The sequence below is a fragment of the Nycticebus coucang genome, chromosome 7, assembly GCF_027406575.1.
Source record: "Nycticebus coucang isolate mNycCou1 chromosome 7, mNycCou1.pri, whole genome shotgun sequence".
Classification (NCBI taxonomy): Eukaryota; Metazoa; Chordata; class Mammalia; order Primates; family Lorisidae; genus Nycticebus; species Nycticebus coucang.
The window spans coordinates 61785455-61929633 of NC_069786.1; the positions used below are offsets into that span (position 1 = coordinate 61785455).

At 37.5% G+C, this 144179-nt stretch overlaps 1 protein-coding gene across 2 annotated transcripts; it reads left to right on the forward strand.

Moving 5' to 3' along the window:
- The first annotated feature begins 10346 nt into the window (after nt 1-10346).
- CSRNP3 (cysteine and serine rich nuclear protein 3) lies at nt 10347-117210 on the forward strand. Of its 2 annotated transcripts, XR_008381235.1 has the most exons (6): nt 10352-10600; nt 29522-29692; nt 96994-97253; nt 109790-110086; nt 112916-114402; nt 117030-117210. XR_008381235.1 is itself a non-coding variant. In XM_053597391.1 (5 exons), the coding sequence occupies exons 2-5, from the start codon at nt 29545-29547 to the stop codon at nt 113969-113971; spliced, it is 1761 nt and encodes a 586-aa protein (XP_053453366.1). In that variant the 5' UTR covers nt 10347-10600; nt 29522-29544; the 3' UTR covers nt 113972-114922. The 2 variants fall into 2 exon arrangements, 1 of the variants encoding a protein (XP_053453366.1); XM_053597391.1 differs by lacking the exon at nt 117030-117210 and having other exon boundaries at nt 10347-10600; nt 112916-114922.
- The last annotated feature ends 26969 nt before the right edge of the window (nt 117211-144179 follow it).

The window sequence follows — 144179 nt, forward strand, 5'->3', positions numbered from 1 at the left end:
GATTCATATTATTAATCAGTGTCGCAATAAGTTCAGAGAAATTAATTTTGAGCAAATATACATAAAAGGTCTCTATCTATAATATCAATTAACACATGAGCATTTTAGGGTAACTTAAGTAGTTTTATTTAACACATGCCATGAATTGACAGAAAGCTTCTGTTGACAGAAATAGCATTCTTTTTTTTTTTTAAAGCCATTCCTCCTTTATTTTATTTTAATTTGTATTTATTTATTTATTTTTTGGCTGGGGCTGGGTTTGAACTCGCCACCTCCGGCATATGGGGCCAGTGCCCTACCCCTTTGAGCCACAGAAGCCGCTCAGAAATAGTATTCTTAAAGTGGCTTACATAGTGGCACACGGCTTTATCCAAAATGTGAAAATGTTTGTGAAAGTCTGAACACCCCTTGATGTGCAAGCACCTTTACTCTAAAAGAAATCTACTGCTGACTCCAAAGAGACTACATCAGGTAACTAAATGTGTGCAAAATCACAGGACGGCTTTTGAACATGGGAGCGGGTTGAAGCATATCTTCTCTGCATATGAAAGAAAAGGAGGGAAAGGAGAGAAGTTGTTGAAATTGAAAATGGTAAGGACGATTGGGGCTTGAGGAAAAGACCCAAGAAGTTTTATCGGTAGGAGAAATTTTTAACAAGGCTGAAAATGTGTTACCAGCTGTGGAACAGCTGCAACTGGGGAAAAACTGCAAGATATTTTGTCTGATCCAATTCTCATAACCCTGTTATTGGGGAAGGGAAGGATTAATAGATGCAGTGTCTCCCGCTTGTCCTCTGTTTTATTTAGGCAACCTCGAAAAACACAAACTGGGAGCCAATGTTAAACAATGATTCTGCCCTCGGAGCAACCCGAACATGACCAGCAGCGTCAAACATTCTAAAAGCGGCTGTACCAAAGCCTCTGAACACTCGGTTCCATATTCTAAAAACACTTTCACAAAAACATGTTAGTAGGGATGCGGTAGAGCATCTCTCGTGAGTAAGGCTTGTGGTGGACTCCAAGAATATGCTACAAATAAGGCCTGGCTTTTGCCCTTGATGATCCCAGTTTATTTGTAAATAAAATACAAATAAAATAGAGAATAGTGTTATAAAGCTTGCAGCAGAGTAATAGCGAAAGAGCCGTGGAAGAGAGAGAAAGGCACAAATTTTTCACCGCATGTAAAATGATGTGACAATAGGCTTAAAAGAGAGAGCACTTGTCTTGAAGAGAGCGGAAAAGTTAACCCCATGAAGGAGAGGAGAGATTGGGAGAAATCAGAACACTGTCTTCCGGTTACCACCGTGCTATCGACTGAAAATGGGCTTGTAGATCAGCCTCCCTATTTATAGCCAAAGATTTATTGGGCAATACAGATTAAAAGCTGCTGCTCAAACTGTTGCCTAGGAAACACACTCCAACAGTGTAGTGATTGGGCCTTTTTTAGTATACATTTAAAAACCAGAACACAACTCCCTGAGAGTCAGCTTAGGTTGAGGAACCTTCTGCACCAGGCCTCTCTGGGACAGCAAGAAAGCAAGAGTTCAACTACTAGACTTCTGCCTATCAGGTGCCCGCCAAGCATATAGGAGACTTAGTATGAGAACACTTATATTTTCCAACTGGATGCTTCAGAACCACAGCCCTTCTCTGATTTTTCTGCAGAAAAATGTCATCTGGAACTACATAACGCTCAGTTGTAAATTTTTCTAAATTCTCAAGCTCTTCCTCCAATTTAAACAAGTAGTAGATCCTGCTAGTGCCCTTGCCATTTTTAGTGATATCTCTATCCCCCCCTCCCCAGGCAAGTAAACTAATTTATTATCATGTAGGGTTCGGCAGCTGGGTCAGGAGTGTCACTCACTGACACCTTAGTGTGCCACCTTCAATCTTCCTTTTGGTCCATGGCCACCTAGGGAAGGAGTGGGAGCAGATATAGGAACTTCTTTGCAGTACGTGGGAAGCAAATTTAGAAAAGCAGCACAGGGTGTGTTTTCTTGAAGAAAATGTTAAAGAGGAATCCGTTCAAAAGCAGGCAGGTCTTTAGGGTTTGGAACTGAGCCTCAGATCCAGCCTGAGAGAGAAGTGTGGGAGCAAAGATAAATTTGCTTGGTATCTAAAAGCTTAAACTTGCAGCAGTTAAAATTATTTAAACAGTACTTTCATTTTTAAATGCTGTTCTGTTTATTAAATTAATATTAGTATAGCTAATTCCAATATAATAATTATAATATTAAATTTTTCATTGTGTTAGTAATAGAAAACAGAAAATAAAGAAAAGGCCAAACTAGAAAAATCAAAATTATCTCTTAATTCCAAAGGATAACTTTTTATAATTTTCATTATATTTTTCTCAATTATTTTATGATAACCTACATTTTAAACACTGAGATAACGGTATGTCTATTGTTTTATGCTCACACATAACCCTCTAATTCTGCATATTCCTGCTCAGTTTTCTATATTAGTTTTAACCATATTTGTTTGAGCTCTAGTAAATTTTCATTCATTATTTTGTAATTTATTATTTTTATCTAATTGTAATGATTCTAATTTTAAGGGCCAACAGCCCACTACACTAATAAATATGTATTAAGTATATGTAGGGGATTTAAAACTTTAATTATTATATATGTGGTTTTTAAAAATATCTTTATATTTAAAAGCTGCATTCTTGTTGCTGTCTATTTCACTATGGCTGTTGAATATAGCAAATTGGAGTGATGTAGCTACAGGCTTCCTGGAGCAAAGCAATACTGTATAAACATAATGTAATATATATAACGTAAATATCTATATATAAAGCAGCTCACTATGGGTGGCTGGGAAATAGTAGCTGTATAATGCCCACCTTTGTCTCAGCCATCATAATTGCGCATCCAAAGATAATCATCGGTAATTAAAAAAGCAAGGATCCAAATCATGCTGTGGCCTACAAAGAGGAGCAGTTGCTATAGTGTCTATGGTTGTCAGCTCAAGTTATCAGGGGTCATGATACTCCAATAAAATGTGTTTGCACTTCTCTCGGTTCTTAATCCCACACTGTTGGCTATTCACGTAAGAAATTTTTAGCATATCTAATTAGAGTGTATTGAGACTGTGATCAAAATAACTTGTTTTTACCAGTTTGTTTACAAGGTTACTCTCTTTTCTTCCGTGACATGTTGATGTTCTAAACTAATGTGGCTGTGACAAGAATGTCCGTCCTTTAGCAAGACCACTAGAATTAAATACTGCCACTCTATATGAAAGAACACACACGCAGTCTGACAACACGCGTGTGCACGTAACAGTCACGCAGCAGTGTCATAAGGCAGTATAATTTTCTTCCTTCTATAAATAAAAACCAGGGCCAAATATGTTTGAATCGTAGTCCATGTAATGGTGCTCTTTGATAAAAATAGACATGAATAATGAATACTAAATAGGAAGCTGACTATATGAACAAGAAAGAAAATGCATGCCTCGTATCCAAGAAGCCAGCCACGAGCATTAATAGCAGGCCATGAAATTAAGCTCATTAAAACATTTGCCTAAAGGAGAAATCTAATTTATTTCTTGTATTTATTAGTGTTGTGTGATCAATAGAAAGCACGGAGGTGGACTGTCTGATCAGGAGCTCGATTTTGATGTGCGTTGAACACTCTGATATGGCTTTCTTACATGAGCATTATAATTAAGTTCACCTGAAAGCATTCAAGATTTGAAGTTTTGTTGTAAAAAAGGCAAACAAACACTCTCTGTTCTTTCTTAACCTTTAATCAGGCCTCTAAGAGAAATTCTACACTCTTAAAAGTTAGCTGTCATGGGCAGACTTGTCTATCTGGTTTCATAAATGAAAAACTATGACTCTGCCTTCTTCTAAGCCCTCTTCCCAACTCATTCTTTAAGAATCTCCTGTTAATTGTAATCAAGCCACTTCAATATACTGTATGGGTCTAAGATGAGTGTCAAACATTCCAGCATTACAAATGCACAATTGTATTAAGATCAAACAATCTTAGCATTTTCAGAGCGAATTTTTAGTTTCCTTCACACTTATATTAGTCATGCCTCAGAATCTGTATATATTCTAGGCCTTCTGCCTAGAATAGCCTTCTCCTTTTCCACAAAAGAACTTTTACTCATTGCCTAACAGTTATTTCCCACATCACCTCTTCTGCAAAGCTCACCAGGACAACCCGAGATAAATGTTTCACAGTAGAGTCACAGTAGGTGAAAGGCACACTGCCTGGGTGCTGCCTGGTGCTTCAGTTGTCCCCTCTGTCCTCTCCTTTTACACCTCTCTGTAAAATGGAGGTGATAAAGGTAGTTATTTCGTGGGCTTGTTGTAGGGATTACATGAGTTAATCAATACATGCAAAGCACGTTGGACTTAGTAAGTGCTTGAAAACTTAGCTATTTTTAAGATAGCATTGTTCACTCCTGTCTTTATGTTCTTACATTCTTTAATTATAGAACACGTTTCCTTGTGCTGTAACTATCTTTCACCCTCTGTCTCTCCCTCTTTCTTCTTCGTTATTTAAGACAGAGTCTCACGCCATTTGTCAAGCTAGGGTGCCATGGTATTAGCCTAGCTCACAACAATCTCAAACTCCCGGGTTGAATCAATCTTCCTGCCACAGCCTCCTCAGTGGGTAGGACTAGAGGTGGCTGATACCACGCCCCTAACGTTTTTCTATTTTTGATAGAGATGAGGTCTCACTTTTCATCAGGCTGGTCTCGAACTTCCCGGCTCGAGGAATCTGTCTGCCTTGGCTTCCCAGAGTGCTAAGATTACAGGTGTGAGCCACTGCACCCGGCCTCTGTAACTCCTTTGTGTCTGTCTCTCTCTCTAAATGGAGGCCCATTTAGCTTGCACACTGTGACTTATTCATCTTGCTAACATGTCAGAACACTGAGCACAATTTCAAGCACACGATACTCAGTGAATGTAAAATGAATTAAGTATGTGAACGAATAAATGACCCCAGATGAATAATATTCCCTAAGCTGTTCCTGTTTCTGCAATACAAATTAAACCATACTCATTTGTAAGCGAAGTATTTGTCGACTTTTGTTTATGAAATAAAATATCAAAAACTTCTTTTATGTCATGATCTCAAAAGCAGTGTCATATCCCTTTTAGTTATAATGGAAACTTCCCACTGATGTACAAAAGCATTCAGTCCCATAAATTATTCTTCTTATTTTAACCTACTCAATTCAAGTTTGATTTTAGCATATTTTATTTTGTCACAGGTTAGACATCTAATTCAGCATAAGAAGAAGTCATTATAACCAACTCTTTTGGTCATTAAGAAATAAATGTATTCTTGGGTTTTCAGAGAGGAGGTTTGCTTCATTTATTCTTATCTCTTAATAAATAATGCTTTCTAATGTCTTTGTAGTGCTAGAGACTGGAGGGCAGAAAAAACGTCTGGATACTTTCTTCTCTGGGTCACTTTGCACAAAGACTTCTTTGCAGCCATGTTCCAATGATTTATGTTCATACTGTAGATGCAGTAGCAGCAATTACAGAGCTATTCCTACCACTTCACCTGCATTGTTCTGAGCGGCCATTTGTTGGCTGTGTAAGTTAACATCTGCTGCTTTGATACTCTAATATCCAAATAGAATGAAAAGGATAAAATTCCAGTAGGCTTGGACAGGAGAGAGAGAGAGAAACTGTCTACCTCAGCTGGCATTGTCCAAAGTTATCTATTTTTTTATCTTTCCATAACTAGGACATTTTTGTCTTTTCTCTACATTTTTCTCCTTATCTTAGGAATCAAATACTAAAATAAAATAGGAACACTTTCCTCTGTGAACCTTATTTAAAGAAGGTTCTCTTGTTTGACACTTAGTCTCGCAACCATCACATTAACAATATTTGAGTCAATAACTTTTCATACTATTGCAAAGTTGACAAACTAAAGCCAACACAAATCTAAAGACCTGTGAACTTGCTGCTTTTTAAACTAATAAAACTAGTTTAATCAATCTTTAATCAGTGCTCTCTACTTCTACATCTAATTGGTAGCTGAACCAATGACCTATTCACTTATTTATTATTTATTTATTTTGGTATCCCCAGGTAGACAGTAGAATCATTGACTACCAAGGCTATCACTGAGACCAGAGACAATTTTATTCAACTTTAAATATTCCATTTTCTTTGTGGATTTCTTTCTCCTCCTTCCTCAGTTACTACCCTTCGTTCGTGTCTTCATCATTTCTTCCCATCCCCTCTTCATCAGACCTCCACTGAAGCCCTCTACTGGGCGAATCCCTTCTTCAACAGCCAACATGATTTTCTTTATTTATTACGCTACCCAGGCTCTTAGCTCATCCCTCAGTGACTTCACAATGTCTTTTATGTTGCAAAAATCTCCTCCCCTCAAGCTTCAGGGTGCTCCAAGAGGGAGTACCAGACTTCCTTATTCTCCCTCAACATCCATACACATGCCTAAATCTCTTGTCATCCATTTCTCCTCGAAGTTCCTCTCCTTCTAGTTAGTAAAATTCTTTTACTTTCCTCAATTAGGCATTCGCTTTTCTTCGCAAGTGCCTGCATGTGGCTTCTCCAGCATGTCAGCCTCGGGGTAGCCAGTCCTCTTACCTGGCAGCTCCGAGTTCCTGGGGACTGTTTCAGGAGGCTCAAGTGGAAGCCACAAGTGTTCTTAGAACCTCACCTGGAAATTTTCAGAACATCTCTTCTATAGTTTCTGTTGGTTAAGCAAATCATTAAGACCAGCTACAGACAACAGCAAAGGAAATTGGACACTACCTCTTTCAGGAAAGCGAACAAAGATTCTGCAGCCGTTCTATATACATGTGTGTGGTATATGTATCTATGTGTGTGTATATACAAATAGTATATACACACACATACATATGTATATAAATAAAATATATCCTCATGAGAAAAGTCTTCTGTCTTCTAGATTGTGACATCCAAAAGAAACTTCTGATATGTGAGTAAATGATTTTTATTTACAATGATTTTTCGGATTTTAGGAGACAATATTGAAAATGAAGAAGTCATATTAACTGTACATAAAATGCACATTCAGTCAATAAAATATGCTTAGTACTTTATTTTTTCCCAAGCCACAGAGACTATAACCTTCTTGGGAAAAGTATATATTTCATTTTTATATCCCTAGTAACTGTCTCAAGGCTTAGTATGTGGTAACTTCTCAATAAATGTTTGTTGAATTGAATGAATTAGTCCTGGATTTTGAGGCTAATATAACTGACTTATTGACGTCTCTAAATGTTCTGTGAAGGAGGATGAAATGTAGTAAGAAAACCCAGCCTGACCAAGGGGGAACTCACCCAGAGCACATGGTATTAATACCAGTTAATGTGGAAACACAGATGGTGTAAGTCTTCCTTCACACAGTGGAATGCTCCAGGGGTCTTCCACTCAGCCTAAGTCTATGCCTAAATTCCTCCAAGAGGAGGAACATAGCAAACATTTCAGATAGCTTCTGATAAGTCTTGGTTATTTTGTAGAGAAGAGGAGTAAATAAAAATGATTCTATGAGGCCTCTTTGTCTTTAGAGAAAAACCAAGCTATCAACAGCATGAGTTGACCTTTTATTTTTTTCAACTTATAGATTTTAATATGGTAAAGTAAATTAAAACACTTTCTTACTCTTGGATGGAATTTACTTCTCAAAGCTGTGGTCATATTTTTCTCTGTTAATTTCAAATGTAAGAAATCATGGCTAATGAAGCTGTGGTATAGGCAGAGACACTGTTGTTAATTGTGTAATTCGAGGATCTCTGGGGCTATTTTCTTGCTATGTCACTGACAGAAATTCCAGAATTTTGATTGGAAGGAAGGATATATTTGTAATTTGTTTTAATCTTGAGGAAATTTTATGAGATTTAACATTATAGTACTTTCTAAATTTATTTCTATTTTTTTCTACATGTATTAGGAAAAAAAATCACCTCATATTGCTAAAAAGTCTTATCTACTTATATTTGTTTATCTGTGCTATTAGGAGAATTCATTTAAAATGTTTTTAAACAATCTTTAGAATTTTTATGTCACCTTTTTAAAATCAATATTAGTTGACAGTTCTTGGTTAAAACCAATTTAAGGAATTGTAGCATAAAATATTACTATGTATTTCCACAATATGCTTTCTGAAGGTTTTTTTCTATTTCTGGTTTGCAAACTTAAAAACTTAGGCATAAGATGCTGGAATAACTCGCCACGGTCAAAATGATAGTAGACCTGAAGAGATCATTACTATTTCATGGTTCATTCTGTCTCTTTTTAGATCTTTCTAGTTCTAGTGTCTACCTTTAAACACCTTTTTCTTCTATAATGGCTTTAACACTTTCTTATATTTAGTACATTGGTTTATAGATCATAGGCTTCCCATTGGAAACTCAGCGTTTTACTGGTGATTTGTTGTAATTGCTAGCTGTTTTTATATTCCTTGTATTTATTTAGTTTTTGTTATTGTTGAATTGTTCCTTTGCATACATAGGTACAAACTTCACATATATGCATATTTTTCCCAACTTCATACCCCTTCTCCCAACTCATACCTCCTAAAAACTTGGAAGTAACTTAGTTTTCTACTGATTCTTTCCTTCCATTCAGCAACCATTTTATTTCACTGTTTTTGAAGTGATGCAGTAATGGCTGCCTTTTGTTTATTTCCTTGTACATTAGCATGAGGGCATCAAAGATATTCACTGGAATGCACACATCTTCAAGAACCCAGAGGTATTCTACATGCCAGAAACACTTTGTTTTCCTTTTTCTTTTAATGCTCCAAGGTTTAGTTACTTTAGCGTAGCTCTTGAGTGCAGAAGGAAAAATGAACATGAGCAGTTTGGAACAAACGCATTAAGATGACGACATTGAAAACATATTTGAATATTTCTTTCAATGTTAAGAACAAACCACCCAAAGACATTTATTTAAGTTACGAAACACTTTAATAATAATCTACAAATAATCTTATAGAGAAAGATATTAGATCATTGTATTGTAAAGACAGTTACTTAACCACACTTGCCTATTCAGGCTTAAATTTTTTTTAAAATTTTAATTAACATAAATATTTGTGCTATAATATTTTTAAAAAATTTCTTACTAATAGAAGGCTTAAGCACATATATACATACATGTATATATGTTTCGATTTATAGATTTTTTCATTCATATATGGATAGCACATATAGTCACATTTTAAGATTAATTACTGAATTATTTTATTAAATATGCTATATGTCTAAGCATTCAGAAAATTTATTATAGAATCTATATTTATGGTGCTTCTTACTTTTCCTTCTGTGCACTTTGTTGTACTTGGCATGTATTTGTCATACAATTTTGACTGGGATTTACAAGCCTCAAATTTTCAAAACCAATTCAATTTAGATAGTTATTAAAGGTCTATTAAATCAATATTGTTTATTGATTTTCAATAACTAAATACTTTTTAAATTTAGAAATCCATAAACCATTTTCAAATTTTTAGGCATCATTTTAGGGCTTATTTTTATATTTTAGAAATATAATCTGACTATACACACATATTATATATATAAATGCTATATCTATGCAACAGAACATTCCTATAAATGTTGAGCTGTCATCTCTGAAACTACTTGTTAACACTGAAATAAGACAAGGGAAATGGTATGTTTTATTGAGGTAAGCTGTCTAAAGTAAATTACTATAATTTTAAAAATTAATGTGAGCCATATGTTCTTTGGATCTTTAAACTGAAATCTGCATTGTCCCTTGAAGTCAGCTGTTCTAGGACTGTGTCATCTTTTGAGAATAAAAATGATTCACTTTATCACCTAGTTTATCAAAAGTAATTAGGATATATACATATGTTTATTCATATATAGTGTTTTTCAGTGACTGAGATTTTAATTAAGATTTTGAGAGAAACAGCAATTATCCTTCTGAAAACAAAAAACCAAAAAGAAACACTGGCAATCTAAAGGTTAACACATATTGTCAAATCATTCAGTAGCACAAGGCTCTTTAATAACATTTGTACAAAAATACTTTCAGAAAGCATAAGGTAGGAAACGGCTTTTTGCACGTTGTCTTTTCTTAAATTATTATTCAGCCTCTTATTAAAATGAAATCTAGTTAACTTCTTTTCAATGCTTGCTCAAATGTTTTCTATAATAATAAAAAAAAATCTTGCGAAGGGATTTCCATAAGTTGTGCTGCATTAATGACTTAGAGCAGCTTCCTAATCTGTTATTCCTTCCTGCTAGTAGACCTCAGCTGATAAAAATATCCATAGACACAGTGAAGTCAGTGGCACGCCTGGCTTTCTCAGACAAAACTCCATGTGATCACATATAGGCAGCCTCAGTGAGGCTGATGCCGTGCAGCAAGCAGTAGGTAATGAGTCTTTGTGCAAGTGAAGCTCTTGTCGCTGAACAATAAAGCATATGGTACCAGCAATAAAACACGGGGCTGGGAAATTTCAGAAGATTCCACTGAACCAGGAAGAACTGTGTCTTCGGTGATGCTGACACACATTATAAAATGATTATCAACTTATTTTGGATTCTAATGAATAAAGAGTGCAAGGACTAAACTACAGCTGTTTGAACAGGTTGGTGATTTTATAAATTACTCCAAGACTTCCTTGTGTTTGACTGAATTTGAATAAGAATGGGCTGGTATGTGTTTTGCCTTAAACAAAAACTTTGCAGGATTTTCATAGTGGGTAATGGGAAGGATGTACTTGAATTGACCCAAGGTGATTAAATTGTTGATGTAGTCAGCTGGGAGGAAGAAATATTAATATCATTGCATTAAACTGAAAAGTTATTTATTCTATTTAGAAATGTGAGGGTAAGAAAAAAATTCACCCAATAATCTCTCATCTTCTATACCAGAAATAGTATAGAAGAAAGGAGAATACTACTAAAAATAGCTCAAATAAAAAGCTTCAAAATTATTTTACAGCATTAAAAATTTTGTACTGTAATAGTTTACATGGCTTATAAATTGGATGATATGTCATTCAGAATTTGTTGATATGTTTCAGTATACTGCGAAAGGAAGATTTGGATTATTTAATTATTTAAATAAAAAAATTTATGACCGAGGGAATTTTAAAACATTAATAATGTTATTGAGACAATGTATTTTATACTTTAGTAACATACATCTATATGCCTCTGTCGTGGGTTTTTTTATTTTTTAATGCTCCATTTCTTCTGGCAAATGGAAAAGATTATTGCATAAAACATTTTACTTTATAGATGTTATTTATTCAAGTACGGTTAAAAAAATTAGCTTAATTTTTGAAAGAGGAATGGATTAATCATTGGATAAATGCATGTTTCCATTGGTTTACCCTTTAGAAAAGAATATGTGCCTTTATGAATATTTATGAAAATATGAGCACACATGACCTTCTTTATCTAGAAAATAACCACTTCTTGTATTAGCAATAGCCAAGTTTATGTTGCAAACAGAGAGATTGCGGCATGTAGGAAGACAAGGAAAGAAATAACTCTGGCAAATAATAGCACAGCACTGAACATCTTTGCCAAAGACAGGCAAGCATGACTGCTATATGAAACCTTGAGATTTAAATACACAGTTTAAACTTTTCCTCTACATTTTTACTGGTGCATTGTTTCAAAGGCATCTTGGGACCTAAATTCCTTACAATTAATTTTTGGACCCCATTTAGGCTGATAGTCTCCAAGGCACTTAGGCATATTTAACATTTTACAGAATTATTATAGTGACCTCATGTATTTGTACAGTGGCTAATACAAATTTATGCCTGTGAGATGCTGTTTCAACCTCAGCTACAGAAAGAAATGGCCCATGTGCCAGATTATACGTGCAATATGTGTTTGAATTTTTCTAAAATGCTGTTTCAAAAACAAGAGAAGTTAATGAAAATTTAAAATTGGCCTGCCACACGTATTTAAATGAAGTATTTGACTATTTGGGTTTCCTTGGTTACCACAGTTGCTGCTGACAGCTTCTATTGGTGGGGAGGGGGTAAGCGGTGGCAACAGGACGCTAAAACAAAGCGTTAAAATTATGTATCCACTAACAGACGTGGGAATGCGATGCTCACAGCCCAGTAAAACCCGTGCCCACTTGCCATCGCCTATTCCTGCTCTCCCGAGATTCAGGTACCGTGGCCGAACTGCAGTTCCACAATTCCTTACCCAGCATTCCATTTCAGCTGCTGGAGAACTGCCTGAGCCTTATGCAAATGAGAGCAGCTCAGAGGCTTTGACTGCAGAAGCCAGAGGAGGGGGGCAGAAGGGAGTTCAAAGGTCACAGGGCTGGTGGAAAGCTGGATCAGTTGCCTGAAAAAAAAAATGCACTGGGCTCCTCTGCAGCAGTGTTTTGCAGCAGTCAAATGAAGTGTGCTTTATTTTTGAGAGTGAAGATTTCACAGCGTGTGTGTCGTATTCGTTTAAAGTGCACGCAGGTATGGTGACATTTCATGATGCGCCTGATTTTGTTTCCATTAAAGACTCTGATGAGGATTGGGTATTTTAATTCATTGTGGCAGTTGGCAGGGTGTTCCTGGTTTTCAGGCTTCCCCTAACTAGTTTATTATTCAATTTCCTTTTTTGCGATTTCTCTGTTTGAAATAGGGATGTTTTGTTCCAGTGGAATAATTTCACGTGAGAAAAAACTGGGTTTGGGCTTCTAAATGATTCCATTTGGGGGTGTAAGTTTTGATATGCAGAGATGTCTGAGTTGGAACATCTAGATAAATATCAAGTCTTACAACTTTCATGGAATGTTCGCGTTTTTAAGGAGATGTAATTTAAATTAGATCTGAGTTCCTATGCTAAGATTCTTGTGAGGTATCTGGAATTAAATAATGGAGTTCTTTTGTTCATATCCCATACATCACAAGGACAGTTTCAGTAAGTTATGTTTTCACTTCAAGAGGGGGTTTTGGTTTTGAGAGTTTTGTTCCTGTATTTTATTGCTACACATCTGGTCAGAGAAATCATTTCTTATTGTGTGTCTAGATGCTTTAAATCCCTGTTTGGTTTTTCTAATTGTTATTCATTGTCTTTAGGACTTTTTAGGTAATGCTATTTGAACTCTGTGTGTTCAACTTCCTCTGACTTTTCCTTTCAGTTAAATCTGGATTGTAAAGTGATCCTCGTAAATGTCACAGGCAGGACAAAAGTCTCCTTTTCTCCCTGTGCTAAATATCACACTTCTGTAAAATGTGTGATTACATCATAGTAAAGTCTGTCCTGCACCAAACAAATGTGTACTCACTTTTATTGTTCATATTGTGTTTTTATTTCCAAAACATATTTTCAAATAAACTTAATTAAAACAGGATGATCAAACTGTTTATACATAGCATAAAAAATTTCAATAATTCAGTAGTTACAATGATGATGAAAAATGTTATTTTCATTTACATCAAGTGTACATCTGTCTGTATTACAGGTTATACGTGTATGAAAATATGTTGCAAAGGAGGAAGAGGCAAAAATAGCATTTAGCCATGAAATTCGTGCTTTATGATTTTATATTTGCGTAAGATACATAAAAATAAATTTTATGAAGCTTATGTGTGAAATGTTAGTACATATTTAGATAAACTTAATTACGTTTTTGCATAAAACTCCCTGAAAAAGGGGAGTTAATTTTATCATAATAATGTCGTAGTTTGGCAACAATATCTTTTATTTTATAATGGAGGGGGGCTGGAGAGGTGCCCCAAACAGCAGGTGGGCATTTAAAACGGTGCAGGACAATTATTTCAAATATTTGTGAAATTCACTTTGTAGTGGTTATTCAGGTCCAGATTCTCACCCTTTATCATTCTGTGGGGACATTGTGACATTTATCCAGGATCCTGAGGTTAATTCAGAGAAAGGAATTCATGTTTTGTATGAGCTTTTTAAAAAATGCAAAATCTGACATTTCTAATCTTCTAAACTCTCTTTTGAAACTTTCCATAAGGACTTTGGCTAAAGAGCACATATTTTAAATAAATAGTTTCCTTTTTTATCTTGATCAAAATATACTATTCTGTTCCCTGGCCCAAATAATATCTGTAGACTTTTTCCTATATGTGTACACACATACACACACATATACAGACACACATGTATATTTAGCAATATAAGTATATTATATTTTGTATATTAACATATATTATTATTTACATATATATTATTTATATTTTAAGCAGCCATATAAAATATTTCTTACTGGTAAATCCTATTTAGTCCAACAATTTTTAATAAAAAAGCTTTTATTTTGCCTTTAACTTAGATAGTGGCTACAGTTTGTGTTCAGTAACCTCTGTGTATGTTCTAAGCAGAGAGTGAGAAAAGAACCAAGTTTATCATTCATTTAGGCAGTCCAGTACTTTTAACTTTGTCACCGCAACTCCACTAGTAAGCACATTTTGAATATGGAAATAAAAACATAGAGCAGGCAAAGAAGGCGAGCCCATGAAGATTCTGGGAGAAAACATGATAATAGACAAATGTGAAATAAAAAGAATTGTTGTGCTTCTGTGAGCCACAAGAGAGCTATATATGTCTTGTAGCTAATTTATGGCTTTGAAATATCCTGGATAATTTATGTCTCTATGCAGATTCACTCAAAACTATGAAGTCTTTTTGCATTAGCTTGGGCCATAGATTTCATATTACACAAATCTCAGCAGCATGTACATAGTCAGTTTATAATCTGGATATCTAAATGGACATAGAAAAATGTATCTGTATAAATACCATTCTAATCAAATATGAGAAGTCAAAAAGATAATCCAAAACAAATGGGTGGGCACTTTGTACACTCAAAGAGATAGCATTGTATCAGACTTGAAGGAATGCTTAAGGATTTTTCAGAAATGAATTTCCAGCTCGCTGATTACCAGTCTGTCTTTGTCATCACTTGAAACTAGAGACCATATTGTAGGCTTGGAAAAGATTTTAGGGCAAACATGTTGCATTCAGTCTAGCAGCATGGAACATCGTCTAAAATCCACAAATAACTGTTGTCATTTTGAAATCACGTGTGTAGGTTTCAAGTTGTGTTATCGTTATATTTGTCCTTCTCCTGAACTTCTGGAGCCTATGAAATAGAAAGAATTATATTACTTGTGAAATATTGAAGGAAAATACTCAAAATAATTGAGTATTCAAAACAATCACATTTCTTTATTTTAACATGACATTTTAAAAGAAATAGTCAAGGATTGCCTTTTTTTTAAATTCCGTATTCTAGAATTTAAATACAATTGAATCAAATTCATTGAAAACTATAAGTATATTAAAATTGTAAAATGATACTAAAGATCTTATTAGAGCTATAGTAATGCTATAGTAATACTTTATCTGGAAGAGTAGAAAATAATTTGTATAATATAAAATGATTTTTCAAATATTTAAAGTTTATAACTACAAGGACCAGTTTTTTTAAATGCTTATTATTTCATGAAAACAAAATATAGTGCACATCATTCTGCCTTGTTGAGCAAAGTGGAAACAGTGCAGGCTTTTCTTCATGGCTTAAGAATGGTAATTTCCACCATTATATTCACATTTTGCAAAAGACAAAAGTATTCCCAACTGTTCTCTAGCACCAAAGAGTCTCTTATTATTACATGCTTTTGACTATCTTATTTTTTATCTAAAAGTGTATTATTTTTAACACAATTAAAAATTGTTTCTTGTCTGGGAACAACCTAAAAATCAATTTGTGAATCTGGCTTACATTACATTGTAACTCATTTAGATTTTGCTGGGCAAAAGGAGAGAAACATTCTTCCCTATATCTCTCCTATGTACTGGACTTCTGACACATAGGAAATAAAGACAATTCATGGTAAGCTTTGCATGAATTTTAGGATATTGAAAATTATATGAATTCTAAATAAATGAAAAATCATTCTGTTCTTGTTGCTACAATTGAGACTTGGTCATATTAAAGTATCAATAGCAATCTGAAATTACTTAATGTCTATAAGGACATGAGGAACCTCATACACAAAAGAACATACAGAGAACAATTTTTTTTTTTTTTTTGTGGCATTGGACTAATCACTAGTACTATATACCTCTTCTTGCCAATTTCAGCAGTTGTGGTACATCTCATTTTCAAGCCTGGCATCAAATTCACCACCTTCCACTACCATACTAGAGAGGAACCATTGTTGCTTGGGTGATCCTTTATCTCCATGCAAACTTAGGAATTCATATATCCATTTGGAAGTGCATTTAGCTGTGCGTGCCCACGGGCATGCTCATGCTAAAAGAAATCTGAGCTCCCCCACTTCTGCGAAACTTGCTAGTACAATGTATATGGTGAGGTACACAGTGTGAAAGATCCACAGGCAGCTCATAGTATGTCAGTGAGCGCTCTTCCACACTGAATGATTTTGATGTTCTGAAAAAGTATTATTTCCATGACGGTAGCGTTGAGCCTGTAAGAATGAGAACTTGTCCGAAATGTTTGGGGAATACCTTCATTTTCTGATCTTAGCATTGTAAAAAGCCTGAGTGCTCCTTCTTTAACAAATCGGAGTAACATTGTGTAGTACAATAACCCTTATAGCTTTATGTCAAGCCAAAAAACAAGAATAACCCTGTATTTTGTTTTCTTGAAGGGTAAATGATTTTATTATTTAGTGTGTTGTGTGTGACTTCCAGGTTGGAATGTTCGACCTTTTTGCTTCTTGGCCATACTTTAGAAGAGTAAGTGTTGTCTTGGGCCACACATTAAATACACAAACACTAATGAGAACTAATGAACAAGAGGAAGGTCTATGCATATTTTCCTAATATTGCACACCAAGGATGAGATGATCCTCATGCAGCATGGACTGTAGGTTGGACATGCCTGAGCCTGGGTCACATCCATGATATGCTCTGCCCCTTATAAGCCATCTGCCCTTGACATTGTCTATGAAATCTTGAAGCCTCATACCAGTCTCTGTTATCAATGGTCTTTTATGAAAATGCAACGTCATGGCATAAGAGCATTCTAAATGATAGAGAATATTAGTTTTTTGACCCATAGTAGTCGATTCCCTGGTAGTGATAAGGCAAATTCAGCTTAAGCTTGCAGTTACAAAAAATCCTGATGGAACAGCTTAGGTTTCAATGGATGAGGAAGAAATTCGTTTTCCAAAACTAGGAAGCTACCAGGATTTTATTGGAGGTTATACCTGCGTAATACTGAGTAGCTCATGCCTTGACTTTGGATGGGGCAAGTAGAGAAAGCAATCAGCATGTTCACCAAGGTTCAAACTGTATGCGGCTTTACAGATATGTATCTTAAATCTTTCCAACCAGAAGTGCAATCTTGTCAAAGTCCTCTGATATGATGTGGCAATATGTACTTTTCTGAAGTGTCTTATTTTATATCCTTTATTGATTTTCAAATTTCCATCTTTGAGTCTTTGATGTACTATATTCCCATTTTGACTTTGTACAGTAAAGGCAGCCGTTCATCTCTGATAAATGTCTATCCAGAATTTCCATCTAATCCACAGACGATGCGTTTTTCAATTACAGGGGGAAGTTGACACATATTAGATGTTCAAGAAATGTTTGCTGAGCCAATGTTGTCATAGGGCATGAAGAGTTTAATATTATCTTATGATGTAGAAGTGATAATTTGTTTCAATCATGAAATGATCTGTATGTCACAGATTAATTGCTATTTTAAATGCTCTATACATCATAATGATGTTGAAAAATATTGCATCAACTGCTTTAGTCACAAGGGTTTCAATACTTTTTTTACTTAAATTATTTTAACAGCAAGACTTAATAGAAGTAGTTTTTGGTAAATACATATGTATTGGTAACACATTTTGGTTCAACTGGAGGAACATGATTCTTTAACATTGTAAAACTTGTTTGAAAGGTGAATCTTCTTTAAACAGTATATTTCTAACTTTTAAAAGTTTGTATGATTTTGTTGTGACTTATTTCTATTGTGAATAGGTCTTAATTTGTAACTGTAGGACATTCACAAAGACCCGAAAGTCCCCATAGTTAATTTTACATGATGTGTTATTTTTACTAATTGCTTCTTACTGCAATGTCAGCTGCAGGTTGAATACTTATCGTTCTCTGTTTTAAATGGTAAAAATTTATATTGTGCTTAAGGTGGCAATTGATTTTAAAGACCGTCCAGAGCAGTTTTTTCTACTTGTTCTAATTGTTTAAATCTCCTTTGTTTTCTGTGTAATATCTTTGGCAGGATCCCAGTGATTGGATGGGCATGGTTCTGAAGCTTGGCCATATTTTATTTTGATGTCTACTTTAGATTACTTTCCGAGGAAAATGTTTTTAAAAGTTCCTTTTCCTTCACACTATTCAGATAACTCCTCTGGAGGAAAAAAAAGGATATCACATTCCTTAAATATCCTTTGATTTGTACTGGATAGTCTATTTTATTATTCAACAGAAACTTTTTAAAAGACTGAAGGAAAACTTCATAAGTGCCAAATGGAAGAAAACTTATCTTCCAGTACTGCAAAAATGGTGATTCTAAAATTTTCACATCTATGTGGTAATTTTTTCCTTAATGTACTAAGTCTTGCCAGTCATCCAAGGAATTGGGCTAGCCACTGGTTTCAGTCTTTTTTTTTTTTTTTTTGAGGCATTGTTTCATTGTTGGTAGAGTACTGTGAGATCATAGCACATAGCAACCTCTAACTCTTGGGCTCAAGGGATCTTCTTGCCTCAGCTTTTCATTTTTAGTAGAGATGAGATCTCACTCTTGCTCAGGCTGGTCTCAAACTCCTAAACTCAAGCAATCCACCTGCCCCTGCCTCTCAGAGTGCTAGGATTACAGGCATGAGCCACCAGCCCAGCCTTGTTTTAGTCTTAATAGCAAGCATGTAAAATAAATTTTTCATTGACTTTACATGGTACTTTGTTTTGTTAGAGTGGCAAAAATAGCATTACAACAGACACTTGATAAATTTTCAATATAGTTTTAAAAGGCTTACATGTTCTTTATGTCTTTCTCTGTTCTTGTTAATTGAAAGAGTGTCTTAAAAGTTAACTTCTGGGTGGACTTTTGACTCCCAGACTAGTATGTACTCCATTATACCATTTTGCCAAATACCAAATGATGATCAGTGTTTAAGGCCAAGAGGCAATTACCACCCAAGTTCTGGCTTTCAACTAGGAATGCTAATCCCAATGCCACACTAGTGTAGGCAACATGGAAAGCTTCCTGGGTTGCCTCAGCCAGACAGTCATAGAGAACCTCTTCACTGTTAATAAGTGGAGTCACTATACACCCCTTTGTCAGCAGCACATAGGTTAGCTGGTATGGTTTGCATGCCGTGAGGGAAGAGGATGTGAACAGTTAGAGACACCAGCGTTTGCATAGAGGTCATGGCTTGTGTCATTGACTCATAAGTAGCGGGGACTACTTTCCTTCACGCCTATTTTTACTAGTTGTGCCCTGCCCCCATTGTTTTTTTTTTTTTCGTAGAAGTGAAAACTGAGACCAGGGAAGTAATCTTCTTACTTAAAATTATGCTACTTGTTAGTAGCTGATCCAGGATTAGAACTCCAAATTGATGACCATTCATTTATTGAGCTGGTTCTGGGATACATATTCAATCCACAAAGAAGTTTTTAGTCAAGTGTGAGAAAACAGTGGATAAACTGGGAATTACAATACGGTGTAATAAGTACTGATAAACCATGGACCATGCCACATTGTGAATGCAAAGATCACTGAACCCTGATCAGTGCTTATGGTGCTGATCAGGGAATATATTTCTCAGGGAAGGTCTGAGGTAGCCATAAACACTTAGAAAATGATCTAGACATCTGAAATCTCGGTTTCCTTTGTTAAAAACTACTTTGCAGGACTTAGGGGAAGATTACAAAGAATAAATACAAAGTATCTGGTCCATAACAGGTGCTCACTAAATTCTAACTTCAATTATTATAGGTAGAATGAGTCCATCTAACCACTTTTTAGGAAAGACAGATACTGTCTAGGAAAGTGTACCTCACCTTAGAACATGTTTGTCATACATTTCCTAAGCCATAAAGTTACAGATGAGGCCAATTTTAGGTAGTAAGAGTAGCACGTGGCAGCCAAGATAACAGTAAAGAAATCCATAGGGATGTCCCTGGAAGATGTGATAGCTCATTTGGCACACACGCCAGGAGAAAATGAAGGGGATGGAAGAGCCTATTTCTAGGAAGTGGATAACCCTACTGGTAATGAGAATAGAAGGAATAGATTCTTAATTTTTTTCATACTTTGAAAAAAATGTGTTCACAATGAATCACTTCTCCAAGTTCTGGATATCCATCAGTGCTCAGATTTAATCACCAGAACAGAGGCTCATACCCTAGGAATCCACACATAGATTGGGCTTTTCTGATATGTGCACATTTTTTTTTTTTTTTTTTGGTCTGGGGAAAGCATTCATTTCTTTCATCAAATTGTCAAACTGCAACTCATCTCATTGCAAAAATATTATGGTCTGCTGCACATAAAGTAATGCAGACCTTAAGTCAATGACACACGTACCTCTGGCCTAAGGTATTCACATATAATTGGGAAACCCCATAATCCTTATTTCTCCAACAAAGACATTTATTAGCCAGGAGTGCTCTCAGGGTTCTTGGCTTAAACAGACACCTGGACAAGAGAAGTGCATTTGGCTGACTTGCCCTTCTCCCACTGGCAAGCCACCAGCAGCATTTTTCACATTGGTGGTGCCCCATGGAAACACCTTGGGGGGTTTCACCTTGTAAAATCATTGCCAAACCTCTCTCTTCTTGGTGGCAGACATTCCACTTTCCTGCCAAATGGGTTTAGGCAGAAATGGCCCTAGTATTGTGGAAGAAGAAGAAAATATATCCTTTTTTTTTTTTTTTCATTTAACAAATGCATAGGCATTCTCAAAATATATGCAGTAATCAGTGTCCAAAGCATTCAGTGGGAATTGTTTCATCTAAGAGTGATGGTTTACCTTCTAATAATAATCACATTAAATATTGCTTTCAAAGGAGGATTGCCCCCAAATACATGTGTACTTTTTGAATAAAAATATTTTAAATATTATGCATTGTAGTTAACATCTGTGATTTGCTGGAAAAGATTCCAGTAGGAGGGAGCATAGTCTAGACAGACAGAATTCTAATCTTGGCTTTCTAAGAAACTGACAAAACTTCACAGCAAACCTTTAATCTCTGAAATTTAGTTTCTTTAACTGCAAGATGAGGGTAACATTGTTGAGATGGTTGTAAAGGTTTGCTAAAATAAGGATTGTAAATAACTGGCAAAGAGTAGATCTCAGACATTTAAGTCCTCTTCATCTTTCCGTATTCCTTAACGTAATATAGTAATGGATAGCCTTGTACTTCTTCTGGTCTATAGGTTTTATACTAGTAAAAGAAACACACATAAAATATTATGAATTACATTGAATGGAGTATGAGCATTAGAAAGAAAACATCTCTGCTGTGTTTCAATGAGCATTTATTCCACATTTTAGAAGCATCCTTAAGGGAAAGGAGCTGAGGCCAGGGAAACCGTCAAAGAGCTAGGTAGTAGCAAAGAGAGGGCCTTCTACATGATACATGGAATTTATATCCAGCATAGGTGATGTCAGAGAACTCTGCTGCCATAGAATACTCAACGTTAAAGACACGGCCTTCACCTTGCCCAAGCCTCAGCTTTCTAGGCTACTATGCAAAGGATATGAGAGTGCAATGAATAAGAAGCCAAAAGAAAAGATGGAAATAAATTTGTTTAAAGATTAAACAACAACAACAAAAGGCTAATAAGATGGAGTCAGAAGCTTGGAGAAAAATTAAGAATTTTTAATTCATATTAAGATTATTTAAAGAAGTCATTTCTTTTTAAAGAAAAACTACCTAAAATAATGATGATTTTATTTAGCAGAGATTTTCAACTATAGCCAGTATTGACTAACGTAATAGTGTAAGGGCAGAACATCAGAGATTACTCAAAATCCGGGTTTGAAGAAATTGGGGAGGGAAAGGATTTAATGTAAACTAACTCGGTGAAAAATGTATCCAGACACTTTTTAATATTTGGTTAACTAGAAATATTTTTCCAAAGAGATATAATTGGCATTTATTTTAAACTTGAGTTCTCTTTTCTTGAAAATTGAACTAAGATCTATGAAACATCAATTGAACCACTGTCCTCTTCACCCTCTCTCTAGCCAAGGGGACAATCTGCTCAATGATTTCACAATGTGAATAACCGCATGTGCTTTTACCAGTTAAGCTTTGCCCAAGTGCTATCACAGATCAACCAGTCACCAGTATTTTCGTGAACATTTTTTAAGATAGCTCTCACTTCATCATTGGAATTAAGTGAAGCAACCAGAAAAAACAGCAAAAATTACTTATCTTTCTGAGTAAAGCTAAAGGAGAAAAACTTATTTTGCTGTGCAACTCAGTCCAGACGTTGGTTTTTCCTGGACCCTGAGCCCATTTTTGATTGAAGCAAGCACCCCTACCTTACCAAGTTCATTGGAAATAATCTTTATCATAGTATTTTAGCAGTTTGCACTTACCAGAAGAATTTGTTGATAACACAAAATAGTTATTTTCCTTGACAAACTGTTCCTTGACAAATCATGAAAAATCACCTCCTTCCATGCCACATTGTAATATAGAGTTGTTTTACATACTTCTAGATTTATGCCAAATCACAATGGTCAAAGAATCTCTGTTAATGACCATTGCAATTAAAGGTTGTTCTCACTTTGCCTAACTACAAAATTAGCAGTGCAAAAGATAAACCCAAGTTTCTCTAGTATAAGTAAATGAAAGGGCTCTCAGTGCTTCTCATTGTTCCTAATATAATATCCCCTAAAGCGTAAAGCTCGTGCTCTAACCAACACCAAGGAATAAGGACCTACCAGTTCCGATTAATTTAGAACTCACAGCTCACCTCCCTCTATCCCCCAGGTCTAGGAAGGGACATCTCACTGAAGGGACCACACCATTACTGTATGAGGAAATCCTGCCATGCCAGAGTGACTTCCTTTTAATTTCATTTCTTTTTTCATCAGTGATAAGGGAGCTCGTACTTAACCTATTACTCACTACCTAACCCTTCATGATTTCCAGTTGTTTGGCAAATTCATCATTCAGCCTAATGATCTCACATGTTTTATTTTTTGGGTTTCAGGAACAGGAATCTTCCAGTTTGGTAGTTTTTCTCACATAGATATTTTTGTTGATTGCACAGTCATTTTATTTTCTCACCAAGAGCACTAATTAGTGTTATTAGATAAAATGCAGAATGGTCAGTTAAGTTTGAATCTCAGATACACAAACAAAAAATATGGTATAAATATACTTCAAATGCCATTCCTTTATAAATCTGAAACTCAAATTTAACTGAATGCCCTTTATTTTTATTTGGTAAATCTGCCAACCCCAAAGTGGTTCTTCTACAAATCAGATAACCTGTTCTTCAGAATTGGGGGCATATTTTCTGCATTCATTTGCTTATAGTAGATAAAAAAATTAAGAAATAGTGACAGAATGTAAAAATTAAAAAAGATTAAACGTTAGATAAATATTAGTGGGGTAGTAAGAACTCAATGAGTTCCCTATGAAGGCTGTGAAATGTTTAGATCATTAAAAGAGAGTGAAATGAACAAGAGTCCATCCAACATATGCCCAGAGCTTAGCTTCAGCCATTCTTCCAAAGGCATTAAAATTTGTTTTTATCCACCTTACTGTTATGGCATTTTAAGCCAAACTCTTCTTGCCATCACCATATATCTTTCAGATACTTTCCCTTTGAGCTCGCCATTCTCTTTGCCTCCCCAACAGGCCAGAAACATATTAAATGAAACAATTGTACTTATAACCATAAAAGATCTAGTGTGGTATCATCATCAATAGGTTTGGGGGATAGAGATGGAAACACTTATGCTTTTCAATAGATTGTTCACAGATGTATTCATAAACTTCTGAGCGATGATTATATCTAATATAAACATGAAATAAATGGTATACGTTAATCAATGATACCATATTTTCCAGATCACAACATGGTTATTAATGTCATAAAATAAAGTAATTCTTAATTAAATTTTGCAATAGGAAAAGGGGTGTTGGTGCAGGGAAAGGGGAATCCCAAGCTGAGAACCTGGCCAGGAGGTAAATTCCTAGACTGTACTGGTAAATGAGGAAAATGCCGTAAATCAGCGTTATCCAGGGAGAAGATACTGTGTGTGAAAGCCTCTGAGAGAATCTCTGGAGTGGCCTGGAATCGAGGGGCTCTCTGATCTTGCTACTTCCCTTTCTGCCTAAGGGCCATATAGGTGAATGGGGGGGCTGATGCCTGATCCAGAATAGTTCAAAACGTTGTTCAGCCCTTGGAACATCCTCACCCTGAACTGTTAAACAGAGAGAGAGGTCGCTGCAGCTGAAAACTGGCCAAAAACAGAGCTCTAGAGAAAAGATGAAGGAATTTCTACAGCTGCAATCCCAGAAGCTGTCCTTCATCCTGTGTTTCCTGAGTTTCGTTTCAGTTTTCAGCCCTGTCTCAGAATACATGCACTAGTCCAAAATTTTTCTAATGAAAGTCTTATGGTCAAGTTAGTACCGAATTGATTTTTGTGTTGCTTATGAGCAAAAAAATTATGTGACATTTTAAGGTCATTTCATCTCTCATTTTGATCCTCTTTTAATCAACATATTTTGCTAAATCAAGGGAGATAGAGCAGTAAATGAGAACATGATTTCTGCCTTCACAGAGCTTTCCATCTAGCAAAAAAGACAGCCATGATACAGTAATTAAACTATGGAAATGAAAGGATTTTATTCACTCATTGAACAAATATTCATTGAACACAAGTTTATATGTAAAGCAGTTCTCTAGGCCCTTGAAACATCAGTAAAATAAACAAAGATGACTACCTTGGTGCCTTTTATCAGCGCATGAACATAATACGTAATAAGTACAGAAATAAACAATAATATAAAGATATAAGGTGGTAAATGCTATGGAAAAAATTGAAAAGTGGATCAGAAAGAATGATATATCAAATGGCCCAGAGGCCAGAGAGAAATGGCAGAAACTGAAACTGAAAAAGATTATTAGATCTGAAATATCAACGAGAAGGGCAGTAGCTGGAAGTGAAGATGGAAAGTGTAGCCCAGGGAGTTTGCTAAGGACTTTATAAGCCATTTTGAGGATTCTGAACTTTATCTTAAGGCAATCTGGAGCCTCTTAAGAGTTTTAAGATATGGCCTGACATGATCTAATTTGAATTTTAAATTTATCATTCTGGCTGGGCTAGGTGGCTCATGCCTTTAATCCCAGCACGATGGGAGGCCAAGGCTAGGGGTGGGCAGTAGATCGCTTGAGTTTAGGAGGTTGAGATCAGCATGGGTAACATAGTGAGAAGCTGTTCCTACAAAAAACTAGAAAAATTAGCTGAGTATGGCAGTATGTGCCTGTAGTTCCAGCTATTCAGGAGGCTGAGGCAGGAGGATCACTTAAGCTTAGGAGTTTGAGGTTGCAGTGAGCTCTGATGCATTCTAGCCCAGACAACAGAGTGAGACCCTATCTTAAAAAGAAAGGAAAATTATCATTTTGATTGCAACCTGGCAAACACACTGAAAGCTAGCAGCAGTGAATGGAAGAGAATACTTTGAGGCTCTGGTTCTGGTCTAAGTGGTACCCTTGACTAGCATGTGTTTCATGCATTGGACAGTGGTAACTATGATAAAATACCTGTTATCTAGGCTTAGATATTCAGCTCCTCCTATTTAGAACAAATTAATGCCTGTCCAACTTTATCCTCTGTTCTTTGGGCTTTGGTGCTATATAAAGGCAATGTGAAATGTTTGCCACTTTTTCACCTGCATCATACTACTGAGTTTAGTTGTGCCTCATCTCTAGAAACAAAAACGTAGTATGTGGGCATTTATGAAGCTACGGCAGCTGTAGGATAGGCGTTCATTCTCCTTGTGTCTGTGTTTAGCTAACCACATATTGCCATCTTCAAATGCTAAAGCAACCAACACAAGGTTCAAGCAAACCAGGTATATACCACTTTATTAACAGGTCCTTCTCCCTAAATCCTTATTTTCTTTTCTTTCCTAGTAAGATGATGTACATGGTATAGGAAAAACCCACATCTTTTTAATGTTCCATTTTTTTTTTTTGAGTTTTTTTTTTTTTTTTATTGTTGGGGATTCATTGAGGGTACAATAAGAAGCCAGGTTACACTGATTGCAATTGTTAGGTAAAGTCCTTCTTGCAATCATGTCTTGCCCCCATAAAGTGTGACCCACACCAAGGCCACACCCCCCTCCCTCCGTCCCTCTTTCTGCTTTAATGTTCCATTATTAAGTCAAGATTGAAAGTTACAAGTTGGTAAGCACTGGGCCATTTGGCCCTCCTGTTTTGTTAGGCTGACATAGCATTTTTTAAATGCAGTGAAACCAGACAGCTGTTGTGCTCTGTTGCTGCAAGTTAGATTTAGCACTTAACCAGTTTCATGGGTATAGATATAACTTAAGGTATGACTCCTTGTAATTAGTTTAATTTCTACCTAAGATAACTGACCTCCTCCCCCACCCCAAGCAAACACTTTCTTAACTTCCTTGGACCTGGTCCTAGCTCAGACTCTTTTAGTTGCAAAGATCTAGGTAGAAATTATGCTCAACATTCAACTGTTATTCTAGATCTTGAGTCTCAAATGTATTATAATAATAACAGGTTGAAAAAAAGTTTTTTAATTCTGTTATCATTGCTCCAAATTTTTCTTATCTCATTCCTGAAGAAGTGAAAAAAAAAAAAAGAGAAAAATACCAAGTACCACCTTCTGTAATATTGGGACAGGTTTCCTCTCCCTGTAGCCCAATTTGGTGTCCTTGATTCTTGAGGAATTTGCCTTTCCTAATAAATATGGGGGTTGGGGGGAAGTAAGTGGAGCTCAAGAACATGATTTTTTGCTTTCACATTGTAATATCTTATCATAAAAATGTGCTTTTAAAACACAGGTTTCCATCTTGTATTACTTGGTGTCTTGGAGTCTCTCTCTTGTGAATTACTTTGCATCTTGTTTGAAGTGAACCATTTTAAAATTTATATCCTGTCCTACTTTTATTTCAAGACTTTACTTAAAATATCTTTTTTTCTCTTCACCCTACTCAGATATGCATGAACATTTTATGCATTTCACACTCTTAAAGATGGAGAAAATAATATGCTAATCTGAATAATGGTGAAAACTGAGTCAGAATAGAGATTATATTTTCAAAAGAGTGGACAATGCTACATTTCCCTGCTGCTATCAGTTATCTCCATTGTTGATCCTCATGTGTAATCATCATGCAGAAAACATGGATTAATCAAACAAGGGAGGCAGAACTTGAATTTGGGAGTCTTCTTGATTTGGGGGAGCCCGGCATAGTAAGTGCATGCTCCTTTAGGACAGGTGACTTATTTTCACTTCCTTTTGTATTCCAACTCTCCTCAAGGAGTCAAGCACAGGCATGATTCTCAATGCATCCTTAATGAATGGAATAAATTGAAATTATTGCATAATAAATATTTATGAGACATCTAACACTATACTTAATTTTACTAGAAACTGTGGCAGGGATAGCTAAAGAAAGAGATTTTGATTAGGAATGGAGAGTGGGGGTTACATGACCAAGTGTCTAGGGCTCATCTGTGGACACCCAAGGAAGACTGAAGTCCAGTCTTGAAGGCCAGCTGACAAAATAGACAAGTAGTTTTTCAATTTGTATACATGCTAAAATAGACAAGTAGTTTTTACATTTGTATCCATCAGAATCACCTGCTGTGGGGCTTCCTGAAAGACAGACTGCTGGGCCCTGCTTCCTGGGAATTTCTGACTCGGCAGATCTGAGGTGGAAATTGAGAATTTGCATTTCTAACCATCTCACTCCCAGGTGATACCGTGACTGTTGATCTAGGGAGCGCACTTTGAAAACTCCTGAATTAGACTTTGGAGAGTTGTGGCCTTCCTCAGGGGATCTGAGCAGGCTGCTTGCTCTGTGGTCTGTACAAAGGGTGATTTCAGAGATTCCTCAGAGTGGTACTCAGATAATGTAACTAAGTTGACCTCTGAAAAATTTTAAGGGTCTTGCTTTTTCTTGATCTACAGAAAGGTCTATACAATGGCAGGGGAAAAGAAAAGAGAGAGTAGCTTCAAGAACTCAGATGAGAGTTAAAATCAATAGACATAAGTGAAGAGGAAGATAGACTGTAGGGAACGGACTTAGTGATAAAGGTTGAACATTCTTAATCTGAAAATCCAAGTCCAAAATGCTCAAAACTCACAATTTTTGAATGCCTACATGATGCTACAAACAGAAAACTTCATACTTGACCTAAGGTGATGGGTACAGTCAAAACACACTCAAAACTTTGTTTCATGCACAAAATTATTAAAAACTATTACCTAAAATTGCCATCAGGCCATATGTATATGGTATATATAAAATATAAATTATTTTTGTGTTTAGATTTGGATTTTATCCCCTAAATATCTCATTAAATAGATGCCACTATTTCAAAATCCAAGTTCAATATTCAAATCACTTTTGGTCCCAGGCATTTTGAATAATGGATATTCAAACTATACTTTCAGTGAAGTTGACCTAATTTAAGTTAACCTAACAAGCTATATATAAATTGGCTTAGTTATATGCACAACATAAGATCGTGTACATATATCTAAGCTAATATATATATAGCTTAGTCCCTAAAATCTCCTTATTCTGCAAAGAAAGTTTATGAACCTTAGATAACTATGCCCAAGTCAAGGTAAAATGGGAAAGGTGGAGAAAGGGAAGCCCAGGGAGACATGGGCTTGCCCTTCACCCAAGACAAATGATTTACAAGAAATCACTCCTGGTTCCCAGCCCTCCCTAGTCAGTTAGTGCGATATCCCTGGTAAATAGCCTTAGGAAGTTTCTGGAAAAGTGGCAATGGCTTCAGGAATCAGTGTGGGGCACATATCACCTTACTGTAACACTGAAATGGAAACTCCCTAAAATTCAGAACTAGTTTCATTTGCTTCATTGTGCTCTGCTATTTAGGGCTCTTGAACCATAAAACTTAAGTACAAAGTTTTGACATACTTTTCAGTGTTCTTTTCAGATGAATTTTATATATTGCAATCATCATTTCGGTTTTCAGGAGACAATGGAAGTTATTTTATTTACAAAATGTTATGGAATCAAGCAGATTTTCTCAATTTGCCAAGAAAATGAATAACGGTATTACATTGAAATGAACTATTCCTAAAAATGTCAAAACATTTTGCTAATAAAACGGTCAAATATTCATATTTAATTCGATCTGATTTTTGTTCATTTAAAAACAGAAAAAAAATCTGCGTGGTGATCTTTTCAAGGGAAAGCTATAGCTCAGCTCATGTGTAAAAAGCCACATAAAAATGACTCTGGAGACCTTGACTGCACGTTCAGCGGTCAAATCTTTCAGTGCTCTGCTGCTCTTGTTCCTGTTACAGGTACATGTGACAGCGCTGCAGCTATGAGTGGAATTTTAAAGAGGAAGTTTGAAGAAGTTGACGGCTCCTCGCCCTGCTCCTCTGTGCGGGAATCAGATGATGAAGTGTCCAGCAGTGAAAGTGCTGACAGCGGGGACAGTGTCAATCCGTCCACTTCTAATCATTTCACCCGTGAGTACTGACATCAGACTGGAAGCTGATTGTCTGCTTCTACAGCAGAAACCATCGTGTCCTCTTGTCTTTGTTTACACCGTCCTTGGTAGTTTTATAAAAAAAGTTTCCAATTGATCAGATGTAGAGAACAATTACCCTCAAACGAAATATTTGTGAGGGAACTCGGTGGCTTCCTTTATTTAGATCACTTTGGGCAGTGGATTATTTGATCATTGTTAACTAACTGATTGGATGAAAAATGATGTTTCATTACTAGTATTTTTCCAAGGAGATGCCCAGTCTTCTGGGAAAAGATAAGGAATGACAAAGCATAAACCCAGGTGTAATACATGTATTCTCTCATAACTGAAAGGATGTTCTGAGGAGGAGAAAAAGAGACTGTATTTAGGAGCGGAAGGTCTAGATGATGATGAGAAAGCACTTAGGCAGCCATGCATTAAGAAAAGATGTGAGGGCAGCAGAATTCTCCTAAATGTGCGAGTGTGTGTACTCTAAATGCCTCTTCTCTGTTCATTCCTTTATTCTCTCTTCCCCCAAAATAATATTCAAAATGCACCAAGAAAAAAATAAATGTATTTTTTTTAAAAAATTCCTTTTTCTTCCTCCCTATACCATCAGCCCTTCCTGTCAGGCAAGATATTGTGAAGTTTGAAGGATTGATGTGAAAATGTCTTAAGATAATACAATCTATAAGCTAAAGAAAAATGATAACTAATAAATTATCTTTGAATGTCTGTTTCTTAAGATATTTATGTAATCTTAAGATTTTTTTTTTTTTTTGCAGTTTTTGGCCAGGGCTGGGTTTGATACCAGCACCTCTGGCATATGGGGCTGGCACCCTACTCCTTTGAGCCACAGGTGCCACCCTAATCTTAAGATTTTAATACATCGGAGTATCAGGGTAGATAACTGGGGTTGGATTTAATTTTTTTAATTACTAATTTATTAAAATATGTTTGTGTAGCATAGAATTTATTTTGGAAATGTGGCAACTCAAAAAACCAAGCATATTTTTAGGAAGTAAAAAGGAACTCAATCACTTTTGAACATGAGATAAATATGCTAAAATTAACAGCATTCCTTTAAGCAAACAATTAATGAGAAAATATGGTGAAAGGGAAATGTAATTACTATAGTAAATATAATGTAAATGTAATTATTATAGTAAATATTTAGGAAAAAGTCATTATGTGATGTAGGTGATGTAATATATTTACACATATTATACTATAAAATGAACTTGGGCTTTTGACTCGAAAGAAGATATGTATTTACTTTTGTGGTCTTAATACTAGTAATCATAACAACATCATTATCTCATAAGGTTTTGCAAAAATCAAACAGACTAAGAACAACAAAAAATTTTAAGTACTACGCATAAGCTGTATTAAAAACTATGGTTACAACTAACATTTGTTGGATACAGGCTATGTCCCAATAGCTTTATGTATATAATTCTTACTTCTTATGGCAGTTCTGGAAGTAAATAGTACTAACTCCAGTTTACAGAGGAAACAACTGAGGCTCAGATAGGATAAAAATCTTACCCAAGATCACACAGGCTTTGAGCCTTACCACCTATAAATACACGTCCCATTTTCTGGTCTTTACCGTTTCCATTATCTTAATCTGCCCCTTAATTATAGAATATTGGGCTTATTTTTAGAATGCTGTTTCTTGTGGGTTGTAAAAGAAGACTTCAATTAGTGAATAGACAGGTTATATTTCTGGATGTAAAGATAAAGTTAAATAAATGTTTTCCACATTAATTTATGAGTATATCTCAATAAAATTATTAAGTGAAATTTCTTTGAAAGTGATAGAAGGATGATCTGTTTGGAGAAATGAGCCAATAAGAATGAAGGAATATTTTTAAGAAGAAACCATAAATGTTGAAAAGCCATCTCAGATATCAAATTATGGTAGAAAACAATGTAATTGAAGTTTTTTTATAACGTGCTATATCTGGGAAAACGTGGAAAAGTCCAGCATGTTATGTCTAAATTCTATATCTAAAAGAAAAGCATTATAGAGCATTATAGAACAATGGGAAAGGGAAGAAAGATTATTCAATGAATGATGCGGTATTAACAAATTTGAGAAAGAAGTAATTTACATTCACAATAAATGCCAAAAATACCAGGTGGATTAAATAGATAAAATATTAAAAATATAATATCATGGGGATAGTTGTTTATTTTCCAGAATTTCAGAATTATTACATCAGCTTTGATGTAATAAGAAAAAATTACGTTAGAAACTACTTAATACAACTTAATGATGTAAAAATATTAAACTTATCTTCTAAAAAACCACTAAGAAAAAGAAAAATAATTTATATCAGAAAAAACATTTACAGCTAATATGGTATAGATGGGACTCTTCTTTAGATATGGTATTAAAAAAACACATGGACATTTTTGACAAAAACACTAAGACATACATGCCCAAAGATAATCCACATACTAGGGAATATGACTAGCAAATAATATGAATAGCAAATATTGCTATTTAATAATAGCAATAAAATGCACATCAAAATAGTACTAATGAGATTTTATTGGTATGAAATCACAGATTTTCTATCCCTGTAAAATTAGTGCTCCTTTCTCCAATAAAAATACAAATACCTAAGTGCTGGTGAGGGTTACACAAGAATAATATAAATTTAGAATCACTTTGGCAATCTAAGAGTCATAAAGATATTCATAAGTCTATACTTGACAGAATTTAGCAGAATGGAGAAACATCAAAATCAAGGGGAAAAACTGTATAAATGAAAATGTTGGTGGTTAATGGTGGTTCAAAAAACACCAGTGGTGGGAGGAGATGGGGGAGGAGGTAATGTGTAAGAGTGGAGAAAGGAGCCGTGAAGTTGTGGTAACTCATTCAGCTAATTTATTGTCATGATAGCTATAAAAGCTGTATGGTAGTATGTATACATACCAATTATAAATAACGTTTAAAGAAATTAGAACACAAAATTTTATCTGTACTGTCAGGCAAAGTCTATTCATGCGAAAATCAAAGAACAGTAGGATGTCCTAAAACTTGGAAATGATTTGATCTGTTGCAGAATTAAAATGATGGATGAATTTTTATTTCTGTTCATTTACATGTGTCCTTACAACAAACATGTCAGACGTAAACATCGTAGTTTCTGTTGTGTTTATGTGTACAAAGCAGGAGATTGAAATGGCGCGATGAGCTAAGTTGTACTTAAGCCAACTAGTACAGACTTTTTAATGACTTAGTTCCAGTAGAGATTATTTTTCTCCTCGAAGAAAATAGATTGACTTCATGAAGTCCTAGAAGTTACAGAAGTGTCCCAGTGCACTGTTTACTGTCAGTGGCAGGGGCCCTGGGTAGCTTACTAAAAGGCTATTAAATGGGATCGGGCAGAGATTTTTCATGATTTTTAAAGACGAGCAAATGATCTAATAAAAATTTCCCTTTTCATGTAATAGTCTTCTTGGTTCACTATATTCACATCCAGGAGAGAGAGATAAAGTGAGAGGAATACCAAAGAATTAAGACAAAGTTTCTACGTAGAGTATTTGCTGGAGAAAAGATCACATTTTAACCAGTGTGACAGGAGTCGTTAAAAGGGTTTCTTATTTCTAGAAATGTATTTCAGATTATTCGCTCGTTTAAAAATTGATATGCAAATTTTTAGAAAATGTTTGATTTATTATTTCATCTAGATGATTGAAATAGTATTTCGTCTCGAGTAAGACTCATCTGCTGTGGTCTTATCAGATGTGAATCTATGGTTACGAACTTTTAGAAATGCTATTATCAATAAATTCTGTGTCTTTAATATATCTTTCTACTTTCAAAACTGAATATAATTACCTGTTTTAGAGGATTTTTGAAGGATATAAGATCCGTGTAGCATGAAACGATTTAGTTTCACATTGAGATTCTTTAGAATACGGTTGCCCTTACTTAAATCTCACCATTATGAGCTTGTCTTTCATATTTTAAAATCCCATGCTCCCACATACTCAGTGTTTTATAAGCACTAACATATTGTGTAATATAACATTTTGTTGTCATTATAAATATAGAAATTGATAAGATTGTTGGTATGTGTCAGCAGCTGTGGTAGTAAAAAAAAAATGTCATGCTATTCTAAGCTTTCTGTTGAAATACTCAATTTGCAGCACACCACATAATGATAACAAAAGCTTCAGAATATAAAACGATAAGGGCATTATGGCTCTTTCCTCGGACTTCTGAATTTTGCTAGGCAACTAGCATACTTCCCAGTCATCAGCCAAGGTCATATCTTGCACTTCCCTCGAGATAGAAGCGGCAGCATCTGTATGCTGTGGAATGCTTTGTTTCATCAAATCCCATCGCTCTGCAGCCTAACAGCCTGCACGTGAGCTCCGTCAAAAGGAGCGCTACAGAGAAACTAGAAAAGAATGATTTTTTTTTTTAACCCTCTGAAGGTTCTTGGCACTTCACCCAAATAATGAGAAGCTGTGTGATGAAACACAATCCCACAAGGAACACATTATTTTCCCTGAAACAGAGTGTTTCTACAAAGAAATGTACAGTATTTAGGAAGTGAAAATACCAAGAGGTAAAAGGATAGACCTTCTAAATTGTACCTGAAACCCAGTAGTGGATGTCTTAGAGATAAGATTTTCTAATTTACAAAACCCTTTCACATTCTGGAATTCTTTTATGATCCAAAAATAGTTGTGTATTAGTGGCCAATTATCGTACCCAATTTATAGCAGTAGAGATTAACATTCAGAGATATGTTAATAATTTACCCAAGAGCTTAGATTGGAATCCATGCTCCTGTCTTCCCTCCTTTTCTTCCATCCTGTTGTGTTTTCTTCTCTCCCTCCCTCTTCTCTGTGAATACGCAAGGCATAAATATGCCACCACGCCCACCCAAGTCCATCTTTCTACAATGTTATTTCCCTCCAATTGACTCCACATTTCATAGATAAAGAATCAATAGAAAACAGATTTTGACATTAAATTGTACTAGAAATATTACTGGAACATGTCTTTTCTCTTACCAAGCAATTAAACTGAATTGAAAGTTTAGTCTGAATGTCATCAAGTCTAATGTCTTAGGTTACAGCTCTGTGCTAGGACCCTTCAGATGTGTCAGAGTGATAGCAAAGTGACAGTAAATACAACTCGGAGATACAGTGACAAGTCATGTCTACCCAGCATTGTGCTATTATAATATTTTGAGAACTTACTACAGCAATCTACCCCCAACCCAGTGATTTTTTTGAACAATGAAGGAATGTTTAGGTCAAGCAGAACACAAGCATTTTAGATGTCTTTGACTGAGCAGGAGCTGCATCACAAGGTCTTTCACAAGGTCTTCACAAGGTCTTTCACAGTCTGTAATCATTTGGTTCTAACAAAAAGGATCCCAAATAGCATCCTAAGTTAGAGCCAAGACAAGCAGGAAAGGATACACAGCATAGACTAAGACACATATGAAAAGCTACTATTCGATTAAAAGACCTTCAGACTCTTCACACTCACTTATATTGGAAAAGAGCGATTTACCTTGGGCTTGTGGGACCTGGAACCAGGTGCAGATTGTACCTATGATCACATAGATCATGACTAGGTCATGCCCATAGTTCAACATCATAGACCCCTTGAATCATTAGGTGTTTAATATATGGAGATAGGAGAGTAGGTTTGGGTCAATTATGAGTAGAGGAAGATAGATATGAGCTAATGGTCCCTTTCAAAAATATATTCACTTGAATATGCTGTAAGACTTATACAATGGAATCATTAATCTGAGAGTTCATGGACTCCAGTAATGATAAATCAGAAATAGTTAACCACTGCTACTTTCTCTGATCTTACCTAGACCATGCTTCGGGCTGAAATGTCTTTTCTTTTCTTCCTAATCTCTTACTATGAAAATTCTAATCCTGCTGCAAGGTTCACACCAAGTCTGTCTTTTCCCCTGAAGACTTCACCAGGTCTCTCATTGTATCTGTTCTCACCGTCTCCTCAGAATCTCCTAGTATTTCACCAACATGCTTAAACTTTGCAAATAGTTTTCCTCCTTTTTTTCCATCCCAGTATTTTCCACCCAACTTAGTGATGTCAGCAGCTGTGTGCTGATTCATGGAGCCCACCAGCCTAATGTTTTCCTGAACACCTGTGTCCTGGATTCTTTACTTCTGTTCTATTCCTGTCCTTTACCACCACACCAGTTAGTGGCTTCCACACCCCCACCCATGAGAGTTTTACACATGAGAACAGCTCTACCTCTGAAAAGTCTACTCAGTATTTCAAACTGAGACCACAGCCCCTTTTCCTTCCACTTCCCTTCTCCCCCACCTACTTTTCACTTCCTCCTCTTGTTTTTCCTCAATATCCACCTGCCATTTGTCTTTACATATATTTTCACTCTTTACCATTTGCTCCAAAATTTCAGTGTTTTGTTTTATACTATTTAAAGACTAGGACTCTTAATCACACCCCCAAACCAATATCCTTCACTCGGATGCATTTTTCACACAAAACACCTGAAAGTTTTTAAGTTTTAGAGAACATGACAGAACTCTATGTTTTCAAATTTAGCTGCTCCACTAATGTCACACAACTATCACCTGCTAGAGGGCCAGAGTCGATTTTCTCTGCCTTCTCGAGGCACTAAGTGTTCAGCAGTCTTTTAAGGTCGCTTTCTCCTCCTCCACCTCCAACTTCAGACACTGAAGATCTTGCCTTCTTGTCCCCTCACCCTGCATTCGCGTTTGAGGTAACCTGTGTGTCCTTACTAAAATAAACAGGGCACTCAAAATGTTTGAAGGAATGGGTGTGAGCTCATTAAAGGCAAGAACAAGATTTTTATATGCTATCGTCTGATCTTCTAAGAAGGACTTCATAAATATTTGCATAAATGGATGAATGAATGGACGCTTATTAGGCATTTACTGTTTGCCATTTACTGTGCTACAACTAGGAGCTGGCAGTATACAAGGAAATGAGACAGAATCCCATTTCTGTAGAAACGCCCAGGCTAACAGCACTTTAGCACTTCTTAAATACTCACTGTATTCTGTTTCATTTTGTAGTTATTTGTGGACATACTTTATCTTTGCTGGAGATTTATTGAATTTAATAGCATTTTAATTTAATTACCTGGTGGCAAGTTAATTACTGTCAAATACTTGGTAACATTTAGCTTTGTAAAGACTTGTCTTCTTTTTTGTACTACTAAAGTTTATAAGGTTAAAAAAAGATGCATTTATTATAGGACTTCATGATGACACAAATATTAGTGGAAACAAACATAAATTTACTAGGTCACTATGATTTATGATTTTGATGAGTATCATTGTGATGTGCGAGGGACCTGATTTATTAGATATCATATCTGATACTTGTACGGTGACATGTATTTTAACTAGGGTCCCACTGTAATTATGCATTCCTAACATGTACCTTTCTGGTTTTGTTTGCCTATATATAGCTTTCTCAGGCAGAAACATCACCATTTAATTGGATGCTGTGCAGCTATTTATGCAGTAGCAATATAACACACTTGAGGGAATCCAAGCTGCTTTCACCTTCACCATCCTTCGAATCAGCTAGGAACAAAAAGGCAACACTTAGTCCGATCACTGACACGATGTAAATATAGTTTATTTAGTTTTCATTTGATTTGTTTAAAATTTAAGATCAGGACCTCACATTTAGCCTTAATAAAGGGTAACATTAAATGTAGCTCTTTATGTCAGACTGTTGATATTTTTTTCCAACTGTTTTTGTCTTCTTATATATTTGCTCCCCACCCCCCACCCCCCGCCCATGGTCATGTCATATATAATCATATTTCAAATCCTTCTATTTCCATTTGTGCTGTATCCCCCCCCCCCAAGTCCATAATTGCTGTCATCTCTCTCCTGGACTCTGTTGCCCAAGCCTCAGCCTCTTTAGGCAGCAATCTTTCAACCACTTTCAATCCTGCAGTCACCTTCAACTCTGAATTCATTACCGTGTCCTCCAAAGTCCGGTACAACCCTCATATGGTTGGAACCTTCACTCCTTCTCTTTATCTCCAAACTCCAGCCACACTAATGTTTACATAGTTCTTTGAACATAACAAACTTTCATGCCCTAAAATCCTGCCTGAAACAGTCTTCCAACTACCAACTCCTTAGAGTTAAGATTTCAGCTCTGTAGTACAGCCATCTCTGGTCACCCTACCTAAAGTATGCAAGTCCAAAGTCCTCATCTGATAGATATATGTGCAAAAGATTTGACAGGAAAATAGTATACTAGATATCTTGAATTGTTCTCAAATAACCCAGTAAAATAGAGAGGGAGAGATGAAACAAGACTGAAAAAATATTGAAGCTGGGGCTGACTACACTACTATCTACATTCTTATATTGATAAAATTTTCCATAATACATTTTTAAAATATCAGTCTAATTTATCCTAAAATTCTCAGGAAAGAGTCAGGACTAAAAGTAAGGCCAAGTTCAATTTTGAAAAACAATAAGGAAGAGATGATGAGAATGGGATTGAGTACTCTAAGTGACTCTCCATACTTAAAATACTGAAATAATTAAAAACCATGGTAATACCTTGAGTCTGCACATGAAACAAATAGAGAGGTTAGAAACAAATTCATATTGAAATGGTAACTTGGTATGTGACAGAGAAAACATTACAAATGAATTGAGTAAAGAGAGTCTGTTCTAATAAATAGATTTTTAACAATAAAATAAAATAAAATGAGAACCCTACCTCATACCGTGTACGAGAATACATTCCCAAAGAGCTGAATATATAAATGTAAAAGATATTAAAACTGTGAAACTTGTAGGAAATAGAGGGAAATATAGTCATGTCAGGATAACATGCAAAAAAGCATGAACTGAAAAATGAGAGTATGTATTTGACTACATTAAAATGAAACTGAAAATAGGGCAAATACCCCATGTAGAAAGTGAAAATATGGGTTACAGACAAATTAAGTGGCAAATAATTGGTATTTGAATATAAGAACTCCTTCAGAAATAAGGAAGTGCTAATGCAATAAAAATGTAGGCGTAAAATATGAGCAGATAATACATAAGAAAAAAATTGGCTACAACTTGGAACAGGTATTTAACCTTAATAGGAATTAGGGAAATTAAAATTGAAAGGAGACATCATTTCACATATACCACACGATCAGATTAGTGAAACGTTAAAGTTTGACAATACCATGTATTAACAAGTATGTGCTGAAGCAGGATTCCTCCTAACACTGGCATGAGTATCAAATGGTTCAGTCAGGAGTAGGAAATTCGGGAGTAAAAGGTAAAATACAGACTCATTGCCCATTGGTATAAAATTCCATAAGCTGTTATTTGTTCCTATAATGATAAATTAGATAATAGGTGAACTGAATAGCCAGGTTTACATGTAGATACTATTAAATGAATTGCACAAAAGCTGCAAAATTCTAGTGTGATAGCACCTATGTAGTTAAAGCATGTGCACACAGAACTCTGTATCTGAAGGCAGTAAAAGTAAACATGGGGGGAATGATCCACAACAACGTGGTGGTTGGAAGCTCTAGTAACGAGAAGGAGAAAAATGGGTGGGGTGCTTTAGCTGTGCTCTCTTTATTTTAAAAGGAGTAATCTGAGATAAATATAGCAAAAATATTAGCATCTATTAAATATGGGGATTAAGTACATGTCATTTTCTAGATGCTTGAAATATTTTACGATTTTAAAATGCAAGTTTTAAATACCTATTACAAACGTTTTACATACTTTTCTTTTGAGATAAAAGGCCATAGGTTATCCCAACACTCCGGTCCCTATGATTTTGTCTTTCAGTGACTCCCCCCTTTTGTTCTTTCATAGCACGTACTCAATTTGTAACTTTTTAATATTTTATTGGTTTTGTGTGTGTGTGTGTGTGTATCTGACTTGTCTATAGTTGTATTCCTCTTCGGAAGGGCAGAAGAGCCAGGTAGTACGTTGGAAATTTCCAGACCATACTTGGTCATTAATTAGAGCTAAGTTTAATGAATTCATTCAAAGATTTTATCAATCCACAGTCAGTTTTCCATCGTCAGATATTTTCTTGACATATTTTCACACACATTTATTGCCTAAATCTTGAAAGGTGGGGAGTGATATCTTCTCCAGGTGTTAGAATATAGACCCCATTGTGCCACTGAGAAAAATCATCTGTGGAATTTGCTTCCGTGCTTATAAAGAACACTATGTACTGTTACAGTGTATATACAGTGAGTTCCACATAACCTAACTCCTTCATTCTCATGCCCCACCTCGAACTGATTTGAGTTTTTCTCTTACGACAGTATGTATTAGATCATCTACTGCTATGTCTTTTGTACTAAGTTGGATTGAGTTGGAACACATTCTTCTTAGTACAGAATATTGTTTTTTTACTTGATCGTCAGTGAGGTAGTTGTATTGTGTTTGGAAACATGATGAAAAAAAAATGCTTAGGTTTACTATGACCCCTCCTTCCCTGGTTCATCAGTTGAACTTGTGAGAATAGACTTCACTGCAAATTCATTCCATTTGTTATAATTGAAAAAGTCACAACCAGGGAGTCAGAAAGATTCTCACACTAGTTTTAGTTCTGATACAATTAAGTCTGACTTTGGTTAAATCATTTAATCTGTTTCTCCATTTGTAAAATGTGAGAATAGATTGATTGTCAAGGTAATATAATTTAGATAAGATTCAGGATATCCCTCTTCCCTCCGTATACGGTACGTTGCCAGTTTCCCCTTTTGTTTGAGTTATTTATTGTACCATATTTGACTTGAGATTTGTGGTTTCAATGTTTATACTTGTGTTCTATACTAGTGTACCTATATGTAAGTATAATAGAATATTTTATCTTGTACTTTTAGTATTTAGATCCCACAAAAATAAAACATTATGCGAATTATTTTCATGGATTTCATTTTGAGTTATCTTAATTAAACAGATAAAGTACTCAAAATATAGTACATTCAAACTTTGAAAAGGAAAATGGAATAATATGGGGCTTATAAAAGTAAGGAGCGATGGTTGGAATAAGGAACTGTGTGTACGTATTAGGCCACTGGCAATGAAAGATTTGAAAAACAAGTAAAATATTTAAGCACTTAATGTATTTTTAAACCATCTTCAAAGCTATCTTTATAAGAAATATATAAATGCTCACTTTGGAAAATATCATGACCACAAGGGAATCTTCTAACTGACAATCCTAAAGAAAATCACAAAAGAAAAGGAGGAACTAGAAGGAATGAATTATTTTGAAATATTTCTTTAAAAATGTACTCGTCTGCTACTGTGATATGTTATTTATCCAAACTAAATAGCTACATTTTTTCATTTATGTGATAATTGTGTTTTAATTAATTGTGTAGCTTGACCTTCTTATAAACAGAATATTCAGGCCTTTATGCAGTATATTTTAAGACACTTTGTCTATCTTAAACTATCTTCTACCACATGACTGAGATTCCCACCATTAACGTGATTCCTTGAATTGCTATTAAAATCCTCATGTACATAGCAGTCTATCTAGAAGTTAAAAATATAGTATTTGGAGTCAGATTACTTAAATTCTCATAATATCGTGTATGTAGAGGCAAGTAATGTAATATCCCAACCTGTGGCTTTCTCATCTATACTTACTGATAAAAATAGTACAATGCCTATGTAACAAGCAAAATGAGTGAATACAAGGAAAGTGACATACATTGTACTTGACTTCTACTAAGGATCCAAAATGTGATATTTCCAAGGAGGGACAACACAGATTCTATTAAGTTATTCTGAGAAACAAACTAGACAGAGAGTAAATCTCCAGACCAAAGAGATATGTGACAGTTTTTCTTTTGTAGAGAAGGCAAGAAGCCTGGAGAAGGTCTGATTTAGGGATGCAAATTCAAATATCTTTAGATGCAGGCAGATCATGTAACAAAGCAGCCAGGTGTATGACAAGAGGGGATGAATCATAACAGCTACAAAAGTAAGAATTTCCAGGGTTTGCTTTCTTCATTCTTATTGGTGTTAATTCTAAAAAATCATGAGTTCAGAATAATAATTACAGCAGTATTAACCGGCACTTGTCGAACTTTCATTAAACATTAAATGGGAGGGACTGCAATGTCATTTTACATGCATTTTCTTACTTAATTGACACAACCTATGAGGCATCTGATGCTTGGAAAGATTTTAAGTACCTGGCAGGAATCACAAAGCTTGTAAACAGCAGCCAGCTTTTGAGGTTACATCCGTCTTTGAGGATCCTGTACTTTAATACCATTCTATTGTTTCCCACAATGACTGTGGCAAATGGCATTATCAATCTTTCTCATTCTACCTTCTCTTATAATGTTTTGATCCAATTCGTAAAATATAGTTAAGTGTGCTGCTAAATAATAAAACTGCACAGAGATTCCAATTACAATGAGAAAAATTCAACAAATATTATATGGATTGTGTTCAACCTGAATATGCTGTATTTGCTTACTAATTCTCTCATGCATAAAACACTTCATATTGTTGTCATAAACCTTTGTATTCTAGTGCTGTGTCTGATAGAGCTTTTGCATCTTGAACTTTTCTAAAGCTGAGCACCCAGACCTTTATTTTTTTTTCTTTCTTTTCTTTTCTTTCTTTTTTTTGAGTGATAATTCCTTTTCATTTTCTCCAAGTAACAAGAGAACATCAGAAGAGTTGCTGACAGTGTAAAGACGGGGGATCAGACTAGGCATAGTGGCACCTCTCCGCCCATCCTGCTTCCTTGGAGGAAGTGCTGCAGAGTGATGGAGATGGGGGTGACTTGACAGCTGCCGCCCTCTTGATTGACCGCATCAGGCTTTAAAAATATCCCTGGGTTCATTAGTGCCGGCCATTTACAGAGCTCTCTCAAAGACCGGCTTAATGGAAACATGTGAGAGCTTTTATGAGTGCACTCCAAGATATGATTTATGGGAAATAGTCACAGCAAGTGTTTGCTTGATGCCTTTTGGACTCATTCTCCTGAACTGTAGGCACTATCAGCACATCAATAAAATATAAGTTTTGTGTAAGTACCAAGACAGAGAAATAAGTGTTGGCACAGGTATTTCTGGGTATTTTTTATAACATTAATCAAGGACAATTTGCAAGAAGAAACAGATAGTAATTTGACGCTAAAAAGTCAAAGAGAGAAGAAAGGAAGGAAAAGAAAAGGGGAGGAGGAAGAAGGTCAAGTAGTCGGTTAGCCTGAGAATGTATGTTTATGCCACGTGTACTCGGAACATGGGTGAAGCAAAGGAGAAGGGTAAGAAGAAGGTGAAGCAGTGCAGATAACTTTGTATGTATTGATCATGCACAACACAATGTTTTGAAGTATAGAACATTGTAGAATGGTTAAATCCAGCTAATTAACCATTATTTTGCCTCACACAATTATCATTTTTGTTATTATTATTTAGCGCCCATTTCCGAGCTGTGTGCATAGTAGGTCTGAACCACACACAGGTCTCCATTCAACTGGAGGGGCTTGTACTGTCTTAAAAGAGCCAACTGTTATCAAGAATAGTTTGAGTGTGGGCGGCGCCTGTGGCTCAAGGAGTAGGGCGCCGGTCCCATATGCCAGAGGTGGCGGGTTCAAACCCAGCCCGGACCAAAAAAATCACAAAAAAAAAAAAAAAAAAAGAATAGTTTGAGTGTGAATTCACACTTAATGAGTAGAATGCACACTATCTGGGGGATGGACACAATTTTAACCTTGACTCAAACTATACAAAAGTAATACATGTAATTGTAGAAAGTTTGTACCCCCATAATATTCTGAAATTTAAATAAAAGAACATGGTGCACGAATTGTTAAATATGACCATCTTAAAAGTTAAATTAATAAAATTAAATCAATTTATAAACAAAAGTAATAAACACACAAAACTTACAGTTTCCTAGTTACTTGGTGGTATTTTGCTATTACATATACTTCATATTTTTTGCGCCAATTACATCTAAATGGTGGAAATACTAAATAGTTGTATACTATGGTGTATCTTGTCCCAAGTCCACCTTCAGTGATCTAAAGTCACTAGTTTGAAATCTATCACACTGGAAGTATTCATACCAAGGAAATTGGCAACTGCTACAAATTATGATTTGATTTTTTGCTTTTTAGATTGTGTAACCTTAAGAAAACAACGGAGAAATATTAATAGCACAAATTAAGCTTGAAATTTTGACATTTCTATAGTTTTACATTTTGAATATCATGAAAAGCTGAATAAATATTCTTCTAGTATTCAAAAATTACTATTCTATTCAGCAAATAAGACATTCACATCACTGATAAATGAAGTTTTGACATATTTTTGTTGCCTCCTTTTCCATTTACTCACTTCCTTAGATGAAAATGTCAACCAATATTCACATCCAAACTATTCTCATCTGTCATTAACAACTAAAGACTGGCTATGGGTTAGGAAGATTAGGCAAACTTCAATTAATTGACTCTGAGATTCAATTGATCACATAGTATTACAAAAAGAAGTATTTCTATTTTATTATGCATTCTTTATATATATATAAAACTTGTAATACATGTATCCATTTTGGTGAAGGAGCCTATTGTTAAACATTGATCAGAATACCATTGGGTTAGCTTTCTGTTGTTTATTTTAATTCACCAGTTTTTTGTTTATGCTTTAAAATTTTTTCTTCACTTTTACTTTTTGAATACACTGGGTTACATAATTTTTTTTTAATTTTTATTAATTTACATTAATTTTGTTAATTTTTATAAATATTAACTCATTGCAAATTATTTTATAACAATGTGGGTGATGACTTATATTTTCCATTTTTAAACAATAATACAGCATTTTCTTATATTTCTTAACTACTTCCAATCCTCTTTTGCTGTAAACGTTTGTCTGACTTATGATCAGTGAGCTCAGTGAGTTAGAATTTGAATTTCAAGTTATAATTGTAGTACCAAGTTTAAGCACAATTTCAAACTGACAGCTGGATCAGCTTCCTTCTCTTCCATGGTCAGAGCCACTCCTGATTCTCAGATAGCTACAATGTCTTTTCTTCAATGCTGTGCAAACTGAGTTGAGGATAGATAAGTAAGTGCAAATGTATCACAGGGATACAGGGACTGAAAAACTCAGTTCCAAGTATGTCCTGCTCCATTACCTTTTTACACAGATCAAAGTCACGTACACTATACCAACAATATTCCATCTGTCACTTTTCAATACCTGGAGGCAGATATTTTTGCTGTGCTGTTCAAAAGGTAGCTTGAAAAACTACAAGTGTAATTTTCCCCCTCTTAGAAATTGAAGCGTATTAACTGGTTTTTAATTTTAATTTAAAATCTTTTATTAGAGGAAAATATGGATAACACAATGTACCATTTTAACCATTGTTTTATTTTACTTTCAGTTGATATGTAATAATTGTATATATTTATTGGATACAAAGTGATATTTTGATACAAGTGTAACACTATGTAATGATCAAATTAGAGTGATTAGTCTATACATCTTCTTTAACATTTATCACGCCTTTGTGTTGCAAACATTCAAAATCCTGTCTTCTAACTTTTGAAAAGATGCACTGAATTATTGTTAGCCATACTCACCCTACAGTACTACAGAACAATGGACCTCATTCTTCCTCTCTAGTTGTGGCTTTGGGTTATCCAATTACCGTTCTGTCCCTAAATTCCTCTCCCCACTTCCTGTCTGAGCCTTTAAAAACCACAGTTCTGCTCTCTACTTCTGTGAGCTCAATTTCTTTTTAGCTCCCACATGAGTGAGAACATGCAATATTTATTTTTCTGTGCCCAACTTATTTCACTAACACTGTCCTCCAGGCCCATCTATGTTGTTGTGAACGACAGGATTTCTTTATTGTATGGCTGAGTATTATTCCATTTTATTTATAATATATTTTCCTTATCCATTTACTGTTGATGGACTATTAAGTTGATCCCATACTTGGCTATTGTGAATAAACTTGCAGCAAACATACAGTGCAGGTATCTTTTTAATAAACTGATTTCCTCCTTTGGATAAATACTGTGGGCTTGTTGGCTTATGTGGCAATATTATTTTTAGTTTTGTTTTTGTTTTGAGAAACCATGGCACTGTTTTTCATAATGGCTATACAAACTTACATTCACACCAATAAGGTATAACAGTTCTCTTGTCTCTGCATTCTGATTTCTGTATGTTTTTTTTGTTTGTTTGTTTTGTTTTTTATGGTTTTTTTTTTTTTGGCCGGGGCTGGGTTTGAACCCGGCACCTCCGGCATATGGGACCGGTGCCCTACTCCTTGAGCCACAGGCACCGCCCCTGATTTCTGTATGTTATTTTCTGTTTTTTTGATGTTAGCCATTCTGATAAAAGCTAATATCTCATTGTGATTTTGATTTGAATTTCCCAGATGATTAGTGATGTCAACCTTTTTTTTTTTTTTCTGTCATGTTCTTATTGGCCTTTTGAATGTCTTCTTTTAAAAAATGCCTATCCAGATACTTTGCTCATTTTTAAATTTGAAAATTATTTATTTTCTGTTGAGTTGTTTGAGTTCCCTGTGTGTTCTGGATATTAGTACCTTGTCAGATAAATAGTTTGCAAATATATTCTCCCATTCTGTAAATTGTCTCTTCACTATGCAGATTGTTTCCTTGGCTGTGCAGGAGTTTTTAGCTTGATATAGTCCCATTTGTCCATTTTTGCTTTTGCTGCCTATACTTTTGAAGTTCTGCCTATGAAATTTATCCCTAGACCAATGTCCTGAAGCATTTACCATTTTTTTACTAGGAGTTTTCTAAGTTTGGGTTTTAATTCATTTTGAGTTGATTTTTTGCACATGGAGATATATAGGTGTCTAGTTTTCTTTTTCTATATATGGATATAGACCTATTTATTGATGATGATGTCCTTTCTCCAAAATGTATTCTTGGTATCTCTATTGAAATCAGACAGCTTTAAATATGTGGATTTATTTCTGGGTTTCCTATTCTCATTAATCGGCGTGCTATTCTTTTTTTTTTTTTTATTGTTGGGGATTCATTGAGGGTACAATAAGCCAGGATACAGGGATTGCAATTGTTAGGCAAAGTCCCTCTTGCAATCATGTCTTGCCCCCATAAAGTAATTGATGTGCTATTTTTATGTCAATACAATCCTGGTTTGTTTACTATAGCTTTGTAATATATTTTGACATCAGGTAGTATATTGCCTCCAGTTTTGCTTTTTTTTTCAGTATTGTTTTACTATTTAGGTTATTTTATAGTTACACATAAATTTTAGGGCTTGTTTTTTTGATTTCTGTGAAGAGCATCATTGGATTGGTGGTGATTGCGTTGAATCTGTAGATTGCTTTGGACAGGATGGCCATTTGGACAATATTAATCTTCCACTCCACGAGCATGGGTGTCTTTCCACCGTGTGTGTGTGTGTGTGTGTGTGTGTGTATCCTCTTTAATTTGTTTCATCAATTTTTTGCAATTTTTATTGTAGAGGTCTTTTCCTTCCTTGATTAATTTTATTCCTAAGCATTTTTTTTTTATTTTCATGGCTATTGTAAAAGGGATTGCTTTGTTGATGTCTTTTTCAGATAGTCATTATTGACGTATAGACATACTATTGATATTTGTATGTTGATTTTTGTATTCTGTATTTTTACTGGTTTAATTTATAGATTCTAACAGTTATTTTGTGGACTCTTCAGGATTTTCTAGATATAACGTCATGACATTGTGTAAGAAGGACAATTTGACTTCCTCTTTTCCAATTTGGGATGCCCTTTCTTTCTTCCTGTTGCCCAATGCTCTGGCTGGGACTTCTAGTGCTATATTAGGCAGGAGTGGTAAAAGCAGTCATTCCTATCTTGTTCCAGTTCTTAGAGGGGAGGTATTCAGCTTTTTTCTGTTCATTATAATGTTCATGTTGAGTTTTTCACATACGGCCTTTATTGTGTTGAGGTATGTTCCTTCTATACTTAACTTGTTCAGAGTTTTTATCATGAAGCACTGTCAAATTTTGTCAAATGCCTTTCTAAATCTATTGAGATGAATATATATTATCGTCTTTCATTTTGTTCACTTATTATATCACATTTATGAATTTATCTATGTTGAATCATCTTTGCAGCCCTGGACTAAATCTCATTTGATCATTGTGTATTATTGCTTTGATGTGGTGTTGAATTTGGTTGCTAGTATTTTGCTGGGGATTTTTTGCATCTATGTTTATCGGGGATGTTGTCCTGTAGTTTTCTCTTCTTTATTTGTGTCCTCACCTGTCTTTGTTATCAGGGCAATTCTGGTCTCATAAAATGAGGTAGGAAGAATTCCCTCCTCTTTAAATTTTTTTGATACTTTGAGAAGGATTGGTGTTAGTTCTCTAAAAAACAAAAATTATCTTTATTTATTTATTTATTTGACAGAATCTCACTTCATCCCCCTCAGTAGAGTGCTGTGGCATCATAGCTCAAGGCAATCTCCAATTCTTGGGCTCAAGTGATTCTCTTGCCTCAGCCTCCTGAGTAGCTGGGACTACAAGCGTCAGCCACAGTGCCTGGCTATTTTTAGAGACAGGGTCTCGCTCTTGCATAGGCTGGTCTTTAACCAGTGAGCTCAGGCAATCCACCTGCCTTGCCCTCCCAGAATGCTAAGATCACAGGCATGAGCCACCGTGCCCAGCCCCTTTCTCTGAAAATTTGGTATAATTCAGCAGCAAAGCCATCTTAAAATTGTTGTTTCTAGAGTTCTTATTACTGATTCAATCTCATTACTTATTATTGTTCTTTTTGAGTGTTCCATTTCTTCCTACTCCAATATTGCTGGATTATATATCCAGAAATTTATCCATTTTCTCTGGATTTTTAATTTATTGGGGTGGAGTATAGTTCTTCATAATGATTTCTTATTACCTTTAGGGTTTGGGGGTATCAATTTTAATGTCTCCATTTTTGTTTATGACTATTTATTTGGACTTTTAATTTTCTTAGTTTAGCTAATACTTTAGCTATTTTGTTTAACTTTTTAAAAAACCATTTTATTCTATTCATTTTTGTATTTTTTCATTTTTATTTCATTTAATTCTGCTCTGATCTTTGTTATTACTTTCCTTATACTAATTATATTTCCTCTTTAATGCCACTTTTTTGATATTCCATAGGTTTTGTGTGTTGTATTTCCATTTTCATTTAGCTCAATAATTTTTTTCTTTTCTTCTGTATTTCTTCCTTGACCCAATTGTCATTAAAACATGTTATTTAATTTTTCTGTATTTATACAGATTCCAGAGTTCCCCTTGCTAGTGACTTTTAGTCTTATTCCACTGTTGACTGAGAAGATACTTGATATGATTTTGATTACTTTATATTTGTTTATATTTGTTTTGTGGACTAACATATGGTCTAGCCTGGAGAACGTTCCATGTGTTAATGAAAAGAATGTGTATTCTGCAGCTTTTGGATAAAATGTGTTCTTTAAACATCTGTTAGGTCCATTCAGTCTACAGTACAATTTATATTCAATGTTTCTTTGTTAATTTTCCATCTAAATAATCTTTTTGGTGCTATATGTGGGTGTTAAGGATCACAACATTTATTGCATTGTTGTCTCCCTCTTCAGCACTAATATTATTTGCTTTATATATCTGGGTGCTCAGATGATAGGTGCATGTATATTTATAAATATTATATCTTCTTGTTAAATTAATACCTTTATCATTATATTGTGACTGACTTTGGCTCTTTTTATATTTTTTTAACTGAAAGTTTATTTTGTCTAATATAAATATATATACTGACTACTTTTTTGTTCTAGTTGTGTGGAATATCTTTTTTCTTTCCTTCTCTTTCCGTCTATGTATTTCTTTATACAAAAGTGAATTTCTTACACACAGCATGTAGTTGGTTCTTCCTTTTTTTTTTTTTTGAGTTTGTTTTTTATTCAGGCAGTAAGTCTGTATCATTTAATTGGGAGATTTAAACTGTTTATATTTAAGGTTTATATTGATAAATGAGGACTTACTCTTGTCATTTTGTTGATTTCTAATTTTTTTGTATATCTTTTCTGCCTTTATTCTTCTGTTATTATTTACCCTTGGAATTTGGCGGTTTTCTATATTAATTACATTTGATTCCTTTCTATGTCTATATCTGCTCTACCAGCGAGTTTTATCTTTTTGTGTGTTTTTATAATGGTAGATATATTCTTTCACTTCCAGATATATGACTCTCTTAACCACTTACTGTAATGCTAGGGTAGTGGTGATTAATTCCTTTAGTGTTTGTCTGTCTGGGAAAGACTTTATTTCTCCTTTATTTCTAAATGATGTATTTGCTGGGTTTATTATTCTTAGTTTGCAATATTTTTCTTTCAGCAATTTGAAATGAATGATCCCATTCTCTCTTGGCCTATAGATTTCTGCTGAAAGGTCCTCTGTTAACACGATGGGGATTTCTTTATATGTGATATATACGATTTGATGCTTTTCTCTTGCTGTTTATAGATTTCTCCCTTTGTTTTTAACATTAGATAGTTTGACTATCCTTGAAAGGGATTTTGAGGGGAGGGAGTGAGCTCTTGGGAGATATTTGAGTTTTTTGTATATGGGTATCTACATCTCTTCCAAGACTTAGGAAGTTTTCAATGATTTTTCATCAAATTGGATTTCCCATCTCTTCTTCTCCGAAAACTCCAAAAATATTAATAGGTACATATTTGTTCACTTGAAAGTGTCCTGTATATCACACAGATTTCTTAATTCTCTTTTTTCTTTTTTCTTTTTGTCTGCCTGGGTCATTTCAAAAGACCTATCATCATGTTCATAAATCTTTATTCTGCTTCATACAGTCTATTGTTGAAGCAGAATAAAGCAGTCAATTGAATTTTTTATTTCATTCATTGAGTTCTTCAGTTTCAGGAGTGTCTCTATGATATCTATCTCTTTGTTAAATTTCTCATTTATATTATGAATTATTTTCTTGATTTCCTTCTATTGTCTATCCATGTTCTCTTGTTTCTCAGTTCCCCCAGGATTGTTATTTTGAATTCCTTTTTAGGTTGGATTTATTACTGGAGATCTATTGTATTCCTTTAGAAGTGTCATTTTGCTTTTTCGTGTTTGCTTGTGTCCTAAAGTTGATACCTGTGTCCAGTGTAACATTCACATCTTGTAATTTTACGCAGTAGCTTTGTAGGTAAGGATTTTTCCTACAGATACTGAGTAGGACACTTTGATTCTAGGCAAGTGTAGTTATTCTCTATATTACATCTTTGAATATGATCTACATCAGCAGTGTCTATAAGTTCCTTAATGGTTTCACATGCAGTTTTTTTTGTGGAGATTGTGGTGAGTTTTTGCTGAAGCCTGGAATCCCAAGCAAGCTAATCCTCAGGTCTCTAGGTGGCATGCATAGGCACTGGCCATGGTGGCAATGGGCCCTGGGAGGATTGATTCTCGGGATCTGAGTGATGTAAGGTGGGTGCTGATAGGGGGATGGTGATGGACTAGGCCTGAGAGCCACCCATCTGTTACCACTGCTAACACTCCTCCCCCCTCTAGTGGTGGCCTACCCATGTCAATGACAGGACTAGACCACCACAGACCTACATGACCACCTGAGGACCCCAAATCTGGCCAACCTGGTCCACTACAACTACTGTCGGCTCCCACTTATGATACAAAGAGGCCCAATAGCTAACTTGCTCAACCCACCACTATCACTACAGCGATCTATAAAATATCACTTTACAATCCCTTTTCTAACCAAAATGTCAGTGTTGCCTATGGATTAAATGGACTCAAGCTTTGTTTTCTATTGATGAATTATATTTTTATCCTTATATTTTATACTATGGTAATTATATATTTTTCTTTGTATATGAATAATTATTTACTGACATCGCTCTAATGTACCTTTCTTCAAAATTACTCCTTACAACAGAAATGGCTTATAGGTAACCTGGCTTTTCTTACCTTGTTTTAATGTCTTTCTCCATTATAAAAAATAAATAAATAAATAAGGAAATGGTCACATTATGATATATCTTAAGCTGAAAGTCAGAATTCAGACTGAACAAATAACAGCTCTTTGGTAAGCAGTCCTGGATTATTGTTATGTTGAGTCTTGATGGACCACAGCTGTCCATGGCAGCATTTATTGCAGGCATCCTACCAAAATATTATTATCTGTGTTCTGCTTGCCTCCTTCAGTCCTTTTCTTGAAACACCATTGATGCCAAATCTGGCTTTCTTTTTTGGCTGTTCATCTCCACTTTCCTCCCAGCAGGCAAAATTTTCCTCAAGTGTTCTTCCATTTGATATGCTAAGGATGCAAGACACAAAACCCAGAAAGAAAAGGTGGCCTGGTCCTCAGGGAATCCCTGATGGGATTACTGATGGGAAAAACAGACACAAAAAACTTCCAGTGGAGCAAAGAATGAGTCAGTAGAAACATGGAAACATAACATGTACATCAACACAGGTAGACTATTACTATAGAAAGGGAGCATAGACCAGGAAAATCTGACACAGGAGGGAATGTTTGAGCTGTTTTGTTTTTATTTAATTGTGAAAAAAAATAAAACCTACTTTCTTACGGAGAATTACGTACCAGTTGTCATTATTGTCCCTCTCTATTTTATGTTGTCCTTGATAGGTTTATAACACTGAGGGGGAAAAGAGTCTATTTTGAGCCATCTCACCAGGTCTTGGTCTTCACGCCTGCGTGCACATGTGTAGACACACACCACATTCACTCCCAGGCTTTATCTTCCTTCCTCTCCTGCTTCAGTCTTACTTACTCCTTATCTCTTGTTTTGATTTTCCACTTGATACTTCTATTTGTGCTACTAAATGTCTCTATAGAGGAGAATGTTTCTTTGATCTTTAGAGTTTTCAGCTTTACCACTTAGAGAATTTTCTTCGGATCATTTAATATCATTTCCCACTCTCACAAATCTTGAAATGCAGGCAGAGTTTTCCTCTTTGTGCAAGTCTTTCTGTTCTATTTTGAAACATATCCTTTCTAAAAAAAAATCTGCCTGCATTTCTGCCATATTTTCCATATTAAAAAATAATTTCTAAAGTTACTATGGCAATCAGAGAAGAGTATCTCACAATTTGCATTTTAAAAGTTTTTCCTTGCAGATAAATATTTTTAATTTTAGTAGACCATTTTCCCTCTTTCATAAGTATATTTCCCATCATGTTACTATGAAGTTAAATCTGTTTTCATTTGGCTTTATAGATCTTTGTATAAGTTACTTCTTTGTCTATACATTTTTATAGAAGTCAAAATGTCCATGTCTTTAAAAATTATATACTGAAGAGAAATATAAGCCAGGCTGAAGGCTCACGCCTGTAATCCTAGCATTCTGGAAGGGTGAGTTGGGTGGATTGCTTAAGCTCAGGAGTTTGTGACCAACCTGAGTAAGAGTGAGACTCTGTTTTTACTTCAAAAAAAAATAGAAAAACTAGCCAGGTGTTGTGGCAGGTGCCTAGGTACCTGTAGTCCCAGCCACTTGGGAGCCTGAAACAAGAGGATTGCTTGAGCCAAAGTGTTTGAGGTTGCTGTGAGCAATGATTCCATCACATTCTACCCAGGGCAACAGAGACTCTGTCTCAAAAACAAAACAAAACAAAACAAAACAAAAGAAAATAAAGCATATATTTAAATATCTTTTTGGTATCTATGTACTTGTTCAGTCGTTATAACAAAATAATAAGAGCATTAGCTACATTATAGAATATGACTTCTGTTTAAACATATCATGTAGCTTTAAAAAAGTAGATATTTATTTCTCTCAATATAAAGGTCTAATCATAAATAGTCTACTGCTGATATGAAGGCTCAGTGGCTTTGGGAACCTATTTTACTTCTACCTTGTTGATCTACCATTTTTAAACATATAATTTCTGTCCGTGTTTGAGGTTGGCTAATTGAGCTCCTGACACTATGTTCAAATTCATTCAGTGGATAAGCTTAGAAATGAAATAGGAGGGAAAAGGCTCAGCACCTATAGCACAGTGTTTAAGGCACCAGCCACTAGCACCAAGGCTGGCAGGTTCGAACCTGGCCCAGGCCAACTAAACAACAATGACAACTGCAACAAGAAAATAGCCAGACATTGTGGCGGGTGCCTGTAGTCCCAGCTACTTGTGAGGCTGAGGCAAGAGAGTTGCTTAAGTCCAAGAGTTTGAGGTTGCTGTGAGCTGTGATGCCATGGCACTGTACCAAGGGCGGCATAGTGAGACTCTGTCCCAAAAAGAAAAAAGAAGAAAAGAAAGAAAAGAAAAAGAAAAAGAAAAGAAATAGGGAAAAAAGATAGTTCTTTTAAAAACAAAACCCAAAGTGTCCATATACTATTTTTACTCATATCCATTAGTCAGAAGCAAGTCACAAGATCTCACTGAACTGTAAGGAAGGCTGGGTGACTAGCTTAAAACTGCATGACTAGAGAAGTGAAGATATTGGACAAAGAGCCACAAGTCTCTATTATAATCTACATTTGTTCATACTCCTGTCTTTCCCTTCAATCTAGACATCATGTTTTTAGGAATGTATACTGTACCATTTTGAAAAGTTTCTATAGCAAGGTCTTTTGATATGCAGTCAGTTTCCTGTTTTTTTAGCAGGTTCCACATTCACAGATTTTTGAGGCCAAATATATTAATAATATTAAAGATAACAATATAACAATATAATACAATATAACAAAAATGATTTACATACTATTTACATTGTATTAGGCATTATAAGTAATCTAGAAAGTATTTAAAATGTAGGATGTAAATTAGCAAATTATATGCAAGTACTGTGCTATTTTATATCAAGGACTTGAGCATCTGTGGATTTAGATATCAACGGGGATGCGAGAACCAGCTCCCCATAGATACTGAGGGACAGCTCTAACCAGGCTTTTGTACTACATTTACATACTGATATTTTATACTCTAATGCAACAAAGTCTTCTATAAGCTATTTTGATAGTGTACAATCCCTGACTGTCTCTTCCTTTTCTTTCTGAATTTCTATTCCTGAAACTTGGATTCTATTGATAGGTAGCCGTTGTCTAGGGTTTTTGTCTCCAATCGTTATTTTTTTCTCTTTTCTCCTTCTGTGTAAAGCAGCCACAAGTGAGCGTGCCTGCTTCCTTCTGTCCACACAGGCTGATGTCTCCTCATTCACTTTTTCTTGTCATAGCAGTGCACAAGGTCTGTCAGCCTCGTTTCCCGTCCTGCTCTGGAGCTTTTGCTTATTCCTCCCCACCCCAACAACCAGTCACAAAAGAGTCCCAGCCACTTTGAGCACTTAACTGGAGCTTAATTTACCTTGTTTATTCTATCATCCCCATTCCTAAGGAAGGTTTAGGAGAAGCATTGTCGAATTTAGAGAAGAAGAAAGGAAAATGGTCTCTATTTTATGTAATATGGGCTTTTTAGTAAGGGAACATTATTTAATATTTTTATTTAAGCTTTTTTATATGTGCTCTGAAGCTACAGGTAAAATAATGTTCATCGAAACAAGGCTCAGATGTTAGATTCTGAACATATGCACCCCACCCTGGTTACATGAGACCCCTTGAAGGGAATGGACAAAGGCTTCCTGCCTGCTCTACAGACTCACCAAAGAGGGCTTCCACCAGGCCAGTATTTTCTCTCTTTGAAACTTTTCTTAAGTCAGTCTTTTCTTTGATGTAAACTCACAATTTCCTCACTTTCAGGAATTAAATTAATACAAATGTTCTGTGGGTTTACCCGTTTTGAGATCTCCTGGTACCTAGCAGTCCCTTGCCGGCCAGCTGCTCTCACCCCTTGTTAACCCGGCACCTCATAAATTTCCCCCAGATCCTCCTTCTACACAAAGCTGCCTGGGTTGTTTTCTTTTAACTTAAGAAGGCTTCGTTTTATCCTACAGCCCGTGAGGAATCAAAAAGCACACTGAGGTTCTCAGCCTCCCTCCCTGTGCTCTCTATAGCCTTCCTTCCCTCCTTTTTCCTGTCCCCTCATTTCTTTATTTATTCTTCCACTCAAGTAGCTTCAACTGCTGTTCAGGAGGGTTCGAGAGGTACGAGATGTCACATTTGTTCATCTCTATAACCCCGTGAGCTAAATATTCTCGTTTCACAAACAGGAAACAAGCATTGAGACATTACAGAGCCTGATGAGGGTGGGCAATGGAATAGCAGCGGAGCCAGGGTGGAGATCTCAGTCTGCCTCGGAAGCCGATGCTGTGTCACGCTGCCCTACAGACAGATCTGCCACAGTACGCTTTTAGAGATGTCATGAAGAACAATTGGAACAGCATGACAGTGCAAGGGATCCAGTTTTAAATCCTGCCTCCATTGTTTTTATTGTGTCCTAGGCAAGTCATTTCATTTCCAGGTTCATTGCTTTGTCTGTAAAATGGGGCTCATGATCCATTTTTTCATCCAGTAAATATTTACTAAGCACTTCCCATCTGCCAGGCATGGTTCTAGACACTGGGTATAGGGCTGGTACCAAATCAGACATTATCTTGTTCTCAAGGAACCAGCATTGAATGGGGAGACAGGTAACAAATAAGCATGTTTGCTGTTAAGTGAGTCTAAAAAGAAATGAAACTGTGAAGAGGAGAGAGTAAAAGAAAGGAAGGTGGAAAAGGCTTTCCAAGAAGATGAAACTTAAGTAGAGACCGGAATGAAGTAAGGGAGAGAGCCGCATGGATATCTGTAATAAGAATGTTCCAGATAAAAAAAGAAGCAACCGGTTCCAAAGGCTGGATTTACCTAACTCAAAAGCTTGTGATAGTTAACCCTTACATTGCGTAGGGAATGGTAGTGCAGACACATAAAGTCTTCCCCTCTTCAAAGTGTTGCTAACATTCAGTGTTTCCTCATCCTAAGCACAGAACAAGTATTTGACAGCGGGGCCCGTCGGAAAGCTCATTGTTCAGCCCGATCGCCACCCTCCTCACGGGTCAGCCGGGATGCCTGTCCGGCACCTGTGTTCCGCCGCCTTTCGCTGCTGGTGCTGTCTCCTCTGGGCATCCAGTGGCCAAGTGCTGCCACCCCAGTATGTTCCAGCCTTTCTCAGAACTGAGAGCTCTAGATTCTTCCATGCTTTTTAATGTAAGGATAAAGTTACTTATTTTCTTCCTTCACCAGGGAGAATCCACGTACCTGCCTCTAGTTTTCCGTGCCTCAATTACATCCTTTTTCCCCAAGAACACAACAAACGATTCTTTTTTTCTTTCTCTAGTTGCACCTGTCCACCATCACGCAACGTCCTTCTTTCTCCTGGGATACATGTTGTTTATTTTGGCCTTATGCTTTTATTTTCTTTGAAGAAGATTAGTTCTTTGCAGCTTCCTTTGAAAGTTTTCACTTCCCAATTGACTATTTTCTTTTGTGTTAAAAAGAATCTTAAATTTTTCCATTAATGAATCCTCTTCTTCTCATTCAATATTTGGCTATACAGAGACTTGGGGGGCCATATCACCTGAATTTTGTCCTCCCTTTAATATTCTCCTCTTTTGGCCTAAGACGCCCTTTGCTTGTGAAGCTCGCCCACCCCAGCTCCTCTCTGTGGCATGTATAATAATTTCCTTGCTATTTTCTTTATTTCTCCATTGTCTATGCTGGGTAGTTTTTCTTCTCCTTGTTTTTCTTTCTATTACCTTCAATACTTTGCCAGTTTACCTGGACGGTCTTTTGTACTGGCCAATCTGTCTATTACTTCTATAGGTAGCTTTCCTGAGTTCTTTCCTCTTTGATTCTGGGCCACAGCTTACCTTTACTGAGAAATGGTTTGTGGTAATCCTCTAGAAATAGCTCTTTCTGTCTCTTTTAACAGAATGCACTGATTCTCCCTTCTCTTTGAAACCCCTCTTCTCCCTTCCCATTGCACTGATTTCTGGAATCACCCGCAAGCCATGTTTTGGGTGCCCTCTTCTTTTAGATATAACCCCCTTTTTTACCTAAAACTCTGTCCAACAAATCACAACTCTTCCTCTTGCCATAAGACCTTATTTTTCTCAAGTTATGTCCCAAGGCATGTGGTTGAGCGAATGTCCTTATTTGCTCCTTGCAGCCCACAGATGGGGTCAGAGGATACTAAGCTCAGAGAACTTCTGCCCACAGTCCACACTCTAGAACTGGATAGGTGCTGCTCCAACCCATTCTTCAACAGACTTGCTCTCTCTCCACCTCTCTGCTCTACCTATCTCTGTACTGAATCTGCTGATGCTTCAAAGTGTTTTCTAAAGCAAAGAAAAATTTCTTTTGGAGACACTGAAGTATTCCTAAAGAAAATGAGCAATTTTGATCCATCAATCTGCTCAGCGGAATTGCCACAAATTTATTCCAGCAATCCTACTCTGGTATCATTTTATATAAGATCAAATCCAAGCCTTTTACTTGACTATTTATTACTGTTTAGTATATTCTGGCTACAAAGCCTCCTCCGCCCCCCGAGGGATAGGCCACAGAGATCTCACACCCTACTACAAACACATTGTTCTTTCAGATCTACCACATTCTGCCTCCCCCTTCCCTTTTCCATTTCTCGTGCCCTCTTGTGCAGAACATTGTGTCATAGCTTTTCAGTTTATTTCTGTGCTTATTGCCTCCAAAGCTGCTCTTCAAAGACAGGTGGTTCTCAAAGTGTAATCCCTAAAACAGAAGCATCATCATCAGATGGGAATCAATCAAATCACACTAGGGACTTTACCAGACAAATGCAAACAGTGTAACCTAATTCTCTGTACCCTCAATTAACCTGAAACAATAATAATAATAAAAAAGACACTGTTCAGAAAAAAAAATCACACTCAGCATGGGGCCCCCAAATCTAAGCTTTTAAAAAGCCCTTTGGGAGATAAATATTGGAAGCAGCTGACACAGGCTCTTTGTCTCTTCCTCAAATTTGTGTTTAGTGATTTTAGGTTGGTAGCTTGAAATTGATCAGGGTGGGAATATTTATGCTACAGAAACTGGCAAACACTACAGATCAGGGTAAAAGCCATGTGTTAACATTTCCTAGTGCGTGATTGCTGCTAGGTGATTTTCATATAGAGACTGAGAACTTTGTGATCTGTGATTTTCATAGAGCATCCCTGACACCCTGCTCAGGAGCGTTTTGACTTTCCTCCCTCCTCCCTGCTTCAGGTCCTGGGGGCAGAGAGAGGATGACAGTGCAGCTTACCCTTCACCTCTTCCTGCTTCATTAGGCAATATGCGGTAACAGCAGATGCCACAGCCCTGGAAGGCTCCCTCCCTCCCTTCCCTTGCAGTAGCTATGCTTTCCCACGCCCTCAGGCAGGCATCTTATTCACATAGGTGAAACTCCCATGATTCCCCCCCAAATTTATAAATTCAAGAGTGCACTTATGATGCTTCCTTTTCTGTGGAACAGCTGAAGCACTGCAAGTGTGTGACTTGTCCCAGGTTATCTGGTTACTTGTCAGATCTGGAGAGAGGTCAAAATCAGAGGCAGAATGGGATCCTCTCCCTTTGGGAACACTCATGAAATATTCCAACAACTGAGAAATGAAGATATCTCATGGTGATTGATTCAGAAATCCAATTAGTAAACTCCAGAACCTTCAAATGACTGTTTGTGACAGTCTCAAGCCGTGGCCTCGCATTAATCCTATTCAATCCTTCTCTCTTTTTTCCCTTTCAAAGTTTTCGTTTTTATTTATCTTCATTTTGCCCTCTACCTTTCATGGATCCCTCTTTTATTTCCGGCTGCCCTGCCTGCTGTATTCAGCAAGCCATTTCTTCTTTCAGATCTAGAGAACCCCAAGCTGATTTCCTGTGGTTCCGTTCTAACCGCTTAAAAGAAAGGTTGCAGTGTTTTCTTTTGTACTCAGGTGAATTTGATTGCTTAAAACAAGCTTCCTTTCAAAGACTCTCAACAGACTATACAAAAGCTTAATCATACTATCTGTATGTAGACTAAAATAAGACCTAGGGTGCATCATCCAAGGCTGCCTGTTCTTTGATTTTTGCTGAAATAAAAAAGCTCCTTTTTTTGTCTCCTTTCTTGTCTGAAAAACTAAATTCTGGTGTTCATAGTGAACAATGCATTAATCCTAAAAGCACGTATATGTATTCTGAATTGGTCTTTTTGTTTTCTACCAAGACAGAATTTAGAATTGCTATTTTTATTTCCTCTACATCCAAGTCTGACTCCCTTCCCTTCAATTTTTAATTTATTTCTCCTGCTTGATTGCCTTTCCCTCTTCTCTTGTGCTGTTATCCATCTGTAATGCCTTCTCTCTGATCGCTCTGAAATCCACCATATTTTTTCCTGTTTGTTATCCTCCAGCCTCCCATGGCATTAGCTGCAGTGAGTTGTGGATACGTCCTGGGTACCCATGAGAGGCTGCCTGGATCATTATCCCTTCAGCCTGACTCTCCAGGATCCTTTCCAAAACTGCTCTGACACATTCAAATTCTATATCTCAGTCTTTCCCAGGTTTCAGATAAAAAACAAAGGAGTCGTTTTACACTTACTCTGTAAATGAATTTCAACACCATTTTAGGAAACACTGACCTTGTACAGCCACGCTCTAGTGGGAATTTCATCAGAATTTCTTTTTATTTCTCGTATTGCAAAATTGATGAATTCAACATGCTCAAAGTCAGCTTTTGATTCTTCAGAGCTGGTGGAGCAAAGGCTACCTACCGACTTCATTCATGCAACAAACGTTTATTAAATGCCTACCAAAAGACATGCAGGCACACATGAATACTCTAGGGACACTAATTACTTGTTTAGCATTTTCTTATAGGTGCAGGATTTTCAATTATTTGTCTATCTTTTTCATTATGTTCAAAGCAAGAGATTTATTACCTGCACTAAGTGTTATATAACATTATGACTTAATCACAATTGCCTTGCTATTGCAATTTTCTAAGCCAGATAAATTCTGAGGAGGAATATTAGAGGGTTTTAAATTTAAATGATAAAACAAATCACTTGTTCCTGGTAAACAGCAAATATGCAGTGTGTTACACACTTTCAGAATTTCAGCTTCCAGTGACTCTCCTTCAGGCAACTAACTACCCCGTTTCCCCGAAAATAAGACATCGTCCGAAAATAAGACCTACTTACAGGAAAGATAAGACGTCCCCTGAAAATAAGACCTAGTGCATCTTTGGGAGCATGCCTTAAAATAAGACACTGTCTTATTTTCCGGGAAACAGGGTAGGGGCTGGGGCCAGTGTGTGTGTGTGCAGGAAATTGGCTCTGCTTGTAAATTATAAGGGGCAGCTTGATGTGCCTGCCAGGAGTATCCTTAACAGAGATGAGTGGTGCCACTGGAGCCTTTTAATATTCTCACTCAAGGGAACTATTTGCAAGACAAACTTACAAACTTTCCATCTTCTATGGAAATCCAACTTTACTAACACATATGTTTTATTTATTCCAATGCAATGTAACCCCTTGTGGATGCCCTTATAGTGGCCCTTGGCAACTGCCCAACTATCCTGCATTAGGGATATAAATAAAAAGGAGGATACATTCTATGCCCCCAAGGCCTCAGTCTAGTGGAAGAGACAGAAGTGGAAACAGATAAGTTACACAAATTAGTAATTAAACCATCAGAATATATCACAATGTTTAAATTATATTTTTATAGCCATAATCTATTCTATAAATCAGGGTTAGTGAGCTATAAACATTACAGGCCAAACCCATCCTTGTCACTAGTTATTATTAATAAAGTTTTATGAGAACACAACCACTCCTATTTATTTACCTATCATCACTGGCTGCTTTTGCACTATAAAGACAGAATTGAAGGGTTACAAGGTACTCAGTGGCTCAGAAAGCCAAAATGTTAGTGTCTGGCCCTTTAAAGTAAAGGTTTGTAGGGATGCAAGGCTGGTTTAACATACGCAAGTCTATAAACGTTATCCACCATATTAACAGAGGCAAAAATAAAGATCACATGATCCTCTCAATAGATGCAGAAAAAGCATTTGATAAAATCCAGCATCCTTTTCTAATTAGAATACTGAAGAGTATAGGCATAGGTGGCACATTTCTAAAACTGATTGAAGCTATCTATGACAAACCCACAGCCAATATTTTACTGAATGGAGTAAAACTGAAAGCTTTTCCTCTTAGAACTGGAACCAGACAAGGTTGTCCTCTGTCACCTTTAGTATTCAACGTAGTGCTGGAAGTTCTAGCCAATACAATTAGGCAAGACAAGGAAATAAAGGGAATCCAAATGGGAGCAGAGGAGGTCAAACTCTCCCTCTTTGCTGACGACATGATCTTATACTTAGAGAACCCCAAAGACTCCACCACAAGACTCCTAGAAGTCATCGAAAAATACAGTAATGTTTCAGGATATAAAATCAATGTCCACAAGTCAGTAGCCTTTGTGTACACCAATAACAGTCAAGATGAGAAGCTAATTAAGGACACAACTCCCTTCACCATAGTGTCAAAGAAAATGAAATACCTAGGAATATACCTAACGAAGGAGGTGAAGGACCTCTATAAAGAAAACTATGAAATCCTCAGAAAGGAAATAGCAGAGGATATTAACAAATGGAAGAACATACCATGCTCATGGATGGGAAGAATCAACATTGTTAAAATGTCTATACTTCCCAAAGCAATCTACCTATTCAATGCCATTCCTATCAAAATACCAACATCGTACTTTCAAGATTTGGAAAAAATGATTCTGCGTTTTGTATGGAACCGGAAAAAACCCCGTATAACTAAGGCAGTTCTCTGTAACAAAAATAAAGCTGGGGGCATCAGCATACCAGATTTTAGTCTGTACTACAAAGCCATAGTGCTCAAGACAGCATGGTACTGGCACAAAAACAGAGACATAGACACTTGGAATCGAATTGAAAACCAAGAAATGAAACTAACATTTTACAACCACCTAAACTTTGATGAACCAAACAAGAACATACCTTGCGGGAAAGAATCCCTATTCAATAAATGGTGTTGGGAGAACTGGATGTCTACATGTAAAAGACTGAAACTGGACTCACACCTTTCCCCACTCACAAAAATTGATTCAAGATGGATAAAGGACTTAAACTTAAGGCATGAAACAATAAAAATCCTCCAGGAAAGCATAGGAAAAACACTGGAAGATATTGGCCTGGGAAAAGACTTCATGAAGAAGACTGCCATGGCAATTGCAACAACAACAAAAATAAACAAATGGGACTTCATTAAACTGAAAAGCTTCTGTACAGCTAAGGAGACAATAACCAAAGCAAAGAGACAACCTACACAATGGGAAAGGATATTTGCATATTTTGAATCAGACAAAAGCTTGATAACTAGGATCTATAGAGAACTCAAATTAATCCACATGAAAAAAGCCAACAATCCCTTATATCAATGGGCAAGAGACATGAATAGAACTTTCTCTAAAGACGACAGACGAATGGCTAACAAACACATGAAAAAATGTTCATCATCTGTATATATTAGAGAAATGCAAATCAAAACAACCCTGAGATATCATCTAACCCCAGTGAGAATGGCCCACATCACAAAAATCTCAAAACTGCAGATGCTGGCGTGGACGTGGAGAGAAGGGAACACTTTTACGCTGCTGGTGGGACTGCAAACTAGTACAACCTTTCTGGAAGGAAGTATGGAGAAACCTCAAAGCACTCAAGCTAGACCTCCCATTTGATCCTGCAATCCCATTACTGGGCATCTACCCAGAAGGAAAGAAATCCTTTTATCATAAGGACACTTGTACTAGACTGTTCATTGCAGCTCAATTTACAATCGCCAAAATGTGGAAACAGCCTAAACGCCCACCAACCCAGGAATGGATTAACAAGCTGTGGTATATGTATACCATGGAATACTATTCAGCCATTAAAAAAAATGGAGACTTTACATCCTTCGTATTAACCTGGATGGACGTGGAAGACATTATTGTTAGTAAAACATCACAAGAATGGAGAAGCATGAATCCTATGTACTCAATTTTGATATGAGGACAATTAATGACAATTAAGGTTATGGGGGGGAACAGAAAGAGGTAAGGAGGGAGGTGGGTGGGGCCTTGGTGTGTGTCACACTTTATGGGGGCAAGACATGATTGCAAGAGGGACTTTACCTAACAATTGCAATCAGTGTAACCTGGCTTATTGTACCCTCAATGAATCCCCAACAATAAAAAAAAAAAAAAATCAAAAGCATAATAAAAAATAAATAAATAAATAAAGTAAAGGTTTGTTGGCACTTGAAATAAAATATGTGTGAAACTGTTTCAAAAGGATAGGTTCCAATAATGTTGGTATTTAAAGCATCAACTGATTCAAGACTTGCTTGTAGTAGGTCCATAATTTCTGTGCTGCATGGCCAGGCCTAGAAATGATAATGAAATATGACCGTCATTAACCACTAAAGATAATGGAACACCATTAAGTGTTTTATGAGGGTTTAGAATACAGCCTAAGTATTAATTCTGAATTTATTGAAATAATGTTCTTTTTATTTTCACATCAATGTCACAAGTCTGTCATTCTGTTAAGAAAAATAAAGTGAAATAAGAGAAACTAAATGTTGTTCTTTCTTCCCATTAACAGTCTATCCCTGCAATGAGACTTTACGGCCTTACAGTTACATTTAAAAAATCTAAATCTAGAATAAACAAATCTAACCATTTATGTTTAAACAGATTCTCCATAAGAATATTTTATTTTGATTCATGCAAAATAACTCAAATAAATGTATCGTCATAATTTTCAATAATTATGGCATGCCCCATAATTCAACCCATGTCTTTTGTCAGAACCTTGTGCTATCAAGTTTAATTGAAAACAAGATGGGCTAAGTGACTTATCAGCTATCAATTTTCATTTCTTATCTCCAAAATAGAAACCTTTATATCATTTGTAGGACTGTGTCAACATTTTAAAATCTAAAAAACTTTTAACACTGTGCTAGACACGTGAAAAATATTATCTCCACCCTTTTGGCACATTCTGTATTATTTGAACATTTTTTCATGTGGTGCTTAATGGAAATATAGTGTTCCTGTTACTTTAAACTTAGCAAAAGAACCACCTAGGTTAACCAGGCACTGATTGTGCAGTTCAGCTTATTTGATATCTCTTAAAACATTCATCCAAGTTGTTACTTGGTAATACCAATTCAGGTGATGTAAATCTCATGATGCTCTATTCCTCAAGGGGCTTGATAACGCAATAATACTGTTAAAAGAAGGCAACCAAGACCATCTTATATTGTGTGTATCACTTAATCACCTACAATTATGTTGAAATACGGATCACTGACCTCCTGGAGTTAGCAGATTTTTTAGTCTCTATCCCTAAGAAGGAGAGTAATGGCCAACCACGAAGCCTCAAGTTCTGGCACTGATAATTTTGATGTTTTTCATAGTTTAAACCTGTATGGAGAATATGTAGATACTTTTTAATTACAAAAAGAAAGCAATCTTTTCTCAAAATTGCAGCTTCTTTAGTCTTGCTTTTTTTGACCTTCTAATGCCTTTGTTTTCCACATAATAACTTCAATCCCCAAGGTCATAAGCCTTTCAAGACTCCCACTGAGTATAAAATAAAATCCAGTCTCCTGATCCAAAAATTTAAATTGAAACCAAACTAGCCTATTCATGGTTTACATATTGAATACTAGGACTGTGTCTTACTTCTTTGTTCATTTTTTCAATGCTGAGAATAGTTCCCAGCACATAGTAGGTGCTCACATTTAAGTATCTCTTAAAAATAACTAGTAACCGAAGTATAAATAGCACCTCCCCTACAAACACCCACTATTTGTGGCTCCCTGAATGTGTTCTGCTTATAACCTGTGGGTAATTTCCAGATCTGTTGAAATCCTATCCACACCCCCGAGGCCCTGCCCAATAGCACTTCTTGTTCTGCAGTAGCCAAGATAAATTTCTTCACTGGGTTTTCACAGTACTCCCTACATGCTGTTATATATTATTAAACAAATTCATTCATTCTACAACTATGTATTCATAGAATATTGTTAGAAACTATTGTTTGAAAAGCATATTGAGGGCGGTGCCTGTGGCTCAAGGAGTAGGGCGCTGGTTCCATATGCTGGAGGTGGCAGGTTCAAACCCAGCCCCGGCCAAAAAAAAAAAAAGAAAAGCATATTGAGTACGTATTCTGCTTACCAGTCAATGTTCTAGGCACTAAGGGAAAAATGGTGCACAAGACTGACAAAGGCCCTGCTCTTACAAAACAGGTGCTCTAACGCTCAAATGGATCATAGACAGACACATGACATCTAGTAGTGACACAGATTTTGAAGAAAAATAAAGAGGAGTAAGGAAATAGAGAGTGATGGATGACTATTCTAGACAGAGGAGTTAGAGGAAAAGACATGATGGAGAGTTGGAGACCTAAGGGGCAGCCCAGGCCTGGCCAGGTGACAGAACATAAAGACCAGTGAGACTCATCCTTGCTCACAACTAGGGGAAGAAACCTATCTGTGGGTGACGCGGACTAAGCTCTAGTATATGGGAAGCACTCTGTTGTTACATCCTGTGGAGGAAAGCCAATACGATGGCCTTGTTATCCGATGTGTGTCTGTTTAATACTTCCCTGGTAATCTCATTCAGGAAGGAACATGTGTTATCCACATCAGGACCCAGAGTGCTAAACAGTGCCTGATGCATCCTAGGTGCAGCAGGCTATTGACTCCAGCCAGTATAGATCTGAGGACAGTCCTCCCAGACACAGCGGAGCTGGAGGACGGGCCAGCCTGCGCTCCTGTCTTGGTGTTCTCAGCCACGGGAGGGATTGCTCCCCAACCCCCAATCCCCTGTGAATAGCTGTACACACTGAGAAGCCCACAGCAGCAGATCTGACGAGTGAGTGGGAGAGCTGCCAAAGCCTGCGACCAGCTGAGCGGGACCCTGGGGCTCCTGCCAGGGCATCCGTTTTCTGTTTGAAAAGCTGACTATGATCATAATAGACATGAATGGGAAAATTCCGGACAAAATTCTTTTCTTTCTGTATCTATCAAAAATATGCCTCCAACACTACATAGGACCATTTTATTCATCTTGCTTACAAAAGCACGTCTCTATTTTTTTTTCTCCAGGAAAAGAAGGAGTTTTAAGTGAAAACTTTAAATTCCAAAGTTGTTCGGAACCTTTACCCTCATTCTCGGAGGCACATCTGAGACTATATTCTCTGGTTTAATCAGGTGCTTTAACAAAGAGAGTGAGGAAGAAGCAGGACAATTTGTGTTCAAGTAAGAATGTGGCATTACAGAATGTGTGTGTATGCAAGTCAAATATCAATTTGGATTCCTCAATTTCATTTGTTAGAGGATGCCAAAACGTATACACAATTTACGAAAGTAAAAACTGTATTAAAATCTGCAATTCTCAACTTATACTGATAACAAAAGATGAATACAAGTTACATCTGAGCACCTCTTGCAACTGCAGAAGTCAAAACATGACTTGAATCTTACAATTTTAATACAGTGGTGTTTTCCTTTCTTAAAATTTGTATACATTTTTGGCTCCTCTGTATTGTTTACATGTGATACAATATTGCCTTTTCTACAGACAGTGCCTTACTTGATGGTAAAACTAGTCTAGACTAATCTGGTCTTTCTGTTAAAGAGACAGCAGGTATGAGCTAGTTTAATCATGATCCAGTGCGGGTCACTGGGCCCACAGGCCGGAATTACATGATTCTGTAGAATTGAACACCTGTGTTACAGTAATGTATAGTTACTGCCTGAAGAAACATGCAATCTTCCTCCGTCTCCTGGGCTCTACTCTTCCTCACACCATACTCATTCTTTCCCTACTAAATTGTTACTCTGTCTCCCTATAGTTGTAAAGTCAGCACATGCTATGTGCCCTTCAGGGCCCTTCAGTTCCCTCCAGCTGCTGCCTCCAAACTCACATATCTAAACACAGCATGGCAAGTAGTAGACCCAAGAGTAAAGAAACATGTTTATTGTTGCAATCCAGTTTCCTAAACTTACTTGAACACATGAGACTGTTCTAATGGTATTTCCATTAACACCAAGAGAAACAATGTCTTCCATTGACTCAAATAAACTTCCTTATTATCTGTGGCCTGTGACAAACTCATCTGTAAGCAGACTGACAATTTAAACACAAGCTTCTTAGAAATTGCCAGTGTTCTAGGTCATAAGATAAATTTTATTGATTGAATGAATAATGCATAATTGGATATACGAAGGAATGGATAAATTAAAAGTGCATAACATAGGAAGATGATCTCTGTGTTTCCAGAGATCTGTATTTGGAGATAACTGTTTTTTTTTTTTTTTTTTTTTGAGACAGAGTGTCACTATGTCTCCCTGGGTAGAGTGCCATGGCATCACAGCTCATAGCAACCTCAAACTCTTGGGCTTAAGCAATTCTCTTTCCTCAGCCCCGCAAGTAGCTGGGACTACAGGTGCTCACCACAATGCCCAGCTATTTTTTTTTTTTTGCACTTGTCATTGTTGTTTAGCTGAACCAGGCTGGGTTCGAACCCACCAGCCTCAGTGTATGTGGCTGGCGCTCTAACCACTGTGCTATGGGTGCTGAGCCTGAAAATAACTGTTCTAATTCCATAGACAAAAAAATGCATCTTAAGATGTTTTCCAGTAATATCAATATATTTGTGTTATTCTAATCCATTCTCTCTTATTTGATTTTCCTAACCACGAGCATCACTATGCAAGACAGGACTGGTCATACTATTACTATGTATGACCTTGGCTTCATTAGAACCAAATTAGCAAATCAACTCATATACTTACCATAAGCAAGTATATAATTTTGAAAACATACGTATGTGATATTTGTATATATAAGTTATATTTTAATCTAGGAAAACTTAATTTTAGCAGAAAATATGGATTTCTTTTTACCCACTACAAAATTCCATCATACTAAAGCTGCTATACTTTTATAATTTTTTAAATAGAGTATTAAGTATTAATGTGTTCATTAGCTACAAGTTATTCCAATTTTTACTAATGCTGTAGATTTGATTTGTGACTGATGGCTTAAGACCAGGGGCAGTCACTGGAGAGTAGGGTTGATCACTATGGAAGACAACCAGCAGACCTACTCACACTACCATAAGTATCCTGCCATGATCAGTTCTAGTCCAGGATAGGTTTTGCTTGTTTTGTTTGATTTTTAAATAAAATTTCTGCTAATAGCAGAACGTATGGCGAAAATATTGCCAGACCACAGTAACAGGCAAGTCACAGAACTTTAATTCTAGATTGATTCAACAAGGCTTAGCAGGAAGTAATGTAAGATCTTTAAATTTAGGCCAGGTATGGGGGCTCACACCTGTAATCCTAGCACTCTGGTAAGCCAGAATGGAAGGATTCCTTGAGCTCAGTAATGATGACCGACCTGAGCAGGAAGGAGACCCTGGTCTCTACTAAAAATAGAAAAATTAGCTGGGTGTCATAGTAGTAGCTACCTGGGAGGCTGAGGCAGGAGACTCGCTTAAGCCCAGGAGTTTGAGGTTGCTGTGAGCTAGGCTGAGGCCATGGCACTCTAGCCTAGGCAACAGAGTGAGACTGTCTCAAAAATAAATTAATAAGCCAATAAATATATTAAAATTGAAAAAAAAAAAAAAAGCCTAAGTCTTGAATAGTCGGAAAGTCAGGGCTGCCACTAGGAAAACTTGAGTTCTAACAAGGAAATGGAATGGATTTAGAATGAATCTAGAAACAAGAATGAGACTACATCAAACTGGATCTTTTCTTTTCTTATCTTTCTTTCTTTTTTGTTTTTTTTTTCTGGACAGTCTCACTCTGTGCCCTGGGACATCATAGCTCACAACAAACAACCTCAAACTCTTGGGCTCACCTGATCCTCCTACCTCAGGCTCCCAGTAGCTGGGACTACAGGTGACCATCTTGATGCCAAAATGGGTCTTTATAGAGAGAGATTTGGTAGATACACTCCTACCCAGTGGGTGTGAGTATGCCCTGAGGTGGAGAAACAGAAGAATTGTCTACCTGGCATCACTAATGGAAATGGAACTACTAATGTATTTCAGGCTCATTGTCATTGGCTCAGAATTAGGTGGGATTAGTACTCACAGCTGGCTATGAACATACAGGAAGGAAATGATACACTCATAACTATTATTGAGTAGTTTCTGCTCTGAACATCTTTATGGATTTCTGTGAGTAAGGACGAGTGCTTATGCTTAATGGAATTTTGAAAATGGAAAACACATGGTCATAAGTGCTAAGGTATAAGATGACTCATTTATAGTAATGCCATTTTATGAAAGCATTAAACAATTTTATTGTCTTAAAATCAGAAAGCTATAGTACAAGTGTTTCTTAGAGTACACAATGGAGAATTTGTAGTCTCTGTAAATCTGCTTTTGGTGATGTTCATTTTATAAAAGTTGGAGAGTTCAAAACAAATTTATCACCCCAAGACAACCAACCTCACATTGGGGTGTCTTGTCCTAGTATTTAAAAAATGTATTAATATATGTTTGCTATATATTCTTACATATTATTACTAGTATGCTTTTTCTTCCACTGAACACTGTTATCAGGCATTTTCTAATATTGTTAAAACATCTGTAAAATCTTATTTTTGTTGGCTATAAAAATTTCCTCTCCTATGCCATGTATATAATACAAAGAGAGTCATTTTACTCAACTATTTCTATAATTTTAAGCATGTAGGTGGATTTTCAATTTTTCATAAGTACATACAACTTAGTGATGAACTTGTTTTGACATACATTGCTTTGTAAATTTCTAATTATATCCTTATTACGGATTCCAAGATTTAGAATTATTCAAAAAGGATTTTCTAAGGTTCTTGGTATACATTAAGAAATTGCTTTCTGAAAATGTCATAATAATTAATATACCAACCAATAAGGGAGAAAACTAGCTATTTCTTTGTACTCTTGCCACAATTGATGAATATTATAATTTTGCATTGCTTATTAGATGGGAAAAATTGTACTTTGCTATGATTTTTATTTTTATTTCTTTGATTACTGAACTCTTTCTTATATATTTTAAACATTTGAACATCATTTTTGTCAGATTTCTAGTCATGAACTTTGTTCATCCATTATTGGAAAAATGTTCCAAGACAGAGGAAAAAGTACAATCAATTCTCATTATTCATGGTAATTATGTTCTATATGGTCGCAGGAAACACTGATTTAGTGGCTGCTGAGCCATTGCTCCTAGGGGAAATAGACAGGGATCTGTGAGCCTCTGTTCTCCACATTTTCAGCTACAGTCAGTGCATAATCTCACTTGCCTCTGCATAAAGACACCTTATCTAACATGTATTGTCGATTGATTGATTAACATGAAAGTTGTGACCAACAGCTTTGGAACTTATACCTGATAAAAAGCATATCAACTTAACGCTATTTTCTCTGTAAGGCATATTACAGCCTTCTTAAGACCACCAGACAGCACTTCTGGCCTTAAGGGTCTTTGTAAACAGTGAATTCACCAACAAGAAGCACAAAAAATGCAGCAGCACATGTACCCATAAAAGACACTTGTTTATAGGCAGTGCCTGTGGCTCAAAGGAGTAGGGCGCCGGCCCCGTATGCCGGAGGTGGCGGGTTCAAGCCCAGCCCCGGCCAAAAACTGCAAAAAAAAAAAGATATTTGTTTATAGGAGGAGAACTAAAACAAAAAGGCAAAGTCACCTTGGTTAGTCTCAGCTGGGAACGTGCACATGAGGCACCATAAGTATTTTTACCAGTCTACGGCATCTATGAATGAGTATTGATTTGGGCTTACAAATAAATTTAAAGTCTATAAATAATGAACATGGATTGTGTCTTCATATCTTAGCGATCTGGCCACAAGGTGAATGGTGATATACCCAGGTGAATAAAGACAAGAATGAAGGGATGGATAAATAGAAATGTGTTTATTTTCAAGGAAGCACGTCAAAAAAAAAAGTGTCCTGTAAACCCTGTAATTTTGAAATACAGGAGGGAGTTGCCACACCCAACAGCGAGGAAAGAACAAAACTGTGAATGACAAAGTCAATATCCTGACACCTGAGAAGAAACAGCAGAGACAGGGAAATGGGAAGGGCGCCACCGTGAAGCCGGGCGAGATTGAATGGGAGTCGCATTTCCCGGGTCTGTGCCTTTGCCCCAGAAGCATTCTGAGCCTCAGTATCCTCCTCTAGAAAATCAAGAGTAGAAATACCCTTCTAAGACGCAAAATACCAAAATACCCTTCTAAGACGCAGTGTACAGCTGGTCTCCCCTCCGTAACGATAGCACAGCGCGATTCCTGCCCATTGCTTGTCAGATGCATATGTCAGATACTCCATGTGCACCTCTTTTATGTACCAAAAACAAACATGAGAACCCACCCAAAAGTATTTAAACTCAGAATACTATACATTTACAGAATAAGGCATGCTAATTGTAAAACCCCTATCATACGGGGCCAGTCAGTACCAATACATAGTTAACACATACTGATTGCTCTGTGTCGGGCACTCTCCTGCCTTATATAAACCATTTATGTGAATTCAAATAATATAAACGATTTACTGATTTTTTTAAATTTTTATTTAACAATCACTTAAATAGTAATTACCACATGCCAAACATTTTTAATGCTTAATAAGTGTTCGTTTATTTAATCCTCAGACTAGCACTATGCAGTGTTCTTATTAAAACCATTTTCTGTATGAGTGAACTGAGGCATACGAAGAGTAGGTACTTGGTTCAAGGTCACACAGTATGTAAATGACAGACCCAGGCTGTACACTGAATGCTTTGGCTCTGGAGTTCATGTTTATGACCACTACTTCACACTGACCCTGGCAGATTCCAGATAAGGAATGGATTAAGTAGCTGACCTCAGGTAGTAATGATCCCGCTGGTGTATCTGTGAGTTTGGGTCCTGGGAGCAGATGTTCATGGGATACAACAAAGAAGAAGAATGAGTCTTTAACCATTCCAGAACTAAGAAGGGGAGACAGTAGAGTGTCGAGATTAACAGCTTCAGCTCTGGACTGACACCACTGTCTGTGGTCAAATCAGCAGGCTCTACTACCAGCTGTAACATTTAGGTAAATTACTTCACCTCTCTGGACCTCAGTTTTGTTTATAAAATTGGTATAGTTCTATTTAAACCATGATCTTGCAGGTATGAAGAATCAAATGATTAATATCTGGAAATACCTCTCATAGCACTTAGAAAGGGTCTTGGCATATGGTAAACATAAAAATAAAGTTTTACCCATAGGAGCCATTTTTTATTATCTAAGCGTATTTTTTACACAGTTTCACCCCTTGTGTACCAGTAGGTTTCCAAACTTATGTGGTCACAACTGCTATCATTGAAAGTTTTGAGCACGTATGCTAATATCTTTATTTTAGTGTCAATAATGGAAATACATTCCTATAGTAATAGACTGCGTGCACTGGACCATAACAGTGGCTCACCACATCTTCATTTACCTTTCCCCAATATCCCTAGATTGTCCTGGGAGAGCCCTGAATTGTCAGCGCTCACGCATCCTCTACCTGAAGAATATTTTCCTCAGAACTGTCTACCACCTCTTCCAGTCTTTCTTAATTCAAAAGACTTACTGAAGATGAAGGGGTAACTTCTGTTGAAGGAAAGCAATTAAATGTCATTGCTATCTGGGCATAATAGTCCCTTAACTCTCCTAAGATTAGTCATAGACTCAAAATATATCTTGTGTTATCTTTACTGAATCCTTAATCAAAGGCCAGGTATCCGGAAACCAGGGCAAGGTCTGCCGTAAATTAATTCTGTTTCTCACTTCTTCCCTTTTTCCAATTCTATAATCCAAAAAATCCTTTAGTGAGTGAATTGGCCCCTGTCAGGTGTCAGAGATGAAAATTTTGCTTGTGTAAGTCACTTGAACATTGAATTTATGGTCATTTAAGACTGTTTGTATGAGAGGGAGTTCAGAGAGACCAGTTAGTAGAGACTAGTGAGAACCAAGCTTTGAAATTTTAGTTTCTTCCTAACATGGAAATTTTTTTGAGAAGTAATGCTCTTTAAAGATAGAAAAGGTTGAACCCCCCTTTTATAAAATACAGTATAGTCATTATCCTGCTCATCCCCTCCCCCCCCCCGCCGTTCTCTATAAAGGAACATAAGTTCCTAAAACGTAAAAGGGAAAGAAATCTCTTTATACCCTTTCCTCTCCTTTTTACAGTCCAAGCCTGAGGTTACACTTGGCTTTGGAAAAAAATATTTCTTGTAACAAATAGCCCATAGGTCATCAGACTAGCATAGGTAAAAGGCAGTCACAGACCCTTTGAGACTGTTTCTATGCATTTTATAGTAGCTAAGAATATGCAGGCAGGTATGGGGTGGTTAGAGAGAGATTATGAATCTATATATACAGATATGCCTCGCAGATATTTTAGCAGCTACAGCTAATACCACTGTTTGGTGCTGCCAATATCATTCTGAAATGTTTGTACTGGTTCTCTCTTTAGGCAAATTGGTGCAAAGGGAAATATCTCTAAGTTATAAGGAGATCTAGAGGAAAAAACTGTGCTTCACAGGAAGAAAAATACTTCATTAGGCATTCTTTAGGAAATCCTTTAGATTTCAGATTCTTCACAGGGAAAGATCTTTTTCTTTAGGTGTTTTAAATATTACTTTCACATACAATGTGATAGTTATATGTGCCTGTGAAATCATCATTTTGTGAGAATCGTGGTGTTTAATAAGAGAAGTGGCTTTGATAAAAACTTCAGCCAAAATTTATACTGGGGTCATACATATAGTATTTAAAAGAGATATGGGCTTTAAAAATTCAAACACATATTTGGATTTGGAAATAAAAACACTTAAAGAAAAAATCTAGTTTTCTGGGAAACCTAAAACTAATTGCACATATTCTTTATAATATTGATAATATATTAAGGGATCTTATTCTTCAAATTTGCTCTGTGCTGTATTCTATCATTTAGAAACCCTGATAATCGTTGTTATAACAGTTACAGTTACATGTGGAAAGAAGAGAGGGAGAGAAAGAGAAAAGATTATAGAGAGTAATTCTGCCCTTCCTTAAGTATTTTTAGATATTCTTTAATAACATAAAATGTCCGGATGATGCAGTATGAATTAAGTTAGAAGATGTTAACCTGTAAACCCCATTAATTCATTCAACAAATGGGTATTGAATATCTACTGTATGCCCAATTCTGTTCTAGATATTTGGAATCTATGAATCATCAATAAAAGGAATAAAAATCCTGTTGGGAAACGCTCCTCCATGAGTTCCTTGCCCTCCTATGGGTCTTTCTGTGGATACTACGACTTCCGTGGTCTCTCTTAACTTGAGCCGTTTCTCAGTGTTGTGATTGTAGCAAGCCACCTTGAGGATGAGTTGGTATCTTCCTCTGGAACACAAAACAGACTTGCTTAGTGCTTGCTATAAACTAGTAGGTTACCAAGCTCAGTATGCCTTTGGTGCACTGCAGACCTACCGTGTGTGCAACTGTTTGGCCACTCCATGTTGTCCCTGTAGGATTTGGAGGGCAGACCAATAAAAACATGATGTTCATGCTATTTCCCGAGATGTGAGTAATAAGGTACTTTGGTTTTGACCCAGGAGTCTCATGTTGTTTGTTTGCCACCATCTGTGAAACATTAACAGGATAACTTTTTACCTTTAGGGCAAAATCAGGGCCAGGCATGCTGTGTCCCTGCCATCATTCAACTTATACTCCAGACCATATAGTTTCTATTCTATCATGTTCACTTATTTCAATAAAAATTTGAAATTCTCTTTGCTTGTTTCTGTTTTTGTCTCAGAATCTCATCAATTAGGCCTTTTATTTATATCACATCACCATTGCTAATAAAAAAAAAAAAGAAAAAGAATCTGTCTTAGAACATGCCTGTTTACTACAAAATTTCACAGGAAATTAATAAATCTTAAGCCATGTGATTTTTTTATAGGACAGTCAATGCCCTAAGACACAGATGACAATTTAAATACTAAGAGGCAAAATCATTTTGTACGTCCATCACTAATGGACTGCTAACGGCAGGAACTTCAGTCATGCTTTTGCTAGAGGTCAATACCAACTAGTGATACATTATCAGCAGGATTTCTCTTTCAAAATTGTTTATAATATTCAGGTGACTCTTCTCCCTGCCAGCTACTTGCTTTTTAGAGATGGGTTTACAAGCTCATTACTGATGGATTGTTTAGAGATTTGTTGTGTTAGATCTTCTATCTGTAAAATATAGCATATTTCAGATGATTTCTAATGCAAAAGTTATGTGTGCCCTCAAACCATGAAAGTGATGTGTCCTACTTCAACCTATATATGTTTTCTTTGTATACCAGGAAAACAGGCAAAGTGACTAGATATTTGTGAGGAAGAAAGAGATGATGACTAAGAGACTTCAGGGAAAATGGTTGAATGCCACCTTATCATTTTAAATTCGATGATTTTAATGATAAAAATGTGTTAAGATGTAGTTCTCATTCTCTAAGTCCTGACTGAGTAGTGGAGGAGAGACAGACACACGCACATATTTTTATCATCAGAACCAAGGCAAGAATGTCTCAGAAATGTATAGAAAGAGCACTTACCTCATACCAGGAGTTCTGTGGATGTATTCCTGGAGGTGACATTTGAACTGAGTCCCAACTTTATTTTCCTAGTAGATATTGAGAGATCGATTATTCTATGGCAGACATTGCATTCAAAGAATTCCTTTGTTCATAGTTTTGAAAATTTTTAGACACTGACTTTGTCCATTGAGACTGCTATAACAAAATGGCTTGTAATCAAAAGAAATTTATTTATTAGAGTTCTGGAGGCTGGAAAGACCAAGATCAAGGCACTGATAGATCAGTGTCTGGTTAGGGTCCACATTGATACAACCTCCTCTCTGTGTCCTCACATCCTTGAAGGTGTGAGGGTCTTTCTAAGGTTTCTTTTATAAGGTCACCAATCTCATTTATGAGAGTATGACCCCCATAACCTAATAATCTTCCAAAGATCCCACCTCCTAACAATGTTATCTTGGGTTATAGTATTTCAACATATGAATTTTGAAAGAACACAGACATTCAAACATGGCAGATAGTGAGGGGATTCTGATGAGAACTTGAGGCATAGTCTCAACCAAAAATACAGTACATGCATATAAAAACCATAGTTTAAAGTTTTTCTTTTGTTTAATGTTTGAAATACTCCAACATCACTCATTAACAACAAGGAAGCAAAAAGGTACCCTGAAAACCTGAGTACCCCCTCTTTCAGCTGCACTTATAGCCCTGCCTTAATCCCTGTTCTATAGCCCTGGATTCTTTTCTTCAAATTTTGGACTTTTGACATACAGAGCCAGTGAAATGTCATTGATTATATTTTTCCTTGTATTTATTTTTTTAATTTTTTGTATTAAATTATAAACACATGGATCATGTATACATTAATACATTTATGGGGTACAATGTGTTGATTTCATATAGAATTAGGAACGCTTATATCATACTGTTTAATATATACCTCTTGTTTACTTGTGTTAAGATATTTATACTCTATACTAATAGCTCCAACATGTACCCTTGCATTATGCACCATAGGTGTGATTCCACCATTCACCCTCCCTCCCTCTGACCTCCCCACTCCTCTCTCATTCATCTTGGGCCATAGTTGTGATCTATTCTTCATATGAAAGTGTGAGTGATGGTAAATTGGTTTCATAATAGCACTGAGTACATTGGATATTTTTCTTCCATTTTTGAGGTACTTTCCAAATAGGATATGTTCCAGCTCCATCCATGTGAACATAAAAGATGTAAAGTCTCCATCTTTTTTAAGGCTACATAATATTCCAAGGTATACATATACCACAATTTATTAATCCATTCATGGGTTGATGGGGATTTGGGCTTCTTCCATGACTTGGCTATTATGAATTGAACTGCAATAAACAATTTGGTGGTCCCACAATTCTCTCAGGGAATGATCCGTTTTTGCTCTCCACTTCTCTTCCTCTTTGAGCATTTGGGATTGTTCAAAGGCTTTGTCTTCAGTGTCAGAGATCCTTTCTTCTGTCGGCTCCGTTCTGTTACTGAGGGATTCTACTGTATTTCTAAGATCTTTGAGGGCTGCAAGTTCTTGCCTCAATGTGTCAAAATCTTTGGTGATTTTGTCTTTGAATGCATTGAACTCTTGAGACAACTTTTGAATTGCTCCTTGAATTTCTAATTCCATCTTTACCTCCATTCTGTTAATCTTATTTGCAATTCAAATTCTGAATTCAATTTCTGACATCTCAGCCATTTGTTTATGAATGGGATCTTCTGGTGTGTCTCCTTTGTCATTACTTGGGGATCTACTCTGATTATTCATGTTGCCAGAGTTTTTCTGCTGATTCTGCCCCATGATTATTTTTCACCATTTGGCTAGAGAAGCTGGCAAGGTGAAATTGAATTGAGGGCTCCTGTAGGTGTAATTAACCAGCCCTTTCCCAAAGAACTGGGACTGGTGAATGTGGCTTTTCCCTTAGAGCTTTATAAAGGTCCCATTCAGAACTACTGCCTGAAACTCTGGGCACCTGCTTGGTGTGGTGGGGCTAGTTGGTGCTGACTGGTATTCAGCTAGTCTCTGTCCAATCCTAGTGAATCAGTGGCTTCGGCTGAAATCTCAGCTGTGGAGATACATAAGTAACTAAGACATCCCATCCCTCCCACAGGTGACAACTGGAAGGGGAGAATCCCACATTCCCACAACAACACAACCAGGGTACAACCCTGGTGGGTCCCCAGGTGATCAGCCCAGGTCAAGAGTTCCAAACCGATTGTCCTGGTGGACACAAACATCAATCAGGTGGGAGAGTTCAAAAGGTTTTCAACATTTAGGCAGTGGGGGTCCACTGGCAGTTTAATTTGACCCCAGTGGGAGGGACCTGGAGCTGCCACCACTCTCGGGGCAGCACTGCCACTATCAGGGATGGTGCCGCTGGTCTAGGGTACTGCTGTCTGCAGGTCTTGGAGTGGGTGGCAAGCCGGAGGGCATTGCCACCAGCCACAAGGGTCACGGGAGCCAGGCAGGGAATGGAGGATGGAGCTGCTGACCCCCATCCTCAGGCCACAGGAGCCAGTTGGGAAGACGGAGAGCAGAGTTCCCAGCCTCAGTGGCCTCAGGAGTTGCAGTAGCCAAGCTGCCCACCTTAGGCTGCCGAGCCGGGGAGCCGGTGGGCCACAGTCCATGGTGGAAAGTAGCACAGCAATTCTCTTTTCAACACACGGCAAGTCTCTTTCCCCTTGTGCCTCCCCACCTCTATTAAAGTTATAGTTTCAGCGCAACAGTCCCACAGCTCATGAGGTGCCCCACTCTATTAAAAATCTGCCAAATGCTCATGGTTTTGCAGGGGGTAGTCTTTGAGACTGCCAGAGAGGGGGGAGGAGTGGATTGGGAGTTCAGGAAGGTAGGGAGAATATTAGAACAACTTTTGGCCCAGTATCTCTCAGTTTGCAGCAGTATCTCTCTGTGGAGGGAGTCCCAGCCCTTGGTCGTTCTCTCCCCTTTGGTGAAACAAAAGGTCCTCTATTCTCTACTCACTTCAAGCCACTCTCCTGGAGGGCGGGAGGGGAAGGATTCCCATCTTCTTTGGGATAGGTTTTGTACCTGAAATTTGTTTCCTTGGAGTCCCAGCTTGTCGCAGCAGGGGTGATGCCAACTATCGATCCTCTCTCTCAGCTCAGCTCCCGATCTTCCGCTTTATTTCTGGCCATTATTTCTCTCTCTGGACAGGAGCCTCTGCCACAGTCTGGCTTCAGTCAGCCATCTTGCCTCCCTCCCTTCTCCTTTTATGTTTTTAAATGATTTAGGTTATTATTTGGGATAAATATAATAAAGACATTTTAGGCTAATGATAATTAAAAACAAACAAACCAAGAAAAGCATGTTTTGAGATTTCATCCTTCCTGGGTAAGTTCAAAGCTTAAGTGAATGGTCTTTGGTCCAGTTTTGTTCTCCAGAGTAAATTCCAGGAGATCTCACAACAGTTTTGTTGCTCTTGTTGCTGTTGAGGCTTTGTTTTGGCTTTTTGTTCTTGTTTTTAAGTGATGTTCTGACCTGGATTATCATGATATATTAGGCTTGACAGGGCTGTATTGTTGGACCAAATGAAATACTGCTTGGGAAGTCATTGAGCAGGTGGAAAATGCTGTTTAATCCTTCTAACAGGAGAGGCCCGTGGAGACATTGAGAAAATGTAAAAAGCAGCGGAACAGGTTAGCAGAGCTGAACAATTGCAAATGTCTCCTTCTGTCACTGTGTCTAATGCAGCTTTATTCTACATTGAGATATTCCAAGTCCTCAAAATATTTCTCTGGTGGTGGTAATGAATTGCATTGCCCTCTTGGTTGTAAGAGCACGGGCATTCTGCTGAGGAGCCATATGGTTCCCATTTATTTTAATGTGTCTTTGACATCAGGAGAATCGCTGAGACAGCAGAGGAAAGTGCTTACACCTTGGACTGCAGCCAGAAGTGCGATTATTTGGGTTTAGGAACAACTACCATTTTTCCCCAGTAAGAAACAATAAGGTCTGAAGATGTTATTTTAGTTGAGGTTTTAATAAAACTAGAGTATAGGTTTATATATTTTAAAAATAACTGTTACTTTAGTGGGAGGGAAATTTGTTTCCTAAGCATGAAGTTTTAGTGTTTAATTGCACGTATGAGAGATTAAGGAAGCAAGCTGGGAAGTGGTGATATTTAATTTTCTCACTGGTAATAAAGGAACAAGCTTTTTATCTGGTTCAGCAGCATCACCAAGATAGCACTGCGCATAAGTAATGTCTTTCATCAATGACTCATAGGATTTTTACAAAGGTAATTATTTCTTGTAATATTCCTGTGAGGTAGATAAACATAATTCTGAAAATATTAATGGAGAAACTGAGAAATACAGATGCTTATTAATATAATTTGTATAATGGATCTTGGCAAGTATCGTAATTCAGATTTTTATTGGAGTGTATCATTTTGACTATTTACTATTTTCCAGACATCAGGACAGTAAAGTCTTTTCTCTCATTCATTAGCAATATGAATGGATACCAAAAAAGAGTATCTTTTAAAAATGGGAAAATAAACACGTCAATAATATAATTAATATTAACAGGCTTTGTAGAATTCTTAAAAATGGCCTAGTAAATTTTGATATTATCTGAAAAATATATATAGTGTAGAAAAAGAAAAGAGCTGGTAATATTGATCAAAATTCCATCAAATGGTTCTCAACAGTAAAAAAATCCAGATGGCTGGGTATGGTCTTTGACTTACAAATGGTTTAACTTACTACTTTTTGACTCTATAATGGTGGGAAAGCAATGTGTAGTCAGTAGAAATTATATTTTGAGTACTCATGCAACAATTTTGTTTTTCATTTTCAGTATAATATTGCATTTAATAAATTCCATAACATATTCAATACTTATTAATTAACCATTTTGTTAAACGATCTTGGCCACTGTAGGCTAATGGAAATGTTCTGAATATATTTAAAGTAGACTAGGCTATTTGGATTTTTGACTTACAATATTTTCAACTTATGATGGGTTTATTGGAACAGAACCCCATCATAAGTTGAAGAGTATCTATATATTGAACAGGGAAAACAAGTCCCAACTTCTGGTATGCTTTGGACAGGGCTGAGATGAATGCAGTGCCTAGCTTTAGGAAAACACTTTAATATTACATTGTGCTGCAAACATTCTGATTGGAGATTTTAATGTATAAACTTTAAGTGATATATAACATAAGGACAAAATTGGGTCATAAGGAAAACTGCATGTCAAGTGTGGAATTGAAATGCCAAAATTCCTAAGGACTAGCACCTTAAATTTGATGGATGAATGTATGCAACAGGAAAATCATATAAGGTGGCCATAAAGTTTGTGTGCGATTTAAAATAGAGTGCAATTTTAAATTGGACATAGACTTTATGGCTACCCAATATATCTAAATTATTTGAAAACCTTTAGTTCACTCAGTTAGTGGTACAAATTTAATCTGTAGTTTAATCTCTATGTTTTTAGTTTAATAATTTACCATCTCCAATATTAATTGCATTTCATGTTGACGGGTAGAGCACTTTGCAAGTTACATCATTTTTATCAGGATATTAATTTTATATAAGGGGAAGAGTCAGTGCTATGTCAATTACATATATAGAGATTAAATGTTAAAAGGGAATATAATTTCTTTTTTAAAAAAACTTTGCTGGCGGCGCCTGTGGCTCAGTGAGTAGGGCGCCAGCCCCATATGCCGAGGGTGGCGGGTTCAAACCCAGCCCCGGCCAAACTGCAACCAAGAAATAGCCGGGCGTTGTGGCGGGCGCCTGTAGTCCCAGCTGTTCGGGAGGCTGAGGCAAGAGAATCGCGTAAGCCCAAGAGTTAAGAGGTTGCTGTGAGCTGTGTGACGCCATGGCACTCTACCCGAGGGTGGTACAGTGAGACTCTGTCTCTACAAAAAAAAAAAAAAAAACTTTGCTTTCTTAATTGAAAACGTATAACTTTGAAATATAGAGTTTTTTTGTTGTTGTTTTTGTTTTGTTTTATTTGTTTTTGTGATGAATTCTATGTTGCCCAGACTTGAGTTCAGTGGCTCGTTCACAGGTATAAGTGCATCTCACTGTAGCCTTGAACTTCTGGGATCAAGCAATCTTCCCACCTCAGCTCGCCAAGCAGCTGAGACTGAAGGTACAGGCCACCGTATCTAGCTAAAATAGAGTATTGTTTTTGTCCTAAAAAGCATGTGAACAAAATGACTTTATTTCTTTTCTTTTTTTTTTTTTTTGTACATTACTGAAGAATTAGGGAAAAAACAGGTGACATCTTTAATAAATAGAAATGTGTGTGGCAAAGTTATCATCTTTTGTTAATTAACCATTTTAATTATTTATGCATCAAGGCTAAAGAGTCAGAGTTTACATTTAATTTTTATATTTTCAGCTTTCAGGATTATCATCAAAATCTTAGGCAATAAACCTTTTATGTTTTCCAGGCTGAGAGCCTCATATAAATTAGACTATTGAGCCATTCCTGATAAAGTCAAATTCAGCTTGCGGTGTCGAGCAGCCTGGGAGGAGAGACTGGGGAGAGAGCTGGTTTCTCTATGCAGATCTATCCCTTGCTTGTGTGGACGTAGCCGACATTCTGAATAGACAACGTGACACGCATGTTCATGATCCAAAACAAAGCATTAGCCATCTAGCCTCCAGGGTCATCTTTTCATGTTATTTCCGTTCTTGCTATTTTATTATTGCTGTGTAGTGCATATGCAGTGTTTGTACATATCTTGATCGGATGCTTATTATTTCACAGAGTCTTATATGAAAGAGATTTCTCTTTTGTAAGCCAGCCATTTAAACACAAGGGTCTCACCTTGAATTATTTTACTCCAAGGCTGCAATGCACAAAAGACTTTATTAGTTTTGAGTGAAATCTATTGCAACTATTTTCAATCTAATGCTAACATGGAAAACATGTATGACTAAATAGTTAACTGCCTAATTTTGTTTATGAATTACGAATCTATTCCTCCCCTCCTGAAGGACTGAAATCAGAATGATGTATGCTTCTTCTGGGTGTTTATTGTATGGTCTAGGATATTTGCTGCTTCACTAGTACATAAGTTTGTTCGTCGGCTGGGTTGACATAGGGAACAGTGGCATTTAGGAGCTCTGGAGAGAGATGCACTACAATTTTAAAGGTACTTAGAGCAATTCTTCATAATACAGGGGGCCTAATATCTGTACAGGAAACAGACGTGGATGTGAAGCCATGAACATCTCTTAAGTGGGTGCAGGAATTTTTATTTTTGAATGTTTTATGATTTTTATTTTTTAATGTTACTTTTCTGCTAATGAGGATAGTCGTTTAAAAAAAAAAAAGAAAAGAAAAGGACCCTGACTTCCTGTTCGTGTGTTAGATTCTGACACTTTCTTACATTTGCTGTATCTGTCCCAGTTCCGTTTATTATTTTTTTTTTTTGGAAAGGCAAAGCAATTCAATTCCAAACATCGGTTATATCATGCCCAATATTGGGGTGGTCTCTTTGTTTGTTTGTGATTGTTATTATGAGTTTTATACAGTTTATTACTGAATATAAAATAACACAGATCAATTTACATGCACACTTAATTTGGTGTGTGTTTATGGTTACAAAGAAAACAGTGCCAATTAATCTTTATTTTCATTTTGTGTCTCAGTTACCCATGCCGTGAGATATTTTCTCTATCGTTTTTTTGGAGTTTCTTCTACTTAAATGATGTACTACTGTTCTACGTATGTTACATGAGCAAAATAAATTGAAAGACATGACTAGGTCAGGCATATTCAGGAAAGTTGAAAATGTATCTGAAAGGAATGAAAGAGGACAATTGAAATAAGGAAAGATTGCTTTTTTTCTGTTTGATTTTTATTTTTTCCTCTTAATTTTCTTATTAAATCATAATGCATTTATGGGGTACAATGTGCTGATGGAAGACTGATTTTAAAACCAAACTAAATTTCAGTTCTAAAACAATTACTCTTGTATTTCTTGGTTGTTTGACCCATTTTCATTCCTCATGGTTAAGACTTGAGAGCAAGTAGGTAACAGATACCCTGATCAGGAGAGGCCAATCTTGACAATCATGTGAAGGTGGAAAAGATGAAGGTGTATGATCACAGAAAATTTGTGCAAGTCATTTATATGGGTTAAGTTAATCTTAGTAACCTTTAACCATTGGAAATTGATTTAATATTCAATCTGTTATGCTAATTTCTGTACAAAATAGTGTCAGATGAAAATGAATCTTCTGTTTGTGAGCTAAAACTTCTGGTTTCATAAGTAATTTAGTATTTTTTTACAGTTTCGGGATAATTAAAGGTGCAAAGAATTAGGCTACAATGGTTGCATTTGTTAGGTAGAGGCCTCTTATAATTATGTCCTTCCCACAAGAGGTGTGCCATACACACTAACACTGTGTTCATTGAGAACAGCACCATCCCCCTCCTGCCTCCCCTCTCCTCGCTTCATGATCCCCTACCACCCCACCTTGAATTGATTTGAGTTTTTATCTTAAGTGGATATGTAATAGATCATCTATTGGCTTCATATTAGAACACTGGATTCTTGCTTCTCCACTCTTGTGATACTTGACTAAGAAGAATGTGTTCCAACACCATCCAGGTTAATGCAAAAGATGTAAAGTCTCCATCTTTTTAATGGCTAAATAATATTCCATGGTATACATATATCACAGCATGTTAATCCATTTCTGCATTGGTGGGCATTCAGGTTGTTTCTATATTTGAATGACTGTAAATTGAGCTGTGATAAACAGTCTAGTGCAAATGTCCTTATGATAAAAGGATTTTTTTATCTTCTGGGTAAATGCCTAGTAATGAGGTTGCAGGATCAAATTTTGAGAGGTCTAATTTGAGTTCTTTAAGGATTCTCCATACTTCCTTCCAAAAAGGTTGTATTAGTTTGCAGTCCCACCAGCAGTGTAAAGTGTTCCCTCTCTCCACATCCTCACCAGCTTCTGTAGCTTTGATAGCCTTGTGATGTAGGCTATTCTCATTGGGGTTAGGTGATAACTCCGGGTGGTTTTGACATGCATTTCTCTGATGATCAGGGATGATGAGCATTTTTTGAAATGTTTGTTAGCCATTCATCTGTCCTCATCCAAGAAGGCTGGTTATCTTCAAACTGTAAATATCTTTTACCATTCTAAAAATTGTCTTTTTGATTTACTTGTGTCCTTGGCTGTGCAGAAGCTTTTCAGCTTATTTAAGTCCAATTTATTTATTTATTTATTTTGTGGTGGTGATGACTGCTGAAGTCTTTGTCATAAAATGTTTCCCCAGTCCATATTCCTCAAGGGTTTTTCCCACACTTTCTGCTAAGTCTTTTATCACTTCATATCTTAGATTTAAATCTTTTATCCATCTTGAGTCAATTTTGGTAAGTGGTGAAAGGTGTGGGTCAAGTTTCAGTCTGTTACGTGTGGTTATCTAGTTTTCCCAGCACCATTTGTTGAATAGGGATTCTTTTCCCCACTGTATGCTTTTGTTTGGTTTATCAAAGATCAGATAGCAAGTAGAGACTGGTTTCATCTCTTGGGTTTTCTATTCTGTTCCATATGTGTATTTCTCTTTTTTGTGTGCCAATACCATGCTGTTTTGATTACTGTGAACTTGTAATACAGCCTGAAGTATGGTAGGGGGATTGCCTCCAGCTTGGTTTTTATTACTAGCAAATGCCTTGGACATGTGGGTTTTTTTCTGGTTCCATATAGAATGAAGTACTATTTTGTCCAGTTCTTCAAAGTATGATGTTGGTATTTTAATGGAGATAGCATTGAATCTGTAGAGTGCTTTGGGTAGAATAGACATTTTAACAATGTTGATTCTTCTCAGCCAAGACCATGGTATGTTCTTTCATTTGTTAATGTCTTCTGCTATTTCTTTTCTTAGGGTTTGATAATTCTCATTGTAAAGATCCTTCACCTCTTTTGCTAAGTATTTCATTTTCTTTGAAGGTACGGTGAAGGGAATTATGTCCCTCATTTGCTTCTCAAATTGACTGTTATTGGTATATACAAAAGCTATTCATTTGTGGACATTGATTTTATATCCTGAGACATTGATGTATTTCCTGATCACTTTCAAGAATTTTGTGGTTGAGTCCCTGGGGTATTCTAAGTATAAGATCTTATCATCAGCAAAGAGTAAGAGTTTGACCTCCTCTGTACTCCCTTTGAATGCTATATATTTCCTTCTCTTGCCTGACTGCATTGGCTGGAACTTCCAGCATTCTGTAGTGGCAATAGTGGACTTCCTTGTCTGCTTCCAGTTCTAAGTGGAAAAGATTTCAGTTTTACTCCATTTGGTATGATGGTAGCTGTGGGTTTGTCATGATAGCTTCAATCAGCTTAATAAATGTGCCACCTATTCCTACATCCTTAAGTGTTCTTATTAGAAAAGGATGCTGCATTTTGTCAAATGCTTTTCCTGCATCTATTGAGAGGAGCATATAGTCTTTGTTTTTGCTTCTATTGATATAATGAATTACATTTGTGGATTTGTTTATGTTAAACCAGCCTTGTATCCTGGGATGAAGCCTACTTGATCATGATGTGTAATTTTTTTAATGTGTAGCTGCAAACTATTACCTAAGATTTTGTTGGGTATTTTTTGCATCAGCGTACATTAGTGAAATTGCTCTGTGGTTCTCCTTTTTATTTGTGTCCTTTTCTGGTTTTGGAATCAAGGTGATGTTTGCTTCATAGAACATGATGGGGAAGAATCCATTCTTTTCCTTTATTTTTTTATTTTTTTATTTTTTTTTGTGGTTTTTGGCCAGGGCTGGGTTTGAACCTGCCACCTCCGGCATATGGGACTGGCGCCCTACTCCTTGAGCCACAGACGCCGCCCAGAATCCATTCTTCTCAGTGTTTTGAAATAGGTTCTGTAGTATATGTTCAAGCTCCTCTTTCAAGGTTTGATAGAATTCTGATGTGAAGTCCTCTGGTCCCAGGCTTCTTTGTTGTTGTTGGAAGCTTTTTTAATGTTTCTGTAATTTCAGTGCTTGATATTGATCTGTTCAAGAGATCTATTTCTTCCTGGTTAAGTCTAGGATGATGGTGTGATTCCAGGTATTGGTCAATTTCCTCCACCTTGTCAAATTTCAGTGCATAGAGTTTTGGGTAGTAGTCAGAAATAATCTCTTGTATCTCTGTGGTATCAGCTGTGATTTCTCCATTTTTGTTTATGATTGAGGTTATCAAAGATTTTACTTTCCTATTTCTGGATAATTTGGTCAATGTTTTATTAATTTTAGTTATCTTTTCAAAGAACCAACTTTTTGTTTCATTAATTTTCTGAATGATTCTTTTGTTTTCAGTTTCTATTTCTGATTTAATTTTGGTTATTTCTTTTGTTCTGCTAGATTTGGGATTGGATTTCTTTCCCTTTTCCATTTCTCTAACATGATTGATTAGATTGTTGATGTTTTTTTCTTTCAGTTTTTTGGATGTTGGCATCTAATGCGATAAATTTCCCTCTTAAGACTGCTTTTGTAGTGTCCCATTGGTTTTGGTAGCTTGTGTCTTCATCGTTGTAATGTTCAAGGTAGTTAATGATTTTCTCTTTTATCTCTTCCTTGTGTCATTAAGCATAAGGTTGTTTAGTTTCCATGTATTTGTGTGGGGGATGAAAATTTTTGTTGGATTTGTGTTCCACCTTTATTGTTTTGTGGTCTGAGAAGATACAAGATATAATTCTAATTCTTTTGATTTTGTGGAGGTTTGATTTGTGTCCTATGATATGATCTATTTTGGAGACTATTCCATGGGCTCATGAGAAGAATGTATATTCCTTAGCTTTGGCATGGTCTATTTTATATATATCTATTAAGCACAATTGTTCTAGGGTCACATTTAAGTCCCTTGTATCTTTGTTTAGTTTTGGTTTAGAGAATCTGTCTAGCTCTGTAAGAGGAACGTTAAGGTCCCATACTATTATAGTGCTATATTATAGTGCTATCATATTGCTCAGGCCACTTAAGATCTGTTTCATAAATCTAGGATCATTTAGATTGGGTGCATAAACATTTACAATTGAAATGTCCTCTTGTTGTATTGTTCCCTTGGCCAATATGAAGTGTCCATCTTTGTCTTTGTTGACTTTAGTTGGTTTAAATCCATTTATGTCTGAAAATAAGTTTGCAACCCCTCCTTTCTTCTGATTTCCATTTGCCTGAAATATTGTTTCCAACCTTTCACCCCGAGTCTTGGTTTGTCCTTTGAGGCTACGTACATTTCCTGTACACAGCATATGCATGGCTTGTCCTTTTTTATCCAATCAGCCAGGTTGTGCCTCTTCAGTGGGTAATTCAAGTCATTTATTGAAAGAATTGAAAAGTGTGGTGGAGTTCTGTTCATCTTATTTCATCAAAGTCCATCAGTTAGTTTTACCTTTTGCATTATTGTAGAAACTAGGTTTTGTCCTTTAGTTTCTGAGTGTTTAGTTTGCTAGTTGTCCATTGTGATGGTCAGTTTGTAGAATAGGTCTCAGAATTTCCTGTAGAGCTGATCTTGTGGAAAACTTCCTCAATGCTTGCATATCAATAAATGATTTCATTTCTCCATCAATTTCAAAGCTTAGCTTAGTAGGACATAGAATTCTGGGATGAAGGTTGTTTTGTTTAAGAAGGTTAAAGGTAGATGACCATTCTCTTCTGGCTTAAAAAGTTTTATTTGAGAAGTTCACAGTCACCCTGATGGATTTTCCCTCTAGGTCAACTGGTGCTTACTTCTGGCTGCTTGCAGAATATTTTCTTTCATCTTGACTTTGGACAGGTTCATGACATTGTGTCTTGGAGAAGCTCTGTTGTAGTTGAGGCAACCTGGGATTCAATACCCCTCTAAAAGAAATGTGTCAGAATCTTTGGTAATATTTGGGAAGTTTTCATTTATGGTATCCTCTAGTAGAGCTTCCATTCCTCTGTGGGGGTTATTCCCCTCTGGGATACATATAATTTCTATGTTTGAACACTTCATGAAGTCCCATAATTCTGTCAGTGAACACTCTGCTTTCTCTCTCTCCTTCTCTGTCTCTGTAACTGCCTGAGTTAGCTCAAGAGCTTTATCCTCTAGCTCTGAGATTCTTTCTTCTCCATGGTCTAATCTGTTATTGATCCCTTTTACTGCCTCTTTAAGTTCCCTGATTGACTGCTTCAATTCCTTAAACTCTGCTATATCCTTTCTATATTCTTCATATCTTTCATTTCTTATTTGGTTATGTTTTGGATTTCTTTTTGGTTACTTTCCACTTTATCAGCAATTTCCTGAATTTTTTACCATCCATATTATAAATTTCCCTCTGCCTGCTTTGACCCACATCCTCAATTCCCAGCTTCTGGGGGGGTGGGTGGATAGCTCCCTCCAGGTCAGCAGCTCTTTGCCAGCCTCAGCAGAAACAAGATCCCACCTTCACCAAATAGAGAAGTAAAATAAAAACCAAAAAAAAAAAAAAAGAATAGCAATTTACCACTTGTGTGCTTCCAAAGGCCAAAGTTAGAAGGACCTCCTAGATCAGCAGATCAAAGTCTCTGTAAGCCAGAACATTGCTGTGGCATCCTAACCCACACCTCAGAGTGAAGCTCTGTGCCATAAATTGAATACAGATTGACAAAGAATAAAAGAAATTAGAAAAAAATAACAGTAATAAAAGTATATTAAGAGAATTGAAAATAAAATTATGTACCCTGTAAAAAAAGGGGATAATCTTAGTTGTTATTTGAGAAATTTGTGTGTGAAAGTTAAGAAAAGTAGAAAATCTTTTAAAAATGGAGAAAATGAGAGAAATGAAAAGAAAAGAGAGAATAAAAGGGGGAGGAAAACTGTAGTGAAAATGGAGCCCTTGTTATTAAAGAAATAAAAATGGAAAAATAAAGATACTATAAAACTGGGGCTGGGAGTGGTGGCTCATGCCTTTAATCGTAGCACTCTGGGAGGCTGAGGTGGGTGGATTGGCTGAGTTCACAGGTTCAAGACCAGCCTGACCCAGAGCAAGACCTCATCTCTAAAAATAGCTGGGCATGACGCTGGTGCTTGTAGTCCCAGCTACTTGGGAGGCTGAGGCAAGAGAATAGCTTGAGTTTAATAAGAGTTTGAGGTTGCTGTGAACTATGATGCCATGGCACTCTACCAAGGGCGACAAAATGAGGCACTGTCTCAAAAAAAAAAAAAAAACAACTATAAAACTAAACAAAAACCTTCAGTGTTAAAATTAATTGGGGCCAAAAATAAATAAATAAAAGGAGTTGAAAAACTAGCAAATTCTTACTATGGAAGAAGGAAACAATGAAAAATTATAATTACAAAAAAAAAAAAAGAAAAATCTAGGGGAAAAATGTTGAAAAAAAATTTTAAAGGAATATATTTATATATGTACACATACTATATATATTATATATATATATGGTGCCATAGATTGCCTGGGTGACAAGTGATGTTCTAGGGTATGCGATGCTAATCGCAACACTGATATAGCTGTATAAAATGAAGGCTGGAAACCTCTATCTTGCTTAGGAGACCTGGTCCCATCTTCCTGATTTCCTTTCCATCAATTCCCACAGGGTTGGGAGCCTGAATCTCTCCTCAGCCCCCTTAATAAACAATGCTCGACCTTTCCAAACCATGTTCCTTGGCCATAGAGTGGCTTTCCCAGGAAAGCATGTGTCCCTCAAATCTCCCCCTGGGTGGTTGCCCAGCTTATCAGGCATGGCAGAAATGGCCTTGCATTAGGACCCTGAGGGCTGAGCCTTCAAGGCAGCTCTCCCACAAGGGCTGCACCAGCTGCAGCTGAACAACAGCAGCTCCGTTCTACCCCGTGTCTCAGTCCCAGCTACTGTGCAGTGTTCAAGATCACTTGCTTCTCATCAAGCAATCCCAAGGTAACTCCATCAGATGCCCAGGTCATTGTAAAAAATGGTCTGCAGGGCAGGCCCTCTCTGTCTGTAAACTGCCGAAATGGCTGTCCTCTGCCCTCTGTGCCAGCTCTCCACTGCTTCTGCTGCCTCCCTGTGTCCCTGAGGTGATGTTTCTGGGCAGGGCCCGCCAGCCAGAGGTGGCTGGAATTGTTTCTCCCCAATCTCACCACATGTGGCTACAAAGGGGTTGTCTCTTGTCTGCCATCTTGCTCTACTGTTGTTCCAACTAATTTAATCTTGATTTGTGCTTCAAAGCTAATAAACAGCATGCGTACTCTCAGAACCCCTGATTATTTTGGACTGTATGACTTAAAAATACAAATTTTTACTGCCCAGGGTTTACCAAGAAAAGCAAGTTAATTGCAACAATCTTATTTTGCTTCTACTAAATTTCTAACAAATAAATAAAAAACAATAAACTCAAAATATAGCCCCATAAATCGTCTGGTATTTTCCTTCAGTGCATAGGAGAGAGAAGTGTATTATTGACTTTAGACCAAAATGGTAGAATTAATATTTTCTGCAATTCTCCTATTATGTAAGTGGACCATGTGCCAAATTTAGTGTCAAAACACATAACTCTGTTTACTGCTTTCTAAGGCTTAGCTGATAATTGTTGGCACAAAAAAAGAAAAAGTGTATAACCAGCTCACTGCCAAAGTGTTTGTCCCAGAGTGGCTTCCCCATGGTAGAACTGGTAGTCCAGATCCTGCTCTTCAATTTTGCAGGCCCTATTATGAGATTATCTCTATAGACGCACAAATAGCCAAGCTTAGGTAGAAAGACGCACCTTATGACTGTCACAAATGCCTGAAGCATAAATCAGAAAGCAAATTTTATTATTTTCAGTAACTAACAAAACTGGCAAGTCAAGCAGATAATCTTTTAGGTTTAAAGGTACATTCCAATGTATCTAAACAAGTTGGTGCAGGGGTGTGGAAACGAAGTAAAGTCAGTTTAATTTTTCTATAACTTAGCATTTTTTCAACTTTGATACCTTAATATACTCATCCTCTCTATGGGAACAGAATATTCAGAATATTTCTCTCATTGGAGTACTTGTACCCCTATATAACACTGCTGGAAATATATTGTGCAATTTTTAGCTCTTGGTTTCTATTCGTAATATTCTGTTCATGAGCTCTTTCTTTAAATAATTTGTAGTATATGTTATTTTATTGCTTATGTTTTTACTCTGGCGTTGTGAATTAGTCTATTTTCCAATTCTCTTCTCTATACATTTTCGAAGCATTTTTTTTAGGGTGGATACGTTCTGCAGATAGCAAATGTCAGTCGTTCTGTGCTGTTTATTCCTCCAGTTTGCACACTGTGTATGTGATCATTTTATAGAAATACCAGTGTGGCCTGATGTGCTAACCACAATGGAATTCCTGAGAGCAGTTTACTGGGGGTACACAGACTACTGTTGCATTTAGATGCTTTTGTTTCAGAGTGATGCTGTAGTTGGGATAAGAGAAAAGGATCTGAAAATCACTAAAAAATTGCTATCAAGTGTGAAAATAGACGAATTATTTTTCAAAGCAGTCATGAAAGCCAAATTCTCCTCCCTCTTTTTCTTGCTCTTGACCTTGCTGTCGTAAAGCCCACGCTGAACTCTATAGAGACACAAAGTAGAGTTCAATCATTTTGCAAAGGCCACAGATTACTAGGTAGGTACATCAGGAAGGTTTCACATTCCCTCAGGCAAATGCAAAGAATGAATTTAGTCTGCTTTTTCCAGACTCTTTTTTATGACTTCATTTTGTGATGTTAGTCAAATTGGGGCCTGGGGGCAGGAGACTGCCCATAAAAATCCCATCCTAGTGATCTGATTCAATCATCAAAAGAAAGACTCCGATGGCTCCTAAATTCAGGAAAGCTGCACTTAAAATATCCCCCATAAGGCTGAACTTACTAGTATTCCAAAACCTTCCTTTAAATGTATTCTGTAGGCTTCTGAATCATTGTTCTTATGATACAATTTGTAACATGCAAAACAACCATGAGCACCAGTTTCCATCAAAGCATTAATGTAGGTAGGAAGAACACCATTCCTGAGACCCTTATAATCTTAGAGCTCTCAAGGGTCCAGCGGAAAGGCTCCTGCCCTTTGTCACTATTGTCAGCCTCCAAAGCCATAAAAAAGTCATCTTTAAACTCTAGCATTTGGGGAAAAGATAATTTTGGGGGAGGGGGTGAAAGGGTGATTCAAGAGATTCATCTAGAAGAGTGAAGAATTCATTTAGAATGCCATGAATTGTCTAAAAAAAAAATAGGAAAGTTATGAGAGGTATTTATAATAATTGTTTTAAATGAATACATCAAGTAATAAAACTATCAAAAGTATTTATCATAATTGTTTTAAATGAATACATTCTGCATTAGAACCTTTTTACTTACTGGTAAATTTATGGCCTTGAAAGACAATGTCTTAGGTGCATCATTTTTATGATATCAAGAGTGAAAAAGATCGAAGGTTATCCCCTCAAAACCAGAGGCTCTGGCCTGTGGGAAACTGCTGGCTGATGAGGTTGTCAGATGTGGTAGCAGAATACTAGGCAGATTGTTGAATTTTGCATCCTATGGTGATCTTTGACATTTTGACAAACCTTTCTCTGTTTGGAGATGATTTAAACACACAGTTCTGAAGCAGATCGAAACTTTAAAATCAAAGTTTAAAATTGTCTTTACTTCCAGGAATACAAGTGGGTTGCAGTGAATGTATACATAAATAAATGAGAAAATTATGTGTACTTCAAAAGCATTTGCTTTTTGGTAATCATTTCTGGAAAAGTAAAACAGAGAATAGAGAAAGTTGACAAAGCTGAATTTTTGCCCTAATGTCATATTTCACTTATTCTCTAATCTTCTGACTCTCTTAACTCCGTCCAAGTTTCTTGTCCCTTGGAATGGAAGCTCCACACAGGCAGGGATCACGGTTGTTTCTTTTTTTTTATGTATCCCAAGTGCCAAGAAAGTGCCCGGCACTTTCTGTAATAGACTCTCAATTTATATTTATTGAATAAATAAATCCATGAAATGGTATTCATCATAGAATTCTCTCTGAGACACAGGAACTTGACCTCCCTGGAAAAAGATTCTTACACAAATCCAGTTTGCTATTGTGGTTGCTTTTCTTTCGTTGCTTATACAACCTTATGAATCAACATCATCTTTGAAACCCATAGTAGTTGACATTCACCAGAGGTAATAGGATAGCAAATCTCAGTCTTGCTCATCTCTGGTGTGGTCTCACTCCCTGCTCTGACATCATGGTGAAAAGTTAGGGCTTTGAATAATAATATTCACCACTAGTTCTATGACCTTGGCCATGTTATTTAGGGGGTTATAGCAAATGAAGACAAGGGTTATATCAACTCAAGGAGTTCTAAGAATAAAACGAGATAATTCATATTAAATTCTTTGCACAGTGTACCACACAGAAAGCACTCCCTAAATGTTCTGCTCAAATCATGGTTTTTCCTGTACGTTTTTCTATTTAAGCATGTGCATCCGTTTCCTAGGGCTGCCACAAAGTACCGCAAGTAGGTGGTTTCAAACAGCAGAAATTTTTCTTCTCATGTTTCTGTAACCTGAAAGACTAAGATCCAGGTGTTGGCAGGGCGATGCTCCTTTTGAAACCTAGAAAAAAGTTTTTCTTGTAGATCCCGCCTTCTGGTGGCCCCAGACCCTCCTTGCCTTGTGGCAGCATAACCCCTACCTCTGTGTCTGTCTTCACATGATATTCTCCTACGTCTTTTCATGAATTCCCTCAGTGTGTATCTGTGTCCAAACTTTACCCGTTTATATACCTTTAATCCAGTCATATTGAATTAGACCCACCCTAATGACCTCATTTTAACTTGGTTACCTCTGTAAGGATCCTGTTTCCTAATGAGATTACATTCTGGTGTCTACGGCCATACCACCCTGAATGCGCCCCATCTCATCTGATCTCGGAAGCTAAGCAGGGTCGGGCCTGGTTAGTACTTGGATGGGAGATGACATTTGGAGGTACTTTAATACATTTTGGGGGGAAAGAGATGTAATTCAAACCCTAACAGTATCATTCTCTTTCTCCTCGACTATATGTGTGTTTCCTTCCTCAAAGAGGTAGTATATAATACAGCACCAAATTGGGAGTTTTTAGGTTTAAATTCATCTGTGCTACTATCTACACGCAATGAAGTCAGTCAAATTCTACAAGCCCGAGTTACTTCATTGTAAAAATTAGAGGGTTATGCCAGGTGATTCTACCGTATCTTCTACCTCCAAAAGGTCACGTGTATAATGTGTGGTTGGCCTTCTTTTTCTCAATTATGGTGTTTGCCTCAACTGTCCTTGATACTCTGTCCATCTTTAGGTCCTCGTAACTAATAATAAAGGTTCTGACCATCACACACACAGACACACACACACATAGGTATGTGAGGTAGAATAAATGTTAATTGGCTTGATTTAGCAATTTCACTATACATATTATCTATAACTATATATGTAAATGTCATGTTGTATACCAAAAATACATATAATTTGTATTTGTAAATTTAAAAATAGTAATGATAAAAAGAAGAAAGGTTCTGATATATCTCATGGAATTTTCTTTTTTTTTTTCTTTGCAATTTTTGGCAGGGGCTGGGTTTGAACACCTCTGGCATATGGGGCCGGCACCCTCCTCCTTTGAGCCATAGGCACCCCCCCATCTCATGGAATTTTCAATCATCTTACTATATGCTTGGATTAAAATCCCACTATCTGAAATGCTGTTTAATGGGTAAAATTTCTTTTTCAAGTGAAAACTTTGTTAGATTTAGTTTGTTGAAATATCTAAAATAATGCCAGTGAGCATTTTTGTGCATATTTTCTTCTTTTTTTGACTTTTCTAATATTTATAAATAGACATTATTTGTATTCTAAGCACCTTCCCTTTAGAAATTAGATCTAAGGTATGAGGATTTGTGTTATGTGTCTTTTCTGATTACAGTATAATATGACTTGTGTGAAATTTATGAATTCAAAAGTGAAAGGATTAGGAGGAAATGCAAAATGACAGTAGCCCCCCATATATGCATTTTTTTCTTTCTGTGTGTGTAGTTTCAGTTACCTGTGATCAGCCACACTCTGAAATATTTAAATGGAAAATTCTAGAAATGAACAATTCATATGTTTTAAATTGTGCGCCTTCTCAGTAATGTGATGAATTCTTGCGCTGTCCTACTCTGGCCCCTTTAGGACTTGTAGCATCCCCTTGTCCAGCATATTAGCACTGACTACATTCCCTCCCCATGAGAGACTTGGTAGCCATCTTGGTTATCAGAGCCATTGTTGCAGTATCACCATGCTTATGTTCCAGGAAGCTTTATTTTACTTAATAATGACCCCCAAACTATATAATTTTGGTAATTCTATGCCTTCAGGCATTTACTGGGGATCTTGGAATATATCCCGCAAGGATAAGGGGGTCTACTGTAAATTATGCCACTGAATCACAAACTGTTGCCAACTTCCCTGAAAGTTGGCTTAGATTACCATTATAGAAGTACTTAAACGTCTACTCTTCCATGGCTTGAAGAACATTTAAGAAAGAAAATAAAAAAGAATTTTGTGCCGATTCTGGGATGTCACATGTTTAGGGTTGACTAGGGGTATTGACTATTGATAGATTCAAGATCATCAACTGGCATTTTCCTGGTCTTATCTGAGCACGGCTGCCCTAGGTGTTCACAGATTATTTCCTTCTCTTTCAGCTTCCTCCATTCTCAAGAGGGAGAAGCGGCTGAGGACAAAGAATGTGCATTTCAGTTGTGTCACCGTGTACTACTTCACTAGGAGGCAAGGCTTCACGAGTGTGCCCAGCCAAGGGGGCAGCACGCTGGGCATGTCCAGCCGCCACAACAGCGTGCGCCAGTACACCCTGGGCGAGTTCGCCAGGGAGCAGGAGAGGCTGCACCGGGAGATGCTGAGAGAACACCTCAGGGAGGAGAAACTGAACTCCTTAAAACTAAAGGTACAGAACACAAAAACTCCCCTTTGGAACCATATCCAACTTAGATTCACAAACCAAACTGGGCATTTTACATAACAGACTGTATGCTGAAGCTTTTTTTTTTTTCAAGCAAAACAGTATATTCTCTTCACTGAAAACAATGTGGGAGAATTACTTGACATTACTTATTCATTCATTCCACAAGTATTTACTATTGAGTGTTGCTAGATTATCTGCCTTGTGCATGGACTCGGGCTCACAGGTGACCCAAAATAGATGTGGTCCTCTCTCCAGAGGATTTAAAAGATTGATAGGAAAGAAAAGTATTAGTTAAGGTGTCATGAAGTGACATAAAGGGGAGTTGAGAGATGTTACAAAAGTGTGTAACAAAGCACTGACGTGGTCCAGGAGGTCCTCCCACGCGGCTGGGGCACAGCAAGAAGAATGAAGGAACGTACAGGAGGCTGGGTGAGGGGGGAGCTTTGTGTACCACATGAAGGTGTTTATTCCTGTTCATCTTTAAGCTCAGAGTTGGAGTAGCCGGATAATATGATCCAGATCTTACAATGATGTGAAAATAATTTGGGGGCAGTAGTCTAAGCTGTATTGGGAGGGGAAGGGACATATGGAGTGAGACTAGTTAGAAGGCTATGACCGTAGTCCAGGAGAGAGGTGGTAACTTGTTAGATAGAAATCGGGGGAGATAAAGAGAAGATGGATAGATGGAGAAATTTGGGAGGGAAAACCGACAGTACTTGATGACAGGTTGGATTTATTGGGAAGATCGTCAGCAATGACTCCTAAGTTTCTGGCTTGCAAAACTGAGTGGGTGGTAGGTGATAGTACTATTTGCGATGACAAGGATATAACAAAAATCACAGGAAGACAAGCAGGTTGTGGGTGCATTCTGGACAACTGAGATCATTTTGGACATGTGGAATTCGAGGGGATTTTGATTATCAAAAGATGTCAGGAAAGTGTCCAGGTGGAGAAACCTGTTGTTGTCCAACATTAGAGAGTAAGCAGAGGGAAATACAACATAGAATGTCATTTGTTGACTAAAGACAGTCTTTGTATTTTATTGGTCCATCACCCGATCAACACATAGGAAATATTCTCTCATCATAATCTAATGACAAAGAAAATCTTCCTTAAGTAATCCAGGGTAGTTAACATAGGATCATTAATTAACTACCTGAAGTACCATAGGCATGTCTGTGTTACCTTTACGTTTAGTATACAGTGTAAAATCAGTAAGCAGACGTGTAATGTGTATTTCAAAACACCTTGTTTTATGTATTTTGCAATTAATGTATGTGCCTCATTCCCAATTGCACAACAAGGCAGTTGCTTAAATTAAGCTGGACACAACCTCACCTGGAGCATGTATCATATTTCCTTTAGCAGCATTTTTGGCAAGTTTCACTGAAAGCTCCAGATTTCATTGAAAGTGTTTTATTAAGAATCCACCTTTATTGCTGTTGTTTTCATGATTTCTTTGCATGTAGCTTAATTGAATGTTAATTCTCAGATTTGTTTCTTAAATCCACCCTCTGCCTTAGTAACCCACTTTAAACCAACACTGTTCCGTGTTTACCCAAGGAATGAAGTCATTCTCCAAATTCAAATATTGGTAGAACAATAGTTATGGCTGCCAATCATGAAGTGATTTTTATTTGTCAGGCATTTAGACAACATTATTTAATCTAATCCCCACAAAGACCCAGTGGGATAGGTAAATCATTAGAACATGTTTACAACTGAGAAAAAAGAAGCACAAAGATGTTAACTAACTGGCTCACTCAAGTAGAAAACTGATTGTATTATCTTGTTACTTCTAATTCTTAAATTAATTGATTATCCCCTATAGGCCCTGTGAAAGACAATCTTTGTACCTATGGGGAGTCATCCTTTTCTGGGGTTTGGCACTGTGTGCAATGGTTTTTAACATCTGGGAGACTATAATACCATCTGAGAACCAAAAGATTTATTGTGGTGAACTTTGAGACACTTTGTACATGTGATGAATGTTAGGGGAAGCCACAAATCTCCAGCAGCCTTTCCCTATGTTCTACATATTACAATTTGTACTCAACTACTTTCACATTTTTTTCAAATAAGCTGAACAAAAGAAGTAGAAACAGAAAGAGCACTGTACTAGTGATTTGTTTTTTAAATGATATTTGATATTGGATGTTGGAGAGGCTACCATCTGAGCAGATATCATGTCTCAATTTGTTATTGATAAATGAAAGCATGCCATTTTTCACTTTGGTGAAGATGTAAACAAAAAAAAAAATATTTGGTTATTATTGCCACTTCCAAATGAATACCAAGATAATGGGATTCTGGGTGATCTGATCTTCACCTCACTGTACTTAACACTGTTAAGAACCACATGTCACTGCAATGTGGACCAGTTTTTAAAAAAAATCTGAGTGGAATTAATATAGAAAAATTACATGTTAATTATAATTTCTCTAAAATACTAGCTTTTCTGGTTTTAAAATGTCATTGACTATACTTGTCTAAGATTTAGTTGTCCAAAAACATTAGCTATCCAAAAATTTCTCTCTGATACTTGAAATTACACTTTTAACATGACATTTGTTTTGGAATATAAATACCTCTGTGCTAAGTAACAAAATTCAGATGCTCCTAGACTTCCAATGAGGTTCCATTCCAATAAATCCATTGTAAATTAAAAATATCCTAATTCAAATCGCATTGAATACACCTAATTAACCAAACAGCGTAGCTCAGCCTCATATTTGAAATGTGCTCAGAACACTTACATTTTCCTACAGTGGGGCAAAACTCATCTGGCAACACAGTCCGCTGTAGATAGCGGTTGTTTACCCTGACGATCACATGTCGATAAAGCTATGCTGCTGCCTGCCTGGTGAGAGAGTTTTGCTAGACCAGGAAAAAGAGCAAAATTCAAACCATAGATATTACTGAATGTATGTTTCTTTTACATCATCACAAAGTAAAAAAAGAAAAAAACAATCAGGTCAAACCACAAACCACTGTAAGCCAGAGATTCTTTGTAGGTGTGATGAAATTAATACCATTCTTTTGACTGGGGATTGGGGTGGCAGAAGGGTCACTGGTACAGAAGAATGATCCAAAGAAGAAAGTGAGGACTGCTAAAGACAAACTCGCACACTGTGATTTTGTCTGAGCTGGTCCTCAGCGACAGTGAGCTGCCTACTGAGTAAGGAGTGAGGAAAGACAACCTCAGACAGGACATTTTCCAAAACCCTCATTATGGAACCAGGAAAACCCATTGAACTTGGAGCTGGATAGTTTTCCTTCTACTTGTTTGACAGTCAATAGTCCCAGGACAGTGAGGAGAAGTTTCTGTTTCCGTAGTACCTCTGTGTGTTTCTAGAGTGTCTCTATGGGGTTCAAAACAGAGAACCCCTTCATGCATTGGCACCCACCTGCCCCAATAGGGCTTAAATAGAGAAATGTGAGGGAAAGAAGCACATACATAGACGCTTCTAGATACTGTCTTACAAAAATATTTTGAAAATGAAATAAAAATAGCAATTTGGGGTTTTATTGCCCTAATTTATAATTCATCTTTCAATCAAGTTTTAAATTAAATGTACTGAGAAATAACATATACTATTACATTTGCAGAACAAATATAATTGTATTTGGGAGGTTCACATGTGTCTTTTTTGTTGGTGGTGTTGGTATTTCAAACATTGTCTATAAACAACTAATAGAGAAAGTTGATTGAATAAAATGCATGTTCCTAGAAGAAATAACTAGCTGTAGATTTCTAAATTACAGAGCACAGTTCTTTTTCTCAGTCAAGTGCATTCAAACATGTCAGACTCTTCACAGTAATCAATGTAGTCTTCTTAATACTATACTGTTTTTCAAATTAAGTGCTTAGAGTTCATCATCTGCACCACAGTGTTGAACAATTACATTAGTCTTTATTCCCATTTTGCATGTATCTGTAAAATGCATCAGGCAGCCTTTTGTATGTTGTAAAAGAGCTTTGGCTTCCCAGTCGCCTCTGGGTTCTGACATACAGGATTCTACTACTTTGTTCCACAAAATTTAGTGTAGCTTTCACAGCTTTGGCTTGTCTCTCTGTCTCAATGTTCTTTTTCAACCACAGTTGTTCTCTTTTCTGAGATCAAGAGTCTATTTCCACTCTTGTTACCATTTCCAATAGCCTTTCACCATTACACACTTTTCTCCATTTCTCAGTCATTTTGGTCCTCGAGTAACGCTTGTTTGTCTGTCGTTCTTTCCTCATTGAGGGTGTGGGGAAGAGTTGCCCAATGGTAACTCTTCCTTTAATGATTAATCTTGAAAAAAATCTCTGTGTAAAATTTCTTCATCCCAAATCTCTGACTTATAACTGTGTTTTATTCATTTAGTGACCTACCCATGCCATAGTATAATCCTCCACTTCACCTCCAGCTCTGCTCTTTGTATCTCTTCAAATATTGTGATTAATTCTCTAGAGAAAGGTCTTAAACTCTCTGAGAGATAACTCACATGTAAGAGATCAAGGTTGGTAAGGGATGGTTGAACTATATCAGTCATTAACATTTTTAGGTGTGTTTTTAAACTATTTTCCCATACTATAGTCCTTTATTAGACGTTTTACAGCCTGCTGTCATGATATTTTTGAACTCTGCTTATGCCTACTGAATTTCTGAGTTAGACTCCGTAAAGCTACTTTACTTTACTCCAGAGCATACTTACTGTCAGAGTTTCCTGAATGCATCCCTAAATGGAGGGCTGTGGTAACCTCACATGGAGAACTTTGATGTGCCACATACCTTCTCTTCTATATGCACAACCTATTTTGACTAGTACTGTGCAGAGTAACTACCTAAGCAAAATGAAAGAAACCAGGAAGGTGAGCTGCAGCCCTGGACAAATGCATTACATTCAAGAATATGTTCTTTCAAAATATTTCTGTCTTTCAGTTCAAATGAACAACTAAGCATATGTAACCAAATCTTTATTTTTCTGTGCAACAAACATTCATCTTTTAATTCATGGAATTGTGTTGCATGGATTCCCCTGTTTAAAATGTGAGTGGTGTGCTGGAGCCAGCTTGTTAAAGTTGCTCACGAAAGTGAATTATGCACCTCTTTTCCCAATGGTAGCTGGAAATCAGCTTCAAGGGGAATATTTAAACCATGGGGCCTGACAAACATAACAAGTTAGAATTTTTTTTTATAAGAGTATCAGTTGTTGAATATTTACCAGCATGCTATTGGATTTATCTGGCTAATTAGCTACAACTGAAAGAGGCAAGAAAATAAAGGAAACTGGAAGATAAGGGATCTTTTTAAAAAAATTATACGTCTTATATATTGATATTATTATCTCTTGTGACTTTTGTGGTCACATGTAGGCCAAAGACTCATGATTTCAGCTTGCTGGAATTGTTATGGGCTAATGAAACAACTGAGCATTCTTGGTTTGCAAAGGCTTTATTAAGTTGGTTCTGTTTTGCCACCTGCAATTATCGAATAATGAACTGAAAATCAATACCTTAAGATTCAACTAAATGTAAAAATGATATGAATGTTTTTCTTTAGTTTTCCAAGGACCTTAGAGACTAGGTCATTTGTCCAAGTCACACTGCAAAGTCAGGAACTTCTTTTATTGAATACATCTACATCTCCTATACTTTCCAACCTTTTACTGCACATTTCTGGCGACCCTGAACACACTGCTTTTTTTGAAGTAGCCCGGCCTATCCTATTTATTCAGCTTTAATTGTTAGAAAGCTCTTACTTGCGTCTGAGTATACCTTTTGACCCCAATTCTGTCCAAAAGGCATACACAATAAATGTTTTCCCCTTTACAGATTCTTGGAGTTTGAAAGGAGTGGTGACAGACATGCAAATATTTGAAGGCAGCTTACCAGGTCTCTGTGTTTCTATTCTGTAGGATCAAACATCCCTAGTTCTTTCCACTGGTCTCCCCGGGGCATGGTTTGCAGGCAGTCTGTTTCCCTGGCTTCCTTCCTCTAGATACAGTGTCAGTTATATCCACCTCATAATATGGGACTAGATGTGGGCATGGTACTCCAGATGGATCTGTGCGGTAGACAGCAATGTGTTACATCGTCCACTCCCAAGTTTTGGATGCTCTTCCCAGGAGTACACACTAAGCTTGCAGTGGCTTTTGAGACCACGATCAATTTGTTTGTTCATATCATGTTGGTCGTAAGTAAAAAAAAAAAAAAAACAAGAAATAAAACCAAAACCAAGCAAATAAATAAAACTTAGGTCTTTTAAGCCAAGTCTGTATTATGATATAAATCAGAATTTTCTAATATTTTCATTGTGAAAATCCCCATTAGTGGTAGATGTGACCTATAGACCGTGACCCATAACATTTTATTTGATTATAATAAACTCAATCTTCTCTACAGATGTGATAAGCTTGCCTTTTGGGTCCTCATTCAGGTTATAGATTCAAAATTGTCTTTCACAAGACAGGGCCAAGTTCAGGATATGCTCTCAGAGTAATTAGCCTCCAGAGGAAAGGGGGAACCTTCCCTTGCATCACCCCAGCACGACCTCCATTGAGAAGCGCCACTTGGGTGGGCCCTGGCTGCTAATGCGTGTAAAGATGCCACATACCTCATTCCTGGCCTCCTGGATGGTACCGATGAGACTGAGCATCACTGGTTTTAGAGACATTTTTATTGACCAATTAAATAAAAATCTATGTATTCAATCATACTCTTATTAATCAAATAACATTTAGTTTTTCCGTGTGAAGATAATAAGAAATTTTTTCAGAGTCTGAAAAATTCTCAGAAGGAGATTCTTACTTCTGAGATAAGAATGAGGACTAGACCACTGGTTTTCCAACTACGAGTATAGGATTGAGGAACAGGAAACAGAGCCTTGCACAATTCATTCCCACTTTCATCTTTGCTATGTTGGGGTTGTGCACACAGAGTATTATTTGAAAAGTAGATAATTTGTCTTTAGTGAACCCAAGCAACAGTCTAGTAATCACTACTCTTCTTTCTCACATGTACTGTGGCTGTTTAAACAATTCTTTCTAGAATATTGTTGTCCAGAATTAGCCCTTTTTTTTTTTTTAACAATGCGTTCCCATGTTGATCATTTTTAATTCCTTCCCCCATGATTCTTCACAGCTGTTAGACGGAGCAACAATAAATTTAAGCTTTTCCACAGCATAAATTATTGGGGCCTGCGCATTCTTACAGAAAGCAGCTGAGTCTTCTTTTACCGTCTCCCCACCTCGTTTTGCTTTAAATCCTTCCTCCATGTCTGTTCTTCTGCTTCTGTTTTGAAGGTTTTTCTTTTTGAAAAAGACCATGGAATCAGAATGGGAAGTAAATCATTCCTCCTGTGTCTTTGTACCGAGTTTCCTTTTTCCCCATCTATCTTTCCTTCCTCCTGGCTTCTTCAGTAACTGGTGCTTCCTATGCTGGATCAGGACTGGTATTTTGTTTCCTGCCCCAAGCACTGAGATGGGATGATGGAGCTGATTTATTTTTTCCCTTCCACGCAATTTTTCTACCATTGCTTTAAAAAATTCTTTCTCTAAACTGGTCTTGCAGTCATAACTCAAGCTTTGGAATCAAACAAACTCAAGCACCATCTAATTAGTTATTTAGCAAGACTTGGCAAATTACCTTCTCTAAGGTTCATTTTTCTCAACTATAAAGTGATACTTGCTAAGATTCTTGTAAAAATTAGCTAGGAATTCCTTATGAATTGAGTTAAAATTCTCAGACTTCCTGTCTCTTTAATTCACACCTTTGTCTTTGCATAAATATAGCTAATGTCTAATACAAAATAAGCATAAAAGACCATTCAGTAAATATTAAATATATAAAAATAGTATGCGTATACACATATACACACAGATCATGACTTTAAGAGCACAAGCTATAGAGTCAAATGTCTAGGATTATAACAGGGCACACGACCTCAGATTTGCAGTCACGGGCAAGTTATTTAGCTCCTGTGTATCAGTTTAGATTTATTTAGCTCCTTATCAGTTACACAGATACAATGATGGTATCCACCTCGCGAGAATTTTGTGATGCTAAATGAGCTAATGCAGGTAAGTGCTTAGAACAGTGCCTGGTATACAGATTCAGAAACTGTTATTAACATTGTTATTATCAAGTCATAATCTGTTTCTCCTACCTCTCTTTCATCCCCACCTCCAATTTCCCTTTCTTTCACACACAGACATACACAGAACCAAAAGGAAGTTTGAAGGCCAGGATTATTTGGTAGTCTTCCTAACCCACACTGTCTGTACACTTTCTTCGAGCTCCTGCGGTGGCCACATTATTTTGGGAGAATGAACACTACATGAGAAATGAATCAAGTCCTAGATTGAAAGCCTTCATTTGAAAGTGTTGGCTACTATGTGGTTTATTTTATTTTTTTTAAATTAATTCATAGCTGTGTACATTAATGCATTTGTGGGGTACAATGTGTGATTGTATATACAATTTGGAATGCTTACATCAAACTGGTTAACACAGCCTTCACCTCACTTACCTAATTGTTGTGTTAAGACATTTACACTCTCCTCTTAGTAGAGCTGACATGTGCCCTTCCAATATGCACAATAGGTGACGTCCCACCGATTACCCTCCCACCACCTGGCCTGCCCCTCCCCTCTCCTCACCTGCCTCTTCCTTGCTTCATTCTGGGCTATAGTTGTGTTTTATCATTTGTATGAAAGTGTGGGTGATTATATATCGGTTTCATAATAGTACTGAGTACATTGGATACTTTTTCTTCCATTCTTGAGATACTTTTCTAAGAAGAATATGTTCCAGCTCCATCCATGTAAACATAAAAGAGGCAAAGTCTCCATCTTCTTTTTATAGCTGCATAACATTGGTGCAATTGGCTAGCGCATGGTACTTATATGTGGTTTGTTTTATAAGTGTAGTATCTTTTTAGACACATTGTGGTTTCATTCCATGTTAGAGTCCCAGCATTATATTGAGTACTATGGAAAGCTTGTAATCTGTGTGTGAGGTACAGGGAAAAGCATATGGAAATAGCTATTAAGGAATTTGGTTCTACAAGTTTGTCTTGGAGAGGTCACAGTTAACTACAATCTCATTAATGCAGAAAATAAGGAGGCTGCACTTGAACTAAAGTCTGAAAATTCAATGATTCCATTCTGATACAGGAAAAAGACATTTAAAGGTACCATTCATGTCAAGCGAAAATAAATGAACAAAATAAATCTTCTTGCATAAAAGGAGTTAGCAAGAGCACATGAGATGATCTTGGCAGACTCCCTGGATTTCTTTGCACTTGATCTTCCAGCATAACGATGTGAGTTGGTTCGGGACAAAATAGAGAGCACATGGACTTTTTCCCTCATTGTTTAACATGGCAAAGGCATTTGGAAATAATCTCTGTAGTACTCTGATTCTAAAGAGTATTAAAACTCAGTACTTTTGGCCTGGGTTTTAAAGATACAAATGGACATAAACTGGAGGTGAAGGCTGGAAAAGGACTCCCAAGAAAGATGTTAGAGAATCAGAGTTTGTCTCAGAGGCTACATGCCATGCCAGAAATGTGAGGGAAGATAAGCCAATTAACTGGCTGGACTAGAATATTCCCTTCATTAGAAGGGAGACAGAGGATATTGAAGCAGGGAAGGGAAAACTTTGCCAAATCACTTCAAAGTTAATATGAGATTGTGAAAATCTAGATTAGAACCTTAGAACACAAACAGGTTCTTGAGCAAGAGTGAAACAGTATGTAGCTCTTTGTGGAAGAAGAGTTTGGATTCTTAGTTGAATTTTTATTTTAAAATAAAATTGCTTATTAAATTTTAGTATATGGGAGTAAAAGATGCATTTTATTCCTAAGGGCACTTATATTTGAGGTAAACTGAATCTGTAGTTCAAGTTCTTTTGAGATATAGCTCTTTGTTTCTTAATTGTTAGGTGCCAATTGTTTGTTCTTGTTGCCCTAAAAATTTTGATTTCGCTGGTAAATGTTTGCTAACATGTTGACTTTTAGATTTCATGTATTCTCTGATAACCATTTTTTAAAAATAGCCCTATTTGTACAAAATGGAGATTGTACAAAGAAGCATAAATATTATGGAATACAGATATTGAGTAGGAAGTATTTACGTGAATCATACTAGCCATATTCTGAGTATGGTACATGTGTTGTGTCAGAAGCTTACTGAGGCTCACACAGGCAAGCCAAGAATCAAAGAAAACAAATCTAGACCAGACACTGGCTCACACCTGTAATCTTACACTTTGGGAGGCAGAGGCAGGTGGACTACTTGAGCTCAGGAGTACAAGACCAGACTGACCTAGGGAGGGAGACTCTGTCTCTCCCAGACAGAGGGAGACTCTGTCTCTACTCAAAATAGAAAAAATAGCCAGGCATCATTGCAGGCTCCTGTAGTTCCAGCTACTTGGGAGGCTGAAGAAGGAGGATTGCTTGAGCCCAGGAGTTTGAGGTTGCTGTGAGTTATGATGTTGCCACAACCCTCTACTCAGGGCAACAGAGTAAAACTGTCTCAAAAAAAGAAAAAGAAAGAAAGTAAAAGAAAACAAATCTAAATGCCACAGAGTCACAAAATGGGAAAGTGAACACTTTTTTTGAGACAGAGTCTCACTACATTGCCCTCAGTACAGTGCCGTGGTGCCACAGCTCACAGCAACCTCAAACTCTTGGGCTTAAGTGATTTTCTTGTCTCAGCCTCTCAAGTAGCTGGGACTGCAGGTGCCGCCACAGTGCCCGGCTATTTTTGTTGTTGTCCTCGTCTTTGCTTTAGCAAGCCCAGGCTGGGTTCGAACACGCCAGCCCTGGTGTATGTGGCTGGTGCCCCAACCACTGAGCTATGGGAGCCAAGCCAGCACTTCTTGTTTGTTAATGTAGCTGTACCTATCACAGAGGATTAAGTACACATTAGGTGATCATACACTGAATTCCTTAGAAAATCAGATCTTTACAGATAGAAATATGCAGATGTTACTAAATAAGAATTAGAATAATGACTACAGCTAAAGTAACATCCAATTAGTGGACATCACAGGTTAATTAATAAACACCTATGCAAAGAAATGCCAAAACAAAGAAATAAATTTCAGATCACACCAAGAAACAAAAGCCAGTAAGAGGGTCCATCTTTGTTAAGATCATAGATTTAAGCTCTGAAATATTCAAAATTGCAATTAAGTTGCTTTTGACACTGCATTTCAGGGATCTTTTGTAAAAATATCCTACTGTGTCGTTTCCTCTGTGAAAGATTCTCTACCAGAGGGCAAAATGCAACCTTTGGTTTGTTTTTTAATATATTCAGGGTTGTTCAACTTAAGAGTTTTTTCCAGTAACAAATGTTCTTATCTAAATGGTGGACTTTTTCTTATGAAGATGATGAGACAATGTCTGCTGTTACCAGAGGAGTTTTACAGTGTGATGGATTAAAAAGTTGCTAAGATAACCGAGCATAATAATAATTACACTTAGTGAAGATTAGGATGGAATACATTTTAAAATGTAAGAATTAAACATAGCTTTTGTATTTAGAACATTCATGATTTTTTTTCTCATAACACGTCTGGATTTATTCCCGTGCTGCTCCTCAGAATAGATTTCTTGCCCATATTAAAAAAAAAACTTCTTTATCTAAATGCTTTGTTATGAAGGAAACAACACATGTGGTGGTCTGGTAGCAACAAATGTAATACTGATTCAGGGCCTACTGATGGATGAGATTAATTTAGAAAGGAAATATAAATAGAAGCAGAATAGCCAGGGGTATATGAAACATGGTTGTTGTGCACGTAAGCTATTGTGCAGGAAGGTATTGCTTTGGGTGAAGGTTGGCATGAACTCCTCTGCGGGCCAAGTTTATGGTTTCAGTTGCTGGTTGCCAAGAGCTTGCTGGCCCTGCTCTCTGCTCCTTGCCTTAGAGACCATGTTGACCTGATTATTTGTATCAAGACCTTGTTCTTGGAATGTTCTGTAGTATAATCGCGTTTGTAATCCCAATAGCACAGTGCAACACAGCTTTATCTCCCCGTGCTTGGTTTCGTTTGAGCCAAAAAGACAGGGTTGTTATTTGAAGGACAACATGTTTGCTGAATTAGGTGGCGATGGCTTCCCCGAAGAGCTGTCCCCTTTGAACAAGGACACGTTTATTCCAACATCAGAGCTGCCTATCAGGAACTCTGTCTAAAGATAGCTTTCACGGATGGGCATCTGTAACCTTTAGTCTTTTAGACGTGGCACTGGCTAAAAGTTCTCACTGTAGCTCCTAACATTCAGAGGTTGAGAGTTCCAATTAGCAGCCTTCTGTTATCAGTACAAAAGCCTGTCTTCTGATGCCTTTCTTTTCTCTCATTTCCCCTGACAGAGGAAGATAAAAGGAAACGTTCTAATTACAGACAGCTTTTGGCTATGGGGACCCGTGGTAGACGCAGTGTAACCAGCCGTTCCCAGCACACGGTAACGCGGTGGTTTTGCGCCCTGCCCGTGCTAAGCCTCCTCTTTGCTGCTTTGTGTCCGTAGATGACTAAGAACGGCACCGTGGAATCGGAAGAAGCCAGCACCCTGACGGTGGACGACATTTCTGATGACGACATTGATTTAGACAACACAGAGGTAGACGAGTACTTCTTCCTACAACCCTTGCCAACCAAAAAACGAAGAGCCCTGCTGCGCGCCTCGGGAGTGAAGAAGATTGACGTGGAGGAAAAGCACGAGCTGCGCGCCATCCGCCTCTCGCGAGAGGACTGCGGCTGCGACTGCCGCGTGTTCTGCGATCCGGACACGTGCACCTGCAGCCTGGCGGGCATTAAGTGTCAGGTGAGCGTCTGAATACCAGAGCGCGAAACAAAATGCTTTAACGTCTGCCAGTCTCTGCCACCCCTAAAGCCAGTAGTCCCGTTTCCTATACGAAGCTTCCCACAAGTGAAAGAAAACTTGGTGAAGCCAACTGCAGAATTCAGGAAGAGAGAAACACTAATTCGAGAAATTCACGGGAATGCACCGTGCGATGTGAAAGGCCACCCAAGCTGCACTTAGTCAATTAAAACTGTCATCTTGGGTGGCGCCTGTGGCTCAGTGAGTAGGGCGCTGGCCCCATATACCGAGGGTGGCGGGTTCAAACCCAGCCCCTGCTGAACTGCAACCAAAAAATAGCCGGGCGTTGTGGCGGGCGCCTGTAATCCCAGCTGCTCGGGAGGCTGAGGCAGGAGAATCGTGGAAGCCCAAGAGCTGGAGGTTGCTGTGAGTCCTGTGACATCATGGCACTCTACTGAAGGCGGTAAAGTGAGACTCTGTCTCTACAAAAAAAAATAAATAAAATTGTCATCTTGGATTCAATTATTACATCAACTTAGTTGACTTTCTACAAATATTCAAGGAGATCATAATGCCTCTAACATTTGAAGTTGTGCTTTCTGTTCCATGCATGGGATATAAAATGATAAAATTGATTAGAGGTGGTTGGACGATGGAAATGTCATCAGACAGAGATTTCCGAAAACTCAATTGTTCTCCTGTCTTTGCTGTTTTCTAACTTTGTGAAATTGTCAAGTTGGGTAAACTCCCTAGGTTTACTTGCTGCATCTCTAAAATCTAGGGGCTGGACTAGGTTAAGGATTGGAAAACTGTAAGTTCACAGGCCAAATCCAACTCGCCACCTATTTTTGTGAATAAAGTTTTATTGGACTGTAGCCATGTTTTTTTTTTTTTTTTTTTTACTTCTGTGAGTATATTGTGTGTGATAGCTTTCATGCTCTTCCAGCAGAGTTCGCTACTCAGATTGCCGCAGAGGCTGTATGGCACACAGAGCTCAAATATTTACTCTTTTGTGCTTTTCAAACAAACAAACAAACAAAATCCTTTAAAAGTTTACCAGTCTTGGGCGGCGCCTGTGGCTCAAGGAGTAGGGCGCTGGTCCCATATGCTGGAGGTGGCGGGTTCAAACCCAGCCCCGGCCAAAAACCACAAAAAAAAAAAAAAAAGTTTACCAGTCTCTGTTGATTGGTAACCACGTACTTCTCTGGTCCCCATCCATCCATCTCATCATTGGTGGCCTATCAGTAGTTAGAGCTGACCACTTTATGTAGAAATATGGCTTTTTAAACAAGGAAACCCTCTGAGGCAGGCAAAAGAAGACAATGCCTGTGAGCTGAACAGTTGCTCAAGATTGATCATAGAAAAAAGATTCATAAGTAAAACAACCAGCTCTGAATCTGCGATTGCTTGGGATAAGGATGATTGTGTTGAGTCTACCTTCTCCACTATAGCACAGGAGACCCTGTCCTTGACAAGATGACAAGCAGAGGCAGTATGTGACTTAAACTATGGTCTCTATATAGGTTAATTTATAGACCTGAGTCAATTAATAAATATCTTATGAGTACCCTTGGATTGCCCAGAACTCCACCTCTCACCTGAATGAAGAGGTCAATCCAACATTTGTTGAAACCAATCACTCTATCATCAGGTATCAATTACTCAAATAATTTTGGGGTACTGATGCAGTGTACTTTCCCTTTCCTTGAAAAGCTTGTGTCTAAGGGAGTGAGGAAAGAAGGGAAAGAGCTAGGACCTAAATATGAATTCACTAATCAGTCATAAGTGTGCACGCGTACCACATCCCTGCAGTACACACACAGGCACCCATGGACCAGGGACCCAAAGAAGGAGAAAGTAAACAAGCTAGAGCAAACTAAATTAGTGTGTGATACTAGAGTTCATTTTATAATAAATAAAGAGAAAAGGACACAGCTAACAGGAAGAAAGTCATATAAGTTGAATTAAAAATAGTATGCAGAAAGTACAGTTAAGTTTTCTTCTTTAAAAGTGGGCCTGTGGATGGACAGCGCCTGTGGCTCAAAGGAGTAGGGTGCTGGGCCCCATATGCCGGAGGTGGTGGGTTCAAACCCAGCCCCAGCCAAAAACTGCAAAATAAAAAAAAAATAAATATGGGCCTGTGGAGCAGACACTGTGGTCCCAGCAACTCAGCAGGCTGACACAAGAGGATCGCTTGAGGCCAAGAGTTAGAAACCAGCCTGGGCATCATAACAAAACCCCATCTCTAAAACACAAAAAGTTTTCAGTTAGCTAGGCGTGGTCGTGGAGTACCAGCTACTCATGCAATGAGATGGGAAATTCATTGAGCCCAGGAGTTGGAAGCTGCAGTGAGTTGTGATCCTTCAACTGCACTCTAGCCTGAGTGATAGAGAAAGACTCTATCTCAAAAAAAAAAAAAGAAAAGAAAAAATATATATATAGTGATAATGTGGGTATGTGAGATGGAATTCAGGAGGAGGAAAAGTAGCTTGGGGAAAATATAGAAGCATTGAAAAAATGGGAGCAGAATTGATGGAATGGGGAGAAGGGAAAGGCAATGAATGGATAAAAAGTGCAACACACACACTATACAGGGTCAATCAGCACACCCACAGCCCATTTTAATTTTGAGGATAGATTTAAAACCTAGTTAAGTCTTAGGTTTTAATCTTTCCCTCCGTCTTTTGCTTTTGACTTGCAGTTTGTCTGTCATTTGCTCTGGCATACAGTGGAATGGAGCAGATGAATCAATTCAGGAGTTACTGAAAGGTACTGGGTTTTTATTTGGCTTGTAATAGTTCCACGGTGCTAATCTCTGTTCTTCTTTCCAAGGTGGATCGTATGTCTTTCCCGTGTGGCTGCACTAAAGAAGGCTGTAGTAACACAGCAGGTAGAATCGAATTTAATCCTATCCGTGTTCGGACTCACTTTTTGCACACAATAATGAAACTTGAACTGGAGAAAAACCGAGAGCAGCAAATCCCCATGCTGAACGGTTGCCATGGTGAGATAAGTGCTCACAGTAGTTCCATGGGCCCTGTCGCTCACTCCGTAGAATATTCTATCGCAGACAATTTTGAGATTGAGACTGAACCTCAGGCCGCAGTGCTGCACCTGCAGTCTGCTGAGGAGTTAGATTGCCAAGGAGAGGAGGAAGAGGAGGAGGAGGAGGAGGAGGATGGGAGCAGCTTTTGCAGTGGAGTCACCGATTCTAGCACGCAAAGCTTGGCACCTAGTGAGTCAGACGAGGAGGAAGAGGAGGAGGAGGAGGAGGAAGATGATGAAGAGGATGACAAAGGAGACAGCTTCGTGGAAGGTTTGGGCACCCATGCCGACGTTGTCCCTCTTCCTTCTGTCCTGTGTTATTCTGATGGCTCCGCCATTCACGAAAGCCACGCAAAAAATGCTTCTTTTTATGCCAACTCTTCAACTCTGTATTACCAAATAGATAGCCACATTCCAGGAACTCCTAACCAGATCTCTGAGAACTATTCTGACAGAGATACTGTCAAAAACGGTACCCTTTCGCTGGTGCCTTACACCATGACCCCAGAGCAATTTGTGGACTATGCCCGACAAGCAGAAGAGGCCTACGGTTCCTCCCACTACCCAGCTACCAACCCCTCTGTAATCGTTTGCTGCTCCTCTTCTGAAAATGACCCTGGTGTGCCCTGCAATAGCTTATATCCTGAACACAGGTCCAATCATCCTCAAGTGGAATTTCACTCATACTTGAAAGGCCCCTCCCAGGAAGGGTTTGTCTCTACATTGAATGGTGACAGTCACATTTCAGAACACCCTGCTGAAAATGCTTTGAGCCTTGCAGAAAAGAGCAGATTGCACGAAGAGTGCATCAAATCACCCGTGGTTGAGACAGTCCCTGTTTAGTAGCTTAAATTATTCTAGGACCAACTCTTCCCCTATTTAAGGCACTGTATTTAATTGGATTTCCTGGGCTCATCGTTGTTTAAACTGAAGACTAAGAAAACTTGGACTGTGGTTCATTTTCCAGACTGTATTTTGTTTTCTCCTTTCTGGCCACATGGCTGTGGCATTGCACAAATACAGTCTCTATGGGGATTTTAAAAGATTTCAGACTGTTTTGATAGAAAATGCTAAATTTTAAAAATGCATATCTCACAGTTGCCTACCTGTCAAACTGTGTGAAACCTGCCAAGCTGTGTAGATCAGAGCTCCAAGTTTTGGATTATCGGGCCTGTGCAAGATGTTAACTAAGACTGGGAAGTGATAAGATTTAGAGTCCTAATTTTCAATATATCTGAAGATGATGGTGACTTTTTAATGTAAAAGTAATTAATGTAAGAAACAGATTTAATTGTTCCATGTGTATTTTATTTATGGTAGTTTAGAAGTCATGTTTTGATGACAATGAACAGCAGCATGTTCATTCAAACTGATGACACATAGCTAGTACCACAGAGCATGCCCACATGGATTGCATCTGGAATCCACTCACATTTTTATGATGATGACTGATCAGATTTGCAAATACTTTCTTAAGGGTGAAATAGACCTTTTTTTTTTTTTTTTTTGCTATTTTAGACAAACAAATGAGTCTTTATGTGCAGGTCCTTACACAGTTTACTCTTAACGTTAAGAGTCAGGACAATCCTCTGGGGAGGGTCTAGTTCACTGCCCTCCCTCCATTGACTCCACAGATGGAGGTAGAAGGAATTGCCTTTCTTTTCAAACAGTGTCATCTTGGTTCTTAGCTTGGGCAGCACCTTTAAAGTCTACCCCCTATATCAAAATGCACTTTAGTGCCCCTTCACGGTACCTCGTGTGGGGTGGGGACTGAGAACTCTTTGAGATGAAAAATTAAAAAAAAAATTTTTTTAAAGTATCTTTAACTATTATAAGGTTCATATAACTAATGTAGAGGAATCATCTAATGATACTTAGGAAGGAAAATGACCTGTTTTCCTTCACCACTCTGAGGACCTAACTCAGTAAATGCAGAGGAGGCTGAGGAGACATGGAAGAGACACCACCTCAGCAGCCAGCCTTCTCTACAGTGCCATCAACCCATCTCTACAAAATAAGTGTCTAATGAGATTTCCACTTAGTGACTAGCTGATTGAAGGGGGGCCTCTACCCAAATACTCGACTAGGCCTTACTTTTCTGAAGCATTTTGATTTGTCTTGCCTGGGACAAATAGCAGAACAGTCCAGAATGCATTGTATACTTTCTGATTACCTCAGGTTCTCTTATTACAGGGAACAGATAGAAATAAAACATGCACTCCCCACCTTTAGATTACCTGCACTTGATTCATCGGAGGACTTCTAGGATCTCATTGCCCTGTAAATTTATTTAGGTAACTAAATAGTCGACTCTACCTTTTTTTCAATGCAATATACCTATGCGAATACTTTTCACATTTTTGACCTTCTATTGTTACATCATTTCATGTGTTTTATAACTATTGGAAATGTGGACATGCCTTGCTATTCAGTGACTGCATCACTACTTATTTTTAGACTTGAGTGTTTAGAATTATAGATATAAATATATTGTAGATCTCAATTCCTTACAAAAAGAACTTTTATTGAACTTAAAATGCTTGATCTAGAGAAAGTCCTCCAATGGAAATGTTTCTACCAAAACTTGATTTGGGGAAAATGTGTTTTCTTGGCAGCTCTTTCACTGTGCGGTTGGTTCCTACTTCTCTACCCCGCCACTGGGCCAAATTTATAACTATTCAACTTAAAAGAGCTTTGGGTTTGTCTTTACGCTTTATAAATAGCAGTAATGAGGACAGGGATGTTCCTTTCCAATGATTATCACCTTGGGCTAATCAGATTGGGATTCTCAAATCTCAATAGTGTATTCCAAGTTATCTGCAAAGTTATAGTTTTTAGTGCTTAATCTCCAGTTTTTTTCACCCGCTAATACTATCTAAAGAGCAGAGGCCCAAAGAGAAAATGACAAGAGGCTATTGTTTCTTCTTTCAAGCACAAGGAAGAGTCATGTGTACTATATGTGCTGAACAAGCTCTTCTTGCAGGATCCACGTGTGAAGCGCGCTAACGTTATTCTTGGACCCCAGAGTGTGAGGAAGAGCCAACTGGCTAGAGCGGAGTTGAAGGGTAGAATGACAGTTCAGTTTCTGAAAAGATAAATGCTTTAATTTGACTTCAGCTTTACAAAAAGGTTTGAAGAAACTTTCTAATGTTTGACTGGATCTTTGTTTTGTACCTTTGTTTCCAAAAGAATGCTTCAAACAACAGAGCTTTTTCCCTATCTGTCCAATTATGATAGAAAGTTACAGTCTTACTAAGAAGAATTAACCCTCCCACAATGACAGCTTACATTCCAATTTTTCATATACCTAACTATCCCCTAAACATCTCCCACAAACTATACATAGGCTACCTTTTAAAACACTCCCATATCCCTAAGACACACATACAAGCACAGGTGGGTGTGCACCTGTACACACACACACCACACCACACACTAGAGAATGACAGATTTTAGGCAATGGCCAGTAATGAGTACTGGGTTTTTCCTGCCCCGGAATCTTTTTGGGTTTTTTAATCTAAAAATGTTGTCTAGAAAAGGAGGTAATTTGTAAAGCTATCGTTTGAAAGTATTGGGTCAAAGTTGCACATAATACTAACAATAAAATCATTTCATTGTTAACTTCCTTTCCCAGAGAAGATGAGAGAACATAGTGTTTCATCTGACATTTTTCCCCCATTAATAGCCCCTCTAGTCAACAAAGACAGCCCACATGCCAGGAAAGTGCTGCAGTCATTCCGAGCTTTTAAAAATGGGGATCAAGCCAGACATAGCCAGTTAGGATACTTAAGATCTTTATACCAAGACACAGTAACCTGTCTGCAGCTGTTGTAGTGCCCTCTAAGCAAATTGTCATATTTTTTGACACACAGCTTTTTCGTCATTCACTGCCAATCAACAGGCTTCAAGCTCCGGTCTCTGTTGTCTTAGCACCAGCTAAGGTATAGACCTTTAAATGGGGTTTAATTCCCAGTTATAATCCTGGCGAAATGGATTTGCAAGTCAAGTGGCTGAAGCAGCTTTCGTCTCCTTTGTCACTCTGGATTTCCTTAGAAGAAAGAAGTCAATAAAAGAGATTTACGTGAAATTTTTCTCCCCATCTCTTGATCATCAATTATTAAGACATTGGTAATATCCATTTGTCTCATGTCTTTTGGTTGATTGAATAATGTAAGTACTTTTTGAAAGCTAGTCTTTTCTTTATGATGAAATTATATTTTCCCCTTTGTACCAAACAAATATACAATGTGAAACTAGTGTTTCTTAGGGTGATAAAATCTACATAATTATATATGGCACCAGCAATACCAACCCCCAGCTCCCTAAAAAATCATGAGTTCCAGAAACACTGATCACAAATTCATCAGGAAGTAAAGAGATATGTTAAATAATGTTCTTTAAATTTTTATACTCTTAACAAAAAAAATTCTTTGAAAAATTCTGATTTGGTTACCATTAAACAAGAAACTATAACTTATTCCCTATACATTAATGTGTCACCGGTTCTCAGATTTAAATATTTGATATTGTTGTACAAGTTTATAACCCTTTGGTCTTGATATTCCAAATTTATGGAACAAATTCAACAAATATGTATTAACACTTGCTATGCTAGAAGAACTGTCCTGGGAAGTGTAAAGAGAGGAAAACTACAAATTCTGAAGGATGACATGAAATAATAAATCTATTCAGATCCTCTTAATATGTGACTTTAAAAAGTGATCTTAGAAAAACTGACATTAACTCTTGCCTAATTAGATGTGAGCTGTAACTAAAAGGATGTTTCTTTTCCCTAATTTAAGGGTACTCACTAGATCCCCTTTCATCTCTTTCTCCTCATCTGAAATTTATGAATCGTATCTGGATTCAGCTAGAACTGAATCAAAGGAAAAAGGAATTTTCAACTAATTGCTTCTTCAATGTTAGACCTATGTAAATGATGCTAAATTTATACCACCAAACTCCTACCTGACATTTTCCAAGTGGGTTTGACTTATGCCTAACCCTGGAAACATCTCAGGAAACTTATAAAACAACAATGTGAAAACACAATCACTCTTCTATTTATAAACAGCCTATCAAAATAGCAAAACCCTGTCCCAAGTTCCAAAGACATCACCTTGCAGCAGGTGGAAAACAGAGAGGTCATGAAATCCCTTCACTTTTAGCTGAGCTAAAAACTGACAAATCAGTAGGTGGAAAATTGACACCGTCAGAAGTCCACAAGAAACTGCCTTTTTAAAAGGTGCCATTAAGTCTTCTGTTTCTCCAAATAAACTTAATGTCTTTCTTTAAAATGGCATCTGCCTCCTTACTCTCTTAAAAACAGTTTACAGAACCATTGTAATCAGCATATTAAACACCAAGGTTAAACTGGAAATACCTTAGTGCTTTCAAAGGCAAGACTTGACTGTAATTTGAAAGTGGAATTATCTTACAATTACCAACACCAAAAGTTTAAAGCTTTAATATCCTTTTTAGTTCAAATGCAAATTTGTAATTTCTGATTGCATTAGTTTTTCCTAAGATGTGATAACTTGTGCTAGAATAACAGGAATGCCTAAGCCAAAATGCTATAGCTTTGCACAAATAGCACAGCTTATCAGATGTTTTCTGTAGCATCAAAAAATTTAATTGACTTAATTGACTAAAAATTCACTACAATTATGGAAGTCTCAGAGTGGGGATAAGAATGGAGTACAAGCTTAATAAGTCGTGGTGTCTTTTAGAAACTATAAAGAAAAGTTTCAGAAGAGATGGGCTAGCTTTTATCACACTAGAAAGATTATAACCACAAACAGCAGCCCCAGTCTAGAAGGCGCAGTTAAAATGCACTAACTGTTCATTTAGTGCTCACATTTGCTGACTGACATTCACATCAATTACATTCTTACCATCTATGAGTCATCTGATACTTTAGAAAATATAAACACATTCTAAAGAAAACATTTTTTAAGAAATTTAAACACATTTTATATTAAAATTACTGATAAGTGACTTGCATTATTGTCACAAGTAAGATGTGGAAATAAAAGAGCTCTTTACTATTTCACCTGCCAAATTAGTACATTCAGTCACTTTTGCTGTACTTTGACGTCTCTCATGGTTTTTCAAGCTAGACTGTGAGACTTCTTCCCAAAACAATGCAGATGTTTTGTTTTGGTTTTCTTTTATCTTCTTCTTCTTCTTTTTTTTTTTTTTTTTTTGTATTGAGACATCTCTCACTCTGTTACCCTTAGTAGAGTATTGTGACATCATAGCTCACAGCAACCTCAAACTCTTGGGCTTAAGCAATTCTCTTGCCTTAGCCTCCCTAGCAGCTGGGACTACAGGTGCCCACCACAACCCACGGCTAGTTTTTTATTTGTTTGTTTTTAGCAGGCCCAGGCCGGATTCAAACCCATCAGCCCTGGAGCATGTCGTCGGGATCCTAACCTCTGAGCTATTGGGACCCAGCCTTTTCTTTTTCTTTTCTTCTCTTTACTTTTCTTTTCTTTTTCTTTTTCCTTTGCTTTGCTTTCTTCTCCTCTCCTCTCCTCTCCCTGTCTGTCCCCCCTCCCCTCCCCTTCTCTTCTGTTCTTTTCTTTTTTACTTTCTTGTTTTTGTATGTTTTTTAGTTTTTGTCCAGGGCTGGGTTTGAACCTGCCACCTCTGGTATATGGGGCCAGTGCCCTACTCCTTTGAGCCACAGGTGCTGCCCTTTTCTTTTCTTTCTTTCTTTTCTTTTCTTTTTTTTCTCTTTTTCTTTGTTTTTTCTTTCCTTTCTTTTCTTCTTTTTTTTTTTTTTTGAGACAAGAGACTCACTTTGTTGCCCTTGGTAAAATGTGACAACAACCTCAAACTCTTAGGCTCAAGCTATCTTGCCTCAGCCTCCCTGGTACCTGGGACTATAAGTGCCTGCCACAATGCCTGCCTATTTTTTAGGCACGGGGTCTCACTCTTGCTCAGGCTGGTTTTAAACTCCTGAGCTCAGGCCATCCACCCACCTCGGCTTCCCAGAGTGCTGGAATTATAGGCGTGAGTTTTCTTTCCTAACACAAATTCAAACATGAAAGCATGGTATGACCTGAGTTTTACCTGGAGTCCCCAAGCTGGTCTAACTATGTGCTATTTAGCATGCCTTTGGATTTCCTGAGAGTGATGATCCAGATAGAATGATAGGAAGCAGGAGAGCATGTAAGCAGATTCAAAGTCCAAACCAGTATGTCTCTTCAGTTCATTTTTTTATATGTAGGATTTTTAAAAATCTATTAATATCTAGCCTAGAATTTTAGTAAATATAGATAGCTGCTTGTTGCACCCATGGAAATGAAGTAATTTCAAAGATTTAAGTCACAGGGACTATTTTCCTTTATTTTAACAAATGTATAACTATGCAGAGTAATTACTTTTTTATTTGATCCTTTATACTTGCTTATAATTGAAGAAAAGTCGATTCCACCGTGCCATCTTATTTCATCTCTCACAAAAGTTCTGGAAGGACTAACGTTTCAAAGGAATATGATAGAATTTACTTCCGACAACGTTTGTATTCAATCTGCTAATGATGTAATTCCTTTCTTTGCTTTACTCGTTACCATGGTGACAGTCAAATTAGTTCAATAACTCATTTTAGTGACATGTGTGAGGCCAACTAAATATTTTTAAGATAATGTATATTGATTAGAAAGAGTTAGGAGGAGACATATTTATGGTGGAAATTAGCCTTGCCTTTGTTTAAGGTAATTTCTGGGACCTGATTGAATGGTTTTAGTTGTAATTTTGGAATCGCTTCTTTGTTAGGTATTTCTTTCCTTCCCCTTTTTGCTTTCTCCTAATATTTTTATACATACATATTGGGATTATCTTAAAAGTTACTTATGAATGAGTGTTTGGAAGAAAATTGACTTAAAAAATTCTCTCTTTAAGAATTATGTAGGTGGTTCTATCACCGAAAATCTCCACCAAGTCCTAGAGCCTCCCTGGGTAAGACCATGCCTCTTTTCAGGGGCATGGCCTCCCAAAGGTGATTTGTCCTTGTCTCTACATTAGGGACTTATGAAAAAAGCATTTGCAATTCTAAACTTTGTAGGACATCTTATCCAATTTTGTTTTGTTCCTCCTTTTCATGCTGACCACCGACTTTTTTTCCTTAGCCATTCATTAAGCCACTCATCTTTAAAACAACTTAAAGATCTACATACATTTTGCAACTTAAGTTAAATATAAAAGAGAAGGGAAGAATATAATCCAAATCTGAATTCTTCTAAAGAGTAAAAACCTAAATATCTAAACATAGGAAATATATTGTTGCCTGGGTTTTTCTTTTTGTTTAATGTTGAACCGTGAGTGATTTAATGATACCCAAATGATACCTGAACATGAGAAAATTTTTAAATTTGATAGTTAGCAAAGACATTTCATTCATAACACAATCAAATAGAGTCCACCAATGTTTACTGTTGGAGCTCTGATTTCATTAGGCCCTAATCATGCCGAACAGTTATCTCAGAATGGTATAATCTTTTCAAAGGTACTCACAATGGCCAACTGTGTGTGAATAATGCAAAGTCTGAGATGCTTCTGTGTTCTTCAAACTTTATAGTCCTGAGACAAGGCTTGATCTCCAGAGGTCATGTGGCTCATCCATCTACCTCCAAGGAGGACTGTCACTCAGGCGTGCCCAACAGGATAGATAGCCATCTATTCTTAATGTCTCTAGGGAAGGTGGTTCCTTGGCAACACAATCCAGCTCTCCTAGGTTTTCTCACAATTAAGAAAATATTTTGGCCAGTGTTGTGGTCCAGGAACCTGGCAACAGTTGTGGTGATTTGGGCCATTAGACTAGGGACTCCAGGGAAGTTGAGTTGCCCCTTATATTTGGTGATTATTACATTGGATGATTCTGTAAGTCCCCTAAGAAATCAGATTTTTAAAGAAAGATGTGGTACAGAGACAATGCTCAGTAACATAGCCTGCTTTTGACAAATGTGGCTATAAATGGGGGAGGAGGGGTTGTTGTTGTGATTGTTCGTCAAAAGGTAACATTAGAAAAACTGACCGTTTTTCAGATCCCCAGTGTCGAATACCAGAGCTAGGATGAAGTGACTTGACTTTTGAACTGTTCAATGTCCTGAGAAGTTACAATTGCAAAAAGTAAGCATCTTCTGTATTCTTGCTTTTAAATAAGTACCTTCTCATTAACCTTTCTCTAACCTAAAATGACAAATAACAATCCAAAATTTTTCCATTCCTTCTGGGGAAGACATGACTAGCTGTGAAGAGTCTGATGGAATAATGTGACTCCAGAGCATTACTTGGCCACCATTTGATCCCAGCCTTTGTCCTCATGTTATTTAAACAATGGCTGTTTGCTTTCTCAGGGATCAGGAAAATGATTTAAAAATTTGTCACCCTGACAAGGCCTGTAAACAGAGAGAGGAGTCCTGGAGAACGGTGACTTTTTTCTGATTACATCACCTAACTCAAGGACTCCATGCAGCTTTCAGAGCCTTTTCCTGTTTACTTAGCGTCCTCAATCAGAGTCCACAAGATGAGGAGCACCCCAAAACCTGCATTTCCTTTCTCCATGGGATTTTTTAAAAATCTAGGTACAGCTTCTTATCTCCCCAACCTGGATGCTCTTGTGAAGTGACAGCCACATCAGTGTGGTTGCCCCCCACAAATAACACTTGGGGGAAATGACCCTTTTTGTTAGAAAACAAATGCTATAGAATGCTCATGTGAAGAATGTTGACTAAAATTTGGCCCACATTTTGACTGATTCTAGGCACCTCTATGGAAATAAGTCTGAGGCGTAGTTTGTGAAAAGTTTCAAAAGTGTTTGATGTATAATAAATGCTAGACATTTACAGTACAGAAATAGTAAAAATAAAAATTAAACCTGTAGATTATAACTCTGTTCCTAAGAAACTCAGCCTTTATTGTGTCTTAGTAAAGTTGAGCTGCTTTGTTTTGTTTTGTTTGGTTTTTTTCCTTTGGTTTATTGCATTTCTGGTGTAATAGCCTCTTAAGATAGAACTATTAATACATATGTACTAGTAATGCCTGTTAATGCAGAAAATGGCACTTTGTTATTTCAATGTGTTTTCCTCAGTGTCACAGGGTATATCAATTTGATAAAAAGATCATTTGACATTGGTCAAAAATACATCCCCATTTAAAATATATATATTATATCTACATCAATAATTGGTTGCATAGACAAATGTCACTTTTTGCAGTATCTTTACTTGATCATAATTATAGACATTGACTATGTCTCCACTTTCCAGCTGCCATAGAAATTTGATACATTTGCCAATTCTGGTGAACTCTAGTGAGCTGGTTCTGGTGATTCTAGGGATAGATCAAATAATCCAGAGGACTTGGGTGTTATCCTTCAGTCTTTGTTCAACCATTCAGACATTGGGAATGGTCCTCACACAAGGGAAGTCTTCTGAGAGTATTCGTTTTCTTACTTTGTTTTTTGTTTTTATTTGTTTGCTTGCTGGCCAAAAATAAAATGTAACTTTAAAAATTCAGAAAATCCACTGCTCTGTAAAGCATTTTTTGCCATTCTGACTGATTTTATCTTGCAACTGATTTTTATTACTTTTATTCAATATCAACAGTACTGCAATACGTATTTATTACTGTTATTCTCGATCTAATGACTGAAAATGGTTGAAAAGGATGAAAATCAAACTACGGTCTATACATATAGTCACATTACAGCAAGATGCTATGTTGTATGTCTCACAGTTTCTAGGTTGATTTCTCTTGTGTGTAAGTTATAACATCAAAGATGCCAAAGGGTATATAAAATAAGCTACAATATTATTCAATGGAGCTTAACCTGGATCTTATGTTGTAATAATTTATTCATATTAGCCGTAGTCTTCTGTATTTATATTTTCAGTATTTATTATGAATGACATGAAAATTTGTGTATTTATTGTGGCTTTTTATTGCAGTGTGTGTATATATATATATATTGCAAATAAGCATTTTTAATTCTTATCCTTAAGTTTCTTTTATTAGTGGCACTTGTATTACGCTGTACTTTTTATTATATATTGTACAATATCTTGTCCATTTGTTTGCAGCAGAGTAAAACCGGTTTCTAAGTTGTACCTGCCGTTGCGTTTTGTGTTGATCCTTTGCACTTCACATCCTGAGCTTCATTCCCTTCTGCTGTCAGGGCACATGCCAGAGTCCTCCCTCCCTCCCTCTGTGTAACAGATAATATGCTTGAAATGTTAAGTGTAAAGCCAGTTCCTGTGAAGTGGTTCATTATATTATCATTTCAAAGATGCGTTAACTTTGTGGTGATTCATCCCTAAGTGAGGATGCTTACAACATTCTACTTCCTCAGCTGTTGAGCCCCTTCATCGAATAATGATGTGTAAAGAAACAGGAAGGCCAAAGAGGAACTCCCTGTATGAATGAAATTTAGGAGGATATTTTCACAAAGACAAACTCAATTACTTGGTAGTACAGTGGTTCTCAACCTTCCTAATGCCACGATGTGTTTTCATTGTTACAAAGGGGTCGCGACCCACGGGTTGAGAACCACTGTGTTAGTTGTACCCTTTATTTCAACTGCTTAGAAGTATTTTGTTTTACTTAAAGCAGAATCCGCATGATTTGTTATTTAAAATACATTTGTGCACATTGGTATTCATCTCTGCCTATCCATTTAAAACGGCTGGCTTAAGGTAAGCAAAACCAACCTTTATTGGCAGTGGAAACTGTTTTCTTAATCGATCATGTGCAAGACACTGTCTTCAAATGATCTATTTTCTATGGGAAGACTGGATCTATATTTTTGAAAGTTAAACAATATGTCATTGTGTAATCATCCTTTAAATTTAAGTTCGATCATGTTACTCACTTCCTTAAAAATCCAAGGTGTTCCACCTCCATTGCCAACAAAGTAAAACCCAAGCTCTCTAGAATGTCACACAAGGTGGCCTAAGATCCAGATACAACCAACTTCTCCAGCCTCTTTGCTCATCAAGCAATCTCTCTTTCCCTCCCATGTTGGCCCTTGCTCACAAAATAGCTTACTCAGGTTTTATCTGCTATTTTATTTATAGCTTAGTCTTTCTGCCCAGAATATATACTCCACAAACCCACTCTGACAGCACAATTCTAATAACCATCTACTTATTTTCAAGAAAAACTCAGACATCCCTTATTTTATGCTGCCTTTTCCATTCCCCCATAAGTCGACCACCTGCTGTTTTATGCCCAATGAAGATATTTATTAGCACCGTTCAGGCCTCACTGCACTTGTGTATGCATCTAGTCCCTCCTCAGGACTCCCTGGAAACAGAAAACTCATTACTCTCTATGTTCTCAACATCCAGAGATGTTGACGCGGACGTGGAGAAAAGGGAACACTTCTGCACTGCTGGTGGGAATGCAAATTAATACATTCCTTTTGGAAAGAGATATGGAGAGCACTTAGAGATCTAAAAATAGATCTTCCATTCAATCCTATAATCCCTCCACTGGGCATATACCCAGAAGACCAAAAATCACATCATAACAAAGATATTTGCATCAGAATATTTATTGCAGCCCAATTCATAATTGCTAAGTCATGGAAAAAGCCCAAGTGTCCATCGATCCATGAATGGATTAATAAATTGTGGTATATGTATACCATGGAATATTATGCAGCCTTAAAGAAAGATGGAGACTTTACCTCTTTCATTTTTACATGGATGGAGCTGGAACATATTCTTCTTAGTAAAGTGTCTCAAAAATGGAAGAAAAAGTACCCGATGTACTCACCCTTATTATGTAGGACCTTCACATGAAAGCTATAACCCAGTTACAACCTAAGAATAGGGAGAAGGGGGAAAGGGAGGGGGGAGGTAGGTGGAGGGAGGAGGACTAATGGGATTACACCTGCGGTGCATCTTACAAGGGTATATGTGAATCTTAGTAAATGTGGAATGTAAAGGTCTTAGCAAAATAACTAAGAAAATGCCAGGAAAGCTATGTTAACTAGTGTGATGAAAATGTGTCAAATGGTCTATGAACCAAGTGTATGGTGCCCCATGATCATACTAATGTACACAGCTATGATTTAATAAAAAAAAAAAATCCAGCTTAGTGCCTGAAACATGGTAAATGTTTAAAATATGTTTTACTAACAGCAGAAACAGGAAAGGTGTCTGGAGAACTTCAGTTGGCAGGAGTGCTCCAGAGTCTGCCTTATGGGACAGTCTGGGGAAGGGAAAACCAGGACCAAAGGCAAACCTTCTGTGCGGGGCAGAAGGACTTTGTTAAGAACAGAAGATTCACCATGACAAATCAGGTGGGGAAAGAAAATTCCAAAACTGCAAAGCTTTGTCTGGTTTGTACATGTATCTTTGGGGAAATAGAAACATTCTGAAGATTTTAGAAGAGGAAGTTCATTCAAATAACGGTTATGTTTGCAGTGTGGGGTGTCAGTGCGGCTGTAGTGCATAGACAGTTTGGGAGGACTTAGGTGCCAGAGTAAAGATCTTCCCTTTAGTCACAGCAGTTATTATTCATTATTAAATAGTGACAATCGCTGAGAACCTAGCTGCTCAGGACCCTGCATGAGTATAAAAGACAGGCACAGTCTAGACAAGCAAGCAAAGAGGTCTAGGTAATGGCGGCAGCTGTTTGAAAGCCAAGTCAGATGTGATACATTAACCCCCTCCAATCCAGTCTGATCTAGGACAGGAAAGGGTTAAAAGTAATGAGATTATAAGATTAAACTATCATAGGTATTTTGGGGAAGAACTTAAGAGGATAAAAGAAATTAGGATATTATAAGGAGAAAGAGATGCGTTCATTTTAAGCAGCTTGAACTGATGCTGGGCTACTCAGTAGAAGGAAATGCTAGTCTAAACTTGCGACAAATGGGTGAAATCTGGAGTGAATGAGAGTTTGACGAGAACTTACATAGACGTGTGTAAAGGACAGGACTGAACTTTTAGACAGGCTGTTATCTCGGGTTGGGTTAGCATGCAGGATTTTTGTGAGGGATTGTAGAGGCTCAGGGAAGGAAGCAGATAAGAAGAAAGGGAAAATCAAGTGTGACGCAGCCGACCCTGCTGCTCTGAGGCCTGCGGGCTCCTCCGAGCTGTCGCTGGTGGGTTGAAAGGGCTGGGCCCTTAAAGCCACCCTGAAGACTGTCCCTGGATGTGGTCCAACCCAGAAGGGGAGTGCTTCTGGACCAGCTGGCACTCCGCAGTGGAGGGGAACACCTGCAAAGAGCTGAGAGCCGGAAGATGTTTTGCTGACAATGCTCCTAGAAGTTGGGACAAGTCCTTCCTTGACGTCAGAACAGCTCCCTGTCTTCCACACCCATCCCACATAGTCACTTCTTCCATTAAACTTCAGAATATAGCTCCTCCAGGACTCTGGGGAAAACTTAGAGAAGACCAAAGTCAATTAATAGAACAAATTAATGATAAAATAAAGCTCCTGCCACCTTCCCTGGCCCTACGCCCACAGCTGATAGTCATCTCTCCCTCCTTCCCTGTTAATTCCACAATCTCTTCAGCTTCAGCAACCACTTTTTCTGGTGGCTATGGCTTACTTGGTGCCAAGGGCTCAGACCCAGAAGCTCCCTAGGTGAGTATTTCTTCTTGTTCCTGTTAAGATAACAGTGAATCTGTCTCTTCATGATGATCAAGGTGGTGATTCTTCTTGCCTAAATTGTCAGGGACCAGAATCAGCTGCAGTGCTACCGGACTCTAGTGCCCGAATAAAAGTGCGTCTCTGAGGGAACTAGGTCTTTTAACCCTAAGGAGCTTATAGGGCTGTGGGGTAGAAAGTGCTGGTTTTTTTCTGTGCATCAGGTTAAGTGGGGTCTTTTCCTGTTTCCAGCTCATGATCTGGGGTCTATATGTTCTTCCTATTGGGAACACATCACCATACAAAGGTTTCTGGCCCAATATGTACTGGATCTTGGAGGATGGTACCACATCTTTGCAGAGTGACACTGCCAAACTGGCACATCCGCTGCATCTTCAGCAGGACGATCAATGCTCTGTTGGGCCAGGACTTTAGGAGTCTGTGATATGACAGTGGACCTCGTGGTCAGGTGCCCATTCCCATGCTTTCCTTTCTGTGAATTAATCCACCTCCTCTGATGTTATATGAGATTGAATATACTCAAAGACCTTGATTAACGGTGTTACTGAGGCCCTACAGGTAAGAAAGGCAAACTCACCTTGAAATATATGTTTATTTTTAATTAAAACAAAAATAAAACACAGAATAAATCCTGGTCCTTCCAGGAGAGAAGGGGCCAAGTAATCAATCTGCTAACAAGTATCTGATTAGACTCCGGAAGACTAGTGCCACGTGGAGGGCTCGGCGTCAGTCTCTGTTGCTGGCAGTCTATACCTTTGGCAGCAGCAGGAGGTTACCAGCCTCAGGAAGTGGTAGGCTATGCTCACGGGCCCAGGCAGAACCTACTGCCACTGATTCGTGTGCCTGTCATGGCAGCACTGAAGTCACCAATGACTGAGGCTGGATACTGTCAACTGGCCAGTTGTTTTCTCTCCATCAATACTACCCCAAACAAATATAATGTAAACCACAATTGGGAGCTGTATGTGTAATCTTAAGTTTTCTGTTTTTCTTAAAAAGGATTAAAAAGAAAAAGTAAAATTCATTTTAATAGTGTATTTTATTTAGCCAAATATATTAAAACATTTAACATGTATCTAATATAAAAATCATTAGTAATATTTTGCTTTTTTCTTTTTTGGTAACAGATGAGGCACTACAAAGTGTTGAGACAGATTATCTTATGGTCCATTATCTCATTTCCGAAGAACACAATCAACAGCGTCCTTTCTGATTCACCCATGCAAGTTCCAACTTGCTTGGCTTATGGGTGGTGCAGGGAGGGCTTCATTTGCTTCTATTCATGAAATTTTATATTTCTTAATTTTTGTTTATCTCAAATCTTTTGTAATGGCCCACACAAAGTCTCTGGAATCCAGTGTGATTTTTCAAATGACAGCATATTTCAATGTGGAGTACTCCCATGTGCCTGGTGGATACAGTATTGGACAGCACAGGGCTATCCTGTGGTTTTGTCTGTCTCCTGTGGTGGATACTTTCTGGTAGGTGCGGACATGTGATACGAAGATCTTCACACTTTGCATCCACTCTCACATGTCCATCCACATGCTCCTCCCCCACACCTTCTTTTCCCCAATTTTGTAATCTGTCCTTTCAGCTCTCATTCCCTCTGCCCAAGAGTCCTTATACATTCTAACACAATCATTCTACACAGAGAGAATGATCAGGTGCACCCCCAAAGCTCTGCCCATTTTAAGGGTTTTCCCTAGCCCCTGTCTCCGAGCTCCTCCTGAGCAGAGCTATGGGGCAGCTGCCAGACATTTCTGGCTTGCATTGCATCCGTTCACTAAACCAGCCCATGTATAAACCCTCCTCGAGTTTTCTTCCCCTCCTCCATCAGTCGGCCGTAAGGGATCGTCCATGTGGAGTGTTAGGTATGCTAAGGGAGGCGTGCTGATACCACAGTGGCAAATGACATGGAAAACAGGGCTTCTCAGCACACCACGTTTTTATGCCTTCTCGTCCTGTTTATGCTTGTTCTAATTTTTCTACATGTAGAATCCATGTTATAGTAGATTTCTGCTAACCCTGCCTTATTTTTTGACTTACTGGGTTTTCTAGATAAGGAGCATGCTTACTGGTACCCCATAGTCAGGCGCTTAATTTCTAGGAAGCCTCAGTTATATATCAGGAGTTGTTTTTCACAAGGCATATAAATTATTACTATAAATGGCCAAGCTTTTATCCCAGGGCCTGTTTGAGATTCTACCACGGGGGCTTGCTGTGACATGTACACAGCATCTGTTCCCACCACTGGTGCTTCTAATACCATAGTGTCTTCTGGGTCACATGAGCCAAGCAGCAAGGTTTGGTGCATTGCAACCCATACCTCCTGCACAGACTTGTTCTGCTCCATGTCCCACTGAAAGGTGGCACCTTTCACATTGGCCAGTCTACGGGTCGGAGCAGCGTTCCTGGATACGGGACAGCTGCATCCAGAACCTAAAGAGGCTTGCCAGGTCTTGTGCTTCTCTGCATAGCGGGTGATGCAGTATGTCTTTTTTTTTTTTTTTTTTTTTCTCTTTTGAGACAAAGCCTCACTTTGTCACCCTGGTAGAGTACTGTGGCATCATCGCTCATAACAACCTTAAACTCTTGGGCTCAAGTGATCTTCATGCCTCAGCCTCTCAAGTGCCTGGGACTACAGATGTGGGCCACTACGCCTAGTTAGTTTTCTATTTTTAGTAGAGACAGGGTCTTGCTATTGCTCAGGCTGGTCTCAAACTCCTGAGCTCAAGCAATCCAGCTGCCTCAGCCTCCCACAGTGCTAGGATTATAGGCATGAGCCACCGTGCCTGGGTGTTGTAGTACGTATATAATAATCTGTCTTTGCTGTGAGAGAGATGTCCTAGAACTCCCCATACTGCAGGATCCCTAAACCTTTTATTGGTGTGGCAGGCTCCTGAATCTGCAGAGGGTTTATTTCCTGCCCTCCACAGTGCATGTGCTTTACCATGGCCACCAGCATGCCGGTAACTTTTTATTTCCCATCTGGAGTAATTAGCATAATATTATATCATGAAGGAGAGGTATTCTGCACAGTATCCAGAAAGCTGAGATCTCTTTATGCTCTATTATGACTAAGAACCAAACAAAATTTATATTGTTGCCATTACATATGCTTGAAAACAATTTCTGATTCTCTTTTCTAATTGGTATAGGAAGGAACACATTTGCCAAATCAACAGCTTTATCCACGTACCTGAAGTTGGTTAACCTGCTCTAGCACAGACACTGGGTCTGGCATAGCAACTACGATTGAAGCTACCACTCGATTGAATTTATAGAAATCTACTCTCATTTTCTAGGGACCATCTGTTTTTTACAAGAGCAAGTCACTGCATTAAGATGACTTAAGTAGGGATAGTGTGGAATAGGGATTACCACTCCTACGGTTCCTAAGGGTACCACTAATTTCCCCTATCCCTTGTGGGATACAAACTTGTTTATTATTTACTACCTTCACTGAATGAAGGGCAGGAACAGCTTCAGAGATTTCTGCTTGCCTTTCTCCACTATTATATAGTCTTAAACCCACAAGCCAAAGCTTCAATGTGGGGATTGAATATATACAAATATGCCATTTTCAATTATGCACTTGTATCTCAGGAGAAATGAACGCTAGATGGATCCCAGAACTGTTAGACCCACTGTAGCCAGATCTCTACCAGGACTCTGCAGAATTCTTGTATGCTCCAGCTTTAACAGGGGCAGCCTGTGGTGAGGCTTCAGTCCTCCAAGTATCAGTGTCAATTTTGATACAGTGTTGATTACTTCTAAAGCTAGGTATTCTAGTCCTAACTTAGGTATTCTTCTTTCCCTTGTACATAGCCACCTAAGTAAAAGGTCATAGGAACCTTTTAAGGAAGAATGGAGGTATTGTTATCAAAGGTAGTTGCCACGTGTAGCTGAGTCTTTCCTCCTAGGGACCTGGACTTCTCTTTGGTCAATGGGTCCTGGGTCTGAACACTAACTCAGGTCTGGAAAATGGGCAAGAGATTATAGGATTACTGGGGTGACTACTTTCAGGCTCCTGATTATTTATTCTAATTTCATGTGATAGTATAAAGGGAAGTGTCCTTGTTGGCTGTCCACCTATTTTGTGCCTAGGGTCATGAGATTCCATTAACCTTCTCCATAAATCTCTGTGGGTCCAGAACACTTGTCAGCCATTCTGACTCTGCTGCTTATTATGATAATTGCATCTACCTGCCTTTTACAGTTGAGTGGCACAACCTGTTCAGTATTGCTTTAAGGTCCTCTCGTATTTCCATTGGATCATCTGTGCTCCACTACCATCAGTGAGGGGTCTATATTACCATCCAAGTAACAAATGATACAGCTTCAAAATTCCTTTTTATCGAGCGGTGCCTGCGGCTCAGGGAGTAGGGCACCAGCCCCATATACCAAGGGTGGTGGGTTCGAAACTGGCCCCAGCCAAACTGCAACAAAAAATAGCTGGGCGTTGTGGTGGACACTTGTATTTTCAGCTACTCAGGAGACTGAGGCAAGAGAATTGCCTAAGCCCAGGAGTTGGAGGTTGCTGAGAGCTGTGATGCCATGGCACTCTACCGAGGGCAACAAAGTCAGACTCTGTCTTTAAAAACAAAAAAATCCATTTTATCAACAGCTTTTTTGGATTGTTCTTGGTATCAAATATCAGACTATGCATTCTAGAGACCCTGAAATGGAGTTTGACTTGCAGGGGTTTCAATAGGTATGGAAGTACAGAGGAGGAGACAATTGAATATAGAATAAAAAGTTGTACTATGATACAGGCTTGAAAGAGCCTCAGCCCAACCCTCAGGGAGCTCCAGAGTCACATGCACCCTCGGAGTTGTCTTCACACACTGCTATATTCAGTTTTATTGGATGTGGGTAGCCTATTATGCTACTGAGTAAGGCCTCTCTGCAGCTGAGGCCGCCCCTGACGGCGATAACAAGCCATCCCTGAAAGAAAAATCTGAGCGGAGCATCTGCATTCCCATGATGGCCAGATTTAGCTTTCCAATGAAGGAAGTAGATGCAGGATTTTGTATACAAGAGAATCTAGTATAAGAATCAATCAATAAATAAAAATGTTTGAACTTAGGCTTAAAAATGAACATGGATATTTACCATAACAAGATCTGTCCTCAATGCTAATCAGACCCCCCCATGGAATACTGAGTTCAATTCTGATTATTACAGTTGAAAAGAAATTCCCACTTACTGGAATGTGTTCAGAGGGAAATAATCATACCAGTAAAGAAGCTAAAAACTACACACACATACACACACACACAAAAAAAACTAGTTAAAGGAATTATACACACACACACACATAAAAACTAGTTGAAGGAATTATACCATACAAAAAAAATTAAATAAAAGAATTAATGTTTACACTGAACAGAAATTTTCTTCAGCTATATAAAAAGGTTTTAAATTATCCCCTGTAGAATTAAGAGATGAAAGTCCAGGAGGGCAGATGTCACTAAAATATAGGAAGGATAATATATAAATAACTAAAACCAAATGAAAAATCCTACAGGTATAAGTTAGCCAGATGAAGGAGGAAAGAACCTTTTCTGATCTCAGCAGCTATCACAGGCAACTGCAGAAGGTTCAGATTGGTCAAATATAAAACCATAAGAAAGTTGCAAGAAGAGAGAATGGCTAGGAAGTCACGGTCAGATCATCAACATCCTTGTATTTCATATTTAGAACTTGGGCTATTATGCAGCTGTGTGTTGACTGGCTTGGCATTTTAAAAGGGTAAGTCTGACAGCAAGGTAGAGAATGGATTATGGGAGAGGTACAAGCTAGAAAGGAGATAAACCAGTTACGAGTAGCCGTAATTAATGGAATCAGGTCTGTCTTGCTCCTTACGTATTTGCAGTCCCTAGCATTGTACCTGCACATAGAAGACCCTCATTAAATATCAAATGGATGAATGTCCAAGGAAAGCATCGGTGGTTGGGTGAACTAAGATGATGGCTGTCGTGTTCAAAAGATATGTAAAAGGCTGAATGCAAATCAAGGGAGAGGAAAGATTTAAGGATAAGGGGCAGATTTCCTGATTTGTCCCTAGTGGTGTATGTGTTCTAGACTGGACAGACTGAAGGAGGAGTGATGGGGGTCAGGTAAAGGAAAGGAGAGAAAGACTGAATTCTAAAGTCTCACTAATGATCTATGATTAGGAGCTATCTGTTGGTGAAATGTCTCAGCAAAGTCTCCACTAATGCACTTTCTCATAGATATTTTCTATGTACAAGCTCCCCATGATTACTACCACCCCGTCAGTATGGGACAGCCTATTTCTTCCCTTTTCTCTGGTACGGCAAAGCAGCAAGCCAATTACCGAGATCATTCAGATGAAAATTTTACTTTTGCCTGAATTAGTCAGAGAATTGAAGCATAAATGGACCTTTTCACTTGACTGATTGAGATAATTGCCTCACTTTTCTAGGGGAGACCTATAGCTTCGAGGCTGTGCTTGGTCACCAAAACATGTTTGTAATATGCATTATTGACTTTTCTTGAAACAACTATGCTTGGCTAAGTGCCATATTCAAACGCTTGCCCTCATCTTTTCAGGTATCTGAAACAATGCAGAGAAATACCATGCCTGGTAAATTCAATGCTTGAATTCTTTCGTTTGGGGGCAGCCCGTAAGCGTATCAGTGCAGGCCTCCAAAAGAGGTAAAATGGCATCTAGGGGAGTCTGGAAGGAGGCGGCAGGGCAGGAGGTTGGTTCAATGGATAAGATGCAAGAAGTGAGAATTAGCTCCAAGTGCACAGGAACAAATGGCTTTTCCTGAAAGAATTGGGTAGGTGGATTGAAAGAAACATGTAATTTACATTTATTATTGGAAGGATAAGAGGAGTTAATAAAAGGACTTGAGTTGGGCCAGACAATTAAACAGCAGCAGCAGCAGGGCTCAAATCCGAGCCTTTGGCCTGGATCCTGTGTAATAGAAGCTTTTTCTAACAGCATGAGACATGAGGACTGTTCCTCATGTCTCATGCTGTTAGAAACAGCACAGCATCAGAGCTTTTTTGCAGATTTTGCTATCTGGTGGCCTGTTATGATAGCCTGCGAGTGTGTAGACAAAACATGGTCAGGACTGACCTAGAAAATTCACCGAAGAGCAAGATGTACATTAGAAAATCCCTCACAAACTTCAAGTTTGTGAGGAAAGGGTGGCAGGCAAATCTGACTGTAATTACTTTGTGATGGCTCCCCTTACTGGCCAACAGGCAGAGCATCCCAGATCCTGAAGAGAAGTTGAAGGAGGTTAACAATGAGACAGCCTCCTTGATTTCTGAACTTCCAGTATTTAAAAAATAATAATTAAACTTATTTGTATAAATATAGTTAAAAAATATTTTATTTTCTTAGCATCAAATAAAAGAAGGGAAATCTCAGTCATGGTGTTTATAAAAGCCATGAGAATTATTTTTTGCTCTTTTTATTGATTTATCTTCAGTGGATATTCAGAGTCCATGTTAGGTTTTATGAGTATAAAATATATAAGTGCTTTAAGCTTTTCAATGTTTAAATTTTTATGTTACATATAATTTAAAAAATAATTGGAGGTGATGGAGGAGACACGCACATCAGCTGCATTTTGCAGGGAAACTATGTGCTTACTACAGGGAAGCTATCATTGGTTAAAGCGATCTTGAATTTCTTTTTTGTTTGTTTTATTTTTTGGAACATTTCATTTTTTTCTTTTCTTTTTGAGATGGTGTTTCACTTTGTCACCCTAGGTAGAATGCCGTGGCATCATAGCTTATATCAACCTCAAGCTCCAGGGCTGAAGCAATTCTCTTGCCTCAGGCTCCCAAGTAGCTGAGACTACAGGCACCTGCCACAACACCCAGCTAGTTAGAAATGGGGTCTTGCTCTGGCTCAGGCTGGTCTCGAACCTGTGAACTCAGGCAATCACTTGCCTCGGCCTCCCTAGTGCTGGGATTACAGGCGTGAACCACCATGCCCGACCTGGAATATTTCTTTAATTGTGGCAAATACTGATACTTTAAAAGTACATTTCTCACAGTATATTTATAAAAGTATGTATTGACACATGTCAAATATACTTTTAAATGCATAGAATATGCAGAATCAACTATGTTAAAACATGAATGAACTGGTAAAGTTAAGCCATTGTACCTAAAGTAATAGAAGTAAAGTACATACCTTCCAAATTGTTCCCCAGAATTTCCAGAAATAATCTTAATAATGACAAAAAACATCGTACATATTATCCACTTTTCCGACAAGGTATGTATGTGGATATTTATTTAGATATAAGGATTAGTATATTTTATTTTAAAAATGTTTTATTAGTATCTGTATACAAGTATCATAAAACATTTTAATGTGTATTTCATCTCTGGAAAATCTAAGTAGGTCAACAAATTGCTAGTACCAGACTACTTTTTGTTTTATATAAACCAAGATTAATAAATCTTGTTTGCAAAACAATGTTGGCATGGAAGAAAAGTTACTGCATTACATAGAATTTTTATTTAAGCTGATCTTGCAACAGACAGGACATTCTTGAAATCAATAGTTTATATTGAAATAATTTGCCTCAGATTTTTATTCTTCCTGTTTTATTTTTGAGTATGCACTGTATTAGTCAGGAGATTCTAAATTATGCTATAGTAATGGACCACCATTTAACCATGCTATAGACCAAGCTTAAATCATGGTCTCACCCTATCCGGAATGCATGAGGGAGGCACTCTCCTCATGCCATCCTCACTTAGGTGTGAAGACTGATGAGATTACACCATCTGAAACTTCCCAGGCTTGGGGTACCACAGCTTCTCATGCATGGCTTCCTCGGGGTTTCTAATTGGAAATAACATATGCCATTTCCACTCACATTGCATTGGCCAACACAAGTTACATGGACAGAAATAGAACTGCATTTTACTTCCTGTTGTCTTAATTGATCCCTTACAAAGACGTTTTAGTCTTTCATAGGAAAAATAAAAAGTTTGGGTCACGCTGTCCTACGATGTGCTTGGATAAACAGGAACATTGGGGAAGAGCACCAATAACTCTCTCTTTCACACTGCATGAAGAACTTTATCTTAATATAAAGGAAGGGGACAGTGTTTTCATAGCTGAGAATCAGATACAGTGACAAGATATAGTAAAATTTATATTTTGTTTTTTTTTTAAAAGCTGGAAAAGGCCTAACATTTGTTGGCATGGTTTAATCTGAACTTCTAAGTCTTACTTTTTACTGAAATAAATTGTGCTTCAACTGAACTCTCTAGGGATTTCACAGTGATTGATCCATTAGTCTGGTTAGGGCTACTCAAGATGGATGTCAGGAGTGGAGCAATGGTGTGAGAGCAGCTGTGTTTAGGGCTCCAGCCTCGGTCTAGAGTGTTGCCATGGTGACAGCTGCCAGTGGGAACCCACTGGGAGCCCAGTAGGAGTGCTGGCTGCCAGAGCTTTGTGTCAGACGGTGTGCCATCCTCAGCCCTTCAGAAATAAACACAATGAACTCGTCAGCTGGGGTGTCCCTTTCTGCTCACTAACCTGAACTTGTCAATTGCCAGACACCAGTTCAGATAGATGGACTCTATTTTCTCTTTTCCTCTACTCTTCCTCTCAGCTTATTTTCATACCATCCCCCACCTTTCTCCTTATTTTATAGATACATATTTGATAGTAATTAATACAGAAATTTTAATTTATAAATATAGATATAATTTTAAAAACCAAAGATATAAATAAGTCCTATAATAGTGCTGCCCAAAAGAACTTTCTGTGATGATGGAAATGCTCCTTACCTGCGCTGTTCAACTGTAACCACTGGCCACCAGTGCCTACTCAGCACTTGAAATGTGGCCAGTCCAATTGAGTAGCTAAATTATTTAACTGATTTAATTTTAGTTCATTTTATTCTTAAACAGCTACATGTGGCTAGGACTATTGTATTGAACAGCACAGTTCTAGGATCATTTTCAAGTCCAGAGAGCTGTGCCAGCTCTGGCTGGCCAGGGAGAAATCACACTTAGCAGAATCCTCTCATTCAAAGCAGCCCATTTATTATCTGCCCTAAAGCATACTGTTATTATGGCTGTATAAGGTCTATTGCTGCACCTCGGTCTACACAAACTGGCTCTTGTAAATTTAATTACGTAGCTAAAGAGGAGAAAAGAGAAGGGGCATGAGGATCTGGGCTATTACAGGTGATAATCCTCTAAGCAAGCTTTAAAAAGAGAAGATATTACTATTTGTGAATAATAGATTAGACACGTTACTGTGATTCTGCAAAAGAACCAGATGCTGACTAGAAGTCATTAGTTCTAGTCCCAGTTTTCATGCTAGTTAACTGTGTTACTTAAGGAGAACATTAATAGGGAGAAGTTCTTTTTTTTGCCTAAATTCCTTCTCTGTAAAAAGGGGCATAATAATATTTACTGTGTGCTCGCTAATATGACAGGGGCTTTAGGTAATTCTCATTTATTCCTTTTAACAAATCCATAAATTAGGGATTATTGGGCATAATATATAGATGAGGAAACTTAAGCTCAGAAGAGTTAAGTGCCTAAGATGTCTAGCTAATAACTGGAAGAATTAAAATTTATTCAAAGCTGCATCTGTCTCCAAAAGGCCAAGTGCCTCCTGCTAAATCCCATTAGAGTATTTCTGAAATCCCTTCCTTCTCTGAATCATCATTAAAATGAGTGTCATGTATTAAATATGTTGAATGAGCTTTGCACACAACCAAACATAGAATGCTTATCCATATTTCATTTTTATTTTAAAAACATAATAACAGCTAACTATTAGACATTTCCTGACCTGGACCCATTTAAAGTTTTCTAATACAGTGGCTTTCAACCCCGGCTTCACATTATAATTATCTGGAGAGTTTTTAGAAATACAGAAGCCAGAGGTTCTTCTCAAACGACTTAAATCAAAATCTATAGGAATGGGGTTAGTGACAGTTTATTTTTAAGTCCCTCAAGCTATTCCAATGTGCTTGGTTGTGCTGAGAACCAGTGTCCTGATGTAAGCTGCAAAATCTGCTGCTCCTTGCAAAACCTGCTAGAACTTCAGGAGCCTGCCTGCAAGAGAAAGCCTTTCAGGAACCTGCCTCCAGGAGAAAGCCATGGACATCTTGGTTGATCTGTTTCATTTTATAGTTCATTCTGGGGGAAACTGCCAAGTTGAGATAAGAAAGCCATCTCACACAGACAAGACTTTTCCCCTGGAGACTGACTATGATGCCAAAGGAATTTCTCATTCTCTTCCAGAGCTCAGAAGCCTCTGCCATATGCACAACTGGAGGAAAACTAGTACAAAGAGAGTATGTATCTGACCGTAGAAGGAAGGACTCCCCAACTTTGCTCTGAACTCCTTTCCATGGCCATGGGTGCTATAGCAGTGTCTGTTCACGCTCAGATTGCAACAGGGTTTTAAAGACTTCCCTGCTGATAGGCCATGCCATCGGAAAGCAGGTTTTATAATGTAGGGAGTCCCCCAAGGAGCAAAGGAGTTGAATACCTAGGATGGTTCCTACACTTTAAGAACAGTCTTGTCTACACTCTCACACTTAAATCAACTCCCTTTTACTTTTCTTTTTTTTATTCAAATTCTATGCACAATCTTCTTTTACAAAAAAACAGGCCAGATGTCATGGTGCACACCTGCAGTCCCAGCTGCTCATGAGGCTGAGGTGGGAGGATCACTTGAGCCCACAAGTTCAAGTCCAGCCTGGGCAACACAGCAAGACTTTGTGTTCGATAACAAATACAGAAGGATAGACAAAACTCTTAGTAGCTCTAACTTTCCTGCTTAACATTCATATTATTTTAAAGATGTTAATGTTTATCTTAAAACATTATTGTATTAATTTCACTCCTATACTCATCCTAAAAAATCTTTAGTGACAGGCCTTTTTTCATAGCCACAGCCATGCACTTCAGGCTTGGAGAATTTTGTCTAAAATGCATATCCTGAGGCCAGGCACAGTGGCTCACGACTATAATCCTAGCACTTTGGGAGACTGAGGCAGGTGGATTGCTTGAGCTCAGGAGTTCTAGACTAACTTGAACAAGAGCAAGACCATGTCTGTACTAAAAAGAAAAAGAAAAAAAAATAAAACCCTAACCAAGTGTTGTGGCAGGTACATATAGTCCCAGCTATTTGGAGGCTGAGGCAAGAGAATCTTTTAAGCAGAAAAGCTTAAGGTTACTGTGAGCTCTGACACCACACAGCAATACCCAGGGCGAGAGAGACTCTGTTTCTAAATAAATAAATGAATGAATGAATAAATAAATAAATAAATACATAAAATGCATATCCTGGACCCCATCCCTGGAAGTCTAGAATGGGAAACATTAAAAACATATACTTTGATTCCAATAATCTATTACAGGTGATTGAGGTAGACTAAATAATGGTTTCCCAAATATGTCCACATTTTATTCCCCATAACCTATGAATATGTTACCTTAAACACCAAAAGGACTTTGCAAATATGACTGAACCAAGGATCTCGAGATGGAAGACTATCTTGGTTATCCGGGTGGGCCTAATATAATTATCTTGTCTTTTTTTTTTTTTCCCCCACAGATTTATTTGTGTTATTTCAGGTCATGCTCAGTTTTTGCACAGTTCCCAGCTCATCATTTGCATAGTAGGCTCATAACTCCCACAGATAGACAACATAAGGTCTGAATCTATATTGCTCCTGAGGAAACAGCATTTTAGCAGTACTCACCTAGTAGTCAAACCTATCTAAATTATAACACTAGTTCTTTCACCCACCAAGAGAGCCTAGGCCGAGATATGTAACTTACGTCAGTCTCTCCCATCATTGAGAAAATGAAAACAGTAGTCAGACCTATAGAACTGTTCGGGGGGGATTAAAAATAATACTGTATCTAGCACCATATTTCCTACAATAGGTATCCACAAACGTTAGCTGCTTTTCGTTTCTTAAAGTGTCTGTTTCAGGTACAACTTTGTTACGGGTTTCATGGGTTTGTGAAGGTGTTTTATGGCATGAGTGACTTGGGGATTCAGCACCATGTGGGAGCCTACCCAATTTCCCCTTTCCAAGGGCAGTGTTTCCCAAACGTAGCTGGGTATGGACATTATTTCAGAATATAGATCCTCTAACCGCCTTCAGATCTCCAGGTAGGAGCCTGGGGAATCTGCGTCTTAATATGCTCCTCAAGGATCCCAGTGATTGGGTCAAATATAGAAAAACGATGCTATGTCTCTTACTTCTTTCCCAAGAAGACTAATAAACTTCAAAGTTGAACTTGAAAAAACAGTGAGAGTACAGACGGTTTGACTGATAGGCTAGAAGTGATGCTAAATAGTTTAGCAGGAAATTTGGTCAACTCTGTAAGAAGGGGCTGCTGGGGAGCTGTGTGTTAAGCTCAGGAAGACGAGGACCTTTCAGAATACACTCTGTCAAATGCCGTAGGCGTATGAGATCGAACTTCAGACTCCTGTTCTCTCAGCCAAGGGCAAGTTTCCTCTTGTATGGCCATACATAATAGAGTCTGTGTGCAAATGAGAGTCGTTTTGGTTCAAAATGACAAACGTGCCATAGACAACTTAGCGTATAATCTTTGTTGCTAAAATTATCTCTAACTTAGTTACTTAGAAGACTCTCTATCTTTCAGTAGATATAGTAAATAGTTAACATGCCTTTAGATTTTTACAGTGTGTTAAGCATACTTCAAATAAAAGTCAAAGAACAGTTCAAATAGAATGTTAAGTTCTGGAAACAGGAGATCTTGGGGAAAGGGAAAGAAGAAGGCTCCAAGAGGTAAGAAAGAAGGAAACAGAGGGGCCTGCATTTTCGGGATGTAGGCCCTGCCATCAGGAAGATGTTTCCTCATCTTTCATTGCCTTTTTTTGTATCTCTCCCCTCTGTCCTGTGATGCCCTTCCAGTTATTCCACAGGTAGGTTGGCCAGAACACAACCAAAGCTCTCCTCTGCTTAGCAAACAAACCCTTTATTCCTCCAACACAGTGCAAAAACTTCAGGTAATTTTATAAGGAAAACTTGATCTCATGTGTAACTTTTTTATCATCTCAACAGAATCTATTTCCTGGAGGCTGTCACACACAATTTAGACTATATTAGGCAAAATAAAATCTGAACAACAGCAACAACAACAAAATCAGGCTATAGGCAGGACTACCAGGGTCTCAAACATTATCCCACTTTTTGAGTGGCACTATTGCTTACGGTATCTGTGGTTGTCTGAAATACAGAATTGCCGATCAAGTCCTAAAAGAATCAAATTCCTGTCATTCCTATAGTCCCAATTCTCTTAATGGGCAACATTTAAAATAATTTTAAGTTATAAAAAAACTCAATATTGCCCAGCTTTCAGTGTTATGGCAGGTAAAATAGATGGCTATAATCCTTTACGTTAAGTATTTGTCACGGCATTCTTACTATACTTAGTTAAAAGTAGGGTTAAAAATAGTTATTTACAGTTTTTTATTGTTTTCTAATATGGTTAGTTTGTTGTAGCTGTTGTTTGCTTTGAATGCTTTATTTTTATGTAATTTTGAGTTCTTAGAAAATTTGCAAGACGGAGTGTTTGTTGAAATCCTAACCCCCATGTAATGCTGAGTGGAGGTGGAGTTCTTGAGAGATGATTAGGTTATGAGGGTGGAGCCCTCCTAAATGGAATGAGTGCTTCTATAAAGGGAATCCCAGGCTAGTGCTATGGCTCGCACCTGTAATCCTAGCAAAGTGGGAGGATCCCTTGAGCCTAGAAGTTCAAGACCAATCTGAGCAAGAGCAAGACACCATCTCTACCAAAAGTGAAAAATTAGGTGGGCATTATGGTATGTGCCTATAGTCCCAGTGACTTGGGAGGCTGAGGCAGGAGGATAGCTTTACCCCAGGGATTTGAGGTTGCTGTCAGGTAGGTTAGGCACAGCACTCTAGCCTGAGCAATAGAGTGAGACTCTGCCTTAAAAAGGTGGTGGTGGGGGGGTGATGCCAGAGAGCTCTTTTGAGCTCTTGACCTCTTTTAACCATGTGAGGAGACAATGAGAAGTTGGTAGTCTGCAACTCACAAGAGAACCCTCACCAGAGCTCAACCATGCCAGCACCTCCCAGCCTGCAAAGCTGTGAGAAATTTCTATTGTTTACAAGCCCTGCCCCTCAGCATTTTGCTATGGCAGTATGAGCTAAGCAGCACAGAAAATTTCTAGAAACCTTTCACCCAAATTCCTCAAATATTTAGTTTTACCATGTTTGCTTAACTCTCACATATTAGCCTACATTGCAAAGATGACGTCCTTTACCACTAAACCCTTCAATGTTCCACAGCTACTTGGGTCCACTCTTCCAGGTAGTGAGTCTCACAACCCTCTGAAGCATGTGAGATGGAGTCTTACAACCTCTCTCCCTAGGCTTTCAGACCAACATTTGATTCCAGCTTCTAATGGCTATGACATCTCCTTGGGAATTTGGAGCAACTTCTCTATTCTCTTGAAAAAAATAAGGGAGTAACTATTGTTCACTCTGTCTGTGCCTTGGCCTTTGCTATCTAATGCTTCTCAACATTCAAAGCTACTCCAAGTATTTAAAAAGAACAAAGAGCAAACAAACAAACCAAAAAGAAATGCATTCATTTCTCATCTTGGCTGGTGACCTAATTTAGCTGAACATACCCTATTAAATATTTATTAACATTAGTTCACGGAAGCATTATATCAAATGGGTACACAAGGCAATGCCCACTGGGCAGGTTACCAAGGTTCATCAAGGTTCGTGAAGAAGCACAGCTCTGAAATAAGAGGGTGGCTGATGCTCTGCAAGGAAAAAGTACACCATGAACTTGACTGCTCAAAAAAATGTTCTTTACAGTTGCAGTAAATATAAAAAGATGGGTTACAAAGCTGAACCTAGAACACCATACACAGCATAAGATAAGCTTTTTGATTCTGCTTTTCCATTCATTCATCACTCATCTCTCATGTTTGCAACTGCTCCTGCTCCTGACAATGAAGGGCAGATTTGAGTTTCTGATGCTTATGCAATTTGGGGGTTTCTCACTAAGAAAATAAATTATGAACATAAAATAGATTTCAAAAGTAAATACTTATAGTAAGAATTTAAATCTCAAGTCAATTTTGGAAAGCTGAAAAACATCATGTCACAAAATCAATAAACATCACAATAGTTGTGTTGATTAACCAACATGCATCTATAATACTTTTCCTGGCATTTTTTAGTGAAATACTCTCCCTGGATTGCAATCATTTTCTAAATAGAGAATAGAAAAATCATTCCATCTTACCTCTAAATAAAACTGCACACAAAATTTTATCAATAATAGATAGGTTCAGCCTTTCTTATGACCAATTTCTAAGCAATTTTTTTTTAACTTCCCCTTGCAATTATGTCTTTCATTCTCT

Excerpts from the sequence above, each read along its gene's own strand:
- CSRNP3 (XM_053597391.1), top strand. The coding sequence starts at position 29,545 with ATGAGTGGAATTTTAAAGAGGAAGTTTGAAGAAGTTGACGGCTCCTCG. Across the intron at positions 97,254-109,789 it reads TGAACTCCTTAAAACTAAAG|ATGACTAAGAACGGCACCGT; the intron begins GTACAGAACACA and ends TTGTGTCCGTAG. Across the intron at positions 110,087-112,915 it reads TGGCGGGCATTAAGTGTCAG|GTGGATCGTATGTCTTTCCC; the intron begins GTGAGCGTCTGA and ends CTTCTTTCCAAG.